This window comes from Centropristis striata, chromosome 24, assembly GCF_030273125.1.
Source record: "Centropristis striata isolate RG_2023a ecotype Rhode Island chromosome 24, C.striata_1.0, whole genome shotgun sequence".
Lineage (NCBI taxonomy): Eukaryota > Metazoa > Chordata > Actinopteri > Perciformes > Serranidae > Centropristis > Centropristis striata.
In genome coordinates this window covers 11375731-11490965 of record NC_081540.1, presented here as the reverse complement: position 1 = coordinate 11490965, position 115235 = coordinate 11375731, and the positions used below count along the sequence as shown (strand labels likewise).

The 115235-nt window shown below is 37.8% G+C and overlaps 5 protein-coding genes and 1 long non-coding RNA gene across 12 annotated transcripts; 2 read left to right on the top strand and 4 right to left on the bottom strand.

The window, feature by feature from the left end:
* Positions 1–10348: 10348 nt before the first annotated feature.
* On the bottom strand, positions 10349–28646 carry kynu (kynureninase). Of its 4 annotated transcripts, XR_009389971.1 has the most exons (18): positions 28393–28646; positions 26648–26774; positions 25995–26095; positions 24382–24486; positions 22063–22261; positions 21037–21157; positions 20857–20939; positions 20221–20282; positions 19302–19373; positions 17973–18047; positions 17726–17872; positions 16741–16839; positions 16444–16517; positions 15785–15837; positions 14914–14999; positions 13934–14164; positions 12872–13056; positions 10350–12195 (listed from the first exon to the last, which is right to left on the bottom strand). XR_009389971.1 is itself a non-coding variant. In XM_059327992.1 (14 exons), exons 1-14 carry the CDS (start codon positions 22960–22962, stop codon positions 12937–12939), a joined length of 1461 nt encoding a protein of 486 aa, XP_059183975.1. In that variant the 5' UTR covers positions 22963–22977; the 3' UTR covers positions 12563–12936. The 4 variants fall into 4 exon arrangements, 1 of the variants encoding a protein (XP_059183975.1); XR_009389970.1 differs by lacking the exons at positions 24382–24486; positions 25995–26095; positions 26648–26774; positions 28393–28646 and adding an exon at positions 22924–22977 and having other exon boundaries at positions 10349–12195; XR_009389972.1 differs by lacking the exons at positions 25995–26095; positions 26648–26774; positions 28393–28646 and having other exon boundaries at positions 24382–24575.
* Positions 28647–31770: 3124 nt separating this feature from the next.
* On the top strand, positions 31771–64908 carry si:ch211-246m6.5 (von Willebrand factor D and EGF domain-containing protein). The gene is made up of 32 exons (XM_059327995.1): positions 31771–31910; positions 36639–36823; positions 37046–37274; positions 37391–37456; positions 38268–38500; positions 40544–40633; positions 41371–41512; positions 41988–42205; positions 43456–43529; positions 43627–43903; positions 44106–44308; positions 45081–45991; positions 46824–46960; positions 47047–47208; positions 47288–47392; positions 48306–48420; positions 50819–51090; positions 51745–51964; positions 52112–52249; positions 57219–57686; positions 57768–57938; positions 58688–59031; positions 59120–59630; positions 60401–60496; positions 60590–60685; positions 61333–61428; positions 61521–61616; positions 61723–61818; positions 61906–62001; positions 62573–62668; positions 64515–64610; positions 64711–64908. The coding sequence occupies exons 1-32, from the start codon at positions 31811–31813 to the stop codon at positions 64860–64862; spliced, it is 6291 nt and encodes a 2096-aa protein (XP_059183978.1). The 5' UTR covers positions 31771–31810; the 3' UTR covers positions 64863–64908.
* LOC131962895 (uncharacterized) lies at positions 32151–63724 on the bottom strand. Of its 3 annotated transcripts, XR_009389973.1 has the most exons (13): positions 63503–63724; positions 61903–61980; positions 61689–61795; positions 56672–56780; positions 52962–53009; positions 51826–51957; positions 50780–51096; positions 49594–49692; positions 48275–48408; positions 41340–41518; positions 38286–38654; positions 36263–36476; positions 32151–32240 (listed from the first exon to the last, which is right to left on the bottom strand). It is a non-coding gene; the product is annotated as an uncharacterized LOC131962895 (long non-coding RNA). The 3 variants fall into 3 exon arrangements; XR_009389974.1 differs by lacking the exon at positions 38286–38654; XR_009389975.1 differs by lacking the exons at positions 38286–38654; positions 41340–41518.
* A 6713-nt stretch (positions 64909–71621) lies between the features above and the next one.
* si:ch211-246m6.4 (transcription factor 15) lies at positions 71622–75994 on the top strand. Its single transcript, XM_059327994.1, has 2 exons — positions 71622–72789; positions 74487–75994. Exons 1-2 carry the CDS (start codon positions 72091–72093, stop codon positions 74520–74522), a joined length of 735 nt encoding a protein of 244 aa, XP_059183977.1. The 5' UTR covers positions 71622–72090; the 3' UTR covers positions 74523–75994.
* Positions 75995–78439: 2445 nt separating this feature from the next.
* Positions 78440–86543, bottom strand: bzw1a (basic leucine zipper and W2 domains 1a). Its single transcript, XM_059327993.1, has 12 exons — positions 86410–86543; positions 84455–84528; positions 84195–84371; positions 83855–83949; positions 83684–83749; positions 83062–83197; positions 82863–82972; positions 82606–82776; positions 81822–81968; positions 80960–81098; positions 80159–80281; positions 78440–79173 (listed from the first exon to the last, which is right to left on the bottom strand). The coding sequence occupies exons 2-12, from the start codon at positions 84516–84518 to the stop codon at positions 79142–79144; spliced, it is 1260 nt and encodes a 419-aa protein (XP_059183976.1). The 5' UTR covers positions 84519–84528; positions 86410–86543; the 3' UTR covers positions 78440–79141.
* An 897-nt stretch (positions 86544–87440) lies between these two features.
* aox6 (aldehyde oxidase 6) lies at positions 87441–111782 on the bottom strand. Of its 2 annotated transcripts, none has more exons than XM_059327990.1 (35): positions 111697–111782; positions 109709–109766; positions 109505–109601; positions 107754–107862; positions 106100–106226; positions 105934–105995; positions 104620–104697; positions 103831–103911; positions 103453–103597; positions 101965–102057; positions 101718–101869; positions 100502–100595; positions 100270–100382; positions 99965–100149; positions 98720–98882; positions 98198–98281; positions 97928–98097; positions 97720–97846; positions 96476–96598; positions 96241–96337; positions 95923–96047; positions 93907–94040; positions 93740–93827; positions 93381–93467; positions 93117–93308; positions 91928–92155; positions 91745–91840; positions 90496–90624; positions 90329–90403; positions 90170–90222; positions 89977–90091; positions 89834–89899; positions 88893–89081; positions 88612–88779; positions 87441–87704 (listed from the first exon to the last, which is right to left on the bottom strand). In XM_059327990.1, the coding sequence occupies exons 1-35, from the start codon at positions 111748–111750 to the stop codon at positions 87669–87671; spliced, it is 3993 nt and encodes a 1330-aa protein (XP_059183973.1). In that variant the 5' UTR covers positions 111751–111782; the 3' UTR covers positions 87441–87668. The 2 variants fall into 2 exon arrangements, with proteins under 2 accessions (XP_059183973.1, XP_059183974.1); XM_059327991.1 differs by having other exon boundaries at positions 100270–100379.
* Positions 111783–115235: the final 3453 nt, after the last annotated feature.

Here is a 115235-nt window from a genome sequence, read left to right as displayed (position 1 = left end):
AGGGAATATAACCAAACTGCTGTTGGTTGTTTAAAATTTAAACTTTTCAATTTTCCAAAATTAGGTACTTTTTCATACTAGAACATAGGGTGTTACTTTATTACTTTTAAGAATGGCTTTTTCTGCTTTTCCAATTTTACTCTTAAAATGGATCAATATTCAGGGTTTTTTTCAGTATTTCATATTTTTTTTTAATTCTTGAAAGATGATGTAACAAAACATATACTTGACTTATAATATTTGTACCTTTTTAAAGGGACATATCTGAGGCTGTTTTCGAACTTGCATTCTGATGTACTATTCATATTACAATTATGATTCCGGAAAAGTTGGAATGAACAACACAAAACTAAAAAACAAACTCAGTGTGAACATAAAATGAATTGTATTTGACCAGTTTTCAATTGAATACAAGTCACAAAAGATTAGAAAATGATTGCATTCTATTTTAATAACATTTTAGACAATGTCCCAACTTTTTTCAGATCCGAGCTTGTAGGTATGATAAAACATTTAGTATGTAAAATGTTGCATAGTTTGTGGAATTGTGTACACAAGAAATGCTCAGATGTATTGTAGATTAGCAAGAATTTCTGAGTATGAAACCTAAGCTTATTAGACATAAACAACCTGACTAAATGCATTGCAGCTCTATGTCTAATAGAATAATTAAGAATGTTGGGGGAAAAAACTGAGCTCCTATGCATAATGTACTATAGAAAACACATTTAAAACTAAAATAATTTTAATTTCTCTTAAAATAGGGCTGGGCAATATGGCCAAAATCTTCTGTCCTGATGTAGGACATTTAATATCTTAATAACTATATAGATCACGATATAGCATGGAGTCATGAGTCACATTGAACTGAGTGGTAATGTAACCACAATCTTCAAATTATTTTGTAATGATTATGAGTCCCAAAAAGTTGGGACGTTGTCTTAAACATAAGTAAAACGTATTTGCTAATCTTTTTAATTAATTTATTTTTTTTACATATATTCATTTGAAAACTGTACAAAGACAATATATTTTATGTAATTATACAATCTGAATTGGATGCACTTTTTATTTGTGTTTTACACAGCATCCTAACTTTTTTTGGAATCGGTGTGTGAACTCAAAATATTTCACATCAGATTTTCTGAGACATTTGAGTTTCGACGACATACTTGTGTATCCTAATATATCGATTTGTGATTTCATCACAGTACTATTCCACTGAAAGATGATAAAATATCATACAAATTTAATTATTCCCTAGCCCTACTTTTAACTAATACTGAAAAAATATCAAATTGAGTGCAGAGGAAAATGTTGATTTCTATTAGTGATGAACAAGTTTCATTCAACTGCATCTCGATTGTTTAAGAGTAAGACATTGTGCTTGATGTCAGAATGGACACCTGGCCAACCCCAATGCCATGCAGGGCGGCTCCATTAGGTCACGTTTTAGGTTACGTAATCGATAACTCAGTAAGCAATATGCAATAGGTTAGTATGCAATTTGGAACACAGCCTTAATATCACTTCCACAAATATAAATATATGTATGCATGAACCTGTGTACAGTATGTGTGTGTGTGTGTTTGCGAGCTCCTGTCACTCCCGTCTCCTCCTCTCAGAGTTCAAGGTCGCCGTGCGGCTATTTCCAGCTCGTCTTCACTTTGATCCGTGTCGCAAAATGACAAGGTAACGCAACTCGGGGGGTCAGCTGTGTTACAGGAATGCTTCCACAGATCGGAGAAGGGAAAATCAATCCTGCCTGACAGTGTCTTCAGGATACTCCGACCTGACTGGACCATGACAACTGCACACACACACAGACACGCAGAGGAGAGGCTATGGCTAAACACTTTAAACTCGCACAAACAAACACTTGTAGTACACACAAACACAACCAAATATAGCACACGCACACTCCAGCTGTCTCTCTGTCTGACACAGATGACCTCTGTCAGCCCCGGTTTGTCTGTCGTTTTGTCAAGGTGCATCAGAAAGACAAGGTGTCGTCCAAAAAGTTCATCAACATCTAACTACTTCTGAAAAGTTCAGCTCTGAAATAGGAGGAGTCACCAGGTGGTCGGCCTCGTTTCCTTTTCCGGTTGGTGTTTTCATATGTGAGATCCTGCTTGGATGTGATTTGTGGTTGTGGCACCACCATATTACACCAGTTTTTTTGTGTTTCTGTGGCCTACTAAAGCCATTGTTTCTCAAAGTGAGGCCTTCAGAAGGATTAACTGTGGCCCCTGATCGTAACAGTTAATAACCTATAGTCTATTTCAGTACACTCACCTTCAACTGCAAGCAAAGTTTAAAACGCGCCTGGTCAGAACAGGCTATTTGTTCCAGCATTGCTCCTTGAAGAAGGTAGTGTCCCTGAGCAATGCTAGATTCAGGTAGCAACCTCCAGGTCTGAGCAGTGAGGCAAACCAGGAAGTGCTTTAAGCTGCATTCTACCAAAAATTCCAGCAATGTTGTTGTTGTTGCTATCATTTAATGATGTGTTGGTTTATGTTGGGTCAATTATATGTATGATCTTGCACATCTTGTTATTGTGTAAGATGTTGTTCTGTATCGCATCAAACTATATTGCGTGGTGATGTCTCCCATCCCCCTGTGTTATTATATATTATATTATATATTGTTTATTTTTATTTTGTATGTATGTGTGTATATGTATATATGTATAATTATTGTTTTTTTATATTATCTTTTTTAATTTTTTTATTTAATTAGTTATTTCATTTATTCTTGTTTATTTGTTTTCTCTTTCTTTCCTCTTCCCTCTCTTCAGCGCTTCTTGCTTTGTTTGCCTATTTATTTTCATTGTGTTTACACATACGCACTCACAAACACGCACATACACCTATGATGCCTCTGTGCAAATTGTTTATCATTAGTTTTTCGCGCTGTATGTCTGCTGTCTCTACTTGTGGTCCACATGGTGTAGTGTATTTGTCTCTCATGTCACCTTATTTGTTACGTCATTTCACCAATAAATAAAAAAAATTCCAGCAGTGGGCGCTGACGGCTGCTGCAGAAGCATTTGGGTCAATTCTTTCAATACAAAATGAGAACACTCCTCACTTGATTTAATACCTCAGAATTTTTTAAGGACAACACTATGGTCTCAATCACCAGTAAAAAAATCTTCAAGACATTCTGATGTTAATAGTGTAAATAATGGACCCATTTAGAAGAAAATAGAACTTAAAGAATCATATGATTTGGGGCGTGGCTAACAAGGCGAGCTGTCATCAGGAGAGAAGCATAATGCATATATGCACAGCAATGTGTCAAAGTTCTATATATTTAAAAATAAAAGGACGTTTACTGGTTTGGTCTCATAACTTTGACCCTTTCACACTGTATTTTCACTTAATGACTAATGTTTATTTGAACGTTTTTTGTCATTAATGGTAAAACTTATATAGCACTTTTCTAGTCGCTTTGCGACCACTCAAAGCGCTTTACACTACAGACTGCGCTCATTCACCCTTTCTCACACACTCATACTGGTGGCAGAGGCTACCCCACCTGCCACCATTGGGAATTCATTCACACACCGATGAACACAGCATCGGGAGCAATTTGGGGTTCAGTATCTTGCTCAAGGATACTTCGACATGTAGGCTGCCATGGTCAGGGATCGAACCACCAACCCTTCGGTTGGGGGCCAACCAACTCTACTAACTGAGCCACAGCCACATTAAATGTCTTGCTCAGCGTTTGTTTGGACTAACAGACACTCCAAGGAGTCACTGCTCAGTTTTCTGAACAAAAACTAACATCCCAGTTAATGCTAATATAAATTAGCATTGGCTTCACTCAGTTGCCGGTGTAGAGAGGCTTAGTGTAGTCAGATAACACACGCCCCTCCATCGTCCAGATATGGTCTGCTCCCCGTTTCTGGAAACAAGATGGCGACAAGTGTAACACTGAACTCATACCTCAAATGGGCCACAAACCAATGGATGACGTCACGGTCACTGTCCATTATTTATACCGTATATATTTTATTTTAACTTACTCTATATTTGAAATTTCAAATCTTTATATAGATTATGTTCTAATCTCTGGGTAATATCTTTTTAGGGGAAAAGTTGCACGTAAACAAATGCAGCCATCGTACAGAATGTGGACATAAGTAAGTAAGTAAGTGACAAAAACACATTTCTTTGCTGTCGGTTTAGGCTGCGATGTCACCAGAGATGCCTCCTCGGTGTGAAGTAAATCAGATGAACATTTTTTGGGAAAATTGAAGCACAGACAGACGGTTAGATAGCAGGTTTAATACTGTTTAACCAGTGTAATACACAGGCATACTATACTGTGGCGTTCAAGTCCCTCCCAGGTCATTGAGCATTCCCTGCTAGCTAATTACAACAGGCCCTGTAGTTGTCTGCACCCCTGCCTCCCCTCCTCCCTCTCCTGTCTGGAAACACACAGGCATCTGCGGAGGACGGTGGGAGGGTCGTGTAGGGGTTGCGAGGGGGACATATTTCTGACGAATGTGCCATCTCCATAATTAGCTCAGAAGCAACATATGAAACATTAAACACGCCAGGCGCTGACGACAATCAAAACATTTCATTTGTTGTCAATTATTCATTACTTTGAAGGTTCTGAAGGGGTCGTTAATATGGAAATAAGCTTCGATGCTAACAAGGTTGTAGTATCTGATTCCAAATCATTTGAGCACAGAGAAGTCCTTTCCTTTTTTCTTTTAGGCTAATATTTTGCCTTTTCTTGTCTTTTTTGTTCCTTTTCTTGTGATTTCTTCTCTTTTTCATGGAGCCTGTTCTTCAAACAAAACCATTTTTCTTCATTTGAAAACACACACTTTGTTAAAAGTATTTGATTAAATTCTTTGATAGCTTCATGTTCAGCTCAGCTTCAAATGAAGTTAAACCATCCAAAACTAATACAGTACATCTTTTTTCAAGTTTCCTTTCTGCACCTGGCTTTATTAATGCCCCCTCGGTGGCTGTCATACAAGACCCACCATGAGAGCGGCCACTAAAGTTCCCCTGGCTGTAGCTTTTCACGGTTTAGTTCCCCTACAATTAATTAACGGGATGAAAAGTCTCACGCAGCAGCACCTACCAGCTGATGTGGGCTGAAAAAATAAGCCTGAGACTCGGGCTATTTAAGGTAATTATATTTTATGTATGCAGGTCTCAATCCCTATTACCTGTCGACAGCACCGCTCAGTTGGGGAGTTCGGCTTAACAAGTTATGGTTGCCACACATGACGGGAGGGTAAGTAAAGAACAACAAACTATAATATAATAACCTTGAGAGCTTCTATTGACAAAGTGAAGTGACTGATCTGAGGAGACATACTGTGCTATGACATTTTTATAAGACTTCTTTTTATTGACATTTTTAATGAAATATGATGCTATGGCTTCAGATTTATTGTTATTGATAAAGTGGACGATTACATTTTATAGGTATAGACATTTAAAAGATTAATTCACTTAGTCCAGAGAACACTTCTTTCCAAAAATGTGAAAACAAAAACATTTCCAGAAATGACAGAAAAACACTATTTTGAGTTTTTCAAAATTTGAAAAAAAAGTCATACTATAGCATGTCGATTTTGGTAAAAATTGGTCATATTTTAAATTTCACACATCTCAAAATAAGGTTTTGAAACAGGTTATGGGTTCAAAAAAAAATGAAGCTTTATACCCAAAGGAAGAAGTCAAATATACAAAGAGAAACAATCACTTCTGTCAGAGCAGGTAGCTCAGAGAGATAGATGATTGCTTTGAAGACTGAAGGTTGTTGGTTCGATACTTATGAAATAGAGTGAATTTTGAGATTTAACATCCAGAAGTGACGATGTGAAATACGCAAAGAGAAATTACCCTGTCAGTCAGATGACTGCTTTGAAGACTGAAGGTTGTTGGTTTGATACTTCTAAGGTGTGGTGAATTTTGAAGTTTAACATTCACAACGAAGAGTTAAATATACAAAGAGAAACAATCACTTCTGTCAGAGCAGGTAGCTCAGAGACATAGATGACTGCTTTGAAGTCAGAAGGCTGTTGGTTCGATTCCTATAAGGAATTTTGAGGTTTAACATTCACAATGAAGAGTTAAATACGCGAAGAGACGAGGCCGAGTAGCCAAATGCACTGGTGGACAAGTGGTTTGGGCAGTGTCCTCGAGTTCTCACCAGTGAGTGTGTAGCAGTGAGTTCGACCCCGGGGGCCCCTGCCAGTGTCGGGAGGCGGCGGTGGGGGCATTGTCCCCACCGTTGGTTTCTGAGAGATAAATGCGGGGGGTTATAGAAAAAAATCACACGACCAGCTGAAATATTACTGACGAGAGAGGAGAGAGAGAGAGAGAGAGAGGAGAGAGAGAGATGAGAGAGAGGAGAGAGAGGAGAGAGAGAGAGAGAAGGAGAGGAGAGAGAGAGAGAGAGAGAGAGAGAGAAGAGAGATGAGAGGAGAGAGAGAGATTGAGAGAGTGAGAGAGAGAGAAGAGGAGAGAGGAGAGAGAGAGAGAGAGAGAGAGAGAGAGAGACGAGAGAGAGCCCGAGAGAGAGAGAGAGAGAGCGAGAGAGTGAGAGGAGAGACGAGAGAGAGAGAGAGTGAGAGAGAGGAGAGAGAGAGAGAGAGAAGAGAGAGAGGAGAGAGAGAGAGAAGGAGAGATGAGAGAGAGAGAGAGAGCGGAATTGCAACTAGAAGACAGTTGCATCTAGAAGAGAGTTGCAACTAGAAGACAGTTGGAAGGATGCAATAAGGCAACTAGGAGAGAGATGCAACTAGAAGACAGTTGCAACTAGAAGAGAGTTGGAAGGATGCAATAGCAACTAGAAGACAGTTGGAAGGATGCAATAGCAACTAGAAGAGAGTTGCATCTAGAAGAGAGTTGCAACTAGAAGACAGTTGGAAGGATGCAATAGCAACTAGAAGAGCAGTTGCAACTAGAAAGAGAGTGTGCAACTAGAAGACAGTTGCAAGGATGCAATAGCAACTAGAAGACAGTTGCAACTATGAAGAGAGTTGGAAGGATGCAATAGCAACTAGAAGAGAGTTGGAAGGATGCAATAGCAACTAGAAGAGAGTTGTTCAACAAGAAGACAGTTGCAACTAGAAGAGAGTTGGGAAGGATGCAATAGCAACTAGGAGAGAGTTGCAACTAGAAGACTGTTGGAAGGATGCAATAGCAACTAGAAGAGAGTTGCATCTAGAAGGAGAGTTGCAACTAGAAGAGAGTTGGAAGGAATGCAATAGCAACTAGGAGAGAGTTGCAACTAGAAGACAGTTGGAAGGATGCAATAGCAACTAGAAGAGAGTTGCATCTAGAAGAGAGTTGCAACTAGAAGAGCAGTTGCAACTAGAAGAGAGTTGGAAGGATGCAATAGCAACTAGAAGAGAGTTGAAGGATGCAATAGCAACTAGAAGACAGCTGCAACTAGAAGAGCAGTTGCAACTAAGAGAGTTGCAACTAGAAGAGAGTTGCAAGGATGCAATAAGCAACTAGAAGACAGTTGCAACTAGAAGACAGTTGCAACTAGGAGAGAGTTGGAAGGATGCAATAGCAACTAGGAGAGATTTGGAAGGATGCAAATAGCAACTAGAAGAGAGTTGCATCTAGAAGAGAGTTGCAACTAGAAGAGCAGTTGCAACTAGAAGAGAGTTGGAAGGATGCAATAGCAAACTAGAAGAGAGTTGGAAGGATGCAATAGCAACTAGAAGACAGCTGCAACTAGAAGAGCAGTTGCAACTAGAAGAGAGTTGCAACTAGAAGACAGTTGCAAGGATGCAATAGCAACTAGAAGACAGTTGCAACTAGAAGAGAGTTGGAAGGATGCAATAGCAACTAGAAGAGAGTTGCAAGGATGCAATAGCAACTAGAAGACAGTTGCAACTAGAAGACAGTTGCAAGGATGCAATAGCAACTAGAAGACAGTTGCAACTAGAAGACAGTTGCAACTAGAAGAGAGTTGGAAGGATGCAATAGCAACTAGAAGACAGTTGCAACTAGAAGAGAGTTGGAAGGATGCAATAGCAACTAGAAGACAGTTTGCAACTAGAAGAGAGTTGCAACTAGAAGAGAGTTGGAAGGATGCAATAGCAACTAGGAGAGAGTTGGAAGGATGCAATAGCAACTGTCTTTAATTGAGTTTTCTTTTCCACTCCTTTTCTCTCTCTCAATATTTCAGCTGGTCGTGTGATTTTCTTATATAACCCCCGCATTTATCTCTCAGAAACAACGGTGGGGGACAATGCCCCCCACCGCCACCTTCCAACACTGGCAGGGGCCCCGGGGTCAAACTCACTGCTACACACTCACTGGTGAGGAACTCGAGGACTCTGCCCAAACCACTTGTCCACCAGTGCATTGGCTACTGGGCCTCGTCTCTTTGCGTATTTAACTCTTCATTGTGAATGTTAAACCTCAAAATTCCTTATAGGAATCGAACCAAACAGCCTTCTGACTTCAAAGCAGTCATCTATCTCTCTGAGCTACCTGCTCTGACAGAAGTGATAGTTTCTCTTCGTATATTTAACTCTTCGTTGTGAATGTTAAACTTCAAAATTCACCGCACCTTATAGGTATCGAACTAACATCCTTCTGACTTCAAAGTAGTCATCTATCTCTCTGAGCTACCCTGCTCTGACAGAAGTGATTGTTTCTCTTTGTATATTTGACTTCCTTCATTCTGTTATAAAGCTTCAAATTTCCACCTCATAAGGTTTGAACCCATAACCTCCTGTTTCCAAGCCTATCACTTATCTGACTGAGCTATCAGCTCTGACAGACACAGTCATTTTCCTTTGCATGTTCTACGTCGTCACTCTGGCTGTTAAACCTCAAAATTCACCGCACCTGATAAGTATTGAACCAACAACCTTCAGTCTTCAAAGCAGTGGTCTATCTCTCCATCTGCTTTAACAGTCGGGACTCTGTCTCTCCGTGTATTTGACTTTGTAATTCAGGTTTTAAAGCCTCAAATTTAAGCACATAAGGTTTGAACTCATAACCTCCTGTTACCAATCGTGTCATCTGTCCCACTGAGCTATCTGCTGACAGACATCTCTTTGTGTATTTGACTTCTTTACTAGGGGAGTAAAGGCTCAAATTCCACCTCATAAGGAATTGAACCCATAAATTCCTGTCTTCAAACTATTGATCTATCACTCTGAGCAATCTGCTCAGACAGATTACCTAATCACTCTTCCTGTATTTAACTTCCTCTCTTCTAGTCTGATGATGTAGTATAGTCACCATATTTTGAGATGTGTGAGATTTTACCCAAAAAAAGTAATGCTATAGCATGTCAAAATTGTGGGGGAAAAGAAAAGAAAATAAAAAAAATTTTCAAACGGCCTGAAACTCACAAAACTGTCTTATTATAGTCTATTGCTACGTGTAGTATGGTGGCTTTCCACCAACACAATATTTTGAGTTGTCCAACATTTGAAAAAGGTCATACTATAGTCATGCTAAAATCCATAAAAGCTTTTTTTGTGCAAAAATGACAGACATCCAATGATACTTTAATGATACATTCAACCAAATAACTTTGTACATTTATTGAGGTCAAACAATCTTCCTTAACCATGTGATGGAAATGTTAATGATCAGCACACTAGCACCAAGTCCATGAGGAAGAAGGATTGGAAAGGCTAGGTTCCTGGTTGTTGGTGCAGTCCTCGCTGGGTCCAGACATCACAAACCTGTCATATACTAACCCTAATCACATTTCATTTAATTATTAGTAGTAACAAGAAAACACATTTAAACATTCGTAAATTGTCATTTAAAATGTTTTAAGAATTCCATGTGTGGACAATGATGCTCAGAATGAAGACAAAGCTGCTTAAGACTTAATTTGTGGCTTTTGTGTTGGAACTGGAATCAACAAGATGTGTGAATCATTTGGAAGTTTGTAGCTGCAATAATTGCAGCTGATCACTAGATGTCATTGGTAGAGTCTTTCTTCGAGGCTTTGAAGCTTCTTATCTTTTTTCGGTGCAATCAGGCCCATCTCTAGGTGGAAGGTTGAGCCTGTGGATACAGGCTACGTAGGTGACAGTTCGAAGCCAGAGTAGTTTGCAGAGTGAAGTCACGTCAGCAGCCAAAGGAGATCTTCTCTCTGGGTTTCTTCCAGTCTGGCGTGTCATTGTCAAACCAGAATCCAATGATCAAAAATCTATCATTAACCCTGAGTGGAGAAAGTATTTTTGAGTGTATTAAGTATAGACCAATGATGACATATTTTGTGGGCGGAGCTTAACTGATGGCAGAAAGTAACAGTTAGCTGCTGTCCCAGCAGTGCAAGCTGTACAGTTGTCAAATAATATCAGATGTTTTCCTGAGGGGCTGAACATCAAGATTTACTGCTACTTTGTGTTAATATTACTTTAAGTCAGCAGAAACTCTGAGGGAAACAACTACTATTAACTGATCTATGAAAACAATAAGGAAATAGAGGGAAACAGAAGAGGGGTAACGATGTCTGTGCGCCTGTGTTGGATGTCAGAACAGAAATAGTAAAAAAAATAAATAAATAAAAACGTCCTTCATTCTTATCGATTACTTTGTGAAAGACTCCCTTTGAAGCTAGACGGAGATGTTTATAACCCTAAACAAGCAAGCCATTCAACAGACTGACTGGACCGCAAGCATTGTGGCTGCATCAACAAAGTATAATAGACCCATTTTAAAATTTGACCATTTTTGACAAAAAATCGACAGGAAAACATTTTGGGATGTCCAAAAATGACCCCCTCAAAAAAGTATTTTTATTTTGAGTTTTTCAAAATTTGAAAAATAGTCATAGCATGCCGATTTTGTTCAAATTGGTGAAATCTTAAAATACCTTAAACTGCTTAAAATGGGTCAATTATAGTCTGTTGATACATATTAGAGCACAAAATGGCCAGAAATTACAGAAAAACACAATATTTTGGGATTTCCAAAATGACCTCAAAAAAAAGTCATACTGTAGCATGTCGATTTTGGTCAAAATTGGTGAAATCTTAAAATGCCTAAAACTGCTCAAACAGCGTCAAATATTGATACACATTAGAGCATAATATGGCCAGAAATGACAGAAAAACACAATATTTTGGGATGTCCAAAAATGACCCCCTCAAAAAAAAAGTCATACTATAGCATGTCGCCATACTCTCAAAATAGTCTTATTATGGTCTGTTGATACATTTAGTTGGGTGGCTTTTCCAGAAATGACAGAAAAACACCATATTTTGTGAAACAAAAAGTCATACTATAGCATGTCAAAAAAAATTGGGAAAAAGTCATAAAGATTTTAAATGCCCCAGTACTCTTAAAGTGGTCTTTCATTTTTTGAGGGGGTTATTTTGGACATCCCATAATATGGTGTTTTTTTGGCTATTTTTGGACAAACTATGCTACCACATGTATCAACAGAGAGTAATAGACATTTTAAAATATGACCTTTTTTGACATTTTTTGGACATCCCATACCCTTTCAGCCCATATCACCGTTTGTTTTTTCTGATCAAACTCTTGCAGATTTACCTCTTACTTGCTCCTCTTTGATCAAAACTGTCTGTTTTCCTCAGCGGAGACGGATCCCACTTTGTATGCTTTTCCTCAGACACTATGTGTGAAAGCAGCAAGCCCAGAGTCATCATTAAGACAGTAAATCTGCATATTCCCCTTTTTTTCTTTTTTTAAACAGTACAGTCACTTTACGCTCAAGTAGCCCAAGGAAAGACAATACCAAGCCTCTCTTCAATTATTTATTCTCACATCACCCCAAAAAAGATGACAAATGCTAATTCTGGTCCATTCCCCAGCTGGGCATCCAAGTGCTCATTAGTTTTAAAGAAGGTTAATCCATTTAGGTTTTGCATATTGATATGCCAATTATGTCTAACGGTGGAATAGGCATCCGTCAAGGTAATAGTGCATAAACACATGCAAGAACATTAGGGAGAAGTCAACGTTATAATAAAGTAGGTGTTAATTGGTGAGGGGAGGACTGTTGGCTAACTCATGTGTGTAATGTAGCCGGGTGAGGAGGGAGGAAAAAGGGGGTCTCATCAGATTTCCCTCCCCCCAAAATCATGTCATTTGTAAACCCCATGCTGCGTGCTCTCTGGGTGACGCTCGACTGAAGAGAAGGGTCACGGGGGCAAGAGATTGTGAAAGTTGTTTTCAAATCCAGAACAAATCCAATCTGTCAATAAATGGAGAGAGATTACTGGTAAATTTTAATTTAGTGACTTGTATGTGTTTAAACTGGGCTACATATGGTTGAAGTTATTTAGATGACCAGGTCACATTCTAAAGTATGCAGAGATGCACCTGTATATATAAAAACTATCATATTTATTTATTACTAAAGGGTATATAATATATATTATAATATTTGCCTTGTAAATGTATTCAAAGTTTTCATAGAAGTTTGAAATACTGCAGTAAAGTACACTAAATATTAAAAAAAAACATTATATATTGTTGTAAATAATTTTGAAAAAAATGAAAAAGATATCTGTGCAAAAGTCTGTTTTTTTCCCTCTTGTAACAAAAAAAAGACTCAAAACTTTTATTTAAGTTGGTGGAGTAATATTTCATTTCTGCCAATGCATTTGAACAGATAATTATAAAAACATGACAGTTATTCCACAGTGGTACGTGATTCAGTTAGGTAGTAAGTGACAGAGTCGAGGTTACACTTGTTTCTTAGGTACATGTTCCAAAAAAATGCCTCCAATGTTTTCAAAGTTGCATAAAAAATTTAAAATGTCTTTTTCACTGTAATTATTAATAAACTTCAGTCTTTAAGTCAATTACATTACAAACCACTTTGAACTTAATCTATCTAAGAATAAAGTTTTTCCTTAATCTCGTACCTTTATAAGTTTGCAGCAGTCAGTGGATTTATTTACAGCTGATAAAACCATACAGATCTCTTCTCTCATTGGTTGCTGGCAGTGAGAGCTGCTCCCAGTGTTTCTATGAAGCGATGAACGTCACTGAAGGAGTTGTAGAGTGGCGTCGGAGCGATTCGCAGCACGCTGGGCTCCCTCATGTCACACTGGACAACACAATGGGACAACAGTTAGTGTTTGTAAAATATACTTCTGAATGTTTTGCTATGCTCCATTTTGCGGGGTTCTTTCTTCTTAGTTTTTTTAGTTTGACATTTTTTGAAGAATGCAAAGGAGTCACAAGGCATGGATTAATGACGTACCAACCAGTAAAAGGCTCAAAATGACCACAAAGAAACTTAAGACTAACACAAAGAGACACAAAGCAACTACTAAGACACTCCAAAAGACCACAAAGAGACACAAAACGTGCAGAGGGATGCAAAATGACCAAAAAAAGACCGAAACAATTCAAAGTGCGTGTCTCCTATAATTTTAATGTTTATTGGAGTGTTATGCACCAAAAATGGACATAATGCAAAAAACTACTTGGAAGTCAACTTTATTCTGAGCAATGTTTTAATTATTCATGAAATAATCTGAGTATTTTGGGTGAAACTTCTTAAATTCTATTGTGCATTTATGCGTCACAAAAATAATAGGTTTCAGATAATTCTGGATTTTATATACAGGTGCATCTCAATAAATTAGAATATCATAGAAAGTTTATTTATGTCAGCAATTATACACAGAATGAAACATTTTATGTCTTAATTTATTTTATTTCTTCTACCTTTAATGATTATGGCTTACATTTAATGAAGACCTTAAATTCAGTGTCTCAAAAAAAACATTTTTTTTACAAAAGACCAATTTTTAAAAGTATGTTTAATATGGAAATGTTGTCCTCTGAGAAGTATGTCCATCTATATGACTCAATACTTGGTTGGGGCTATTTGACTTGAACTACTGGAAACGGACCTTTCCATCATATTCTAATGTATTAAGATGCACCTGTATTGACCAACACCACTCAATACTCACAGCGACTCCCCTCTTCTCCAGCTCCTGGAAGATCCTCCTGATGGGGACGGAGAAGGACAGAGACAGCTGACAGCCTCTCTGCTGAGGGTCAGAGGGCGTGACGATGCGGACGTGAGCTTTGTGAGGTTGATGGGGGTCCTCAGTATAATAATGCTGGATCAGATACTCCAGGTAGCCCGTCAGCAGGAGGGACTTCCTGCGCAGCGCCTGCATACTGGTCATGTTAAACACCTGGCCAAATGACAATGATGTTATTTGTAAATTACTTTTCAAAAAGCCTTTTCATCTGATGCTAATATCAAAAAAATAAACACATGATGCAATAAATTAAAATGCCATTAAACATTGCAGAATAAAAATTTAAAATAAATGTTGGCATTGATCTCTTCTGTTTTTTTATTTTTTCCTATTGCCTTATATTTATTTCACCAAACTTATACATTTCTGTATTATTTCCTTTATGCCTTCCTTAATATATTTCTGCCATCTGCAAAATGTAATTCGAAGTGACAAATAAATACATTTAAATAAATAAATTGTAACATCAAGACTGTGGTGATAGAGACATGTGCTTGTTTTTCTTAATAAGGCTCATTATTGTTTTAATATTGTGTTATATTGCACTTTTGTTGAGTTTTGGCTGCTATTTTGGCCAGGTCTCTCTTGAAAAAGAGATTCTGAATCTCAATGGGACTTCCTGGTCAAATAAAGGTTAAATAAAACATTTTTTAAAATAAACAGAGGGAGAAAATTAGTACAGAAAAATAGTTAATAAGTCACATTTTTAGCTGAATAAACTATATAAAACCCAATAAATTAAATGAAAAATGAGATATGTGGTTTTCACAGGACAACAACAATATTTGAGCTCTTCAGTGAATAAATACAAAAAATGAAAAATGGAGAGAGTATTTCTTAAAACCAAGTTATTCTGTGAACACATTAAACGTGAGCTTTAGTGAATGAGTGTGCTGCAGTACCTCCAAACTGGCCTGCAGGGTGCAGACCAGCAGGACGGGCTGGTTGGAGAGTCTGAAGCCGCTCACGCCAGGCTGCAGCTCCAACACTGACAACACAAAACACTGTTACAGGAGAATAAACATATGTGGGAACATAGTTGTCTTTTAATCAGGGAACAATTTTTTTATTTTTTTTTATTTTGTCACTGCGGAAACAAAAACTCATCAGCTGCTAGGTCAACACAGTTAGGCTAGCAGTTTCCCTCCATTTGCAGTCATATATACACATTAAAATAAAAATTTAAAAATGAGAGAGAAAAAAACTCACTAATTTTGGTGCCCTTTCACAACCTACAGAAGACTAAACATATTCAATATATTAAAATCATAATAAAAATAATGCCAGGTTTGTATTGTCGATGTTATATTCAATGGGACCACAAGATGGCAGCATGAAGCAACTTTAAAATTAAATTCAAACAATTATTAATTGAGTTTGGAAATATCAAGTATTTATCAATTTTAAAAAAAAATGTATATATCAAACATTATTTATTTATGTATGTTCTTGAACTTTAAATTGAATTCAACTGAAAAACAAAAAAGTCAAAATCAATTTGATAAATTAATATATATAAAATATAATTCAAGTGCCCTTCCACAACCGACAGAAGACTAAACATAATATATTAAAATACAAATTAAAATACCAGGTTTGTATTATAGATGTAATATTCAATGAGACCACCAGATGGCAGCATTAAGCAACTTTTTAAAAAATGCATCACTTCGTTCAGAAACATGAATCTTTGAAGACCTTTTAAAATGCATACAAATATTAGGCGGAGAGTGGGAATTATAAAAAATAAGTACAATAAAAAATTTCCTTTACCATTATTCATTTGGAAACGAGTTTTCAGGTCATGGCCCCACCATCCCAACAGCCTGCAGGACACAGAGACAGAATAAATTATGTGATAGTGATATGTATCTTTATCAGTCACATTCATTTAGCATGTAAAGTGTTTTACAATAATTGTTATGAAACCAAAAATTTGATTAGATTCAACTTTATTGTCATTGCACAGAGTACAGGTACTTAGTAAACGAAATGCAGTTTAGCATCTAACCAGAAGTGCAAAAAGGCAGTAAAGTGCATAATTATGTACAGTAATATATAAAAATGTAATATAAATAAATACAATAGGGCTTTTTTAGCAGCAGTAGGTAGTGCAAATAGTTTAAATAATCTAAATAAAGTGCAGTTGACTTCTTTACAGGGATAAATACAGTACTAAACAGATCAGTGCAGATGTTTAAATGTTCAGTGGTGTAGGGAGAGTGTGTTGGAATCCAAGTGGAGAGGGAAAGTTTCACTGAGGTAAGTCTACAGATAGGTTTTAACTTTTTAACCTTTCCTGAATGTAACTATCCTATTAAGTTTCTCCTTCAAGTTGCTTGATGGATGCTTTAAAAGCTTAATTTTACAAAAATAAAATCAAATTGAACCCTGTGTGATAATATGTATATAAACAGTGTGTGAGCACTCACGCAGGTTTGATGGTGTCTTTATGTTTCTGGTGGATAAATGCCCCGGCAAGACCCCCAGCACCTGAGTTCACATACTGAGAGAAGATAGGCATCACTTCATCACATCTTCTGTGATGTCCAAAAATGACCCTTTCAAAAAAGAGTCATACTATAGCGTGTAATTTTTTGTCAGAATTGGTCAAAATTTAAAATGCCTAAAACTGCTGAAAATGGGTCAATTATAGTCTGTTGATACATATTGAACATATACACATTCAACCCAGGAGTAAAGAGAGGAAGCAGGTCCTGTCAGCTCACCTTGTAGGTGCACCAGCAGGCAAAGTCGACTCCCCAGTCGTGCAGCTTCAGCTCAGCGTTTCCTACAGCGTGAGCGCAATCGAAGCCCACATAACAGCCCTGACAGACAAAAAAGGGATTATTAGTAGTAATTATATTGTTCTCACTGTTACGGTTTGTAATGATCAAGACTTTTCATATGAGAGTGGATTTGATTGATGTGTGAAATTTATAAAACTCCTCCTCATTTCTAAAAGATTTGCAGATTTTGCAGATTTTCCTATGAAATGTCTTCATTTTAAAACATTACCTGAAAGCAAAGGAAACAGTGTTTAATATATAAAGTAGTGGTGGAAAAACTATTTTCAATATATGATAATATATCATCATTTATTAATTAAATAGTAAAAGGTACCATATTTGTTATTTACTAATTATCTTGATTTTTTTTGTCATAATCAAAGAGCAAATATTAAATATGGAGATCATGATTATCAAGTAAATATCATATATATATATCATATGAAGTAAATATCAAGTATTTATCAACATTTTTTTTTTTTTAAATGCACATTTTGCAATCTGTGGATTTTCTTGATATCTACATTGAATTCATCAAAAAAAATCTAAAAAAAAAAAAAAAAAATTAAATATTCAACTCATGTATATACATTTTCATAAATTATTTATATTTTTTTTAAATCAATTTAATAAAAAAATGTTATTCAAGTGTCCATCCTCAACCTACAGAGCTAAAGATATTCAATATATAAAAATCAGAATGAAAATAATGCACTGCCAAAACCAAATGGACACTAAACATTTATTTTAAAAACTTAATTAGATGAAATATGTTGTAGTGCACTGCCACAATAACTGAACTGAATAACTCTGATGAACATGTAAACATTGTATGCAGGATAATGTTTTATTTCTTCAATGTAAGTTTGAGCATTCATAGTTTAAATTATATGAAAATAAAACATAATAAATGTATGTATGTTACCTTCCTCTGGCCGGCCTCGGTGATGGCGGCCATGTTGAACAGCTGGCCGGTGTAATACTGGACCCCGCTGAACATCACCACGGCGATGGAGTCCCCCTCCTTCTCGATCACCTCCAGGATGTCCTCAGTTCTCAGAGTCTCTTCTCCCTGAAACATCAGTCAGCTTGTTTCCAATGTGTTTCTTTTCTCCCTTTCTCCTGAGTTACTGTACATTAAACTTAAAGAATACAGTGAATGATGCCAGTACCGGTCTGGGTGACAGCAGCAGCATGCTCTTCTCAGGGTCGAATCCTCGCAGGCGGATCTGAGACTCTACAGCATACTGAGACAACATGACAGAGTTAGAGAAACACGCAAACACAGAAAAACAGAGAGGATTTATTGTTGTACTGTTATGTTGCGGGTCAAATTGACCCATTTCAAAGTTTGTTTGTTTTTTAAATACTTAAAAGTATTTTTTCATAAAAAGAAAAAATTTTAAATAAAATTTTAAAAACTCAATGCCATGCAAAATAATTTTATTTTATATGTAGGTCTTTGCAATGAACATATAAAAAAGTTTTAACATGCACTTTTTTAAAATAAAAAAGTGAATTATCCTCATTTAACCTGATCTGTCAGAGGTAAAGAACACCCTTGCAAGTATTGATTGAAATGGTTAGTAATGGAGTTATTAATGAAATATGGGTTTTTACATTTTTCTGACACTTTTGGATCATTAAACATGCCCCGGGTCAAATTGACCCATGAGCATTATTGCTGCTCCTGAGAAACGAACATAACAGGAAGGGGGGAAAAAAAGAGAGTAAAAAGTAAAAATTTTGCCTAAAAATGTAGTGGAGTAGAATTGTAAAGTTACATAAAATGGAAATACTCAAGTAAAGTACAAGTACCTCAAAAGTGTACTTAAATGATTAAAACCTTTTTTTTTCCTTAACTATTTTAAATTTTCCCTATCTTTTTTTATTTGTTTATAAACTGATTTTTAAAAAATTCCCTTTCCTTTTTTGTATTTAAATCTTTTTTTAAATTTCCCCAAACTTATTTATTCATGCACTATTTTTTTTATGTATCAAAGTGTCATATGGTCAACTTTTAAAGAAATAAATAATACAAAAATGTAAAAATAAATGTGATAATGAAATAAGAATGTAAATAAATAGCAGGACTAGTATAGCATATTATTTTATCTTAAGTAAATGTACTTTGTAAACATATTTTAGTTTAATTTAGCCTCTAAACTTAACAATATATATTACAAAGACTCTCTTCCAATAAGCAGTAAACTCTTGAAGGACAGCTGTCCCCGAAGACATCGTAAAAACTGTTTGAAATGTGTAAACAAAAAAAGCTTGTAGACAACATTTAACCTCCAGCAATATTAACTTTGGCTATTTGAGCTGGAGTCAAAGTGCAGCCGTAGTTAAACCATGTAGTGAAAAGAGATTTGTGCAAAAACACCAAAACCTTCCAGCAGCAAAGGACGGATTTTATAGAAAACTGCTGTTTTAGTGTCCACATGTGGGACATTGACCCACATAGAACAAACACCTGTAAACACAGAATGGACACTCACATGGTCTGAAGGGAAAGCCTTGTCTTCCAGAAGGATTTTGTGTCGAGCTGCTGTGGGTTTGTAGAAGGACAGCTGCAGAATAATGACATGAAAGGAATGTTAGAGTTACAGTGGTTTAAATGGTGAATATTTACATGACAATTTTTAACCTCTTGTCTATGGAAGACAATCTCTTAATAAATAAAATAATGACGTGATAATTAAATGAATAAGCCATTAAATGTATGCAAAATAATCTTTGAAATAAAGGCATTTATTGATCAATTAAACATATATTGTTTTGCCTTTGTATTAATTCTTTTTTTTTTATCAACTTTAGGATTGTATCTTTTTTTATTATTATTTAATATGAAGGGTTTTTTTTTAATGTTTGCCTTTACATTTTTTTAATTTAATTTTTCCATCATTTTTTTCATTTGTTCATATAAATGATTAAAAACTTTTTTTCCTTTACTATTTTAAATTTCCCCTATCTTTTTTTATTTGTTTGGGGAAATTCAAAAAAATATTTTAAATACAAAAAAGGAAAGGGAAATTTTTTACAAACTTATTTATTCATGCACTATTTTTTATGTATCAAAGTGTCATATGGTCGACTTTTAAAGAAATAAATAATACAAAAATTAAAAAATAAACAAATAAATGTGATAATGAAATAAGAATGTAAATAAATAGCAGGACCAGTATGCATATGTAAGTATAGCATATCATTTTATCTATCTATTTATTTATATTTTAACAGCTTCTGTCCAACATAGTAGGCGGGGTATTTTTTTTTGCAATTCCAGTCATTATTTTTACATAGCTTCCAGGTGTTTAATCATCTACTTCAGATCCACAGTCTACAGTCTATGCTTCAGATGCATATATTCTGATATCTACCACATGCATAATGTTGTAGAAAATGACTGTATGTTACCAGTAGAAGGTGCAAATTAACTGTCAGGCCATTCATCAGTGCCACCTCCTCAGTTTTAGCTCCTGGAAAAAACAAAAAGAGATTTTATTTGTTTGTTTGCAGTGTAATGGTGTATGTAAGATGTTATATTCTCGTTTGACATTACGACTACAACTCACTACATTCATGGAAAAGTTTGCAGCATGGCTGATTAATTGGCACAAAGCTGTAGGAACCCTGATTTGAAGTTGTCAGCTTGGGCTATGGGAATAGCAAAAAATATTCTAATTTCTTACGTGTGGAGTAATCAATTCATCATTTAATCAAAGAAAATAGATTTTCTCTATACTGAAAGTAATATTTTCTTTCACTGCTAAATGATCCTACCAATCTACTGAATACAGACCATGTGTATGTAGCTGCACATTTGTTTAGAGATTTGTACTTCGGACTCAAAAAGTGCAATGACCTGAATATGTTGCTTCATAGAGGAATTGTTAAAAGAGGAATTGTTAAAAAAGTTGCAAAAGTAGGTATATGAGCATCACATATAGAGAATAACACTTCTGATGAATGGCCGAGCTACCAGGTGTGATATTTCATAACTTTATAGGCTGAAAGGAAAAAGCAGTTCAACTCATAGTGTGTGTATCTTACCAACAACATTAGCCATGAGTTCCTCTATGTTATTTTCAGCATACGCCCAAGGTCGACTGCCCTCCATGTGACCATGGACACCCCTATACGAAGAGTTTATTTCATGCAAATTCACAAAACATTCCTCTCTTATTGAATACTTTTTTTTGTAAAAATGTCAAAATATGAGAGGAAACGTACGTTTTGGCCCACTTCTCCAGCTCCTCTTCAAGGTACTTCTTGGCCCTTTTGGGCTGAAGCCCCAACGAGTTTCCAACGAGGTAGATGCAATCCTTGGTGCTGTCAACCAGCGAGAGATCAGCTGCAGGAACATTAGAGGAAGTCAGCAGTGGTGGAAGAAGTATTCAGATACTTTACTTAAGTAAAAGTACTAGAACCACACTGTGAAAAGACTCCGCTACAAGTAAAAGTCCTGCATTCAAAACTAGCAAAAACACGCAAAATGACGTCACACAGATTGTTTTACATGTTCTAAATATATTACTAGATTATTATTATTGGTGCATTTATATAAGCAGTGCTATACTGCTGTCAATGTAGGGCTCATTTAAACTATTTACAGGTGCATCTCAATAAATTAGAATATGATGGAAAAGTCCATTTCCAGTATTTCAAGTCAAATAGCCCCAACCAAGTATTGAGTGCATAAAGATGGACATACTTTCAGAGGCCAACATTTTCATATTAAACATACTTTTTAAAATTGGTCTTTTCTATTTATTTATTTTTTTTTGCCATAATCATTATAATTAGAAGAAATTAAATAAATTAAGACATAAAATGTTTCATTCTGTGTGTAATGGATCTATATCATGTGTTATTTCCACTTTTTTTATTGAAATACTGACATAAATACACTTTTCTATGATATTCTAATTTATTGAGATGCACCTGTAATACACTTTATGTGGTTTAATTTATAAACATGCGCAATCACTTTAAATTGATCATGTTTTTTATGGTAAATCTCGACCTGTAATGTAACTAAAGCTGTCAGCTTAATGTAGTTGAGTAAAAAGTACAATATTTGCTCTTAAAATGTCGTAAAGTAGAAGTAGAAAGTTAAATGTGGAAATACCCAAGTGAATAAAAAATACCTCAAAATTGTACTTAAGTAAATGTACTGAGTTACATTCCACCACTGGATACTACACACTGACTTCAGGTTTTATGGAGAACATTAATAGCTGATGTTTTTTAACTCACTAGGAGGCAAATCTGCAGTTTTGGGCACCAGGAATTCCTCCCTGAGATGCCTCAGTGTGTCATGTTTGTCGAGGTATGCAGCCACTGCTGCAGAGGTGGGACTGCAGCCCAGTGAAGCTGAAAGACGCTCAAAAGTTTCTCTCGGAGTTGAGCTTGTGAACTGGTCCATGATGGTGGGATTGGAAGGCTGCTGGAAGGCCTGCAGAGACAGGAAACAGAACACTTTTTAAAAACATTTAACATGTTTTGATGTGAGGGGTCAGAAAAGAAAAGGAAACAAGTTCCTATTTCTGTGCTCCACACTTCCCTCAGCTTCACAACACTTCCTGTTCTGGACATCATGTGACTGAACCGTGAACACGTGTTACATGCCGAGCAAAGCCAGGGCTGGTTGTGTGTGTGTGTGTGTGTGTGTGTGTGTGTGTGTGTGTGTGTGTGTGTGTGTGTGTGTGTTTCTGTTATTGTTTTTCTGAGTGTGGACGATAGGCAAGTTTGGGTACTCTACGTTTTGCATCACATACACTGTAAAAAAAAAAATCTGTTTAATTTACGGTAAAATAACGGCAGCTGTGGTTGCCAGAACTAAAAATACAGTGAGCTGGTTTTCTACTGTAAATCTAAATGTAAATATAATACAAAAATTGTAATTTAGACTGAGTAGTCCCTTTATTTTTAGGGTAATTGTGTCTTTGTGAAATTATAGTATTTCTCCATGAATTTTACATTGATTTTTATTTCTGTTGTTGAATAATTGTTGTTGGATTTGCTGTAGAGGCATGTGAGAAAAAAAAAGAGTTTTCTTCAAGAATTCATGGTAACACTTCCTGCCTATACCTTGAAGAAATTTGTTATGATGCCCACCCAAAGTTTCTGAACATCTGGTGGCCATTTGTTGAACATCTGGCTGGAGAGGTCTCAACCTGGGGATTAAATGTATCAATTTGTCTCTTATTATTTTTGTTTTATTATAATAAATATTATTATTATTATTATTATTATTATTATTATTATTCTCTTTGTTTTATGTTTGTTTTATATGTTGATTAAAGGGAAATATTTCTGAAATAATGTACTTTAAAAAAGAAAATTAAAAAAAAGAATGGTAACACAGATAGTAATTTAAATACAAATGATCATTTTGGGGGAAATACTCCCTGAGTGAATTTCAGTATGAAACTGAAAATTTGAGGTTTACACAGAACATACTAGAGGAGAAGAATCTTCTGGGGTTTAAAATACATTTCCATACATTCCATACAATACATTACAATTCCACAGACATAACTTGCCTTCCAGACTTTAAAACCATTCATTCTTACACTGTAACAAATTGCTGTAAGAAAACAGCCAAATTGTGACAGTAACATACTGTTTTCCATTAAAAAGTTACTATACTGTAGAAAACAATGCATTCTGGGCAATATTTATAGGTAGCTTGCCGGTTCCCATAAAATATATGATATATGATATTTTCTAAGTCTCTTCTTGTACACATTTTTAATGGCTGTATTTTATTTAACTAATTCATTCAGTATATGGTTTATTAAAATTACTGGGGTTACAGTGAAGACAGCGCTTAATTCATAGTAATTGGCTTTCAGACAGTAATATGCTCTATTTACAAAAAATGACTGCTTTGTATACTGCAAGGATATTGCAACTAGCTTCAGCACTATACTGTGTTTTAGTCTACTGTAAAAATCAATGAAATGCAGTATTTTACTGTAATTCAGTATGTGGTTTTATCACAGTACCATAGTGCAAAGTAGATAACAGTAAGGGAACTGTAAAATTAACAGTAGAATGCTGGCAACCCTGCTGCCAGTATTTTACTGTTAATTTACAAGACAATTGTTTACAGTGTACATTAATTATAGTAGTCTGATGTTCTAAACACTGCTTACAATACTACTTTAAATTAGAACCGCAGTTAAAGTATTTTAGTTTACTTTTTAAAGTTCTTGTAGTATAAAAAATAACTTTGGCTTGTGGCTTTTGTCAGGGGCAAAATGTGTTGGTCTTTCAATAAAGTTATTTTATAATCTAGTGTTGTTCAATATACACATTGGAGTAGGTGAAGTTGAGCCAGAACCACTCTTATTCAAAAGTTTTTGATCTGCAAGTTTACTTTATAGAATATGTTCGACCTAAACAGCTTTAACAGCTGCTTTTACCTTTAAACTACTTTTATTTAACATTTAACACACAAAGGTCTACTTTTAGCATTAAATATACAGTATGTCGTGTAGTTTAACGGCACTAAGAATTAAGTCATTAATTCATTTAGAAAAGCTGCAGTGAGAGAAAGACTTGACTTACTGTTTGCAGACGTTCTTCCTCTCAGCTTGCAGCAGTCACACTGAGTGAATCTTCTACTCTTTGACCTCTCTGTGTGAGCCTCCAGTTAATCATTGTTCTCCTCAACTATAACGAGGTGAACACACCGATTATTATCCTCCCAATAACACACAAACACGTCCTGTATTCTCCAATCACATTATTTCCTGATAGCACATGTACTTCTGTGGAACAGGCAGAGGAGAGACAGTTCCCCGTTTTTATGGTTTCGCTTTCATGTTTGTGGAGTTCCATATTACGTAAAAAAAAATAATATATATATATATATAATAATTTTTAAAAAAACATTGCAGAGCATTTGAGTCCCAACCCATGGCTGCTCAATTCAGTTTCAACTCCTCTACATCTTACTTTAAATTCTCACTTTAACCAGGCACAGAAGGTTAGCTATGTAACAAATCATTTTAAATAAATGAGTCTAAATAAATGTAAATAAATATGTAAATAATGTAAAAAAAAAAAAAATGTAAATAAATGTATATAGTGTACAAATTAATTGATAAAATGTGACATAATTTCCCTATTTATGTTCTTTTATATGAACTGTAATATTTATTTCCTTTCTTATTCAGTTTCCACTTGTATTGATATATTTATGTTACTTTAAAGATGTATTTATTTTTCACTTCCCCTCATTCGCATAATAATGAATGAAATGTATAAAGGAAATATTACAGAAGTCAATACATTTGGTGAAATAAAAAGGGAGAAAACACAAATAGATAATAATTTAAAACATAAGTTAATATTAATGATTATTAATGAAAAATGATTATACATTGTTGTCACATTTTATCAATTAATTGATGAATGCGTACCTTCATTTTAAGTTTTGGTCTATCTAATTTCTTATAAGTTTATTTATCAAGTAATTTATTAATTTTCATGTTGGCAGTTACCATATTTTATATAAAACATAATTTATTCCACTAAAAATCTCCAAACTTTACATGTAAAGTAGTCTTCAATTGGGCAGACTTGAATTTATGATGCGCAGTTGAACTCTCCACCACTAGATGGCAGCAAAGTATATCAAACAAGAACATCTCCTTCAAATCCTCATACATAAAAATAATATTTATATTATATCCATTTCAAAATATATTATCCAATTATTTAACTAATATAAAAACAAATATACATAAATAAAATATATTATGGTTTAGCACTTTGAAAGAAGCCATTCTACATAATAGTTATTTTTATTGTAGATTATGCATTTTGCGGATAAAATTTCTGCATTTTTACTTGAGTAACATTTTAAATTCAGGACATTTAATGCAGTATTTTCAGATAATGGTATTTCTACATTTACTTAAGTAAAGCATTCAGATTTTCTTCCATTGCTGTTAAAACTTTTACTTAAATAAGTAAGTTTTGAATGCAGGATTTTACTTGTGGAGTATTTCCTCAGTGTGGTATTAGTGCTTTTACTCAAGTAAAGGATCTGAATACTTCTTCCACCACTGGTATTATTCACTAGTTTTTTTTCATCAAAGAAATGGAACTTATGTACTTAGTAAGCAATACTTAGGTTTAGTGAATTTTTGGTGGTTGTGCTGTGTTTGTTCTACTTTTCTTCTTCTGCCTCATTGTTCATCTCCTCTTCACTCTTCACTAGGCCGTCATGTTGAAGGTGATATTTTCCATCCACACCGCATTAAACTGTTGAAACCTGAAATAATACACACACAATCTGCATTAAATTCACAATATTTTTCACAACAGTTTAGAATAATCACAGTTATTTATATTAATGTACTTATTCATTGACTAGAAGAACTTTATATAATGAGGAGAGCCAATTAGAGCCAGTACAGTGTGATGAGGGGTGTTTTTAATTACCCATATGAGAGTAAAACTGATTTTTTTTTCTTCACAGCAACCTGACATTGCATCAGTGACAGCTCACTGTTTGGGAAATGTCTCCTAATCAGATGTGACAGAGTGAGAAAAGCAGACGCTGAAGGTTTGGAGGTCGTCCTGTACTCTGACCTACAGTATGCAGGTGTAACCGTTTCTCAGTGAGGCCCAGCAGCTCCTGTTATGACTCAAAGTGAGGCCACAACCATCTGCCAAACAGCATCTCTGTTTCACAGAAATCAAGGTTCCCACTCTTTTTCACAAATCAGTTTCCAGGTTCGTCCCAGAACACATTTTCCAGGAGTTTTTCTTGACAAAACGAGACAGGTTATGATGACAGGTTATAAAAAACGTTTTTACGTACCTTTTTTCCCCATTTTGACAGGTTCATGATGAGGTGTCTCAGGTGAAGATGGGTGTGGTCCAACAAAGCCACCAGAAGTTTGGAGGATAGGAAGTAGTGTCCCCAACTTTGCACCCCGATCCGACAACTGTACAAGACAAATACATGAAACTTTATAGGTGTGTAGTTGAGTTGGGTGTGGTCTGAGCAAGGGTGCCAGACATAGGGGGCTAGGAAGTACACATTTTTGGGATGTCAAGATTTCTGGTTTCTGTGTGTAGTCAAAACAGTCCTTCAAGCAATAAAACCCACCTGAAAATACAATAAAACCACCCTCCAAAAAATTAGCAACGCTCAATCAATGACATTTCAAATATGTCATAAAGGGAAAAATTACAGAGTTAGGTGTTACAAAAGATAGTTTAAATAGTAAAATACATGCACATGATTACTGGAAGGGAAGTAGTTGTGTGCAGTCATGGTAAAAAAATATATATATATTAGACCACTTTTTTTCTTCAGTCCATGGTTTTCTTGATAATGATTTAAGTTATAAAAAAAAAACATGGAAAATGTCTAGATATCAGCTCTTGAATTAAACTCTTATCAGCTATTATTATCATTATATTGGTCTAAACAAATTTACCTTTAGTTGCACCAGACATTAAAATTAACAAGAAATTGAAGAAAACAAGGGTTGTCTAATATTTTTTTTCCATGACTTCAGCTGATGTAACTACTAGAAGTGAGATTTTACGTAATTGATGCATGGAAGTTAAGTTAACTCTTGGTTTAAGTTAAGTTGATTTTTGGTTTCACAGTTCTGAGTTATTTGACCCATCAACTGGCACTCCACACTAAATAGACCTTATTCTTTATACTGTATTCAGGCTTTCCCCTTTTTGCTTTTACCCCTTGCTTCCTTCGTCATGACTCTGCCCACTAGAGGGCGTAGAAACAACTATAAAAATATATAGTTATAAACTGCTGTACACATGACACATAAGGTCTTGTGTAGTCTGAGCAGCATCACGTTTTATTGGGCCAAAAAATAATCTCAAAACCCATCAGCTATCATCCAATGACAAATAAGCTTTATATAGGCATTAGCCCGTAGTAGACATTGTCGCTCGTCTCCATCAGCATTCTTGTGTTTCATGTAGCTAATCAGATGATAAACAAAGACCAAAGGGAGTCTTGGCCAGGGTAGAAGAGGAAACTTTGTCCCTTTATGGAGCTGTGTCCATGTACGCCTTAAAACTAAACATGTTGCTGACAAATTCACTCCTTAAGCCTCATAAACATAACAGTTAACCTCAAACATGACCTTCAGGAAAGCTTAACTAGAAGTACCCTCTAGGTCAAGCTGGTTAACCTTTGACCCCGTCCACCCTGCCCCCTGAGTTTACAGATGCTTGAAAGTCATTTTCAGGTCAAAATTGTTTTGTTTTTTCCCCTAAAAGAAATGTGTCGTGTTTTTGTTTGCCACAAGAGCTGGAAGCAATCATTTCAAATGAGTTAGTCGTAGCTTCTCTGGGACAAACAGCATTATTTAAAATAATAAGCATCAGCGCAGCACATGTTTGAGCCATTTTCCAACACAACAAACGTAAAGAAAACATATGTTTGGAGGAGCCATGTTTAAATGAAGCGCATTGGTGTTTTAAAAGGCTAAGCATGCAGACGTGTTAAAAATGACTCATGTTTTTTAAAGAGTGCAGAAGCAATGTGGTTGCAAGATGTTTGGGGGCATTGTAGCTGCTTACATGCCTCTTGTATGTTCTCCCCTTGTTTTTCTCACAGTTAAGAAGGATGTGTGACATCTGGAAGCGCTCAGGAGGCAGGACTGAGACTTCCCCCTGCGTCGTTTCTCAGGGCACAGACATCAAACGGAGGCTGCAGATAATGATTTCTCTCCCGTTAGTCAGGACGCTTCATGGAGGAGCCGCCACCACCACTGGGACTCTCAAACCAGGGAGGATTTCAGGAGGTTCTCGGGAGTCTGATGTTAATGACATGGCACTCCTGAAAACATACAGAACAGGGTGGAAAGGCTGTGAGTTAGAGGACAAATTGAGGTTTTAGTGCAAGAGCAGCAGGGAGGATCGTTTTAGCTTACCACTAAATAAACTTGGCCAATATGGCAATACATATCAGGTCTGTGGTTGTATTACTGAAGTAATTATGTAGTTATTTATGCAATAAAAGCAACTTGATTCTTAAGAGGAGATGCTGCAGGTGAATAGGGTAAAAAAAAAATCACCATGAAACTTCCCCCAGTTGATTTCTTATATTATGACAATTTTTTTCTGAAACATGCGTTCAGTGAGTATCCAACTGAGATGTACATTCTGGGCAAAAAGTAAGGCACAGGGGGAAAAGGGGAGTTTAAGTAAGTTTATTCTCTTAAGTGGGCTTCACATTTTCCGCAAAAAAGTAACTGTGTGAACTGTACGTATAGCAAGCATGCTGAAATCGATGCAGACCCTCATGGCATACACATCTATGTGACCGGTTTAAGTCTGGAGCTGTTCATGGAATGTGGAAAGCTTTTAATTAATCATAGATATGTTCTGTGCAGAGCATGAAATAAACCAATGATCTTAAAATGACCATTATATAATTTATCGCAACAATATCTGGAACAATATATTGCCCAACAAAATATGGTTATCATGACAGGCCAAGAGATGCAAGCAGTCTTCTGCCTTCACTTTTACTGTCTGAATAATGCACCCTTTAAATAGCAGGAATATACTACACCATCAACTTTAGACCAGGTTTTGTAGAACCCATCATGTTTAAACTTTCGGTGAATTTAGAAGAAATCTACGAGACTGGTCTCCACTCAAAAACGACCATGTGGGTTGTTTGTACAACAAAAATACGGCTCATATTTAGGTTTTAGACAGACAACATGGAACGCCCATGCTTTGTTCATCATGTTTTAACAGAACTATGTCACTTCAGGGAGTCACCATTGTAACTACTTCACTTCTGGCATTTACATACATTTATTTACCATTTAAACTGTCTTTTATAATGCCTAACCAGGAAGTCTTTTGCCCTAAACCTAGGGATTTGTAGCATAAATTCACAGAAATGGCAGCCTTTTTTACAACCGTGTACCATACATGTAAGTATAATGATGTGTGTACTATTTTTAGAACAATCTGAGCCGTAAAAATGCTCATATGGGTTGTTATTGACAATCAACCTATTCTGTCCTTTAGGTTGGAGATTTTGTTGAAACCTACAGACAGAAAGACGTAGAGGGTTCAAATAATCACCTAAATGTATATTTAACATGTTTTCTTTCCACTTGTCAAAAGAAGACTATGCTATGGAAGCAAAATAGCCCGAAGTCTCAAAAATCATCCAGTTCATGATAATAATGGTTTTAACTTTCACTGTTTTAGTTTTTAAACAATGACTTAACAGAAGGCTGCCAAACCCATTTGATAATTTTATCTGTGATTTACTTTTCTGAAAGAAAATGCCAATATATATAAAAGGGAATTACAATTGTATTGAGCAGGTATAGAGAATATCACAATGACTTTGGCTCAGGATAAATAGAGGAATATCTAGACCACCAGGACACCTCAAACTCTTTACTCTTCTGCTCCAATGGGGAAAGTTAATTGTTTGAAACCCAACGACCAGAGTCTAGTTGGGGAAACTTCCCCTGACTGATGCAGTTTCTTCTAAGGAGTAAAAATGATGCTTTGGTTCAAAGATCTGAGCGTCCGGGACTTTCTCACAGTACTGAAGTGAAGTCTGAATGAAAAGGCGAGCGCAGAACACCTGCTGCTCCTCTCAGGTCCTTTATTTAGTGGAAAGGTATGTCTTTTTGTCTCCGTGGCCTCCAGCACCTGATATTTACTTTACACCGGGGAGGCAGACCCTCTCTGTTTCAGCTCCCCCCTGTAGTGAAATCATCTCAGTCTCAAAGTGTTTTTAGTCACATGAAGAGATAATGAACTGAACTGGCCTTTAGAGGAATTCTCCGACATTTTTTAAATGAAAACCTATAATTTGCTCTAAAAAAGAAACAACATTTTGGGGGAAATTTGAGTACAAGTTTTGTTACTTTGTTGAAGAATGGGTGAGGATGTGTTTATTCTTGATGCATTCATATTGTTTGTGCTGTGTTCAATTTATACTGTATGTGTATTTTTAACACACATAACAGGGGTTATTTGGGTTTATTTCTTATTTCCTGTTGTCAAACTATATTAAATTGCCGTTTACAAGTAGCATGATAAAAGGATCATGAAATTAAACCCCCCAAAAAACTATGAACTATGAAAAAAATTGAATTTTTTTCTCAGCTTTTTAGTCTTTTGATTGTAGCTTTAGTGCACATGTCCTGCACTGTTAATAATTAATTTCATGTGCATCATTTTATCCTCATGTTTCTGTAAATTGGAGCCTGACTGGACGCTCCCTTCCTCCACAGCTGCTGACATGCTGTGAGTATATACAAGTATCATACTGAGTACAAACAGCTGCAGAATACTGCGTGTATATACAACATGTAGTACAGTCTGCTGCACAAATGTCTTCACAGTCCAGAGTCAAAGTTTTTGTTATTTTTACGCCAAATTTATGTGCATTTCTCCACTTTGTGATTAAAGCAATTTCCAGGGAAAATGCAGAAAATAATTCAGAATGAGTCAGACATTTGGCTTCAGATGATGGGCAGTTTGATGTCAACATGTGGCAGCAGCACATGTCTCTCTGATGGTTTTCATCAAGTTTCATTTCGCCAGTTTCACGCAGGGATCAGTGTCTGGTGGATCCCAGCAGCGAGTCCAAACAGCTGAAGTCCAGAGGTGTTTATGAAGCGTGCTGGAGACGCTGCCGAGAGGATTACAGCTTCGATTAAAACTACTGCGATGGATCGTTTATTGATTTACAAGCACGTGATGATGGAGGACCCACCTATAGGAAGATAGGACTCCTAAGTGCCTCCCCCCTCCTCTCTTTTGGTCATCTTGCGCCCTCCGCACGCAGGGAAGCCGCAGTCTCCAGCAAGCGGAGCGCAAATTAAAGCCTCTTTTCGCTCTTTCTCAAACGGGAGCGCGGAGATAAATCGAGTTTGCGCCACTTTCGCATCATTTTAGTCAAACTTTCAATGGGACCTGACGACTGAAGCCAGCCTGCTACATCCTTTCAGCCATGGACTGTTGCGCATTTGCTTCGATGCGCCAAATGTTCCCTGGATATTTACGCATCGCGTTGCTGTGGGTCGTGCAATTAGGAGCGTTCTCCCAACATGGTAGGTAAACTTTTTATGCCTCAAGTTATGATATAAAACAATCCTGAATTCTTCTATATCCCTTTTGATTTCTGAATGGTCCCATCTGCCATGGAGCAGAAAATGTTACCCCCAAAGACACACAACTGCTTTTCATATTCATAAAGGGACATAAAATACATAAAACTGTATAATGCAGCTCAGAGCTTTACATTTCTTATCGTTATTTCTTTTAATAAAATGCATAAAAAGAACATCTTGCCAGTTAAGAGCAGCAGATCCTGCAGAGCTGCAGACTTGGCCTGTGAGGCTGCATTCCTGTCACTCAGCAGGTCCAGAGGTTAGATGGACCTTCAGAGACAGAAGAGATCACAGACAAGAGCAAACCAAGTCATGCAAAGATGGCTGAACAATGCTGAGACACTTCACTAAAAGAATAAAGATTTTTCAGCTAAAATAAAAGGTAAAAGGTGGATATTTGTCAGGTAAAAATGTTCCTCTGAGAGAGAATGTCTACTTTTTAAATCCTCAATTGATGCAGCAGTGATTTATCTGACCACTAGTTGTTGTATCAGAGAAGCTTGTGCAGATTATTTGCTAAATTTCACTTCAAAGACGAGCTACGATGCAGTTCTGAGTGTTTGAAATATGATTCAAAACACTGGATTTGATTACAGTCAGGAATTTATGACAATAAAACTGCATCAAAAACAACAAAAAGAGAAATAAAAGCAGCAGCAGACTGAACACAATCAGAGCAGACCTCATAAACATGCAGCTGTAATTGGAACAAGACTAGGAAACTAAGTTGTGGTGACTCATTACACAACATCACACACTTGTTGCCCCTTTTTCACTGTCTTCTCCCCGAGCAGAAACTTAATGTTTGACTCCAACATGAAGCTGCTGTCTTGGTCCGTCTGACATGCCACCCTGCCTGTCTTCCATCTTGCTCATATCTTTGTCTCCAGGGCGTCCAACAACACATCAAAGCACACAGTCGTAAACTTTAAGGCGGCCCATCGTAAAATGAATCTGTGTGGGTCCTCACAAGGCTTTGCGACAAGAATACCAAGCATTTCTGTGCCAAAACTAACGCAACTCCTCTAACCCGAGCAGAAACTTTATGTCCAGTTGACAACATAAATCAAACATTATTGGTTTAACTTGCTGAAAGACTTCTAAATTACGGAGACTTAAAATGCCATTCATCAGTATTAAAGTCTTGTTGTGCAGCCAAACATTGTTCAAACCCACTGAGATTTTTTTTCTACAGCCTAGTCAATTCACAAAAAATAATAAAATGGCAATAATCTGAAAGTAGTTAGAATAATGGGAGAATAAGTTTGATATTCAAGTTGGACAAGCAGCTACATATAACTGTCAAACACAGGTTTGTGGAGAAATCAGGTCCAACTGTGAATCAAAAATAAACATTTTTTGAATCTCAGTTGTATGTGGCACGAGGAAAAGCTTCCATTCATGTTCAGGTTCGGGCTGGGCGATATATCGAAATAAAAAATATATAGATATATATTTTTAATGAATTAGACCATATTGCATATATCGATATAGTTCAATTTTTCTTTCTTTTATAAATAAATGCTGCCCTTAATAGGGTTTGTCATGTTTAGTTCTTTTGTAATGTTCGTTATTCTTTTCTCATATAAATATATTTATTTCAGAAAAAGATTGGCCTATTTTATTTCATAGGCTATTTTAATTTAAGATTTTTTTTTTTTTTTTAAATAAATGTGTTTTATGGAGCTTTGATTTTTTTTAAAAAAAAGAAAAGGTACTCCTGTTGATATACAGTATTTATGTTTGCTTAAATAAACAGTGTCATATTTGGCTTTGACTTTGACTTAACATTTGCTCTCACTTTGCGATAAAAATATCAGGATATATATCGTATATCGATATTCAGCCTAAATATATCGGGATATGACTTTTGGTCCATATCGCCCAGCCCTAGTTCAGGTCATTTTTTTGGTGCATTTTTTCCCCCTTTTCTTTGTCAATTTGTGAGCAGGATAACAGAAAAACGACTTCTTTTTTAACGAAATTTTGTGAAAGTTTGCAGAAGACTTTCTTGTGTTTGTGTCCTTTGCGCAATTAAACTAATTGATTAAGTTGTAGTTATTTTAGTGCAACTGTTGGGTTTGACTTATGGTTACATGATGTTACAACACCTTTTCATACAACCAGATTCCAAAAAATGAGGCATTCAGCAACCCAACTCTTTTTGAATTGGGGTAGTACACCATGTTACTTTCATCCCTAAACTCAGCAACTCAGTTTTGATGTCTAAACATAACCAAGTAGTTCTGTGTCTCCATGTTAATGGCCACCAGAGCGTCATCACACCTGTCCAAAACAGCGACTGTGTGGTCATTTTTACAGCGTTTTTAGAGCCATAAAACAAGGCGTTAAATGACACGAGTAAAAGCTTGACATGCAATGACATGACATGTGAAATGTCCTTAAAAGTGGCGTGCTGTTTTTACACCTTCCCATAAGATCGCATTGCATCACAGGGAAAAACCCATATTCTCCAAACCCTGCTCTTAAATGTACACAGTCAAGCGTGTTAAGCGTTTTCCGCTTTGATAATTAGTGATAATGAGTCTTATATCATTTAAGCAGATCTCATCCGGACTCTTGACCCTGTCTGTGCCGGTCTGACTGTAGTTTCTTCGTGGTGAGTGACGGGCCCTCTGGGAAATAGACCCGTAGCCTCAGTTGTGTTAACACCACGCTCTCCCAAATTAATCTTTGTTCCTGAGAAACTGGAGAATTCCCTGCAGAGTCGCTGCACATCTGGGCTGCTGAGGGCCTCCCTCCCAGTGGGATCTCCACCCGCCGGGGGCCGCTTCATTAGCTCACCGCCCCCCCACTCCTCTCCAGCTCTGTAAACTCATTAAGCAGCCAATCGGAACAGTTTAGCCAGCAGCAAAAGTCTCACCAATTGTCCTACAGCCTTAAAACCTGGTTGTTTGAACAACCCGTGACCTCAAATCTTGTCAGAGGAGCTTCCAGACGAGGTGTACGCGCAGACAGGCGGTGATGTAAACAAGAGCATTTGCTTTAAGGGGCTGTCAACATGAAGAGCAGCCTGTAAGACCTTGTTTAGGCTTAGGACCGGCGGCAGTAACCTCGCCCTGTCCATTCAAGGCTTTGACGGTCTCAAGACATCCTAAATACCCCGAATGTTTGTTTTCCCTGATGTGACTTTACTCAGCCGCCACAATCAAACTCAAACAGGGGAAAGGGAACAAGTTGAAAGACCAGGCTGCTCTTTTTGTTTAGGTTTGTTAAGAAAAGCCTCCGTTGATGACGGTGACCTATTTTACTTGACAGATGTAGAGCTTGTGAGTGTGGAAAACTACATGTTCTGCTCAGATAATTCCCTCAGTTGTTTCAGCCTGCGGTTGCAAGCGGAGGCCAGTCATGCGCCATTGGCTTTATCGTCCTTTCCTGGGGCGAGTTTAGAGAGGCGAGAGGCTCACAGGAATGTCTGTTGTTTTTAGCAATTTAGATAACCTCTGGGGGTGAAATGATCCTTCCTGCTCACCTCCTCAACGCCAACTGACAGTTAGAGAGCAAATCATGTATGTCATTCGATCACCTTTTCCATGCTACCACTTCTCACCATTTCATTTCAAGTTCCTCAGGAACAAATATGCCAATTTGGTGGACATCACCCAACACTAAGGTATATAAACAGTCAAGGAACTTAAAATGTTGATTGTTGAAATATGTTTTAATAAGATCAGTTTGGTTGCACCAACCAGAAATAGCATAAAGACAAAAAAAATGTAATTGTTCAATTTACTGTGATTAATCTCCTTTTTTTGTGTCTTAAGATCATAGTTTATAATAATGGATATTTCTTTTAAGGGGAGACTCATGGGTAACCATAGAACCCATTTTCATTCAGATATCTTAAGGTCAGAGGTCAAGGGACCCCTTTTCCTAACTTTGGAGCTTTATTTGGCTTATTTTTATTTTCTGGTAGGATAACACAACATGGTTGGTGCCAATAGATTATTTAGGTCTTCTAGTTTGATATGATACAAATATCCAAGACTTTTACTTTGCATTAATTGCAGCAAAATGTAACACATTGATTTCTACAAGACTTTTACTTTACGTTTCCTTTGAGTGCAAACTTTTATTTTTCTTAATAAATTAGACTTAGCAGGTTTGAGCTGACAAAATGCAATAAACAAGATGTTTTTTGTTTTCAAGGTCTCCATTATTAAAGGTGAGAGAAAAATGCTTTTCAGTGGACATTAATTAAGATTGTTTTTCCAGCTTCTATTCCCAATGCCAAAAACTGTCCAGACTCAAGCTTAAATGAAACCTTTTACCTCCAGTGTCCTGTGAGAGAGATCATTTCTCAGTCAAGTCAAGGACATTCAGGTTTTTGTGCGGTTTCCCACGACGACATGAGCTGCTTTTGTTTCGTCTATCATTATCACGTCTGTCCTCGCTGACCCGTCCTGCTCACAACCAAACAGCAGGACTGGGTCACAGATAAAGAGATTCTTCAGTTTTCATTTCCTCTTGAGTAATTTGGCAGATCTGTAACGCAAAAAAGACAAAGAATGTTCCGATTTTTAGGTTGGAAAACACTTTATAAGCCAAGGAGAGAATCCAAAAAGTTTTTTAGCCAACTTAAACACATGTAACATCTGCTAAATGAGTGTGTCATTTCCACCATCCCTGTTGTCTTTAACATCTCAGCTCCAGAGTGTTATCCTGGAGGTCACCGGACTTTGCGTAACCCCTATCGCAGCGTCGACTTCGACTCCACAGAGATCCAGAACACGGCCATCCAGGACCTGATCTGTGACCACTCACTGTCCCCGGGCTGGTACAGGTTCAGGATCAACAACAAGCCGGCGGAGATGCCGACCACCTGCGTTGAGGTGAGACACCTTAACAGCAGGTTGTGTTCACATCCTTGCACGACCTCCTGTGTCTTTACTCCTACGACTTGTCAAAATCAGCAGATAAAATGTCAAACATCCTCCGTCTGCGCAAACATCTAGCATCCAGTGGGTTTAATAAGCACCTTCAGCCCAGGTGGAGGGTATAATAACCCTCCTGGCTGCAGGTAATGACTGTTTCTGCTGATGCCTCCTCTGCAGATGAACCGTTGTGGTACACAGGCTCCGGTGTGGCTGTCGCTGAAGGATGCTTCCCTGCCGCGGCCCGGGGAGATCCGCCAGCTCTCCGCCTGCGCCACCTGGCAGTTCTTCCACGGCAGCACCAAGGACTGCTGCCTCTTCCGCATCCCCATCACGGTGCGCAACTGCGGCGAGTTCCTGCTCTACCACCTGCAGCCCACGCAGGGCTGCATGGGATACTGCGCTAAAGGTGAACATGCAGGTCGAGTCATCCCCCCTGCACAATCTTTGCTGACTTTACAAATGATAACTAATAGCGGACAATATTTATGCACAATAATAATGAGAAGAAATCTCTTGTTTCAGTTTCTCCAGATTTGGGATCCAGACTCTGCCCCCCAGGGGAGGTAGAAGTCAACGGTCGATGCAAAGGTGAGACATTTTGAGAATGTTGGCCCACCATCCTGCCAGCGGGTTTGAAAAGTATGTTTTCTTTCAAAGATAGATAAAAGAAACTGTAAAAAATGCAAAAACATCAGAATTTGAACTATCAGACAGCACTTGAACCGGATATGAAAGTTTCCATTTGAAATTAAGCTTAAAATTGTGATATTTCTGTCAAAATCACTTTATTCTACAGGTCTCATTTAAAAAGTTGCCAAAAATAACTAGATCGTTAAAAAAAACCTTAAAATTCTGCACTGATTGAATCCACTGAGGCGAACGGTCATGTGACAAATATTCACTGAAATCAGACAGAACTGCAGGCTGTTTACACAGACCAGAGATGAGAGGACAGGTTGTAAGTAGAGGTTGTTAAAATGTAAACAGTCCAATATGTATAGCATGTGGAAACCATTTTTCCCCCCCAATATTCATGACACTTGTGGGCACTTGGAAAAGTGTTGTATATATAAATTCGACTTTACTCCAATCTAAAAAAGAAAATTCAGAGAAATTCAACTTGCTGTTTCCTTAATGAATTATGTCATTATACCAGTGACACATTTTTGAGTTCTAGCCATGATGTGCTGATTCCATAGAGCTACAGGACTTATATACTGCAGTGAAATACAAGGCCACAGTGAGTAAAATGTAAAAAGAGCAAAAAACGGCCGGAAACGGCTCGAGGTTCAGAAGGTTCAACCACCAAACTAACTTTTATAAATCTATTTAAACTAACTATGTATCGTGTTTATGGTTGTTTAAGATCAGCGTTTTCCTCCTTTGTATGCGTTTTCAGCTGCCGTGCCGTCCCTACCATCCCGGCCGGTGATCACCCCGGAGCTCATCGGCAACAGCGTCCACCTGAGGTGCTCCTTCGTCCCGCCGCCGTGGAGTCAGCCGCTGGGCTTCCAGGTGGTTTGGGCCAGACACATCGGCCACAGCATGAAGGCTGAGATCAGACAAGAATCCACTCTGAAGCCCTTCTCTCTGGTAGAGATGGATGGCGTTCACTTCAGGCTCGGAGAAACGGTAATTCCTGCCAGACGGTGCTGAAAGTTTTGGGGAGCACATGTGGCGAGTTTGACCCCTCGAGTGGGCAAAGTAAGCCATGGATCATGCTGACCTCTTTACGGCTGGGTTCAGCCTTACAAAGAGAAGGCGGAGAGGCAGCGTGTGTCATATTCTGTTAAGAGAAGGCAAGAGAAGGGTGGGGGAGTTAAATCAGTTGCAGGTTGGGAAAGCCTCACTCCACATGCTTCCCATTTAAAACACTCTTTAAATCCTTGCAGTAAATTCTAGGAAAGTTATTTATACATGGACAGATGCACATATACGTGATGAAAATGATTCTTTACATTGTTTTCTCATCAACATCTGGAAAGTTGAGCAAGATGTTCATGGGTCTTTAATTTGTTTTGGGGTGTTAGTGTATAATGTTAACATGTCCAGTTGAGTTTCAGTGTCCTACTTGAAATCAGCTTCTAACAGGAAGTTTGAAGATTTGGGAGTTGTGCACGTTTGCCGTTCTGCAAGCCTCTGGGATCTACAGTGAATCTCCCATGGATCAAATAACAGAAGTGGATGTTGCCTTCATGACATTTCCATCTAGACATTGTGATTTTTATGGAGCTAGAAGTGACTATATTTAGATGAGAGGGGGGCGCTCAGTTAGCAAGGTGCAAAAAATAGAGTTTTTTAATGAACTGAAAACAAACTGTGAAAGTCCGAAGACAAATCTGCAGAGAACACCTAAACCAGACAACACTTTATAGCAAATTGTCAATACCATAAAGGATTGTCGTTATTGTTTACTGTAAATTTAAACCCTAACCCTGTATTGAAGAAGACTTGAAACTAGCGATTGATAGGGATTGATAAAGATTGATAAAGTCATTAGAAAAATGTACAATTAGGTTATAAATCAAATGAGAAGTAGGGTCATTTTCTCAAAGACTTGAGTGGAGTCGCCCCCTGCTGACCATTAGAAAGAATCGAGTGTAAGGCACTTTCACATTAGCTTTACGTTTGACATCTGGGGGTTTCTTTAAAGAAGTGGTTTTCTAGAGTGAGAAACAGGAAAGCACTCATCGCAAACTCTAAGTTAAGTAAAGCAAGTGCAGAGCAGATTCATAGTGGCAGGAAAATAACAGGCTGGTTTGTTGTATTTGTCTTACCACAATGTTTGAATACAGACTTTTATTCCTCCACAGCTGCCAAGTGTATGTGCATGTTAGTGGGCAGATGGATATCAGCTGTATTCCTTTACCAGAAGACATCAAGTGATACAAAACATTTGATCAGCCAAGTTCAAATAAACTGCAAAGACAAGGAGTCTTTGCAGTTTATTTGAACTTGGCTCTGTGCATCAGCATCAGTTCTTGCTGCAGTTGGCCAATTAATATAAAAGGTTTTGTGCAGGTGACCCAGAAGCAAAAGATTTGAAGACGTTTGTCCTTGTCATCCTAAATTGTTGTGGGGAAACAAGTAAAAATTCTGAAAGCTGGTTAAGATCAAAATAGTTTACTTGAAAGTAAACTTAAAACATTGATTTATTTTCTACATTAGGAGTAAGAATCATTTTAATCAAACGCCTCAGAAGCCAGAGGCTGCTGACGGCTCTCATTTCCTGGAGAAATTATCTCTTGCCAGGAAACATTACGTTATTAGATTTTCAACGTGATGCTATTTGAAAGTGAGGTGATGTCACTCCCCCTACAGCTGCGGACCATTGTCCATATTTGGACACCAGGGTTGTATTAGTTGTGTCTGGAACGTGTTGCGGAGGGCTGGGCTCGCTCACAGAGCCTTTCTTTAACACGTGTTGATGTAGCAGCTGAGTTGGGTCAAAGGTCATCTTCATTTTTTTAAACCATTAGAGTGAGTTCAATGTTAGTGCTCTTAGATTGGTGCTTCACAGGACTGCTACATGCGTTGATACATTTTTAGTTGATGATATTTGATATTTGAATGTTTGTTTGAGACTCTTTTATACCTTCATAAGGATGTTAAGGAACTTTTCATACATTATGGTATTTTTTGGATTAAGTTATGTCAGTGATGTTTTCCTTGCAGTTTTCCTGCAGTGTGTCAACTTTCAGAGCAAACTCCAGCCACAGCAGGTCAAATCCGAAAGAAAGTGAAGGTTTCTATGCTGGACTGAAGGTAAACATTTGTCTTTTTTTTTTTAACTCCAATCTACACCAACAGAAGCCATTCTGTTGTGCAGTATGGAGGACAGAAGCTGCCAAAGTAAAAACAAATGATTTGATAAATAAATCAAATATATAATAATTCTAAAAATTTAAATAAATGCATTTATTGATTAAATGTGATATATTAATATTTTTTATTTATTGGCCTTTGTATTAAATCCTCTGTTTACTTATTTCTATTTATTGTATTTATGTTTAAATGTATTTATTCACTTTTGTATTCATTTTATGGAGGTCAAATTTATTTTTTAAAGTATTTACATTCTTCAAATTATTTCCCCTAAATGTATTTATTTTTGTATTCATTTCTTTATCCATTTTTTCTTTATTATGCAAAGAGGTGTATGTGATTCAAAGGGTCTACTTTCACCTATTGGTAACAAATCGAAAAATACATTTCATAAATAAAAATAATGCAAAAATAAATTTAGAAATAAAAATAAACTGAAAGGGAAAATATAAATGGAAAGTAAATAAATTGGCGAATTATTACAATTATAAATGAAGTTACAAGTTTCAGTGCATGTCCTGACATTTATATTTAATGTCATGTTTGGCACATTTCACATACGTTTTTTAAGCAAGTAATTAACTTATTTTTGTATTGTCAGCTTCCGTCCTCCATAATACACAAACTCATACACAGTCAAACTCACCACTGGTTCTCTATACTCTCTCTCTTTTCAGTTTTCTGCAGACTCGCTCCTCATAGCAGAGAACAGTAAAGAGCACGAGGTGACGGTCCACAGCACGGTGCCCATCCCCTGCTACGGCCTGGACCACGGCCATCAGTGTGGAGTTCCTCTGGCTGTGAGCGTCCACGACCCAGGTCAGACTTGGAAACAGGAATACAGTAGATGGTGTTTAAATAACCTGCAATTTAACCACCGTGTTGAGTTGTTTAGAGACAGGGATGGAACAGAATGGGATGAGCCTGCAGCAACCACCACAGCTGACCAAACATAGCATTCTTTTAGCCTTAATACCCCTTTAATGGAACCATTATTTTAAAATTTGCATCAAAAAAACACACAATTGAGACCCTGACTTCCTTTTTGTGGATAAAGGATCATTTTTTTGGCTAAAAGATGCAAACATAATCTCATAAGTTATATTCGAGAAGACTCCAGTGGGTTCAACAAATGCAGAAAGCTCTTCTCTTGAGCTTGTTCTTCTTCTGTTTTGCTCTGACTTGCCTTGTACATCATCACATCAAAGCCAGCTCAGGAAGACATTATTACAGTTCTGCAGGCAGCTGTGTGCTGTCCATTCACACCAACTCTCTGCTGTGTTGACATTCACAGACAGTCTCGGACACGAGGCCCCAAATGTGGTGCTGTCCGCCTGCCAGGTGGAGCTCCAGCCCAACGCCTGCAGCGACGGCAGCTGTGGCCGGGCAACCTTCTTCGTCACCGCTGTCACCGATTTCACACGAGATGGGAATCGGCCAAGTCTGATTGGGGTTTTTCCCGGACCCAGCGCCCCACGCCTCTGGAGAAGCTATGTACCAACCTCTCTGAAAGTGAGTTGAATTGAATCGTCTGCATGGAGCGATTATTTAATTAGATCAGATTTATTATGAAAGTTTGATTCAAAGTCGTCAATATATCTTTAGGACAGTGTAGTCTCAGCAAAGGTTCCAGGGATTTGATCTGGAGACATGCAAATTGTAGCAAAAGCTGTTAAGTGGTCCTTGGGGGGGTTCAAGGGATCCTTGAGGGTTAAAGGAAAAGTTCTGGTAATTCTTGATGGTGTTTTAGGAACATTTTAAGGGATTTTCATTGGTCATTAAGGGATCCTTGAACAGGTCTTAGTGGACCATGAGGAGGATCAATGGGTACTATAGGACAGCGGTTTTCAAAGTCTGAGACTGTGAGCCTCCCCTTGATGAAACTCGTCCAAGTACAGACTACTACTACTACTGCATAAAAAGCATAATACGTTTCTGACTTTAAAAAAACAGGAAAATATTCCCCAATATTCTGAATCTATGAGCTATTTCTTTCACCAAATAATGTCATCTTGTTAATGTAATAATTGATGTAATACTGTTTAAAGGCCCACCTCCAAAATCTCTGCTCGAAGAGGTTTCGTACATCTTTGAGAGGTTTCCAGAGGTCTTCTATGAGGACCGTGAAAATCTTGGAGGTTTTAGAAAAAACTGGAGCCAACTATAAGCTCAGTGTTTGTTGCATAGACTCTTAGGGAACTTTGTTAGGTTTGGAGAAGCTTCAGGGTTTCTTGAGTAGCTACTATAAATCCTTCAGGTCCATTGAGTGGATATAAGTGGTCTCTGCAGAGCCTGGGGTAATTATGGATGTTACAATAGTAATTTGGTCCCATAGATTGTTGATAATTAAGTCCTGACTTTGGAACCTTTTGATTCTTGGAGGGAATAAAGTAACAGCAGTGTGATTTAAATATCTGGAAATTACTTTAATTAGATCTAATGAAAGGCCTCTCCGTCATACTGTTTACATATACACTATGAATGAAATTGGAGGGGATGGTGGGGGTTTAGAGGCAAAAGTGTGCCTGTTTGATGGGTTGACATCATGTTTAAAGAGCTGCTCTACATAGTCATTAGCTGCGTCCTCACAAGCTGTTACTTTATGTAAGACATGATGTCAGCCCTGCAGACATTGTGTCTGTGAGGGCCTGCAGCAGAGGAGTTCTTCCATCTGTGTTTGGTGAAAAACATCAAAGCCCAAGGTGACGGGGTTAAAGGGTGGAGCCCCCAATCATCTTTGTTCTCCTGACCCTTGCCTCCAGGTCACGGTCCAGGACGTTCCTACTTCGATGTGCTACTCTCTGACTGACCCACATGTCATTACTCTGGACGGCAGGTAATTTACCTCTTAATTGGTTGTCAGCAGGCATAAAATGGTGTTTTACTCTAATTTGGCAGCAGATCAACCCAGATACTGACATATCTGTGTGCAGGCGTTATGAAAACCACCAGACCGGCACCTTTGTCCTCTACCGGAGCCTGGTCAGGGAGTTTGAGGTCCACTCTCGCCAGTGGGACTGTGGCAGCCGCCATTACGCCGTCGCCTGCAACTGTGGCGTCGTGGCACGAGAGGGCAACGATGTCGCCATTTTTGACATGTGCAGTGGTCAGCCGCAGGAAAGCAGGCCACAGCTAACCCTGAAGACCCTCGGGGACAGGGAGGGCAGTCGAGTCAGGGTGCTGGAGTCCCACCAGGGGAAGAAGGTCACCGTAGGTATCCGAACATTTTGAGACTGGTGGAAATTTGTTTGGAAACGTATTACGTGTTATTTTGCTTCCCAGGAAACATTATTGGCTACTTAGACACTTAGATCCACCATATAAAACTGATGTGCAGGTCTTCCAGGTTGTTAATGTTTACTTTTGAGGAGATTATGTTAATGAGCTGCTGGATGTGACTCTCCTCTCGTAGTTGATCTTTCCCTCCGGGGCCTTTGTTAGGGCCGATGTTGGCGATTGGGGGATGAGCCTGTCTGTGCGAGCGCCCAGCGTTGACTACAGCAACACACAAGGCCTCTGCGGCACATTCGACCGCAATGGCAACAATGACTTCCACGCCTCCGATGGTGGCTTCTATGGCCCTGATGACCTGCCTCGCTTCATAGAGGACTGGAGGTCAGTTCAGGACAACAACAACAAAAACTTGCAAGGCCCTTTAGTTTCAAAAATGTGTTACTTTTACTTTAACCTTCTGAATCCCACCAAAATGTGTGTTGTTTTTTTGAAAGATCGCCAAAAGTACACTGTTTGTAACTTAGAAAGAAAATGTGACAACAGGCATAATTAGGTCTTCATAAACCAAACTTCCCGACAGTTCTTGAATGGAGTTTTGGGATCATTTTGTTAAAATCACTTTATTCTACATTTCTCAATTGAAACATAGCTAAAAATAAACCATTTGGAAAAACTAGATCCTGTTAAAAACATTACAGTCTGTGCTCCTCTCCATGATTGAGGGGTTGTAAGGAGACTTTGTAAAAATGCAAATAGTTCAATATGTATAACATGTGGAGACCCACTTTTTTTTTTCCAATGTTCAGGACACTTTTTTGGATATATAAATTCCTTTTCATTCCAATTCTAAAAAAAATATCAGTTCAAAAAGATTCATCTTGCATTTTTTTCTTTTTTTAATGGTGTATGTCATTATAACTGTTATTCTGCACAAAAGACATTTTCTATTTGTTCACACTTCTGGCCATGATTGTGCTGATTCCAGAGAGCTGCAGGAATCATATTGCAGTGAAACACAAGGCCACACTGAGTAATAATGTATGTAAAACACCTTGAAACAGCTTGTTGGGGTTCAGAGGGTTAACTTTGGCTTTGTTTGGACCTGATTTGTCTGAAATCTGTTTCAGTTGTTTTCCTGTCTTTTGTATGCTAGGATAGCTCCCGGTGAGAGTTTATTCGACAGAACTCCTCCTGGGACGGAGCAGGAGGTCAGCAGGCCGTTCTGCCAGTGCCAGAAAGGATATAGTAGCTCTCATCACACTAACAGAGAGATGAGGAACTTGTATAATCCTTCCGCTCACTCAGACTGCATAGCATACGATAATGTGGATTACACATCTGTGTTCCCCTCAATGGATACAACGGTGGAATACATCAAGAGCCCGGAGAGAGAGGAGAGCATCCTGGATATGTCTGCATTTAACAGTCATCCTCTGGAGAGGAGGCACCTGCAGTTTCACGCCGAGAACAATCGAAACAGTGACGGCGGTCTTGAGTTGGACAGAGAGTTCAGGGAGGATCTTCTGCTTTCCGTTGACAGGCCGAAGAGACAGGCGTTATTTGAATTCAAGCCCGTCTTTGCTGCTCAGAGCCTCAGCCAGGCCGACCTGGAGAACTTTGCCTACTTCTTCCCGGAGGACCACTTGGCAGAAGCCCGACCGGAGGTGCAACCTCAGTGGCCCACCCCGAGCGGCCTGACCTCAGCTAAAGCTCTGGAGGTGTGCCAGATGGCTTTGGCCAACTCCACCGTTGGAGCAGTGTGCCGGGGGCTGCTGGGACGCCGCCTGGACGAGGCGGTGGACCTCTGCATCCTGGACCTGCAGCTGAAAGACGACCTGGGCTGGGAGGAGGCGCTGCTGCCGTACCTGGAGAATGAGTGTGAGAGGAGGCTGTTGGAGAACCGGACCCAGAGAGCCTTGGAGGTGGCTGGTGCACCGGGAGCGCCCAGAGAGGTGGTGACAGCGCTGCGCTGCCCCAACTTCTGCAATGGAAACGGGGAATGTACAGAGTGGGGCTGCCAGTGCTATCCCAGCCACAGCTTCTACGACTGCAGCCTGGCCATCAGTGAGTACCTGGAGACTGTTTTTTACTCTCTTGTTCTCCTGTTTTTGTCCTTAATGGGTTTAGCAGCACAATTATTATGTTTAACACTGCCCTAACACAGTGTACTACTGTACAGTATGTAAACTACAATACTAGATCTACATTGATCATTATGTCAGGATGATCAACTAGTTATTTATGTCAAAAAGCATACCATTATTTTTGGCAGAAAAAAAATGGAAAATCAGATTATGAGAATCTCTATTTTATAGTATGAAATAACTAATATTATGTAATTTACTTTATTGAACAGCAAATTCAAGAGCTACTATATACTATTATCCATCTATTTATTTATTCATTGTGTTTAACTGTTTAAGTCTGGCTTTATTTATTTGTATATCTGTGTTATTATTTTTACTATATTAACTTTTTTAATTGTGGTCTATAAATGGGTTTATAATTATTATAATAATAATAATCATATTATAGGTATTTATCTATCTTTATTTAATTGTTATATTTAATTATCTTTTTATATGATTTTCATATATTTCTATATTTATTTTACTATATTTTATTTTTATTTGGTTGGTTGGTTGGTTGGTTGGTTGGTTGGTTGGATTGGTTGGATTGGTTTGTTTAATTGGTTGGTTGGTTAATTTGTTAGTTGGTTTAATTGGTTGGTTGGTTGGTTGGTTTGTTTAATTGGCTGGTTTAATTGGTTTGTTAATTGATTAATTGTTAATTGGTTGGTTGGTTTAATTGGTTTGTTTAATTGGTTGGTTGGTTGGTTGGTTGGTTGGTTGGTTTAATTGGTTTGTTTTGATTGGTTGGTTTTCTTTTTTAACAGGCCAGCCAGTAGAGCTCACAGATTTGGAGAACGGCGGACTGTGTGACATCCGAGCCTTTAACTGTCGCAACATCCGAGTCTTCGGCCTCGGCTTCATCGACTCTCCGGACCTCAGCTGCCATGCCACCAGACTGAAGGTGAGGAAGGGCACGATCAAAGGTCAGGTTAGGAGCCGACAAGATGAACATATTTTACTATGAATATTGTTGATCTACCTTCGCAGTACATGAACGGAGTTTGGGTTCCTGGGGAGAAACAGAGAACAAAAGCCACGTTCCTCAGCTCCAAGGCTTTAGACTGTGTTGTTCCATCTCTGAGCAACACGGCCGTCAATACTGAAGACTTCATGATGGACGACAAACCATACGCACGCTGGGAGATTAAGGTAATGTGTCTAATCTTTTCTTGTTTTGTCTGCTCATGGCAGTTTTTCCCAGGCTCAGCTCTTCTGTCTCGTGTCCCAGGTCACCAACGATGGCTCCCAGTACAGCCAGGCCAGGGTGCTGACTATCTATGACGGTGTTTGCCAGGTCTGTGAGGCGTCCCGCTCAGGACTCTGTAAGTTAAAGGTAACTCGCATACAAAAAAAAAGTGTTTTTCTCTTATTTGTAATGAAATAAAAATATTTTTTCTCATGCATGAGGGCAGTGCTTTCAACGACAAAACAAAAGATATAAATACCTGCAAAGTGACACAAAACATGAATGTTGATAAAACATTAACAAGACAGTGTAATAATTAATAATAAAATAACAGTCATATGTTTAAATTAGTTAAAAGGCAAACCAACATTAAACCATTGATGAGTCAGACCTTTCACCAACATCTTTTTAAGTAGCGAAGTCGGCATTCACATTACAGCAACAGGTGACTTGTTAAAACTTGGACTCTCGGGTGTTTGTTTATTTGTGCAAGCGAAACAGATTTAGGAGACAGATGTGATTCAGTGAGTGTTTAGTGAAAAAGTGTGCTGGAGCATTTTATGAGCTCTGTTAGCGTTGCAGAATCTACTGTGAACAACTTGTATCTGACTGAATGACTAAACCAGAGACAGCCTGATCCTCCAAACATGCAGCAGCTGTCTTTTTTAAAACCCAACAAAGGTACAGAGGGGGTCCTGTTGTTACTGGAAGTGCTTTTTATGGGACTGGAGACAGGACAACATGTAACCTTACAAACAACCTGGAGTGAACACATGCCTTTGCAGACAGACACCAGGAGATTTAAATGTGCTTGCCAAAATGAAACTAAATTGAATTAACTTAAGTAGAGATGGAGCAGATGATGTGAATCTACTGCTGATTTCCTGTTATGTACCTGGCATCTGAAGAGAAAGCCACAAAAGGAAAACAAACAGCTTGAAAACATATGTTTCTTAATGCTGCAATTTGTGGAAGCTGCCACAACAATTCAGCATTTTAAAACATTAAAATATGAGAACAGACACCAACCTTTTCTTTCCACTCTGTGTCTGGGGGCCAGGAGAGGACGTGTAACATCGACGGGATGTGTTTCGCAGAGGGAGACTCCAGCCCCAGCAGCCCCTGCCTCCTCTGTAACCCGGACACCTCCAAATTCACCTGGTCTGTGAATCAAGGTACAAACGCTTTATTGTGCAACTCATCCAAGGAAAAGAGAAACAGCTCCCAAATCTCCCTGGACATGTTCAACATTTCGACACAATTAGGAGAGGCAGGCAGGAGTAAAAGAATTTTAGTAACCTTAAAGTCCCAGCAAAAACCAATACCACTTTAAATGTATGCTGCATTTACATTTACAATATGTTCACAGCTTTACCTTGCTGTCAGACAGCCCTTCACGACGGGAAACTGAAGCCTTCCATCCATCTATTCATGTTGTCTTCAAAGCCACCAGACTCCATTGACAAAAACAATAATTTTACCTTGCAGAACAAGGTGGATAAAATACATTTCAGTGCTGCCCCATCTCAGGGCCATAGTCAGGTCTCTGTCAGTCTGTTTTCATGACCACTTTTTTTTTTTTTTTTAAGTCTTGCTCTTGTTGTGGCCTTGTAAGGCACTCTGAATTTTCTTAGTCTCAGGCTCGGCTTTATCAGTGATACAGTATGTTGTCTGATTGGCTCAGTCTACATCAGAGAATATAGATCAGTCCTTTTTATAGATTGCTCTAAAGATTGTGTCATTATTGCCTATTCAGACTTGATTTACTCTGGACTCAGTTTTTACTTGGCCTCAACTGCTTTTGGACTTAGTCTTGACTCAAAATAAGCTGGACCAGGTCTTGGACTTAATTAAGTTGGTCTTGACTACAGCCCTGCCCCAAACACAGCAGTGCCGCTACTCTCTCTGTTTCTACAGTATTTAATACGTCAAAACTCACTCGTTATACAACCCAATCTCAAAAGTCTAAAATATCCCTTTAAAAATTAGTATTTGACAAATTGAAGGAAAATTAATTTTGCCATTGGAAGGTAGCCACCATGGTTAGCAACTGGGCCTAACTACCTTACTGCTATCTCACAGGAAGTTACGCCATAATCATTTCTACAGCACTGCCTCCAATAATAAAGGTGGATATGGACACAAATATGTGTAAAAGTGTGTCGTTTACCACCATATTTGTTTCAGTGAGTATACATTTAAATGCAACAGCATCCAGTGGTATTTTAGACAAGAGTGTTCCTTCAGGGTATGTTTCTGACACATATTAGCCCACTAATGATGAATCACGAGGAAAACGGTGTTTAACTTAATGCATTTGTGCAGTGGCAATCATGGTAGGCTGTTACCTTGGTATCCGTCCAACTGTGGTCCTGTTTGTCCGCATTAGCAGATCAAAGGAGCGGAGGTTTAAGTTTCCCAGCATGCCCTGACCTGTCGCTTAACCACTGTGAGACAGAGGGGAGGGCAGAAGAGGGGGCAAATCACATGGTTGATTACCACGGCAACACAGACTGACATTTATCCTTACTTACACTCAACAAACCACAAGACAGCTGGAATAGTGAAGCTTTAATAGCTGTTAATGGCAATAATTTACTTAACACATCCTTTGTCTTAAGAAACTCATGCCTGAAGGCAGAATATGAGACTTTGTTTTTAAAAAGAGTTTCCAAGATTGATCCTCCCATTTGGGGTAAGATCACTTTTAAGTTGCCAGATACACAGTGTTTATAGACAGTTAGGTTAGGAATTCAGTAATAGCAATAATCTTATTAAGCAGTAAGCGTTCTCTCTTGTCGGTTTCTTAACATATGACCGTCATGCTGAGCAGGTGTTTCCTGGGATTATCATTACTTTCTTCCTATTTAACATCTGTGGGGGGGATGCGTGATCTCAGTCAGTGGACGCTACATGATCTTGTTGAAGTGGCCGGTGAGAGGTTAATCTGGAAAGAAAAGTTGGAAACTCCTCCAGATATGGACATAAATGATTCTTCCAGTAACAGCTGGAGGAAGGATTTTGCCAAAGAGGTTATTTCAGGACAGAAATAATGGATGTTGTCACTGGACATCACACATTGGTTTAAAGCCTTGATTTTAGCATTTTTAGCCATCAGCATCTTGGTTTATGGCCATCACTATGTTGGTTTTTTTACAGAAAGGTTATGCGAAGAAAATATCGAGATGCAGAAGGATACTAAGTTATTGGCCAACCCAACTGTTAATAAAAATATTTTCAACTCAGATGAAAGCACCCCCTGCGTTATTGTCTATTTTAGTCAAAATGTGACCATAATTTACAAAAATGAACACAGGCTGAACTGAAAACTACCAAAAACTAACAATTAAGACCATAAACTCAAAAGGAAAAGGCTTACTGAGGAAATAAATCAAGTGAGAAGTAGACAAATCTTCCCGTTGACTTTCATACAATCTGACTTCTTTTTGCAACCAATGGAGTCGCCAACTGCTGGCAATTAGAATGAATGCATTTGCTTCACTTTTCAGGCCCGGAAGTGCCCACTAAACTCACTTAAGCCTCTTTCTGAAGTTTTTCCTCCTCTCTCTTCAGTCAACGAGCCGCCGGCCTTCCACCAGCCTCAAGGCGACCTGCGGACATTTGCCGGGGAGAACTTCGTCTTCCAGTTTGCTGCATCGGACCCCGAGGGCTCAGCACTCCTCTTCCAGCTGGAGGAGGGGCCGAATGGGGCCGCCCTCTCTCCTGCTGGCCTCCTTATCTGGAGGGTCCCAATGTTTCCTGAGGAGGAGGGACGTCAATCGAGGCGCTCCTTTCGATTCGCGCTGTCGGACGAGTGCAATGCCCAGAGCACCTTCACTGTGCAGGTAGATCTGGAGAAGGAGAGGTCACATTTATCGGAGGGAATAATGATGGAAGGAAGAGGATTTATGGGAAATGTTCAATGTAAAAAAAATAAGTTGTCAAACATTTCCCATCAAATAACAGTAAACAACTGTTAAAAAAAAAACACACAAACATACACAAAGAAATTTTCTAACTTAAATATGACATTAAGTGTTTGGCTACCAGACTTTTTACAGCTTTTTTTCCAATTTCTTTAAAAACATTTTTTACATTAAATTCAAGTTTTACTGTAGAAAAAACCCAGAAGGTTGCCTTAACTTTACATTAGGCAATATGATGTACATTTTTTGTATTTCTACATATAAATCACTATAATTTTACATTGAAGACCATCAAGCAATTGAATAATACTGTAAAAAAAAAAAAAAAAAGAAAAACTATAATGTCCCATTATATTAATTTACAGATTCAATTTCCGTTTTATAGTTAATATTTGTAATTTTAAAAAATCCCTTTTTATGGCATTTGCACTTAATGAATTAAAAAACAAGAAAAACAAAAAAAATGTCAGTGTATCCTTAATTTTTAAAGATATTAACACTTATAATATAATACATATAAAATAAAAACAGGACATCCCTGAGCAGTATCTCTCTTTTCTATGTGTAATACAGATTGATGTGGTGCCATGTGGGTGTCAGAATGGAGGTACATGTGTGACCGACATCAACTTCCCTGCTGGCAGTGGGAAATACCTGTGTGTATGTCCTGAGGGGAAGCAGGGCGCCCTCTGCGGCGAGGACGTGGACGAATGTCTGTCAGCGCCGTGCACGGTCGGCAAGTGCGTCAACACGGCCATCGGGTACAGGTGCGAGTGTCCGGCGGGGCTGAGAGGTAAAAAGTTTATCAAAGTCCTTTTGAAGTTCACAAAAAGCAGGTTAACTTCTATCCAGCATGATGTCTGCAGGTGTAGAGGATCAATCACAGTTATGGTTTATGATCACAGAAACTATTTCCTGTATGCGTGCATGCTTTTGGCAGGTGTAACGTGCCTGGAAGATATCAATGAGTGTGAAAGGAAGCCCTGTTTCCCAGGAGTCCAGTGTTTCAACAGCTTTGGCTCCTATGGCTGCGGACCATGCCCCAAAGGCATGCTGGGAAATGGGACAGTATGTACAGGTAAGCATTTTTTTTTATGTGCAGTTAGTGTAGTTAAGGTGTGTTATGATCAGTGGTGGAAAGTAGCCAAGTACATTTACTCAAGTACTGTTCTTAAGTACAATTTTGAGGTACTTGTAGTTTACTTGAGTATTTCCATTTTATGTAACTTTGTACTTCTACATGTAGAGGCAAATATTGGACTTTTTACTCCACTACATTTAGCTGCCAGCTTTAGTTACTTTTCAGGCCGAGATTTAACATAAAAAATAAATTTTAAGTGATTTGACTTGTTTTATTTATTTATTAAACCTCATTAAGTAGTTAAAATTAGCCCTATCTTGATCAAATGAAATGCTGCTTAGATAAAATGCATCATAATATTAATCCAATAGTCTATTTGGAATATATAAAACAATCTGTGTGGGTCCATTCTGCATAACGAGTACTTTTATTTTCGTTACTTTAAGTACATTTTGATGCCAATACTTTTGTACTTTTACTTCAGTCAGCTTTGAATGCAGGACTTGTAGTGGAGTAATACAACAGTATGGTATTAGTACTTTTACTTAAGTAAAGGATCTGAACACTTTTTCCTCCATGGGTTATGATGTGACTGGGGCTTATTTATGTTTTGTTTTTTGTATCAGGATAGCTGCTATGACAATTTTGGTACTTTAAACCGCAGTAGTTCTATGCATGAATAAGAGTATACTGTACCTTAATAACCTACCTGCTCACTCACCATGTGTTGCTGTTGAGATTTGTACCAGTTAAATAGCTAAAGGGGAAAAGAAATCTGAGATATTTAGTGTCAGGTACTGTATTACTTGTAAATCATGTGAATAAAATGAGAACATTTTGTACTCTGCAGGTTTCTGGGATTAAATTAAAAAAATGTCAGTCTGAACAAATTAATTCTGTCCTAAATTATGTTTGGATATTTTTACAGGATCACAGGGCATTAGTCTTAATATATTATATATCATTATCTAAATCTATTGATTTTTTTTAACAAAAATACTAATTTAAGACTGGTATTAAGGCTGAGCATGTTGCCAAAATCTTCCATCCCAATCTCGGTCATTTCAATGTTGATAATGATATAGATCATGATATAGCATGTTCTCTGCTAAATTTTCTCACTCCAGCTTTGCTTCACATGTAAAGATCAGAACTTAAAGTGTCATCCAAATGATGTAAATATTGCTGTGACACAGTTTGTCTGTGTGTTTTTCTACATTGCAATAGAAATATAAAAATATATACAATAGACATTTTAATGTTGTTTTGACACTAAATATCATATTGCTCAGCCCGAACTACTATAATGATGACCTTCTGATGCACTTCTTAAAGTGTACAAATAACGAGGCCCTTCATGAATAATGGCGTATCTCTATATCTATTTACCCCCAAACCTGGCTCTCATTAACAGCCATCAGATACTGCTGTTCTCTGAAATGCTGTAGCCGTATAAAGGTTTTGCATAATGAAAACTTTTCTTTGTGATTATTTGCATGCAACTCAAGAAATAGCTGATATCTGTGCTGTTGTTGCACAATCACTTTGAATAAGAGCATCAGCTCACTGCCCAGAACGTGGAGGTGGATTTGATCATTGCAGCCATGCGTCTCTGAGGAGCATTCAGCCGGGATACAGTACTTGTGTTAAATGGAAACCAGATGGCTGATGGCAGCTGATAGCGCTGCCTCCCTCCCTATGTGCTCACTTTGAATTGCAGCGACTGCTAACTGGAGTTAATGCTTTCAAAACACTGCCGCCATGGGAGGAAAAAGTGCTTCCAGCGAAGCTTAATAGCTCAATCATGTTTGTGTTCATGCATGTGTACAGATGTGAATTATATCAGCAAACACATCACTTATAGTTGCAATATTAAATCATACGTCAGCTCCTGATGTTGCACGCCTGCAGCAGCATCACAGCAGGGATGAATGCTGCAAGTTTGCATGATTTAAGAGACTTTTCTAAATCAGGGCTACTTTGTACCTTTTTAAAATTGACTTTAATTCTATAGCCGCGTTTCGACTGAGTACTCTTTGGAAAGTGGTGGAGTGTTTTGGCTCCGCCCACTAGTTAGTTCTTCTCTGCCTCTGTTCCCATACATGTACTTTTGTAGCGGCTAACCAAAGGAGTTCGAATGTGACAACAGACCGACGCAGCAAGCAGTGTTGCCAACTCGTGATATTTAGCGACTATTCAGACCCACCTAGCGACTCTTTTTCAAAAAAAAGCAACTAGCAACAAATGTAGCGACTCGTTCCTACTCTTAGTATCGCCGTCCCAAAGCACTCACAAGCGGCCCAGTCCTGCAGCAGTCTCTCCCAGCTGCAGTCTGAGTAGGAGATGTTAACCCCTCAGCGTCCAGTTTGCACCAGTCTGCAAATGAATCACGCATGCGCCAAATTGCCGCTCAGTAGCAGCTCAGAAAATACCTACCCGAGGCAATAATAATAATAATAATAATAATAATAATATTAATTTCTGAGCTGCTACCTGAGCCACTAACCAGTGAAGTTGGGCAGATCTTGGGCGGATCCTCTCTCCTAAGTCACACCCATAGCTGCTCACTAGAGGGAAAAGTACCTAATGGAAACACGCCTTCTGTGTAAGTCAGTGGTGAGTAGGAAGCTCCCTTTCGGCTTGCAGTTATTTTATATTCATTCTACAAGACACATAAATGTGCTTATTTGAGGTGAATGTGATCTGCTTTCTTCCCAATGAAGCACAAATGTTCAAAAAGCTGGTTTATTTTTTAGTTGCTTGCCAGATAAATGCATAATTTGTTGAAAGTTCAGAATATATGGCTTTAAAACAAACCTGTCTGCAGTGTTTGCGTTAACATCGGGACCGTCTGGATGTCAAATAAGTTGTGGCTTTCTCGCAATTGAATTGTTGTCCTTTGAGTAATCAAAGAACCTCAAAAACCTGGCCCCTAAGCAGGCTGAAATCAAACCGAGGTGTATGTTTCAAGACATTATCGTCCCTAATGGAAGATTTGGCTCAGAGTAAAGCACAGTATAAATTACTGTCAGTATGTATTGTGTTCCATTTTTATGGAACTTTGTAAAAGTAAACTCATCTGGACGGATCCTTGGATTTCCTCGTCTCCTTTGTTTTACTGCTGACTCTTTAGTTCTCTGATCTTTTCCAGCAAAGGGACTTTAGTTTTACTACTCAGCTTCATGTGTCAGGGCTATCGGGAGTTTCTCATTTGAGGGTGGGGATGTGACCTGAGGTGGTCACATCCTTAATTATGTATAACTTTCAGGCTTAATATAAATTAAATGGAACCAAATTCCTCCTCGTCTTAAAATTGGCCAAAAATTGGTCACCAATTTGGCGCCTCCACCCACTTTATGTCAAAGGATTCCCTGCTTTTTCTCATATTATTGCGTGTGGTTAAGTACATTTTTTAATGCAATTTAAACCTTAGCGTCTCTGTACTGCTCCAACTTTAGAGCTGCCTATGGTAAGTCCAGAGAGCTAAAATACAAGAGGAAGGAAAGGTTAAAACAAACATGGAGCGCTTTGTGTTCATCTATGTTCCGCCACACAGATTTCAGGATTCTGAGTTCAGTTCTCTTAGAGGGGTCTAGGTTCTTCTCTTGTCTTCCTATATGTGTGTGAAAACAACCAAAGCATTGATTTATATTGATTGACTTTGCATTGTTTTGCTCTGGTATGTCTTGAGGGGAAAGGTTTTTTTAGTTTTCTTATCTATGAAAGTACCCAAGAAATTCAAATTGTTAGTACCAGAGATGTATTTCCAATATAGCCTTTAACAGTGCTAGAAAGTAACTAAGTACAATTTTGAGCTACCAGTATTTAACTTGAGTGTTTCCATTTTATGTAACTTTATACTTCTACTCCACTACATTTTTAAGCAAGTAATGTACTTTTTACTCCACTAGATTGAGCTGCCAGCTTTAGTTACGTTACCGGTTGAGATTAAACATGAAATATATGATCAATTTAAGTGATTGGACTTTTTTTTTTTAAGTAAATCTCACAACAGTATATTGAGTATTCAATGAGCCTTGTCTTTACAAAATTAAAACACTGCTTACATAAAAGCATCAATACAAATAATGTAATAATATATTTAGAGAATATAAAACAGTGAGTGGGTCATTCTGCATAAGGAGTACTTTAACTTTTGATACTTTAAGTACATGTTGATGCTGATACTTTTGTTCTATTATTTCAGTAAGTTTTGATTGCAGTACTTTTACTTGTAATGGAGTAATTTCACTGTGTAGTATTAGTACATTTACTTACGTAAAGGATCTGAATACTTTTTCCACCAATGACCTTTAATCACAAGGCAATATCTCCAACTGAATACAGAAAAGAGACGGCAACAGAAAGAAGAAAAAAACCTAGATTCAGGGTAAGAACATGGCCAAATAAAGTACTTACTTCCCCAAAACTGCAAACACTCCTGATGTATTTTCCAAAAGATCAGACAAAAAACAATTTGTCATCCAAACAACCAATTGGTGGTGGTCATTTGGTGAAACCAGGTTTTCTGAAAAAGAGTCAAGTTATCAGAGAAGTGGAGTCAAAAGTCTTGTGATGATGTAATCTGCCTTTGTTCTGTTGTATTACATTCAAGCAAGAAATGTTGGCCGAGCCAACGCAGGATAAATGATAACCAGGTTTTGTTTGACTTGCCGCCATGTCCGCAGTCTGTCGACATCAATCAAAGTGTTTCCTGCTAAGCTCCGGCTTGTAAACGTGTTGAATGGTAATCACGCCTCGTTGAGATCTTTACACAAATTTGTTCCAAAGTCTCGTCTCTTGCTGAGCGTCTGTCTTAATAAAAACAACCTTTTGACCCTTCCAGGCTACAGTCTATCCTTCAGTCTTTCCAACCTTTGCTACTGGTTGGCTGCAAGGTGGGTGATCTAGAGATGGAATTGGATTATATAGCAATCAAAAATATAATGTGTTTTTCTTCTTACAGCAGTTGACAGGCCAGTCCCCATCTCCCCCACATCTGTTCCTCGTACGACCGTCTACAAGATACCAGATGTTCTGCTGCAACCACCCAAAATAAAGACAGACACTTTCCGGAAGACCTCCAGTGTAAGCTCCCCACAGACGAGGGCTGAGGCAGGGAAGACGATTCCAAGGGTTGACCCAAACAGATTACAAACTTGGAGACCGATACCAGGAAAAAGTCACAACCCAACGCTCACTAAAGGAGAAACTAACAAGAGAATCACAGCAGTTACACCAGTGGTGTCCCAGACAGAGAGTGATGCTTTGAGAAATAGCCAACTTAAACCATCTACGACCAAGACAGACACTTTCAAGAACATCTCAGGAATTTCACCAGAACAAATCAAGCCTGATCACACCAAAAAAAGCAACACGATTGCCAAAACGTCCACTGTACCCAAACCATCGGGAAGTGGTGGGCCAGCTTCAGGTAAGCCCAACAATGTCTACCAACTGTTTGTCTTTATGCAGGAACTTTTCTGGCTCATACTGATCACAGTTTGTGTCTCAGGATCTGGTCAGTCTCTAGCTGCGAATGTGTCGGCGACATGTGCCAGCAGGCCCTGCTTCCCGGGGGTTCAGTGCATCAACCGCAGGCCGCCACATGTCGGCTACGTCTGCGGCCGTTGCCCGCCAGGCCTTTACGGCAACGGACGCGTCTGCATGAAGAACGCCAAGGCAGGTAAGGGATTTTTTTCTCAACATTTGCTGTAAAACAGCATCAGGGAAACCACAACAAAATATAAGATCTTTAAAATATGTTAAGGACCAGAGATGCCGCACATGGTCCTGTGATTGACCTCCCAGTGGAACTGCAGCTCTGACACCTCCATTGACATAAAAAAAAAAATATAAATAACTAGAGGGGCATTTGGACAACACAGACCTCCACCAAGGCCATGCAATACCAACATTTTAATGAATGAATGAATTAAAATATGTGTCAGTAATGTGAAAACATTGTGGGCTATTTTATAGATCTTTTATTTTGTTCTGGTTTCCCTGATGCTGTTTTATGTGTTTTCTTTGGTTAGAAGGAATGCCATTTATTACTGCATAAATCAGTTTAAGTGCCTGGATGTAATAACCACCTTTGGTACTTTGTTTTCTGAGTCAGCGCCCGGCCACAAAGTTTCAACAGAAGATTGCAAAATGTTATTTTTCTCACAAGTGGAGTGGGAGGTCCCAACGACTCAGAGGAGACAGTTTCATTCCAGCTTAAATCCCTTTACTGTGGATAGTGTTTGTCTGTAAAGTCAAAGGCGGAACAAAGTGTTAACGCAGACGAGTCAGTCAGCCTCAAACAAGACATGAATCACTTAAATCAGTTTGCAGCTCTGTTCTGAAGCTGGAATCAGTGACTGTAACTGTTTGGAGGGAGGTTTATTAATTTGCCAAAAGGCACTGATGTCACCTCCTGTCTCTTCCCAGCATCCAATCATCTTCCTCAGCAGCAGACGGTCGGAAAAACCAGCCGACAAACGCACGGACACAGCAGCAAAGTCTCTCAGCTCCACCTGCCCAACCTGCCCACCAGGCACGGCGTCAAACACCTGTCCTGGTCCGTCACCAGAGCAAACAGAGACAATGCACCACGTCAGGTTCCTGCTTCAGGGAGAGGAGGCGGGACGGGGAGGAGGGAGGCGGTCACTGCTGCTGCAAGAGATGTCCCCAGAACATCAGCCAGCCATGTCACCACCCACCACAGATCATACACCAGGTCCAGCACGACGGTCTCCAGAGATTTTATGGTTGCCCATGTGACGGTTTCAAAGGTAAGTTGACCATTTCTGCGCTGTGTGTTGTCTTGATGTGCAGGTGACATGAAGGTCTCGTCACCTTCATTCTGTGGTAATCTCCCAGCAGTCTGAAGGAGCACGGACTGGTGCTACACCTGCTAAGGTAACACCGCCCGCTCCTCAACTGTCCACCCAGTCCGGCAAAGTGACCCGGTCCAAACAGACGACCCCACAGCTCAACCATCTGGCATCCACACAGGCCAAACCCTGGACTCCTCCAAGACCTGCCCTTCCACTCACAGCAGCCCTCACTGCTCTGTCCTACTCCATGTCCGAGTCAGAGTTCTCCGCAGATGGAGATGAGGCTGAGACCGGATCTGAAGGACCAGAGATGCCGCACATGGTCCCGGCACTGACCTTTACAACGCCAGGCAAGACAGTGTACAGCTCCCCGCTGCACAGAGTTACTCCCATGCAGCCGGGGCTGAGGAGCGCTACGACAGCTGACAAACATGCGCTGACCTGCGCCGACCAGCCGTGTTTTCCTGGCGTCTCTTGTGAACCAGACATGGATGATGGTTTCCACTGTGGGAGGTGTCCTATAGGATACACTGGAGATGGACGAGCATGTCGAGGTAAGATTCGACTTTCTATTGTATTGCAATATGATTCATGACATTGATCTTACAAGCACACTCAATTAGAATTTTCTTCACACTATATACTATCTACCGGGCTTCTTCCTATGTATTATTCAATTTCTTCCATTTTTCCGGTCGACTACTTGGTCGCACATACACTTAAAAAGGTATCAAATCGACCGGCTCGGCCATGACATGTGACATGACATGTGTGCAAACGGTTTTCAAATTATTCGGCAAAAACATGCAAAAAAAATCCCCCCATTGTTATCTTATGGAGAGGCTAGAGTGAATGACATCATAGCTAGAGTGGAGAAGAGAAAAATTTGTCAAAAAATGAATTTGGAAACTGCGCAATTTGTCTTCTCACTCACATTCGTCTGCTAAAGCACACTCAAAATTTCTTTAGAAAATTTTTAGTTTTGTCATTTTACTTGTTTTTGGTGAAAACTAATAACATATTCATGGTGTATGTTTTTGTTGAGAATCCAATCAAACCTTTTAAGTCTGTAGAAAACTATTTTTAGGCCAGGGACGTCTCTTCAACACCACAATATTTAATTCAGAACGCTATTTTGGACACGTTTTTGCCTTTAACAAATACTGTACTTGAATATTGCACTTGTCCATAATGCACTTTGATAAAACTTTGATTAATTGTGCAGCACTACTCCATTCCTTCAACACTTCAATAATAAAAAGAATTGTTTAACACTTTCATACCCCTTATGCATGTTTAACATCTCCCCTGTGTGTTTTTCAAGCTGTTTGCAGGCATACGTGTGGCAGGAACATGGAGTGTGCTGCACCCAACACCTGCCGCTGCAAACCAGGCTACACTGGATTCGACTGTCTGACAGGTGAACAAATAAAACATTGTTTTAGCTATTATTTTTCTCCACACCTGTGTGTGTTTATCCTTTTTTATTTTTTGTTTATCCATGTTTTCTCAGCAATCTGTGAGCCGGGTTGTGTGAACGGAGGTGTGTGCGTCGCTCCGGGTGTGTGTCACTGTCTGAGTGGGTTTCATGGAGAATCCTGTCAGGAAGGTAAAGCTTACTTCCTTTTCTCAGTTAATCCAGTCACAGATGTCTTTAGCAAACTACTTTATACCATCATTAAATGCGTTTGTTTAATTTTGTCTGCATGAACATAATACTACATATAATTTATTGCATTTATTCATTTTAGTTTAGTCTGAAAATACAAGTGTACAAAAGAGATTTTGATTTTTCCATTGTATTAAAACACACAATCTATCTATATCTATATATATATATATATATATATATATATATATATATAGATAATAATGAATAATTAATAAACTATATATATATAGTTTATTAATTATTCATTATTATCATTTTATTTTTATTAGTAGTATTTAGAAATAGCGTCTACAATCTATTTCATTTTAATTATTTTTTTTATCTTTTTTGAGAATTATGCTATTCAAAAATTGTAATGTATTATGCACGGTCGCACATAAAGTTAATAACAAACACTACATAATTTTTACTTGTTTCCATTAAATTATTGTGATAAAGTGATTTATTCTTGACAGATAAAGTGTATATATTCTCAAAACTTATTCCACTTATTCCAACTTCATGAGCGAGCCTGTACTACTGCATTGTATTATGACTGTTAATTTTTTGTGTGTCATTTTTTATGATTTTCTTGCTCTCTGCAGCTTTGTGCAGGTCACCGTGTGAAAACGGAGGAACCTGTGTGGGACTGCAGACTTGTTCGTGTCCTTACGGGTTTGTTGGACCTCGATGTGAGACCAGTGAGTTCACAGTTACTCCAGTTCTTCCTATAATTCACTTCATTTTCTTAACTTTTAATGATTGATTTAATGATTTTTTTGGTTGATCATAGTGGTGTGTAGCCGTCACTGTCACAACGGAGGCCAGTGTGTTTCTCCAGATGAGTGCAAGTGTCTGACAGGCTGGACCGGGCCCTCCTGTGAGACTGGTGAGTGTATTTTAGTGTGTGTGTTTTAGTGTTTGTGTGTGTGTGTGTGTGTGTGTGTGTGTGTGTACTGACCTCTTAATGCTGATGCCCTCGTCTCTCTCTGCAGCTCTCTGCTCTCCCGTGTGTTTCAACGGAGGTGTGTGTGTTCGGCCAAACACCTGCGAGTGTCCTCACGGTTTCTACGGCGCACAATGTCAGAACGGTACGTTTATGACTTCAGCCATCAATTGGTTTATTTCAGGGGTTTTTTTGTCTGATTATTTTCTCAATTATTTTTTTTCCTCACCAGCCGTTTGCAGTCCTCCCTGTAAGAACGGCGGTCTGTGCATCAGGAACAACGTGTGCTCCTGTCTGCAGGGATACACTGGGAGGCGATGTGAGAAAAGTCAGTCTTTAATCATTTCCATCACTTATTACTTTTAAATCCTTTTATTTCTCCTCTCAACATTTTTCTCTGATTTCTGTCTTCCTCCTCATCTTCCTGCTTTCCTCACACCCCCTCAAACATTATTCTCTTCATCTTTTTCTTAACTTGCCATCATGATGTCCTCTTTCTTTTTCATCCTTTTTTCTGTCATCTCTTTATCCTCCAAATGTTGAGCACTTTAAACTGCACTATACTCTATGAAAGGTGCAATATGAATTAAGTTTGACTGATCGATGAATGAAAATGCTGAATTTTCTACTCAAGATTTTTCTAATTAAATCTGAAAAATTAAAATTATTTTGCCATCAGTGAGATCAACATGAAATGACACCACACTGGGAACAGCAGTCTGTAATGTGATTTTTTTCCCCATTAGTGGTAAAAATTAATTTGTAGAGAGATTAGAGTTCAGCACAAACAAACTCTGCAAAAAGTAATAAAAGGAGGGATCAATTCACAAATGTAGACCCGTCATGGTCCTCTTTATCTGCTCTAACTGCATCGTTATATTATTTCTCTTTCTCTGCAGGTGTGTGTGAGCCCATGTGTATGAACGGCGGCAGGTGTGTGGGTCCAGATGTTTGCGATTGTCCGTCAGGTTGGCGAGGAAAGAGATGTGATAAACGTAAGTGCTGCGATAAAAGAATCAGTTTTATACAGAAACAGATACTTCACATTTACAACGTGATCCTCGTCCAGGCCAACCTGTTGGATCCTATTATGTCTCAGTGGGAACAAATAAAAAGGTTCTTTCTCCCTGGGTGTGTTAAAGGTGAAGTGAAGTCAACCAGAAACTAAAATTAGAGGCTTTAACCAAGATTATAAAAGTTTTGGATTTTTTTTATTAGTCTGTTTTCATTTTGTTGTGAATTTGTTCTCAAATTAGGTTAGCTTTAGTTAGTTTTTAGAGTGAGTTTGCTGGTTTAAGTTTAGTATTTAGATTTTGAAAATGCTTGGTTTTAGTTTAGTTTTTATTAGTTTTAGTTTTTTTGTAATGGGCTATGTGTTGGGTGCAAGATTCAAAGAGGTCATAATAAATTTTGCCTTTATTTACTTTGGCTTAGCCCAGAAGAGGTTATTACCTCTTACAGTTCCAGGTGTTTTGAATTTTGGTTTGAGTGACGATATCCCAGTCTCAATAAACATATTTACCATGTGTTCCTGCATGTTCACTAACACAATCCTCTTTCTAATACAAACACTGGATTATGTGTGAAAAAAGTTGACAAAGCCAAAAACAAAAGACTTTTTCACTATAAGTTTAGTTGGTTTTGTAATCACACAATATAGTTTCAGTTAGTTATCATTTTTTTAAAAACTCTTGTTATTTTTATTTCAGTTAACGAAAATGTTTTGTTCAATTCCAGTTTTGGTTATTTCATTAGTTTTCGTTAACTATAATAACCTTGGCTTTGACTGATAAATGTCTCAGAGTGTGTCATCTCACTGTAAAACTCACCGAACCGAAGCAGAAGGAGGAAGTGACACTGTCCTGCAGAGATGTGAACATGTGAACCCTCCAGTCTCTGCTGATGATGCTTCTCACAAAAACACCTCCCATATGGAAACCATCAGCTCTGATGTCTGCAGTGTTTTATAGTTGTTTTTTATATAGCTGAACTATCAGCCACCGAAAAGAAATCCAAACACCAGGAAAGAGGAGATGAACCACAGATCAGCAGTAACTGCTGCAGCTGTGTGTTGGTGGCTCCGCCCCCTCCCCTCGTCAGTTACCACCTTAACACCTGTCACTCATTTGGATGGCCTTTCATCTGTCAGGCATGTTGTCACTTCCTGTTCAGCAAAGCAATTAAAAACAGCCTTTCAAGCCAGCATCTATGAAAAACTATTTATTATTTATGTCCTGTCAATTTACAATATAAAAAAAAAAAAAATATGCCATAATAATATAAGTAGCAGACATTTTTCAACTTGATTATTTGTATTTATTTCTGTATGTATTTGCTTTCCAATTTCATTTTCCCTTTTAATTATTTTTAGATTTATTTCTTAGATGCAAAAAGTTGACCCCCATTTATTGATGAAATCATTTTTTTAAAATGATACAAAACAATACATGGAAAAATAAAAATATTTCAGCATTTATAACAATATAAATAAATAAATAAACACTAAATGAAGTCATAACAAGTTTAATAAATAAAGAAGCAAATTAAATAAAAAATATCAATTTATTTGTATTTTTTTACATTTAAATATAATTTTTTAACATCAATTTGGTATATTAATTTATTTATGGAATCATGTATTTATTTTAGCAGTTTCTGCCTTCTATAAGCAGCTGAGCAGACACAAAAATAAATTAATATTACTGACTGAAAAACTGAGGAAGTTAAGTATCAATGTCTTGCTGACAGGTTCATGCTTTTACGTCAAATCCAGGTCATTTTTTTTCATCCTCCTTTTTTGTTACTTCTTCTCTAATGTGTGAGTCTTGTGTCGCCTCTCAGCCAGCTGCCTGCACAAGTGTCTGAACGGAGGGGAGTGTGTGGGAGCCAACACCTGCCACTGTGCCCTGGGCTGGCAGGGCATGCTGTGTCAGATCCGTGAGTATCCCAATAATTATTGGGGCTAAATTGGGTCTGTTGGATGATTCACACAATTGCATACTTGCGTTTTGTGACCTATGTTTCTGTTCCTCCTCAGCTGTCTGTGAACAGAAGTGTCTTTATGGCAGTCGATGTGTCCGACCAAACGTCTGCGCCTGCCGGAGCGGATACTCTGGTTCTACTTGCTCCAGAAGGGTAATAATCTTTTCTCAACAGTGTTACAAAATGGCTACAAAACTATTCGGTTAGTTTTCAGAAAAAGATCATGGTTTGGGTTAAAATAACAACAAAATCTCCAACCTAAGCAACAGAATAGACCATTTGTCAAAACCACCCATAACGACTCATATGAGCGTTTGTCATAATGAGTTTTTTGCGGTTCATGGTACCGCAGTGTGTGCTAAAAATAAAAAAAATACCGCACAAAGGCAGTTTCTGTGAATTTAGCCAACAAAACCACTGACCTGGGTTTAGGGCAAAAAACTTCCTGATAAGGTGTTTTAAAAATAGTTAAAAAGTTTGAAAAAAAGGGTATATAAATGCCAGAAGTGATGTAGTTATGAGAATAACGTGACTACTGCATATACGAATGGTTTGTGGTTGTAGTTATGTGACGTGAGCCACGGAAGTTTCTTACGTAAACAATGTAGGTTACGTTAATAACGTTAGTGACATAAAAAAAATGTGATTCACAAACCACGAGCCACAACATTTACGTAAGCTACATAAACAACCTAACTTCCATGGCTTATATTGAAGTTTTTGAGGGGAGACGAGTCTGTAAAATAAGTGTGTTGAAAGTACTTGGTTAGGTTTGTGAAACACAACTACTTTGGATGTTTAGGAAAAAGATTATGATTTGAGTTAAAATGTTACGTAGCTTACAGCCTGGTTGATTTTATTTAACGAGCTTTTAAGAAGGGCTGAACATGGAGTGGTATTAGAGTCACGGGACTTTATAATTACTTTCATTTAAACTCAAAAACAAATTCAACCTTAAAATGTACCCTCTCTCCTGCCTTGTAAGGTCTTTCAGACAGGTTTTTGCTCCTCAGAAATGAGCTAAAGGTCTAAAACACATTTGACACATTGGGAGCAGATTTCAGAAGGATTATGAATGTTTAAGTTACTCTCACTGCTACATTTCTCAGCTGGTTCGAGACCCACACGTGTAAGTCAGAAACTGGGGAAAAAATCTGAGGGAAACTGGAAACACGTGGAAATGCATCCAATCTCACGAACTGACCAGTGACTGATGTTGTATTGAGAACAAAATAATGTGGAGGGATAGTTTTTGAATGCTGCAGTAATCAAAGCAAAATGTAGAGCTGTGTTGTGATTGTGAAGCTGCCAGTTTATCTTCAACATGCAGAAATTCTGCCTCAAGAACTCACAGCTGTTTAACTAGCTTTTGCACCTTTTTGCTTGTTTTAAGCTGGAGAAGAAAATAAAGTGGAACTGAAAAGAAAAACTTATGTATGGAAATCTTTCCAAATATCTACACTTCCTAATAGGGCTGGGCGATATAGACCAAAAGTCATATCCCGATATATTTAGGCTGAATATCGATATATGATATATATCCCGATATTTTTATCACAAAGTGAGAGTTTATTTAAGTGAACATTAATACTGTATAACAACAGGAGTACCTTTTTTAAAATCAAAGCTCCATAAAGTGCACATTTAAATAAATAAAAATATCTTAAATAAAAATAGCCTATGAAATAAAAAAGGCCAATCTTTTTCTGAAATAAATATATTTATATGAGAAAAGAATAACGAACATTACAAAAGAACTAAATATGACAAACACTAGTAAGGGCAGCATTTATATATAAAGAATTTTTTTAAACTTTATTGATGCATAGTCTGATTCCATATTACATTTAAAAATATATCAATATATTTTTTATATCAATATATATCGTGCAGCCCTACTTCCTAACAGTCATGAAAGCTAAAGGCAATGTTTTGAAATTTCGAGACAAATTCATTGGGGAATTCAGGAACATATCCCAAAGGACAAAAAGTTTTCGATGGTCATTTTTATAAATTCTAAGTCCTGCTCTTTGTTCTTGACATTTTTCCTGCTGCTTTCCAGTTTTGTTCTGTGTCAGTCATGATGAAACTGTCTTGTTTTTTCAGCTCCCTATTCCACGCGGCTGAGGCCTGCTGGCAACCAGCAAACACCAAAAAACAGTTGGAGTTCAATCAGCACTGACAAAACCATCAGGTGAACCGGAGCCATCAGCACAAAGCATCGTCAATGGAAAACCAGAGTGTGCGGAGCCTATCTTAGCAAAAAAAAAATGAAAGCAGGGGGAAATTCTGGTTTCAACAACATGATAGTTAAAAGGTCATATATATATATATAGTCATATATAGGGTCATTCCAATTCTAAATCAACATCTGAATGCTGCCCGGCTTTTTTTTTCTTTCATGTCAATTCAGTTTGTTTAAACACAGTATTTCTGCACAGCTGCAGGCAACATTTACATTCATATTTTTTTGTTATAAATTGTAATATAATCCAGAGCATTTCTTTCTGATCTGATTCTGCTAGAAGCAATCATAAGGAAAAATTCTGATTCAACCCATATTTGTGTTGGTGTATGTCTTCTCAAAAACATCATTTTTACTGCAGTCAGAAACTGACACAAAAAAGAGCCATGCACCTGTATTAATTATCTTACAGAACTGGCAGCTAGAGGTGGGGCAAAAAATCAATACAGCATAATATCGCATGTATACCAAATCCAGATTTTGGCCAATATTTTTAGCGTTGTGGCAGTGAGATTCAAGACGGTGTCAGGATATCCTATAAATGTGTCGGAAGTTGTAATAAAATAACTCTGCAAAGTTTTTATGTTTCATTCAGAAAAATCCAGAGCAGTGAAGCTTAAAGTTGAGGAAAGTTTGATAAAATGCTGCAGTTGTTGTCATCCATACATGTTTGATATCAGTTGAATTTAATTTTGTGGACACAAAATGCAGTTATGAAGTTAAATCACAATATATTGTATTGCAATACTCACCATATCGCAGAATGCTTAAAATAATATCATATCAGCCTCAGCTGATTCACACCTCTACTGCCAGGAAGATTTAAATGACATATAGCTCCAAATTACCAAATTAGAAAAAGTATTTTTTTTGTAGCTGATGTTTGCAAATTGTTTTCTGAGCTAACAGTTTCCCCCTGCTTCCAGTTTTTGTGCTAAGCTAGGCTAATGATACCTGTTGTTGTATTTAAAGACATCTACTATGCTACATTCTGCAGACAAGGAAAAGTGTCCCAGCATTATAAAAGACTGTTACAGAGCCAATATTTTCTCTTTTAATGCTCATTTCTGACCAAAGCCTTCATACATGAAACATAAACTCATGGTTCTTAATCAGGAGCAGCTATTTCACTCAAACCCACAAACACAAACCTCTGTATGAGTATTTATTTATTTGGTTGTTTTATATTGTCGTATATTTTTGTTGTATATATCTTAATCACTGTATAATCGATGTTATTTCTTATTAAAGCATTGTTTATTGGTTGTTTTGTAAGAAAATAAAGATCCTTTAAAGGTACTGATTTCTTCAGATTTATTTTAAATAATGTATTTCCTTGTTGATTATGAAGTTTTACAGAATTTGTATTGTTTGATCTTGAGCAGATGGTGGAAGAAGTATTCAGATCCTTAACTTAAGTACTAATACCAAACTGTGAAATTACTCCACTACATGTAAAAGTCTTGTATTGAAAACTAACTGAAATAAAAGTACAAATGCATCAAAATGTACTTAAAGTATCAAAAGTAAAAGTACTCATTGCAGAATGACTTCACTCAAATTGTTATTTTTATTCTAAATATATTATTGTATTATTATTATTGATGCATTTATGTTAATTTTCTTTAACTAAATATACTGTTATGAGGTTTAATTTATAAAAATGTTTAATCACTTTAAACTGATCATGTTTTATGTTAAATCCCGACCTGAGAAGTAACTAAAGCTGTCAACTAAATGTAGTGGAGTAAAAAGTACAATATTTGCTTCTAAATGTAGTGGAATAGAATTATATAGTTACATAAAATTTAAATACTGACGTAAAGTACAAGTACCTCAAAATTGTACTTAAGTACAGTACTTCGGTAAATTTACTTTCCACCAGTTACATTCCACCACTGATCTTGACTACATTTCTATATTTGGTTTTCTCAAAAGAAGCCGAGCACTTTAGAGGTGTTAGTTTCATTTATTAAAAATTTAAAGTAACCTACAGAAGCCCTGAAGGCAAAAATAAAAAAATAAACATTCCTCAAAAATTCAGGTGATATTTTTGAAGTCTAAATTATTTCTGTCCTCAGTTCATGACTTAAAAATAATAATTGGTACTCCTACTTTTGGTACTTTAAGTACATTTTTATTCCTACAACTATGAAACCCGCACTACAGTAAAATATTAGACCACATTTCTTGTTCATTTTAATGCCTGGTACAACTAAAGGTACATTTGTTTGGACAAATATAATGATAACAACAAAAATAGCTCATAAGAGTTTAATTTAAGAGCTGATATCTAGACATTTTCCATGGTTTTCTTTATAATATCAAAATTCATTATCAAGATTTTTGTTACTATATTTGTCCAAACAAATGTACCTTTAGTTGTACCAGGCATTAAAATGAACAAGAAAATGAAGAAAACAAGGTGGTCGAACACTTTTTCCCATGACTTTATGTGCTTTTATTGGTACTTTTTATCAGACTTTTTGTATTTCTGCAGAGTGGTCGTGCTACTTTTACTGAAAGTAGAATATGTGAGTCCTTCCACCTGTTGGTACCTTTCACGGTTCCTCGTCTGTCTCCTTGTACCCATAATCCTCTTGTCAACAGCTGTTCATGGAGCTGAAGACCTCCAACCTGACCACCAGAGAACCTGAAAATAAAAAGATCAGGTAATCAAACATTTAAAATTCATGATCTAAGTGTTTGTAATTTGTGTAAGAGAGGCTTTTAGTTTGCTAAAGGCTTTTGAGCAGCGCTGAAGGAGCATTTGACTTTGCTACAGGGGCCAGACAAGTTCACGGCCAGCGGGTCGGGGCCACGGGGGCGGAGAGGAAATGAGGATTAAAAGATTAATGAGGCCGCATTAGCTCCAGACCAATTAGGATTCCTCTCTGCCAGCCTCTCCCTGACTTGTGCCTCTGCACGGCTGCACACTGAAGAGCCGGCTGACTTCTCACAGCTGATTAGGGACGGAGCTGGACGGTTTGTTAGGAGCGCAGCAGGAGAAACCAGCCTGGACCTCTGTTGATGTTTGTTGCCATCTTTTTTAATCCCTCTATGAATTCTTTGCATTTCTTTAAATGGTAGAAATGATTTTCTTTCCAAATGTATCAGCTAAATCTAAATGAGTTGCCCTTTGACCTCCTGCTGCAAGCTTAATCCCACAGGAAGGTGACCTTTGACCTCTAAAAGTGATTTTATATCTTGTGTTTTATACTTAATTGTTTTTAAAATGATTCAAGGCTGGAAATCTTTTACAAATATAATATAAAATATAAAATAAAAAAATATTTTGCAAGAATAAAGCTGCTAGAGATTATAATTAGGGTTTTACTGCCCTCTGGTGGCAATAATAATAATATCAAGAATATAAATCTGCACAGAAATGCAGATAAAATTCAAGACATTAACAGGTTTAAATTAATTTCACCTTTCTGATGTGATTCCAGTAAAATTAACAGCCTGACTTGAAGGTTTCTCAGAGCTTTTAAAGCACACACTCTCACAAGGCATCACACGTTCACTGATATTTATATCCACCCCCAAAGATGGCACTGGGCAAAGGTGGAGGAGGAGGGGAGGGGCGTATGTGTCCATCCTGGTGGGCACACACGCTGGAGTGGACGGGACGGGACGGGCGGGTCCACCTGGACTGCTCACTCAAAGGAAGCTCAGAGCGATCAGCCAAGGGAGCAAAGTTATCCTCCGCCGTGGATGCCAGCAAGCAGGACACACACAAACAAACAAACACACACTAGTAAACTAAAGTGTAGCACCGCTTTGCTATATTAAACTGTCCATCAAGTTCATCAGCTGAGTGTGAGAGGGAAGAATCATAAAAGATATTGTGGGGAGGAAGTACTGTGTCACAATGTAGAAATATATTTTTTATATGACAAAAATATTCCTTCTGCAGAATGATATGGACTGGAGATAAAAAACTAAGAAAACATTTTTTTAAAATGTTTTAAATTACTGGATAATTTGCAATGTAATGTACCAAAAATAATATTAAAATTAATGCAGCCATAGAGTATTTGATAATGACATTAAAATTGAAATTTGTGTTTTTAATTAATTTTCTTTAACTTTGTATTAAATACCCTTTCATTTTTTATTACATTTAATTATGACTTTGTTTATTCATTTTGATGATTTATTAATATTGTTATGTTTATTTTTAGATTAATTATCAATAGGTTAAAGGCTGACCACATGATACAATTTTGCATTACAGACTGCTCATTTGCATCATGAAGAATTATCATTAATTTTTTTTAAAAGGAACTAATCTAACTAACAGAAATAAATCACGTTAGTGGGTAAGAATGGGGGTGGGGCATTAATGTAAATAAATACATTTACACAACAAGTTTTGAATATATAAAATAAATGCAAAAACAAATAATTCTTCATTCATTCCTATACATAAAATAAATAAATACAATGGAAAGTAAATCAATTTGAAAATTGATGCAAAAGTAGCTAAATAAATAAAACAGAAGTATTGGTTTCTATCACATATTATCGAATAATGGCTACTTTTATAAATTTTTTGTACATTTGATAACATTGTTTTATCAAGTAACTAAAGTAGATGTACTTAGTTACTTTCCACTGCTGATTTCAGAGATAATTATTATTTTAATTCTAGGATAACGTGTAACATAACAAACGTGTTCTCCAAATTGTATTTTTAATTTTTTTTTCATTATTTTACTCAACTGTATATTTCGTGTAAATAAGAGCTCCTAAAACAACTTCTAAATGCAGTGTGGAAACTGTGTTATGAGTACATAACTATCTGGTGTAAACGATCCTTTTTTTTCTGCACTAGTATAATGACGTTTTGAATCAGAACTAGTGTATTTTTTGACAGTGGGAATTGTATTTTTCAATGAAGGTGTTTAAACAAATGCATTGATTACATTAACATTATTCATGGTTTGTTTTTGATTCATCAAACACTGACTCTCGGCCGAAATATCTTTCATTAATAATATTAGTATTATTCTTGTGAAAATGTCGGTATTGGCCTTGAAGGCAGACCTATATCGGTCGATCCTAATTTAAACCTGTATCCTGCAGACCACAACAGGTGCCCCCCTCCCTGCAGGCTCCACCTGTCTTGTCCTTTCCGCGGCGGTCTGGCGACCCAGAAAGCAGCCGTCATTCATTAGCAATGGTATGTCGATCCGCCGGGGGGCCGGCCGGCGCAAACACCCTCGGTCACCGGATCGGCGGCAGCTGCTCGGCCCCCGGTGCTATTTTCACCCTCAGGATAAAGTGATGTGCAGCCGCTGGCCGCCCGCAGGGCCCCCGCAGCTCCAGTCAGAGCAGAGCAGAGCCAGGATGAAGTCCACAGGCAGCGAGCGCAGCGCGCAGCCCGACGTCTTCACCTCCGACCTGGACGACCTGGACAGCGGCAGCGACAGCTCCGACGGGAAGTCCACCGGGGACTGCAGCCCGCGCAGAGAGCCGGGCGAGGAGACGGCGGACGGGGCTTCCCGGGCCGGTGCGCCGAGACGCAGGAGGAGGCGGAGACGCAGCAGCGGAGGAGACGCGTGTCTCGCTGGTGTTAGCAAACAGAGGCAGGCGGCGAACGCGCGCGAGCGGTACAGGACGCACAGCGTGAACACCGCCTTCACGGCGCTCCGCACGCTCATTCCCACCGAGCCCGCCGACAGGAAGCTCTCCAAGATAGAGACGCTGCGTCTGGCCTCCAGCTACATCTCGCACCTGGCTAACGTGCTGCTGCTGGGGGAGGACTGCCGGGACGGACAGCCCTGCATCGGCTACCAGAGCATCCTGCACGGCGCCGCGGCGCTCAGCGCGCCCTCCCTGCGGCCGATCTGCACTTTCTGCCTCAGCAACCAGAGGAAACTGGTGAGCGGCCTCTTACACCTGTTGGACCATGGTAAAAATACAAAAGAGCCTATTGTAAACTATTTATAGATGCGTTACAATATATCCATTTAATACTTAAATTTCATACTTCAGATTATGTTTATAGACTGTTTACAAGTTGTTTGGTGATCAATAACACATACTTAATAGAGTATAGGGTTATGTGTGCATTAAAAAAAAACTATAAAAACATAAATTATAGCATTGTGGCAACTGATGATTGGTAAATGTTATTAATCATTCTATTCTCTGTAAACAGTAAAATAACCATTGACTCAAGTTTAAATCACTATCCAGTAGTGCAATGTAACTAAGTGCATTTACTCAAGTACTGTACTTAAGTACAATTTTGGGGTACTTACTTGAGTATTTCCATTAATTCAACATTATTTTTATAATCTATAATAATATATAGCAGTATAACACATTAAATTGGTTTTACATTGAAAAAAAATGACAAAATGAAAACATAAATGTATCAAATATAATAATCAAATAATATATTTGGAATATATAAAACAATCTAAGTAGGGTCATTCTGGAGTACTTTTACTTTTGATACTTTAAGTACATTTTGATGCTTTTACTTAAGATAGTTTTGAATGGACTTTTGCAATTCACCGTTTATTATTGATGATTATTATAAGGCGTTACCCTATATTCTGCATGTCACAGTTGCTCCAGTGCTGATTTATGCTTCCAGTATGACTCATAAAAGCAGAGCAGATGATGCACCTGTGCAGGTTGTATCCTCTGCATGTTGGAAATAGTATTTCAGAAGCCAAGTTTGGTTCTGGCACCTGTTTTTGCACTGATTGACAACACAAATTGAAAACAACCTTCAGAGGTTAAAGTAAGTGCTTCAGTAAGGCTACAAGTGTAGTTTCGTAAAAGAAAACACTGCAAAAATAGTCGATTGGTGTGATTTAAAGTCGTTTTTGCTTATTGTTTTTAGCAGACTTGGTTTGATCTATGATACATTAATTTCCTTTGATTTCTACAAATAAAAAGGATTGTTGGTGAAACATATGGTTCCAAAATGGTTGAAAAGAAACTACAAAGCACCACTTAAATGCAAAGGGCTGTAGATATTCAAAAGGTAAATAAATATTATCAATATTAAACAATGCTGATGATTTTAAACCCAGTGAATGATCATTTTTGTACTAAACTAACAGGCGTAGTGGAGGATTAGAAGTGTTTACAGTAGTCTGGCTGGACACGCTGCAGTTATAAATATAGCCTTTTAACTGGCGCCAGATCAGTAATATTATGTCACGATTGCTTTTTATGTTAAACTGTGATTTTATTATTACAGCAGGATAAACTTTTAAAATAAAATAAAATAATAATAAAATTTTACTAGTGCTCTGCAAAAAATTATTTGGCTTTTTTCAACTTAGAATATCCATTTTCTATATAAAATAACATAATTTCACAATTTTCTAACACTGAAGTTACTTAAATAAAAAGTCTTTTTTTTTCTTTTACTAATAATGAGTTTTAAATATCAATAAACCATTCCAAAATAAATCAGATATTAAATGAATATATTATAATACAATAAATGAATAAATAACAAACTTGGATACTAAGTATTTTTAGGATGCATGTCATGGTGCTTTCACTGAACCGTGTCAAAAATGGTAAAAATGACCGTTTCTTTGCCTCCATAGCTCAGAGATGGAGGGAAGCACTCAGCTGCTGTGTGAAGCAAAGCGCCTCCGGACAGACGGACGTGGAGTCCACCCTCATGTTGTTTACATACATACACTTGTAGGACTTTGTACATATATAAATATATTTATTTTTGGATTAGACTAGAAGAACAAATTAACACTGAAAAGCACTTTTTGTTCACGTCCGTGTGCTTCTGACCCTCTGTGTTTTGGTTGAGCTGTAACCTGAGCCGATGTGTAAAGTTGCACCTGACGGGGGGCTATTTTGGTCTCACGAATAGTACAAACTACCCCACTACCACCCCCACCCTACGCCCAACACTCCTAAAAAAAAAACGCCTTGTCGCCTTCAGTCACATGCAGGAAACTGTAGAGCAGCTACTGCAGCGGTTGCTGTCAGTTGAGTGGCATTAACAGTGCCTTAAGTGTCGTCGGAAATATCAAAGCTGGTCAGGAGAACTTTAAAGCTTAACTTTGATGTTTTTTCATGATTTTATGTTCAAGTGACTAATGGGGACAACCTTTTTTTTAAAAAAAAATTGGTCTGCAAATGTGCATCGTCAACGTACGTCACTAAAAAAAAAAAAACAGGCTCAGATTGTTATTATAAGTATCTGACAACAGTACGAAAAGTATTGTTATAAAATCAGACGACAGCATTGGAAACAAGAATTGGAGAGTTTGTTAGAAAGCGTAGCTGAAGCTGGGCATACACTGTACATGTGCATGTGAGTCAGTTTCTGACTCGTTGCAGAACTCATTTTATTTTAAACAAACTTAAGTAGCAAGTAGCCGTGTGTCCATTTTAGTCAAATTAAATTTTGAAGCAAAATGTTGAAATCTTGCATTAAAGAAAATGCGAATTAGGGACGTTTCCAGGTTTAGGGCGAATAAACAATGCAGCATAAACATACTTTGGTCAGCAGATAGCAGTGTTATGCGTTGCTGTAGGGTAATCTGTCACTAAACAGTAGAAGAAAAGATTATGCAAGAAAGAAAAAATTAAATAAAAGAGGTTGCTAATTGGACAACTTTGGCCATCCATGAGAGCAAATATGACTTCAGAGTTAGATTTAATTGAGCAACTTATAATTCTTTCATGTCAGAGCCGAAACAGCTGATCAGTCATGCGAGTTAAACGTTGATACGTCTGAACTTTTTTGCAAAAATCCTTTCCATCTCCTGTTTAGTGCTTTAACTACTTTTTTTGGAATAGACAAAAACTATCTCAAGGGAGTGTAAAAACTTGAATGCACATTTTCAAATTTTGGCGTCTCCATCAAGCTTTTCTCATGCAAATCTTCAAATTGCACATCAAAATTTGTTGATGGAAACACGGCTATGAGGTCTGCAGAGGTTGTGGCTTGATCATTGGACCATACGGTGTGAGCACATATATTGTGAGCTTTAGGTTTACAACAAGTGATTTACTCCAATAGTCAGAGTTGCAATAACATTTCTATAATCACGCGGTGTATGCTCAGCTTTAGTGTTATTGAAAATATTTTTGGTAAAAGCAATAGTTCATATTTGCCAATTTCTGAAAAATAAGCACTTTGAACAGCCTTCTCAGCTTACCTTTGTTAGAAACAGACTTGTAATACTTCAATCCATGCAATGTGCCTTACATGCAGAAGAGTGGAGAGACTTGCTGCAGAAATAGAAGAGTTCCTGTTATTGTGTTGCATCACCACATGTGACAGCATGACAGGATCACAGCAAAATCACCCACTCAATAAGCCAGAAGTAGGTGCAAAATTTCTACTGATTTTAAACTATCTTTATAGATTGATCGCCACGGAGGATAACAAGGCAGCTAATTTTATGGCTGCAGTGCTCTCGCTCAGCACTACTAAAAATGTTTTCCCTATGAGTCACTTAAAAAACATGGCAATCATGATGCCAAGCTGAATTTATTGAAAATGTTATTGCAATGGAAACTATTTAGATTTGCAAAACACTTTTTAACCTAAGCCAAAAATGTGTGCACACTGCAGAGCTTTAATAATATATTGTTTTAACATACACAGACAAGAATAATGTTCACAATTTAGCTTAAATGCATCACAATTAAATGGAGGATAAATTTGTTTTTTGTTTTATGCTTTGTTAAATGGGGAGGATTATGCTTATCTACATAATTTTGGAAAAACTCAGCTTTAAACAGCACCCTGGTTGGTCCTTATTAGTTGCCAAGATGTCAGTTTAGTGACGGTTGGGCCTGATATTTACTCCTTTTTAGACAGTTTGAAATATTTAGAATCCCATTTGCTGCCTTAATGCACTGATGCTAATTAGACATCGGGGCTTTTGAGAACTGAGTGAAGTTTTAGGCTCCAGTGATGCTCTGATTGGTGATTTGTTCTGTATTTGAAGATCCAACTGGAAAATTCTCCATCTGAATGGTGCATTACATTATGTATAGTCTTTTGTCTGTTTCCTCACCTGCTTTGGCCTGAAATCAAGATGGAATATTAAGATATTTATATTTGCAGTGTGGTGAAATGTTTACTTTTGCATTGTTGCACAATCTCTGTATCACTTTAAAAAAACAACACAAAACTCAGACGTTTTGTGTGCACATGGCAAGCAAAGTGCATTCGGCTGCCTTTTGCACAAATCTGGAGAATATTTAACTGTTATCCTTGTTACAATCAACTGGATCCCTTGATATTTATCATACAGCACATATGTATGAGAACGTTGCACACTACCTCAGACCTGTTTAAATATGAAGGCCTACCTCTAAATCTAACGAGCTACAGAACTGCAAGAAAATGTACTTGAATAACTGATAACTGTGTCCTTTGCACATCGCAAATACTGAGAAGCTGCTTGAAGATAAAATGTATTTTTGTACAATACAAATAAAAATGAGAATATCAGATTTCTTTTTGTTTGTAATTCTTAACATATTTCTGCTTTGTGCTTTCTGGACTGGATTTCTTAACATTCTGTTCCTGATACTTAAGATTAAAATGTCAACCTCTAACAGTAAATATTATCCAGGGTTTTTACAGCATTTTAAGGGTAAATTTCAAGCCCTTTCAAGTTACCTAAACCAATAACTTCCAGACTCTCAAAACTTTAATCAAATTTAAATTTATATAAATGCAATTAAAAATAAAGTAAAGAATTCATGCTTACTATAAGCAATCAATGTATATCATCACTTTGTAAAATTTTATGATCATGATTTTATCATTACAGGTGTCTGCAATAAAATATGCAGATGCAAACACCAAATTATAGCGAAAAATCAAGCATTATCCTGATTCAACCATATTCCTAACCCTGAAAAAAGTTTAAATATTAGCTTAATGCAAACTTCCAAGACTGAGACTGCGATGCTTATTATTTAATATATTAAATACTTAACATTCATTTTTAAATGGTAGTTTGATAAGTCATTGTTTTGATACCAAGTCATTATTTCTGTGCATTTCTGTCCAAGTACCAAGAAAGGTTATGATGGAAAACAACCATGACAGTAGCAAATTTTGGGGACTTTTGAATCTAAAATTCAGTTAAATTCTGCTGCTATTAATGATATATAGTCAAAATTATGAGACGTAATTAAAAGGTTTTTATTATTATGATTTACTAAAATCGGATATGTAAAGTTTGACTTGCATCATAATTGATTTTTTTTTTATTCACAGTTCTATCATCATTTTCCTGGCAGAAATGTGGTCTCAACTTCCAATAAGTTGACTTATTTTACACTATTACGTTTCTTGACAGCTGGAAAATGTTTTTCCTGCGCTTATTTGCAAAAGAAATGGCAAAGAAATAATGTTTAAAACAGATTTTAGTGTTTGAAGCAATTTAGAATAAGAAAAGAATCATTGGTTTATTGGAAATCTTGTCATTGTAGCGCAGAAATAAGATTTATAAGTTGGTTGTATAGCTCCTTTTTATTTAAAATAAAAAGCTAGAGAACGCACTGGTACCATTTCAATAATCTTTATTTTCATAAAAAAGTCAATTGGTTTATATCAGATTAAAGAAAGTAGAAACCAATAATAATCAGTTAGCTGGCGAGGCATCTTACAGGGCGTCTTCTGACGGACTGACCAGAGCGATTAGACACGCGGTACAGGTTTACCCAAAAGTCGAGGAAGGAGGCAAAGTTTGAGACCCAACAGGAGCCAAAACATGAGCTGGGCAAAATGAAAAAAAGTCAATAAAAAGGGCGAAAAAAAAAAGAAAAAAAAAAGGAAACGTTGGCAATACTGCGTTTTCGTCGGCCTCATAGTCACATGGCAAACCCGGATATCAAACCAATTCTGGTTCCAATTGATTCGAGTGGAGGCCATAGAGATCACATGGAATGATTTGTATCCAAATTACAGAAGGAAAAACAACAATAATAATAATACAGAGAAGGAAAAAAAAAAAAAAAAAAGTATTAATCTTTTCCCACTTCCACTGTGAGCCGAGACACTTAAACATGTTACGAATAAGGACTGAGCCCTTAAAAAAAAAAAATATTGGATACTTTAGTGGTGGAAGGGTGTGTGTGTGTGTTTGGGGGTAAAGAAGTAACAGGAGGTAGAAGAGAAAGAAGGGAAAAAGACATTCTACTGCTCCTGCTGCTACTTATAAAAAGAAAAAAAGGGGTGAAAAAAGCTCATCTGGCGGTGGAGGTTTTAGTCGGTCTCCTCTTCGTCCGATTCTGACTCTGCAGATGGAAAGAAAAGTGCCGACTTGGTCAAAGGGATCAATACTTCAACAGGTGATAAATACATTAAGAAGAACACATTAGACTACCATTTTAGTCTGTATTCAATATGATGTTTAAATACACGGATGACACTATATTTTATGTTTAAACAACAATCTAATAGACACTGAGGAAATTTTGATTTCAAATTTACCAATTTTCTATAATTGTGTCTTAAGGTTGAAAATGCCATCTTCACATTGCATGTTTTTTCGAACCAACCTTCCAAAAATTCAGTTTATAATCACAAAAGCTACAGGCAACAAATCTTTAACAGCAGATTGTTTGAAAAAAGTTACATAATAAGTTAATACATTTTATAGCACTTTTAAAAAAGGTACTTAAAGTCGTTTAAAACAGAATTGACACAAACACAAAATGCAGAAAAAAAAAAAGGTAGTTTAAAGTTAAATTCAATGGGTAACCCGCTGAAGCCCAAAAAAAAGAAAAAATGAACCATGGATGGCGATCTTAACACTATTAATCTGGAAACGTGAACTCGAGAAAAAAGCACAATAAGGTCCATTCATGTACAACTCTGCTTCACTGGTGCCAAGAGGTGAAACCCAGCAATGACTAGAAACTGGATTTATGAGGAGAAGCATTGTTCAGAGCTCAGTTTTTCACACATTTCTATTTGTCTTTATATCTGCCAGCAGGCTAACATGAGATAATTAAATGCACCACATGCATTTATTACATTTTATCATAGCTAAACAACTGGCAGACACTTTTAATGAAGTTTGCTTAACAACATGACAATTCTCACCATATAAAAAGACAAAAAATGGGACTGATATCACATTCATGCGAGTTCACTGGCACATGAGGGCGGAGCAGTCGTTATCAGGAATCTTCACCTGCTATGACTTGTCAAAATATCTGCCGTGACAAAGGTTTTACCTCAGGGCAAACGAGATGCGTGTGTGCATTTTTTTTTTACCTTCCTCAGCATTCTTCAGCCACTCGACAAATTTTTTCATCTGCTCGAGGAAAACGCTCTTCCCCTTGGCAACGTGGGCATCATTGTACCACTTCAGTATGGCCTCTTCACTCAACACGTCGGCTGTTAGGAGAGAGAGGGGAAAGAGTCAAAGCTGTGCTAAAGCTCATTTTGTGCATTTTATCAGCTGTTCTTGTTGACTTTAATTGTATGCATTTATTATGATAAACAGAGGACTTATCTGGCTATGAATGATGACTGAACAAAGTTTGTTTTTTTTAAACAAATATGACACCGGGATTGTTTAATTTTAAATAAATGGAAAGATTTCTTGGTTTAATTAAGTTAAATTTAGTGCTATTTAGTTGAGTTTAGATCACAATCTGCGAGCAAAAATCAATGGCGTGTTCGTTTAAGCAAAGCAGAGTGAAGATCGGCTGTGTCGCAGGTGGAACCTAAACATTCACTCAGTGTGTGCTGTGTGCAGCAGTAGTGGCAGCACAGAGTATGAGGAGTCAGATTTCACTCATCAGGTGGTTCAGGGAGATGACCGATAAGATGATGGCTGAGGGTTTAGTGTCAGAGCGACATGACAGCGCCAACCGGATGACCTCGTCAGATTTAAACCTTTTCAATGAGCAGCTTTTTTGTAACATGTTTGGTATAATCGTAACAAACTGTCAGTGGAGGTACAACACTTTAATGTCAAGGTAATAAAACTTTTTTTCAGCGTCATTACTGAACACAAAAATCAGTCAGTGCATAATTTACATTAGATTGAGCATTGATGTCGGCACCAACCTTTGTAGAGGAGCACCACAATCTTCTGAAAGGCCTTCATGAAGTGGATGTTGTCGTAGCAGTACTCCTGGATCTTCAGCAGCAGGCTGAGCTCGGACAGACCCTGGGAGGTGAAGGCTTTCAGCAGAAGGCTGTATTGCTGCAGAAATGTGAAGCCATGTCAGTAAACATCTCTTCCATCAAACATCAGAGATGGAAATGCACTCAGCTCGCTCTCTTTGGAGCTTTAATGTACGTAGTAAAAGCTTGGTGGTGCATTAAGGTGCACTGATTAACAACAGGACACGCTAATGCAGTTTTACTTTAGAGTTCTGCTGTTCTTGTTCCAGTCTCCTGCTATATTCCACATTCATCACAAACGTTTCAAGCTGCGGCGCAAGATAACGCCTGACAAGCCCTGAGCCCTGGTCTACTACTTCAGCGTTAAACAAGGTGAAATAAAAAGTTGGATGATTCCTCCAAAAATCAGTTACTTTATTTCTTTACTAATGAAAGAGCAAGTTCACTATTGATCAGGCTCCAACGGGGTTGGAGCATCCCACAATCTACACTATATAGTAAAATACTGGCCCATCAGTGAGACAGTATCAAAGTACAACTACTTTTGGCGAGGCAAAAGAAAAAGTCAGAAGAGAACAGGGCGACTCTCCTGCTGAAGACAAACTGCATTTTACAGCACTGATTAACATTTTCAGACTTGCCAGAACCTGCAGTCACTGTAACAAGGTTCACAATTTATTGCCCAACTCTTGTGATCAACACACTTACTATGCCTGATGGATAACTCCATTTTAATTCCTTATTGAGTCGTATCCAAAACATTTATACTACGTCCAGGACGGGCATATAAAGTGTTTCATACCTTCAAGTGTTTGATGGCTTGTTCGGTCACCAGCTCCTCTTTCTTGTTCCACTCCACGGAGCTCATCAGGCTGGTCCAAATGATGCTGATCATGGCCTGCTCGGAGAGGTTGCCCTTTTTCATCTCCTCTTTGGTGAAGGCGATTATCTGCACAGACGGGGAGAAAAACACTGCTGGGTTACAAGTTTTAATAATCTACCACTAAACATCACATTCACAGTCTGAAAGGGGACAGATGAAGTCCAGAAGAATTAAAACCACCCAGGGCTTAGTGGTAAACACAGCATAATGGGCATGTTATGTCATTTCCAAATGACGCAGTTCGGGCTGTGACAATTTACCAACACCAGGCCTCTAATAACACTGAAAAACTGCTAATTTATATTCAACTTCATGACTCATTGTGCTATCGTCTGCCTTTGTTGCTGTGCCCGTCATAAACAAAACATTATGCAACATGGCAAAATGGGGAAGTGTCAATAACAGGGACGTTGCTCAAACACAAAGAGGAACAATAACATTCAGACTTTCACCTGCACCGACTGAAACGTTGAGCAGACTAACAACATCTGAGACCACGCCTCTCATCGTATCAACACAATGGAAACACTGAGATGTCACTAAATTGTAACTGCAGCAATATCATTTAATGTAATTTATTAGCAGTATTGTCCACCAGAATAGTAGTCGTAGAATATGGAGGGCTTTCAAATTGTCTGCAGCAGTTCAGCTGTAGCCTTGCTTGAGAAGAAGTGGTTAACCTCAACATTACAGTTAAGCTCACCTCCTTCTGAGGGTCACCACGAGACATCTGCTCCTGGAGTTCCTTCTGCAGCTCCTTGCGGGCGCCGATGGATTGCTGGTTTCGGGCGAAGTCGGACAGCTCCTTCAGCCCGGCGTCGGTAAAGTACTTAGAAAAATGCTCGCAGCTCCGTTTGTTGGCAGGAAAGAGTTCCTGTGGGGAATGAGAGATTTTCAGGGTTAAATCTAAAAGACAGATGCTTTTTTCCAAAAATCGTCGATCAAAATACTCCCATTTACCATCAGCCTGTTGTCCATGCCATTTTTGCGGAGACTGCCAGCAACAGAGTTGATGTCCTTCTCATTGATCCATGACTTGAACAGCTTGACAGCGAAGGCTGCAGATACTCCTGAACAAGAAGACGACAAGTTGGGTTTCTAGTGTATTCACTGAATTCAAAGTATCATTCCCATTCATTTCTGGATTATTTCTCCTCACCCTCTTTGACGAGGTTCTCGTTGAAGAGGCTGTTAATGATTGAGGCTGATATGTTGCCGTTGGCCAGCAGGATGCCGGTCAGCATGGCCAGTTTGTTGCGCTCAGACTCAGTGAACCCCTTAAGAAACAGCAGCAACTACAGAGGACAGAAGGAAAAAACAAGTGTGAAAAAACTTCCATAGGTGAGTTAATCCCACACCTTTGATTTGATTGCAGGCAAAGTCAAAACGTTTACAACCTTGCAGGTGTGGCTTTATATTCAACTTTGTTTTGCAGCTCACAAACAATCTGCTTAAAAAGTGGGTCATTGCTTTCTTACTGGAAGATTAGACTTTACCTGCTGATAAAAATTATTTTACTATTAATCATTTTTTTACAACTACAAATCGAACACAGTACCACTCTAAACAATTACTGAATGATTGTAAAACTGTCAAAGTATTAGTTTGTGCTTCAGCTGGATCAACTTAACTGCAAAATGAAGTGACACACCTGTCCCAAGAGACATGTCCAACCAGCACAGCGAGTTGTGAGTTCAAGATAAAAATGGCACAGTGCTCAAGTTCTGTTATTCAAGAACTGGTTTTGTATCCTGTTAAAATTAAAAAAAAAAAAAACTCACCTTCTTGATCTCCTCTTCGAAACCCTTCTCCAGGTACTTGTAACGCCTGATCAGCTTGTTAAAAACCTGTTTTTTGGTGAGGAGAGGAAAATGACTATCATGCTTTAACACACACGTGAAAGAGTGATACTTTATAAGAGCTAATAAATGGCGTCGGGACATGCTTTTTACCTGAGCATATGCTTGCATTGTCTCAAGGTCTTCTTGTGCCGTGAAGAGGCAGAACTCAGTGCGGGTCATGTCGTCAGATAGAGTCCCGCCTGGGGCTGCAGGAGAGGAAAGAAAAGCAACCATTCAAGTCAAAAAATAACATGCATTCCCTCGTAAAATAATGCACAATAATAATGTAAATATTTTTTCTCCCACCAACATGGTCTACCGTCCTTAAAATAAGGATTCCATCAAATTCAATACATCTGTGCTCTTTTAAAATCAAGTTCTGATTTTGATGAGTCTTTCAAATACTTTAATGTCAAGATTTCAGTGACAAACAATGTAAATATGAACTCACCCAGCATCCCGCCAGCCACCAGGATGTCAAAGAGAGTCTCTGCATACCGGCGGTAGTCAAGCTTGCAGCCAGAGGCATCAAGGAACTTTGCGACCGCTTCCAAATCAGTGCCAGTTTGATTCAAGCCTTGTACGATACTTTCTTGAAACTGAGTAGGGTCAAACCTCTCCTTTTCATCTGTGGAAAAAGAGACAATAAGTTCAGTAAAAGGCCAACATCTGCACACAGTTAAAGCATGCAAAGCAGCAAAGAACACAAACCTCTTTTCCTCGTTTTGAACCGCTGGCCTGTTAGCGTCGGCTTTTGCTGCTTTTGATTACTCATAAAAGACACCCTGAAAAAGGATAGCACACAGACAAATTAAGGTTTGCTTAAGCTGTGCAAACTACACGTTAACACATGAGTGAACAGTACACAGAGCTCCCCTTTAATTATGTTTTGTATTGTCAGCGCTTGGGTGTAACTTGACTGAGCTCCACCTCCTCTGTCATATGAGTTCACCAGTGTAAATTATCCTTACGCAACACAAGTTTGATGCCAACACCTCAAGCCTGCAGATAAATATGTGCCTTTGGTATTTTAACGAGAAGCTCATGATAGACAAAAAAAGCACAAAACAACAAACAATGAACTGATGCAAGTAACGAGTAGTGTCAGAGCTCCATTTTTGTCCAAAAACTAGTACAACCACACCCAAGTGCCACATGCTGCCCTCGCTGAACCTGAAGCTGTAAACGTTCACCAGAAAATGAAACAATGCAGTCCTAATCAGAGTATAAAATTAAACTTTGCCCACTGCCAAATGGTGAGGAACTCTTCAGCCACTCAATAGGTACGTTTTGTTTAACTGAGGTATGAAGAAAATCATTTTTACAGGCATTTGACTAGTGATTGATGCTACTTTTACTCATTGTTTATAACCCATATTTAAAGATGAACATCAATCTGCTGTAGAAAGCCTTTTGGCTGTGCCACAGACAGGAAGGTTAGTTGGAAACATAGTTGGCTCTGTTTTGGTCAGGTGATTTACTAAAATTGAACATTAACCATTTGGAAAGAGCCAGGGATGAGATGGTTCAGGTTTCATTTCATGTAAACCTTGCTACTAAAATGTAAAAAATTAAATTAAAATTAAAAGATTTTGAGAGTGCCAAATTAAAAGGGTGTTAAATTACCTTTAATTAATTAAACAATAATTATACTTTTGTTTAGCTGTGTTATTGAGCAAATTGAACTGCCACTTACATACTTTTACAAGAATTTGGCTAGTGATTAGTGCCTGGTTGTAACCCATTTTAAGGAATAGCATCTGAAAACAGTAGAAACTAGTGATATTTGACTGTGCAGAACAGGAAGGTTAGTTGGAAAGATAGCTGGCAGTTTTTTTTCGGGTGATTTACTAGAATTTTACAGCTTGAACATTTTTAACAAGCTAGGGGTGTGATTTAAGGTGCTTTTAAATAAAAAACTTAAACGTGTAAACTTAAATCAAAAAGGAGGACTACATTAGGTTACAACAATATTGGTGTTTTCATGCAAACCTCGTTGATAAAATGAAAATAAATTTATAAATAAGATTTTGACCATGCCAAATAACAGGAGGGCGTTTTTGTATAATTACCCACACAATCGCAAATGAAGTGCAAACAGACAAAAGACAATAGGTGGTGGTACAATGGAGCTGTGATCACTAAAGGAAATTAAAGTGTTTAGGGGTCCATTAAACGTGTGACTCTGAAGCAGACATGATTTGGTGATTTTTTGGAGAAATAAAGCATTAAGTAGCGGCTCAGATTTAATCAGGGAGCCTCCAAACTCCAGCTGGCTAATTGTAGCTTAGCATTGTTAGCTAGCTCCGGGCCTCACCATGCGCTGGTTAGCAGGGCCCGCTAGCTGGCTAACCATATCAGCTAAATTACCAACCGGCTGCTTAAATGTATACACTTAAAACAAGCATTGGGTGCTAATATGTCATTAAACACAACTTCCAGTCGAAATGTCACCACAAGCTTTGATTTAACAACGAGGCATTCTTGAGGTTTGTGGGCTACAACGAGGAGAAGTTCACCAAAATCCGCTTTAAAACAGCGCCCATGATGGCAACGTTACCGGGGTAAAAACGCTATTTTGCACGAAAATATGCAACATTTAAGCGTCTGTACGATAGCGTGAAGGTGCGCGACAACACCGAGAATGTGGAAATACAAGTACTCACCGAAAGTAATGCAGATAAAAAACGGTTGTTAACCAGGGGAATCAAACTGAGTGTCGACTCTCTCAGCGGTCCAAACAAAAAGACCTTTCCGTCAGGACTTCCGCAGGCTCCGCCCTCTGCGCATGCGCGATTTAAAGGGGCTTTCCGTTTCATAAAAAACATTTATTTATTTATCTTTTATTCTTTAAAGGAGGAAATAATTGTATTTATACGGAAGAGGATTAGGGCCACACATGAAAAAAATATTTGAGTTAAAGTTGAATTAAAGATAAATAAATAAATGGTTTTTACACATAAAAAATATTTGAGTTCTGACTTTATTCAAATATATTTGAGTTAAAGTTGAATTAAAGATAAATAAATAAATGTTTTTCACATAAAAAACATGTGTTTTTAAACATAAAATTGTTTTTGAGTTATAATATAATTTGTTTTACCTCTTGGTATAGGTTGCTGCCTCTGTAGTGTCCTTACTGTAAATTGATAAGATTAAAGATTTCCTCAATTCTGGTTTTTAATTGTTATTGAGTGCTGGTCTTATTACTTCTTATTGCTTGGTTTGTGAGTGGGCTGAGGGTGTGTGTGTATGTGTGTGGAGTCGGGTCGTTGTACTGCATGAAGCACTGTGTTACATTTTATTTGTATAATATGTGCAATACAAATAAAGTCTGATTGGTTGATTGTTTTTGGAATTTAAAAGCAGAATAACTCACAACTCAACTTAGCACAAATCCTGATTCAAAACATTTATTTCCAAAGTGGTAGTCAAATGAAAAAAAAAACCTCCACACCATAGTTCAAGCTCCTCCTTGAAAAGTGAAAAGAGAAATTTTACCTTTTAGAACACCTTGTCGAGTTGCTGGGATGAGCCTTGGTCCACAAGAAGCTAAATCTGTGTTAGTACAATGACACTAGGCAATCTATAATTGTTTCTAAACTGTGAAAATTTGTGTTATGATTACTATTACTATTATTATTATGATTACTATGATTGTGTTCTGCTACTGAATTAAAACAGAGGAGAGACTGGGTTTATTACATGTATTCAAGTACTGTTTAATTCTTTGTTATTCTATTATTAAAATGGTGATATGGAAGGATCAATGAATGTGCAAAATTAGTATTACAGTATTAGTAAAATCACTATTTGTTCATTATCGTTAGGTACATTCAGTTTACAGTCAGTCTAGATTTACTTTGATCAAACAATAAAAAACAACAACAACAACAACACAGATTTAGTTTTATATGTTTAAGGCTCATGGTTTGAAGGATCCTGGTTTGCTGGCTGGAATCTGGAAACAAAATAGAACAAACAAAAACATTTTATAAAGTGATAAACAAATGATGAATAATCTGATTTGTAATTGACACTGATGAGGAATTCTTAAGATAATAATGATTTTTATGCAGTAAAAAGTAAACTTTTATATTTGATAGCATTAGAAAAAAGAAACTCCTCAGAAAAGTTATTTTTGGCCAATTATTTCTTACCTCTAACAGTCTAAATTTGTATTGTATTTTATATTGTTGGCACATTTTTTTGGGCCGCTACAACACCAAATAGTATTATTAAAGGGGAGAAATAATTGACTGAAATAATGTTTCCAAAGTTTTATAACAAATAATTTATCTGAAGTTTATATTTTTGTTTTAAGTTTGACTTACTCTACAAGACTAAAAATCAAAATGTAATGTCAAATAATGTCAAAACAACACACAAAATTAATATTTTTTTTACATTACATTTTGATTTGTTTGTGCTTTGTTTTTGTTTTTATATATATATATATATATATATATATATATATATATATATATATATAAAATGGCATTTAAATGCCAAAAAATGATGCAGTGAAAGTGAAAGTGTACAAAAATATTAATATGTGATTTTATGCCAGTTTTGACACGTTTTAAATATGAGTCACAAGGCTAAGTGCAGTGGGACACCCTGCCTTAAAAAAAATGAAATAAATAAAATAAAATAAAAATTCCTTCTTTTGAAGGATTTAATACCTTAACAAAAGGAACATTTTGAAAGAAATCTGACAAAATACAAACTGCCAGTATCTAAAAATGTTGCTATTGGCAAAGTGAATATTGGATGAATCAAAGTAAATGGTGCTGATAAACAAAAACACTCAAACAATGTTAACCACTACTAGCTGAGCAAGAACTCCAGTATTTCAGCATTTTCACCTTCTGAGTGAGAGGGGAGGCACAAGCTAGACAGGCCCTCTCTGGTGTGGCTGGGCTGTCGAGGGAAAACGGGCCAACCAGAGCGGAGTCAGAGCGAGCTGCGGCCACGGCGTCTTTGATGGCGAAGAAGACTGAACTGCCCAGGAAGAGGACGGGTTCTCCAATGCCCTGCAGAGCCAAAGAATCATCCAAAACATTATTAGTAATTCAAGAGGGTGAGACAAGGGAGTCTGAGATGAGGCTGCCAAAAGAAAGAACCAATAAACATCATGACCTCTGACCTTTGAGGAGTAGATGGCGTGGGGGTTGTAGGAGTCAGACAGCAGGTAAACATTGAAGCGAAGCGGCACGTCGCAGACCGCAGGGATCTTATACTGGGACGGACCTCGAGTGTACAGGACCCCAGTGGGGGAGAACTTCAGTTCCTCCATGGTGTAGAGACCCAAACCCTGCATGAACGCTCCTTCAATCTGAGAGAAGGAGGGAGAGAGAAAGAAAGGAGGACAGAAAGAAAGAGGGAAGAGAGAAGGAAATTGTGGTTGGAAGGAGGAAACAATGGTGGAAACCAAGAACAGTAAAGAAAGCAGAGAAAGTTGAGAAAAAGGGAACCAACCAAGCAAACAAGTTGGTGAACTTCTGCTGTAGAATTATAAAAAGACCTTTTGGTTTTTTTCCAGACACTTTATCTTATGGGCCCCATGAGCTTTTAGTAATTTAACAGAATTTCTTAAATATCATAACCAGAAATTCAAGAAACTGATAAACAAATTTGCAATGGTCAAATCACGTGTTATTAACATTCTCCTCAGAATAAAAAAAACAAAAAAAGTGCTATTTCATGACAAAATATTGAAAATATCTTAATAGCATTAACCAGATCATGTAAAAAAATTTTTTTAAATGACTAAATCCTGTGATCCTGCAAAACTTTGAAAGAGAAAGTTTATTTTACATTTGTAAAAATGTTAATATCACAGAAATTGAACATATTTTAAAAAGTTTTCTTCTTCTTTTTTTCACAGAAAATATGGACATCAACAATATATTAACAGTAAAACAGATTTGACATTTTAAAATTACAATAATCAAGTGCAAATGTGCTTTCCCCTTTATTTTGGATTTATATACACAGACCTTTCTAGAAACATTGTTCACATGTGTATGATAAGGTATACGTATTTTCATTTTTCTGCTTTTATAGATGACAACAGACTAGACTCACCTGGCCGATGTCCACTGAGGGGTTCACACTTCTACCGATGTCCACCACGATGTCTGTCCTGAGTGTCTGCGAGACAAAAAAAACTTTCAAGTTCTGAAGCTTTCCCTTTTCTTACAATGAGAGGAAAAAGGTTCAGTTCTCACCCTGTAGTCTCCTGTGAGGCAATCCAGCTCCACCTCACAGCAACACGCTCCAAATGTAAAGTAAGCGTAAGGCTTTCCCTCCATCTTGTCCCAGTCCATGTAAAGGTCCGGACCTCTGAGGACACACAAGAAGCTGTTACTGTCACTTCACAGAGAAACAAATTCAATCAGACCACGATGACTTCTGTCGTACCTGTAGAATCCAGTAGCTGATAGACTGATTTTCTCAAAAAATGCAGCCATGACCTAAATGCAAATCAGAGAAAGATTTTTGCCATTGTCATTTAAACCCAAGATTAAAAATTTCCCACAGAATAACATCCATTTTTTCTCCTTTCTTATAAAATCGTACCCAACTCTCCCATGATCCTTTGGGGTCCTTCTGCCTGATTGGCTCCAGTCGCTGGTACAGAGTCTCACAGGCATCCTGAAGGAAAGAAAAATTAAAATAATACTTGCAAGTATAATTTTTGTTTTTCAATCAGCCCTGAAATAAGAACATGGAATACTTGACTTTACCTTGACCGCCATGCCGTTGGCGTCAGTACCGAAGGAGGCAGCAGAGGGGCAGGTGTTGGGAACAGTGCTGGTGCTGGTTTCACTGATGTAGATCTTGGAGGTCGGGATGTGAAGCTCGCGACTTGCCACCTAACAGCAAACAAGAAACAAACTTGAAGCTTGAAGGGAACACCAGCTAGGGATGTCCCGATCTAGTTTTTTTTTTTTAACCTAATTGCGAGTCAATTACAGCCGCCAATCATGACGTTATAGTACCGCTGTACCACTTGAACAAACATCAGCGTGATAAGAACTATAGAAAATGACAGAAACCTTTCCAAAAACCAAAATCTTTTATTTGACCATTTACTTTGAGTTTTTAGTTTGGCTGATGTATCATGGATTGTCGCAACCCGAGTGCAGATAAGCGGTTAACCCTTAATAGGGCACTCATTGAAATACTTGCAAATTCCAAATTTCAACCCAAGAGAATATTGGAGGATATTACATACAGCCAGAATGGAATGTGTAAAAAAACATACGGACCTGGGGGAGGGGGGTAATCTTTTGAGAAATAAATTTACGAGATTAAAGTGGCAAATCTATCAGAAAAAAATGCACAGATTTAAAAAGATTTAAAGTGGTGAATCTGCGAGAAAAAAAGTTGCTTTTCCCCCCATTTTTTTCTAGTAAATTTGCAACTTTTTTCTCAAAACACTAATTATATTATTATCATACCTTTATTGTGGGACCCTTGTGACACATTAAGACATAAAGGTTTCAATTATTTATGACATTGTTGGTGTTCCTGTTTGAAAGTAGTACATTTTCAGTGCCTGGATTGTTCTTACAACTTTGTTAAAAAGTTGTGACCAAAAACCTGATCATGTTGGCAGTCCGTTGCCTAGAGGTTAGGAATTGGGCTTGTAACCAGAGGGTCGCTGGTTTGAATCCCAGGACTGACCGGTCAAGGACTAAAATACCCTTGAGCAAGGCACCTAACCCCACAAAGCTCCCTTGGTGCAGTAATGTGCTTGCATGGTGTGTTCACTTGTGCGTAAAAAAAAAAAGGGTTAAATGCAGAGGTTGAATTTCCCCTTTGTGGAATTAATAAATCTTAATCATCTATCTTGATTTGTTCATTCACGGAACTTTTCATGGAACTAAGTTTGTGCATGTTTATGTTCCTAACCAACAGGTGGAGCAGTAACATAACATTTAACTAACAGATCAAATAGGTTCATGAGGTTCTCCTGCTTTGTCACTGTACCTGCTGCATTTTGGTGTGGATTCCCTGACCCATTTCTGTCCCACCATGAGTGACCAGAACAGAGCCGTCTTTATAGATGTGGACCAGGGCTGCAGCCTTATACACACACACAAAAATCACAGTCAATTTTAAAGAGATAAGACATTTTCTATCAGTGCATAACTGAAACTGAATCCACCAGACCTGATTTAAGAAGCTCTCTGCAAATGCAATCCCATATTTAATGGGGATGATGGCAATGCCCCTCTTCTTCCAGCGGTTCTGCTGGTTAAACTGGTCAACAGCTTTGCGGCGGGCGCTGTAGTCAGATTTGACCTTACACTCGTCCCAGCAGCGATGCATGTTCTCTGGGCTGAACTCAAACTTGTAGTGGGTGATTGACGGCCCCTTGTACATGTTGATCTCACGGATCTGACGAAGAATTAAGAAGCAGGAATAAGTAATACAGTGCTGTTACTGTTCATCTGTTGAAAATAAAATATTGTGCAGTGTCTGTGTCCTTTAGCTTTTCGAACACCTGACCTACACTTAAAGGGGACAATGTGATTTATTTTTAATGCATTTTTATTTTTTGTGCAGAGTTTTAAAAAAATCCTCCAACTTGTTACCTCAAAGAGAGAATTTTTCCCTCTCTAAATCTGCTATAAAATATATTATAATATATATAGAATATTTTTATTTTACAGTTTCACTGCATTAAATATAAACAACTTCAGTCCTGTTAATAACTACTAAATTTTCATTAATTTTCTGAATTTTAACGCTTTAAATGCCAGTCTTATTTCACAATGCCACTGTTTTTTTCTTCCTATTTAAAAAAAGAAATTTTTTTTATTGAATTGTTTTCTGTTTTCTGTTTCTTTCTGTGATGTCAATCATTAAAATTAAAATCCTGTGAATTCCCAAGTTTCAATTTTTTTCACATAAATCCCCAATAACAATAAATAAACATTGATTTTGAGACATTGCATCCAACACTCCAGTGCTCGATAATACAGCAGTAATAACTAGTGCAAAACAGGAAAATAGTATAAATTTGCTCCATGGGACAAAATTGAGAATTGGCTCCATCTATCGGTAAAAAAACTGCAAAAATGATAGTTTTAATGGGATCCATTTGTGCAACATTTGTGCCCTTTTGGTCAAAGTCACGAGAAATTATTCAAAATGAGAGAAAAAAAAGTTGAAATCACGAAAAAGTGATGTGTTTTTGTGTTATTGGCAACACTGTTTATTTATATAGAATTTAAACCATATGCATTAACATAGCCAAAATGATCAAATAATTTAAAAGCTAAAATGTCCCTAGTGAGGCACAAAGATGAATGATATCCACAGTAAATAAAATCAAGCATATTGCACGGAATATGACCTGGTCTGCAGGGCGCCCCAGTGCCATGGCAACATCATTAACCATGTTCTCCACCACCACGAGGCTCTGGGGCACGCCGAAGCCCCTGAAAGCGGTGTTGGAGGGCAGGTTGGTCCTGCAGGCGGCAGCACGGCCTCTCAGGTTGGGGATATTGTAGGCGTTGTCAATGTGAAGCAGAATTTTTTCTGCTACCTGCAAGAAAGAGGAAAATTAATTTTTTATTCTCTATGTAACTTCATTATCAACACAACTGATTTTACTAACCAGAACAGACTCATCGACAGCGTTGCCAGCGTTGGCGTAGTACTGAATATCTGCAGCCACGATCCTTCCATCATTCATGAAACCCACCTGAAACAAACAACAAACAAACACATTAATTATCACCACAGGTATGGCCTTAGTTGTTAGCAGTTCAACGAAGGAGTGACGCAGAATTTCCTTCTCAAAACATTTAATGTAAAAGAAGTATCCAGTATTTAAACATTTATTTATTACTCAAATGATCTTGTGACCTGTCAGATGTCATTTAGGTCCCCTCGGGGATCAGCAAACCCTGAAGTCTGATTTAAAAATGCATCTTTAGAATCTCGCCACAATAAAAGCCTATGTGTTTGTTGTACTTTGTATTTTGCCAGGACAGGGTGACGGCCTCCAGTGATCAACATGTCCTCTCCTCGCTCCAGGACACAGCGGACTGCACGATTGGTCCTGAACAGGAAATTAATTAATGAATGATGAATAATGTTGTTGTTAAAGTAAAGGTAAAGGTAAATTCACTGTGACTTACTTCCACGCAGCCACAGAGGTAATACCAGCCAGTATCCCAGTTTTAACGACCTTCCCACCGAAAGCCCCGCCTACTCTTTTGACGTGACAGGTGACTCGATTGGATGGGATGCCCAACGTCTGCGCTATTACTTCCTGTAGCAAAGAAAATAAGATGAAGCAAATAATCCCCCAACCTCTTTCTCTTACGTCAATCTAAATGTTGTTATAATCACTATCAGACATTTTTTATAATCATCAAAATCAAACTTTGAGTCTAAAAAATAACACATTTATGAGAATATGTTAAGAACCAGCCTGTTTTTAATAAAGAATTGAAAGAAATTTGTGCCGTTGCCGGACTTCCCTGTTCGGCATCATGTTGTAGTTACTTCAGCAAACTTTTTTATCTGTTTATTGCAATCAAATCACAGCCAAGTCTGTTTATGTTGGGTTCATACTGATGCAAAAGACAGCAGCCAAAAGAAAAATAGGAGGAAGCCAGGATTAGCATTTGTTTTTGGAACTGAAGAAACACACATCTTTAGAGAGCAAACGAAATTATGCATTTTTGTAGGCCAATCATTGAAGAAAAAAAGCTCCGTGGCAAACACGCAATTCTGATGCTGACACGTTTTGTTCAGCAGGATAATCTTAGCAAATGAACACCACTTTTGTGATGTTTGAGGCATTATTGCAGCCGACAGAAGTAAAAAGCTAATGTTATGCTATAGTGAATTACACCACAGTCACACTACTTAAACATCACTACCGTTAGCTTCAGACACTCTCTGACAAACTAACCAGCAGTTTGACGAGCTAGCGCATCCGTATCCTAATAAATTGTTCATTAACCTAATCTACCAACTACAAGAGTTTGCAAGAGCACTAAAAAACACGACTAGAGACTGTAAAACGGACTAGTGAGAGAGTTGCTGTCCATGTCCAGCGTGATGACGTTTAATGTCCCCGACAACCACTGTAGTCCAATTTAGCCACTTGTTAGCAACCGCCTTTTTAAGGACACATAAATACTTCACAAGTGGAGGTATTGACTAACGTGAACATCTATTCAACTTGTGTTAACCACAGACCTTATTTCAGGCATCTAACCACCAACCCATTCAAAAACCTCATTGAGTCTGAGAGGTTAGACCCCATGGCGCTAAAATGCTAACTTACTTCCAGTTTTAAGAACTCATTCCTGTGGCGCCCTAGCCTGGGTATACCCAGACTGCCTTGCGTGCTCGAATTTAATTTCGAACCTCCATCCAGTCTGGAAACCACGGCAGTTTCTTAGCCCTGTTTTAGGGATCCAATCACAGAGCGGGGAGGGACGGTGAGACGATGACGCGTACTACTCGGCACTTGGAAGCTTTCCGGATCCAACATGGCTGCTGCAGACGCGAAACTCTCTTTAGCTGTAGATGGTGTTTTAAATAGTTTAGAGTGAAAGTTGAAAGGCGAAAGGTCTCTTGGTGGCTCCGCTGTCCCCCGGCCCGTAGCAAGATCACCGGTAGAGGGACTATTAGCGCCGCACCGGCAGCAGCTTGTTTATTGCCCTATAAATCAGTGGATGTGTGTGGCTGAATGACATGAGGGGGAATAAAGCGTGAAAATAAATAATCTTGCAGAAAGCGAGAACTGGAGAAGCAAAGCAGCAAACAACACTCTCTCACAGACACACACACAACAACCATCCATTTCTGTTCCTCTACTACGTCATCTGGTATAATTGATCTGATTGGCTAAGAGCTACCTACAGATGCTTTGATAGACATTCTAAGCACCCAATAAACGGCTCTGGAGGATCGTAAACCACACCTCCTCTACGGAGAAAAGAACGGGTGGTGCCAAGACCAAACCTCAAATGAGATTTGGTCTGGTGTTAGCCAGGCTAGTGGCGCCCTGTAGTTCTTCATGAAAATTTGGAAACAAATGCAGTTTTTAAAAGCGGCCTTTGCAACAGCGTCATCAACAATAATTCCCCTTTGAAAGTTTATCTGTTTCCACTTGAATCAAATTATCTGTGTATTACCTGAATCCCTGCTGGCCACTGAGTGGAGACATAAGCGTTGAACTCTCTCTCCTCACCTACAGGAACAACCAGCATGCTCTGGGTCTCCATGTAGAAATGCTCTTGGCCACCCATCTGAAACTCACCTGAGGAAACAATGACAAAACACAGTGAGGTGAAAAGACTTTGGTTTTATACAGGATGAGTTACAGTTTGAATGTGACTCCAACAGGCTGCAAAGTCACTGAATAACTGAAATTTAATAAATAATACTCATCCGATTTCAATTAAACCAGCTTGTTTCAGCAGAATTATGTTCTTTTATTAATAGACTTTTACCTTCATGCACCTGATCAACAGTTTTAAAGGCTTCAGTCACATTTCCTTGCTCAATCATCCGCCGAGGTTCGAAGTAGGACGACTTCTTAATGGCTTCCTGTCACAGTGAGAATACATGTATTAGTGTAAGAGGGTGTAGAAAGAGTAAATTCATACTAAAAGCATACATTTATAAATGATTTAATGTTGTCTTGTGTTGGATCTGTTTGAGAACAGCTACAGCTGAGCCACAGACCTCTTGGGTAAAAACCGGATCAGGCAGGTCTTCATACTCGATCTTCACAGCTGCTGCTCCTCGTTTGGCGTGAGCCCTCGTATCAGCAACCACTGCACATACCATCTGACCGACGCAGGACACCTGCAGTAAAACAGCAAGGGAGGCGATTAAACTGTTGGTAATAGAGAGATAATCACAGCAGGCTCCCGCTGTTGGCTTCCACTGGTGATGTAGCTTTCATGCATTACATTAAACACTTTAATGTGGTTCTCCATAATCGAATGAAAACAACATGAACTCTAATGGAAACCAGGAAAATTGCATGTATTTGTCCCATAGGGCAAACATGAGAAAACTGCATTTGGTAGTAAGACACACAAAGTGTGCTTTTAATGGGTTTCATGTGATATGTTGTCCTTAACCATATAAAGCCAAATGTATCATATTTGTTACACAATAACTTATTTGAAAATTTGTCAGTTGTCATTTTATTGCATTTCATACATTATGCATTAAATAAAGCAACATACAGTCTTTTTCTCATTTAGGTAAACTAGGTAAAAGTTTAACTGACATAATTAGGTATATTAAGAGTAAAATTGAGATATCTCTCGAATAATTCAAAGAAATACTTTTTTTTAACTGAAACTGCACAAAAATAACAGATGTAGCAAAAATGAAATGCTGGTTCCACTGGTGGATCTGTCATTGCTGCATGAAAGCTTTATATCAGCAGATGTATGATGTTGTGTTATATGGAAAAAAATATATTTTGTATGTTTTAGGAAAATGTTAAAAGGAAAGTCAAAGTTTTAATTGGTTAAAAATATTAGGTTTTATGTTTTTGTTAGTTCAAGAAAAACAAACTGTGAGCAACAAATTGCACAAAAAGACCCGATGTATCAAATATGATACAAATTAGAATTCATATATGCAAATTCATATATATATATATTTTTTATTTGTCAGCAGGTTTTTAAAAAAAATAGAATTTTCTGGCAATTATTTCATGGTTCAGGCTTTATAGGGTTAAGTATCTGAATGTCTGGATTTTGGCTACACAGTTTATTATAGACTAATTATAGGAGCTGTAGTTGAACTTACAGAACAAAATACATTTAAAAAACATATTTTTCCATATGCATAACACCACCAAAATGACCTACAGACAAAAAATGAAATAGCCGAAAATGTCCTTTGTGATGCAAAAGATTAAAAAATGACACACACACCATAGCAAGAGGGTTATGCAAACACTCTACCTCGTTCTGAGCAAGCAGCTCCTCTTCATAACCAAACATTGGACGAGTTTTCATCCCAGGAATATCTTCGGTCGTGATGACATCGACGACACCAGGAAGCCGCAGAGCCTCACTCACATCCATCCCTCTGTTGGATAAAACAACATTTAAAACGAGGAGTGTAGGAACACAAAAAGTTGTCTCAGAGATCATTCTTTCATCTCCTTACTTGATTTTAGCGTGTGCTCGTGAGCTGGTGACCAGAGCCAGGAAGAGCTCCCCGTCTGTATGGGGCATGTCGTCACAGTACACAGCCTCACCTGTGGCCTGGCTGATGGCAGAGCGATGCATGATGGGACGACCCACCGGGTCCTGGTCGCTCTGGCCCTCTGACACATGCTGAAGAATAGGCAGTCAGGTTGTTGTTGTTTTTTTACAGTGGGTAATATAATTGTCCTATTCAATTTGAAAATGCTCTGAATGCAGGACTTTTTCTGACCTGGAACTCCTGCAGGCTATGTTGGATCTCTCTAGGTAGAGCCTGGATCTGTGTCTTCTCAGGAAGCCCATCTGTAATCACAGTCTGTACACAGAAACTCTTCGTAAGACGAAATATCGATATAAAAAATATACCGATATATTTTAAAATGTGATGTGGAATTGAACCATATCGCTTATATCGATGTATCGATTCTTTTCTCATATAAATATATTTATTTCAGAAAAAGATTGGCCTATTTTATTTAATAGGCTATTTATATTTAAAACATTTTTTTATTTAAATTTGCACTTTATGGAGCTTTGATTTTTTTAAAATGTATCCAGTTATCCAGTTTTTTTGTTCACTTAAATAAACAGTTTCAATAAAACTACTTGTGACATGTCACATTTGGCTTTGACTGAACATTTGCTCTCACTTTGCAATAAAAATATTGGGATATATATCGTATATAGATATTCAGCCTAAATATATCGGGATATGACTTTTGATCCATATCGCCCAGCCATATGTTTTACCTACCATTTCTCTGAGTTTCTGCAGGACCTCTAGGTTAAATTTGAAGAGGAAGCTGAGAGTCAAAGAGCGGCGAAACTCCACCATTCCTCCAGGAGCTGAAGGAGGGAGGACTAACTCGTCCAGGAGGACGTCATAGGCTCGGCTGAGGGTCTCCTCATCCCAAGGCCTGAAGGAAAAACTCTGGGTCATGTCTGGTTTCTTTTATTTTTGTCTATACTGAAGATAAATATGCTTAGCTGAGGTAGAGTTAGAGAGCAAGTGGATAGAATATACACAGAACAAGAGAGTAAAAAGAAAGTAAGAAAGAGGTGGGTGGAAGAAGTTATGGAGACAGGCAGGGAGGAGAGATAAGGAAGGTGGAGAGAATAAGAAACTGCTCTACCCTTTACACAGGCATGTGACATTTAACAAAGTTTAGTTTGGTAAATGTCACATTCTAAGGTCAAATAAGACTAATTCTGGTTTAGTCCATCCCTGAGTTCTTTTGAGAAGGACATAAATACCAGACAGGAGTGACAAAAAAAAAAAAGTTGATAGGGTATATCCTTCAAACAAAATGTATGCTACTTACTGGAAAAAATTAACATCGACTCCTTGGAGCGTCTTTTAGTACAACAGAACTGAACAAGACATTTTCAATGGTGTCAAAGGTAGACACGTCCCAAATCATAAGCTTCTTTATCATCTGTTTACATAATTATCATAATACTGAAACTAGCAATTGAGACCATAATGTTGCAACAAGAATTTTTTCAGAGGTAATAAATCAAGTGAAAAGTAGTCTCATTTTGTATTGCGATAGATAGGACCGGAGCCTGGTTTTGATTGACACTCACAGGGCAAATTACGGTCCGGGTGCCAGAACTGGCCCGCGGACCATTTCAGTCCGGCCCACAGGGTACTCAAAAGAAAACAAAACTATCCCCCAAAAAAACTATTAAAGGCAGCATTAATCACAAGACAAATGACTCAAATGAGCCTGTAGTCTGAAGCCTGTAGTCCTTTATTAAGACGGACATTGAACTAAACAGAGGACACAAATAAGACAGAAAGACAGCAGAGGGTAGGAAAAGGAGAAAAGAAAGGAAACAAATAGCAAGAAGTGAAGATTTAAAGCAAGATGGAATAAAGATACTGCAAATCCACTTCTGATAAAAAAAAAATACAGCAAACCTAAATCATGATTAGACCAAAGACTGTATATAAATAAGGATTAGACTGAATTTGAGTGATTCACATGGCTCTGACCTTGTGATGATTGACGCACATGTTTTGGTGGCACTAACAGTGGTCGGTCCCATTCCTCCAAAGTAAATACTGACATCCTGGACCACCCTGGACCCCTCTGAGAACAACACTCTCATCCCGGTCGTCACAGTGGAAAAGGAGCTCTCCTTCCTCGGAGCCTGGCGGAAAGCTCGAACAAACTCCCCCTGCAGGACGGACAAAAAGTTTCTACCTGCATGAAGCTGGCGAAGAACTCCTGTGAATTGTTATGTGGGAGTGTAGTGAGAATGTATTTATTAGAGTTCTCTCAGGAAGAATATTGGTACCTTTATGGTGAAGGGAATGAAGACAGAAACAACAATCTCCTCCGGCTTCAGGATGGTTTTTCCAAAGCTCACAAAGAAATCATGATTCAGAGGAAGCTCTCGTCTTCCTCCTGCTGGATGCAGACAAAACTGCTTGTTAATCAGGAGTAAAGAAGAGTAAACATGTCTGATATGAACCCATATGTTTCTACGATTCATATCTCAAAAAACAAAACAAAAATTATAAACTTACCTTTTGAAATGACGCTCACTTTGCAGTTCCCAGCAGCCAAAACAGGGTTCAGGTCTGAGTTTGGGTACGCACTCATGATATTGCCCCCAAGAGACTAAATATGCAAAAGCAATAATAATAAACACACATCAAATATATAGATTAACATGATTTCTGGGTCTTACACAGCACTGTCTATGTCACTGATTTTGGTGAAACTTAATTATAAATATGTATATATATATATATATATATATATATTTTACAACTTAGATTTTCATTTTGAAAATATATATTAAGAAATAAAAACACAGTCCAACAATGGGGCGGCGAAAACCATTTTTATTTCTTCCAATATAATGTCCATTTTGTTCAATTGGTGATATATACATCTTTTTACAATCTTTTTCAAGTCAGTCGTTCCAATTCATGAATCTCTGTCTACTGTAAGTGGATCAGTTTGTAACCATTTATGTGTGATTGCTTTTTTTGTTGCTACTGTCAGTATTTCCAGAAAATATCTGTTATTTTCTCTGCCAGGTCCCCTAAATATAGAGGTGGGGGGAAAAATCGATACAGCACATTATTGCGATATTTTGCCGGGCAAAATTATATAGACTCATGGCCGCTAAGTATCTGTATTTTGAGTTCAGATGGCCGCTCAGTCGCAGGCTCACTTTTAAGAATATGCTGGAGATACTGGAAGCATATGAAACAACATGTGCGCCAGAATATCGTGTCGGGAAGTTGTCGAAATAACACAGCAAAGTTCGGCTTTTTTTACGTTTCATTAAAAAAAAATCCAGAGCAGTGAAGCCTAAAGTTGAGGAAATGTTAATAAAATGCTGCAGTTGTCGTCCATACATGTTTAATATCAGTTCAGTTCAGTTTGACTGAATACTTTGTTGGTCAGTCTTGGTTTGACTCTCATTTTAGAGAAATAAAAAGACTGAAGTGAGATGAATAGACTGAGAATTTTCATTATCTGATTCCCACCTCTACCAAATATAGAGGTGAACATGTACATGTAATGGGTTTTGCTGTCCAAAACTCCAAAGGCTTTCCATTCTTCAAGAGCTAACAGACTAACTGCATTTCCCCTCGGGGATAAATAAAGTAATTTTGATTTGATTTAATTTGAAATTCTTGTAAATCTCCATACTGAACTTTTACCTGATGCCAAACATCCCTGGTTGAAGATTTATATATTAGTAAAGTTGGAGTGAAGTCCACTTACAGCAACGTTACGGATCTGCTGGCTTCCCAAGTTCCCCAGCTGCTGGATCAGGGCTCTGAACAGTTCAGTCTTCTCTTCTGGAAACTGAGGAACCAGCTTCTCCAAAAGAGACCGAACCTCAGTGAGACTGCAGCCAGCTCCCACCCAAACACCTGCAGAGGAGCCAATAGGTCAACCAGCAACACTGCAACTTTATTGCTTGACTTTTTTCACATCAAAATGTGAACTACAGACAGGGGTTACCCACCCTGCGGTGTCTGAGTGATCTGGAACAGCTCCGTAACTCTAGCTGGAGATATTATCAGCGGATGCAGGATGCCTTTGAATTTTATATCTGGACCTTCAACACAAAGCAGAGACACCAGGGTTTAGTTAAACTGGGACAGCTAGGAAAATATAGAGCAACATATCAGCAGTTTGTAATTACAACACATGATTTTATCTATGGGTCATAAATCAATATCTTATGACCACACAACATCCACTCTATTCAGGCGTTTTCTTATTTGGTGATAACAGAAATCCCATTTTCTTAGTTTGGAATTCAGCACACAATATATCATTTATGGCGCTACGGGTGTCACAGTTAAAACGATAACAAAAGAAGGAGTTTTTAAGTTGCGGGAGATCATGTGTGATGTTTTCATCATAATTGTAGCCAGATTCTTTCAGTGATTATCATTCAGGGTTTTTTTTTTTACAGGGAGTCGAATTACGCATTTTAACAAAAAAAAAGGTCTTGTTTTTGGACAATTAATGCGGAAAAGTTGCTTGAACTTAAAGTCGATCAGACATCTGCAGCTTATTAAGAATCAGTTTTTATGCTCCACATACCTGGAACAAACTCCCAGAAAACTGCAGGTCTGCTGCAACTCTCAACTCTTTTAAATCAAGACTGATTTGATATTTTTTGAAAATATTTATCAGCTCACTTTCAATTTAAAATTTTTATATTTAAATGTAGTTTTAAAAAAATGTTCCTAAATATTTTATCTGCTCATTTTCAGTCTTAAAATATTATATTTGAATGTTATTTTATATTTGTCTCTTGCTAATGCTTTTAATGTTTTCTGTAAAGCACTTTGAATTGCCCAGTTGTTGAAAGGTGCTATACAAATAAATTTGCCTTTCCTTTAAATAATTAAGGTTTATAAATTGTATTACTATAACGGCGTATTAGGGCCAAGTATGACAAAAATAAATAAATACGGATCCAGGGGAGAAGAAAAAGTCGCAGATTTATTGATTTATTTATGAGAAAAAAGTCTGAAAAATAGTGTTTTGTCTTTGTCAAGGAAACTGAACCCACCACAGACGCCGCCCAGAAAGCAGGGATGGTACTTTTAATCTCGTAAATCTGCAACTTTTTTCCCGCAGATTTGCCACTTTAAACCTTGTAAATATGCAACTTTTTTTCTCCTAAATTTGCCACTTTTTTCTCAAAATATTACCCCCCTCCCTCGGATCCGTATTTTTTTTTTCATACTTAGTCCTAATACGCCGTCGTATATTACTGCCAATGAACACAATAAAAAAAGCCACCAGCATCTCCCAAAAGCTTTCCCTTATTCTCACAGCTTGCAACTGTGTAAATCATGAGGTAAGTTGGCAATGTCTTTGAGTTAACAACCTCAAATTAAATCCTATAAAAGGAAAAAAGTGACTCTGGCTTGTTTCTTCGTAATAAACTTCAATTGGAACAGTTAAAACTTGGCGAAAGGTTTTCACAGCTGACCTATGTTGGTGTTCCCCATCACCAGCGGAGCTTTAGGGTTACTGGTCTTAAGCTGGACCAGCTCGTCCAGAGAGACGGGGGACACCCAGCTCATCCTCTCCCCACGAAAGGTGAGAGTTTGTGGGTTTGCTGTCTCTGCCATCAGCTGTGGGGAAAGTGTTATTTTATTAGTGCAGTTACTATTAAAAGTACTTTGTGGTAGCAGTATCTTTAGCCTTGACATAATTATGCAACATCAAAATTCAACTTTGGATGATAAGTAATAAAATGTTGATACTAGAGCAATCTGTTACATAAAACCTCAAATGACCTTGTGTGAGTTAATACTGTGTGTCCAGTGTGGAAACTTGTTGGTGTGTGACACATCTCATGACTTACAATCAGTTCAGGCGGGAAGATGAGGTCCTGTGTCGGGTCCAGTGGCAAAAACTTTTCCTTGTCAAACAACTGTGGCTCTCCCTGGAGCACATCATGAGTGCATAGAGAGGAAAAAGGCATTAAATGGTTGTAAATGGTGTGTGAAGTGAAAGAAATGCATTATAACAGATGAAATTCTACCAAGATAAACCTCAGAATGTGTGAGAAGGGTGTGACAGGTAAATGTGTCAAAGGACAATGATACACAACAGGGAAGAATTGCACAACTGCCAATGAGCCAAAACAGTTTGTCCAGACTTATATATAAACAAAAACAGCACAAACTTGTGCAACAATAATGTCACAGTGAAGTTGATCTTTGACCTGTAAAATATAAAGTGTCATAATCAATCAGTTTAGTCATAATTAGAGCATGAATTCTTGGAAAAAAATATGTTTTTTTTCAGGTCACAGGGACCCTGAGCTTTCACCAGCAAAATCCTACTTGACTTTTGTTTGGAATTTTGTTGAAGATTAGTGTATGAATTCTGGAGTTATGGCCAAAAACCTATTTTTGTGAGTGACCTCTGCCACCAAAAATATAATGAGTTCATCCTTGAATCCAAATGGACATTTGTGTCAAGTTTGACAAAATTCTCTCAATGTGTCCTAGTGATATCATGGGGGGGAAAATAAATAGCCAATTCCTAAGACCCCCCTCCAATAAAAGTAGATCAAAAACACAAGAATAACTAAAAACCCGAGAAGGAAGCAAGAAAAAGCAGAAAAAGGGAAATCACATGAACTCACATGCTCTGGTTCATCAGTGTTTCCCTCTCCATTGAGGCAGCAGTCCTTGGCTCCATTGCTTTGGCAGCAGTTAGCTTCCTGATGGAAATTATTGCAACACTTATTATAACACATTCTTTTTTAAATTAACAGATCAAAAGGACTCAGTGCTGTTAAAGCCTTTTCTGCTGTATTTGCTGTTATCGATGGCATAGAAGTTATGTTTCAGTTTTGATGCAGATCTGAGGTGAATATACAGTTTATTTTTCACTTTCATTATGTGTTGTTCGGCACAACAAAGCACTTTTTTCCAGTCAATGTAGTGCCTAAACAGGTTTTATTACAGTGGCCCTGAGAGTTCACAATGCTGCAACTTAAGAAAACACATGCAAATACGCAAACAACAAGCAAATTGAGAAAACATCTTCATCAATTTGCCAACTCAAGCACAGCATTTAGAAATCGCGCTGCATAGACCACAACATAACACAATAAGGAAAAGCTCTGCAAATAGATCACAGCACAACAGAAGTGTTTCCAGAGGACACTTAAAAGTGACGCACACGTCTGGACAAGCTTGTGATATTATCAAGTTATTTCAAGCTAATGATAATTTCATGTTATAACTTTATATATAGCGTTAGCCGGCTAGCCCGTATCAATCACATTGCAGTTAAACAAATCAAATAGATTAATGATACATGTTTTAGTTTGTCACAGCGCCGTGTTGGTCTTGGTCTTGCTAGCCGGCAAACGTTAGCACGCTATTGATCGTTGGCTAATGTTAGCATGCTATTACTGGCCGCTTACATTAGCACACTATGTTGGTTATAACGATCATATTGTGAAATTATCATCATCTTGAAATAACGTGATAATATCACAAGCGTGTCCAGACGTGTGCATCACTTTTAAGTGTCCTCTGGAACCACTTCTGTTGTGCTGTAATCTATTTGCAGCGCTTTTTCTTATTGTGTTGTGTTGTAGTCTTTGCAGCGCGTTTTCTAAATGCTGTGCTTGTGTTGTCAAATTGATGAAGATGTTTTCTCAATTTGCTTGTGTATTTGCATGTGTTTTCTTAAGTTGCAGCACTGTGAGCTCTCAGGGCCACCGTATTTTTCACAATTAATAGAGATCGTGTGCATGGTCAAAACATATCCATGCAGGGTTCTAGCTCATGGCTGTCATTTTTCCTTTTTTGCCTATTAGATCTGAAACTAAAACAATAAACAGTCCTGTGTACAGGTGAAGTTACAGTCAGTCATAAAGCAATCTGATCTTTTATTATTCCTGAAAGTTATATCGTTATATCGTTATAGGTGCTGAGCTTTGTACCTGACAGAAGGTCCTGCAGCCATCAATGATGGGCCGATATCCAGTACAACGACACAGATTACCTGAAAAGCAACAACACATAATATGAGGATGGGACTGGGTGCTAATTCTGAGCCTTTTATAAGACAGATATAATAGATATCAGGGAAAAGACAAGCAAACAAACCAGCTAGAGACTGAGTAATGTCCTCCATGCTGGGCTGAGGCTTGTTCCTCAGCAGAGTGAACATGGACATCACCATCCCTGGGGTGCAGAAGCCACACTGGGAGCCATGAGCCTTCGCTATTCGCTCCTACAAACACAGCATCAGACACAGTTTAGGGAGCTTTAAAATAGTTTTGAAATACATTAACAGGAAGTTTGGTCGGCGCTGTATGTCTGATAGGATTCATACACTTTTATTCTTGAACTTTGGGAAACAGAGGCCTCAATTATGCAACTGGACACAATGAACCGTACCGTTAAGGCAACCTTTTGATAACCAGCAGCCACAAAAAGTAGATGAGAAATATGGTCATATTTAATTCATTTCTTATTGAAGAAGTAATTTATTTTTTAAAAGATTATTTTTGGGCATTTTTGCTTTTATTGAAAGTGATAGATAGAAAGGGGGTGATTCGAACCCGGCTCCGCAAGGACTCAGCCTTAATGGTAAGCGCTCTACCAGTGTGAGCCACCGGGACGCCCCAGGAAGTAATTTAATAGTAATTTTAACACCTTCGGGCTACGTGGTGTAGTGGTTAGCACTCTTGCCTCACAGCAAGAGGGTCATCAGTTTGACTTCGGCCTCTTCTGTGTGGAGTTTGTATGTTCCTCCCACAGTCGTACACTGTAAAATATGTTTGTAGAAATAACAGTAAAACACTGTCAAATTACATCAGAAATAGGGCTTAAAATTAAAAATAGTAGATCACCGTAGTAGACACTTTTAATTACACTGAATATTCAGTCGAAATTACAGTTTTTGCTGATATTTACATTTAAATTTAGAATACAGAAAACCCACTCACTGTATTTTTTACAGTGAAGTTCTGGCAACCACAGCTGCCGGTATTTTAACGTAAATGAAACAGATTATTTTTGACAGTGTAGGCGAGGAAAAGTGGATATTTGGATGAGATGAAACTACAGTAGATTTGTGTGGAACAGCTGCTGTCTAACTCAACTGAGATTATACTGTAAAGATAACGTAATGAGTACATATTTCCGCCCAGGCAGGTGGCAGCAGTTGAGTAGGCGGTCCCTAATGTGGACAGAGTCACATACCCGTTCTCACTACTATCTGAATGTGGACACATGTGGCCTGAACCATCTCCGAATGTGGTTTTTGACTTCCAATCTCAACGCATCCTGATGGTGTTTTACCTGTATTTAGAGCTGTCCACTTGTGTTAGGATCACTCAGACCACATGTTCTGTGGGTCTGTGATCAGTTTTCTAGACCAAACTAACAAAAATTTTAGAAAAACGACTCTCACAAAACAGAATCTTTGTCTAATTTAAGAGCTGATATCTAGACATTTTCCATGTTTTTCTTGCAGATGATTTTGGTTATTATCAACAAAACCACGGACAATGTCTAGATATCAGGTCTTATGAGCTGTTTTGTTGTTATCATTATATTTTTCCAAACAAATGAGAAACCTTTAGTTGTACCAGGCACATGTTCTGTGAGTCTGTGATCAGTTTTCTAGTCCAAACTAACTAAAATTTTAGAAAAATGACTCAAACAGAATCCTTGTGTAAATTAAATGAGATGGTCTGTACTGCCTCAGCACAGGACACTGAGATGCTCATGACTGAGGCGTCCCGGCACTGACCTGCACAGGGTGGATCCTGGTCTTGGTGCTGCCGATGCCCTCCACCGTGGTGACAGCGGCTCCGTGCAGCTGGCAGAGCGGCAGGAGGCAGGCGTTGGCTGAGTAATGTCTGATGGCGTGGTGAAGGAAACTACTGAAGGGTCAAAACATTTCAGTATACTTCTGTAATTCTCAATTGTACTACAACTGCTTTGATGCAACCACTCCTGCTACTCTGATTTACTTTTATAAGTATGTTTTGTAATGTCTGTCCAGCGTCTGTTTTACATTTGGATGTGTGTGCTTGAGACAAATTATCTCCTCCTCTGCTACAAGAGAATGAAGGAATAAAACAGATGCTGTGTTGTTTCGGTGCCAGGAACGGAAATGACAGATCAACCACAACAGATATATTAATAATTCTTATGGAAGTCCAAACCACTTTGGCAGATTACCAGGTCACAATCAGACTCCCTCTTGTTCTCTTAAAATCTAATTAAGTCAATAAAACTGCGACAGTGTTTGGTATGTTGGAATTTAACCATGTCCATGGCTGAACTAGTTAATTTTCTGGTCTGTTGCACCCAGTTGTAACTCACACTGTTGGCATTTTAGGAGAAATCTGCATCTGCTACCTGTCAGGGGGGAAACCTGAGGGATTTTCTGTTTGTTAACAATCTATACATTTGTCGAAAGCACACTATAAACATAGATGTGACACAGTTTGCCAGTTAATCAGAAACACGAGTAGAAGAAATGTCATAAGATCTCTTGAAAATGAGCCAAAATAACAGGATCCTTCAAACCTTTAAAGGGTCCTTTGGTCACATTTAGTCTTTTGATCAGATGAAAAGCCTCTTAAACATCTGTGACATGGCATCACTGTGAATCTTGTAGTGCCTCTTTGATTATAATAACTCTTTTCCTGAAATAACAAAGGCACTTGCAAAAGACAAGGTAGTTTCATTTTTACCTCTTAATCTTAAGATTTCATTAAACATACAGTCATGGAAAAATGATTAGACCACCCTTGTTTTCTTTAATTTCTTGTTCATTTTAATGCCTGGTGCAACTAAAGGTACATTTGTTTGGACAAATATAATGATAACAATAAAACAGCTCAAAAGAGTTTAATTTAAGAGCTGATATCTAGACATTTTACATGGTTTTCTTGCAGATGATTTTGGTTATTATCAAGAAAACCATGGGCAATGTCTAGATATCAGCTCTTATATTAAACTCTTATGAGCTATTTTTGTTGTTATCATTATATTTGTCCAAACAAATGTACATTTAGTTGTACCAGGCATTAAAATGAAAAAGAAATTGAAGAAACCAATGGTCTAAGAATTTTTTCCATGACTGTATTTATTTTTACAAAAAAAAAAACCCCGAAACCCTGACAAACAAGAAAGATCTTGGGTCAATAATAATGAGAATAAAAACAAAACAAAATTTAAATCTAAACTAAAAATAAATCATTTTGAATTGAGGTCAAACACGAAGCTTGTTTACAAGATATTTTGTCAATGCTAATCAAAAGATGAAGCCATAAAGGGAAAAACAACAGTGGATGGAAATGCTATTGACTATTATTTGTCAGTTTTTCACATAATATCTTGGCTGTTTATCAATTTTTCTACAAAAAAATCTGCTGAAAATCAGCAAAAAAAACATACAAAAGTGAGTTATATGAGGTTACAACTGGTCGGACGATGTCTCGGCCAATCAGAGCCGAGCATCATGGTCATGTTGTTTATCGTCAAGGATACATGATGGTTTTGGTGGCAGGTTGGTAGCGGGACACCATGACGGTGCACGCCCCACAACCTCCACCGCCGCAGCCATACTTGGTTCCAGTTAACCTCACTGAGGTCACAGTCAAGGAAGTAACCAGAGGGTGTTGAAACCTGTTGGGCACGCTCACATCAGCATTAAATTCAATCATAAAATCTGATTTGTGGTGTGAAGGATACACTTCTCTCTGAGGAAGGACAACAGCGTGGTTTCAGGGTCTGCATGGTCCTCTGTTACCTGTTTAAACACAAGGAGAAACATTTAATCTCCTCCTTAACCTTCGTTGAGTTTCATCAGGCGACAATTATATTCTTTCCTCACTTGCAAGTGTTTTATAAGTGAGTAATAGGGCTGGGCGATATATCAATATAAAAAAAATATCCATATATTTTAAAATGTGATATGGAATTAGACCATATTGCGTATATATCGATATAGTTTTCTTTCTTTATATATACATTCTGTCCTTACTAGGGTTTGTCATATTTAATTCTTTTGTAATGTTCGTTATTTTTTTGTCATGTAAATATATTAATTTTAGAAAAGATTGGCCTATTTAATTTCATAGGCTATTTTATTTAAGATATTTTTTAATTTAAATGTGCACTTTATGGAGTTTTGATTTTTTTTTTTTTTTTTTAGAGGTACTCCTGTTGTTATACAGTATTTATGTTCACTTAAATAAACGGTTTCATAAAACTACTTGTGACATGTCATATCTGGCTTTGACTTTGACTGAACATTTGCTCTCAATTTGCGATGAAAATATCTGGATATATATCGTATATCGATATTCAGCCTAAATATATCGGGATATGACTTTTGGTCCATATCGCCCAGCCCTAGTGAGCAATACTATGGCTTCCACTCCAGTTGGATCATATGCAAAAAGTGTGCGACAAAGTACCTTAACTTTACTTTGTGCATCTGGTCTTAAAAGCTTATTTTATTGCTTCTCTAGGTTCTCATTGTGATTCATTTCCATTTGGGGATGCATTGAATTCTGAGTTGATGAGGCAAAATGTAGCACTAACATTCATCTAATGTTTTGCTCATTTCTTACTTTTTGCCAATAAGGAAAGTTACTATAACGTTGAAAACACACAGGGAAAATTTGAATTTCTGAGGAGAATGCTGTGAACTCTGGAATCTATTATTGCTATGACATAAACTTTTCAATTACATTTGCAGAATAATTCGATATACAGTGCTTAACACATTTATTTGACCAAATATAACTTTTGGAAATCTTTCAAAAACAGTTTTGTTTTGTTCACAGTGATATCTGTACAACACAAAATGTATCCTAGTGTAAGTTTTTTTGTGTTTGTGTGTGTGCTGTTCAACAAGTAACCTATGTCCAACTTTGTTTTTATCACACTGTTAAGATAATCGGTACCTTATGGTAGAATCTCCTACATCCTCAGTTGATCAGATCATGTGATTTTACCCCTTTAAGATAATGGCCTATGTCAAGAGTGTGACTTATGCGCATTTATTATGCCCAAGTCACAAAATAAAATGTGACTTAGGCATATGTTAGCGTGTCATAAACATGACATGGGATGTGTCATGAACATTAATGACACTATGAAGTAACATTAATGCTCATGATACTTGTCATGTCATGTTTCTGACAGGCTTGTGTGACTCTTATGTAGACACCTTCAAAATAAATTGTTACCTATCTACTATGCCAACAGTAATCCTTTGTTACATCCTTTTTGAGTGAAATGATCGATAAATGTCATATGTTACACTTTCGGTGAAGTTTTTCTGTGTTTCCTGCAAAACTTGAAAAAATGAGTTAGGTGATTATTTTAACAGGGTGACGACATGTGTTTCAGGTGTGATCCAGTCTGTGGTGTGATGACATAAAGTGGCAAACACTTGCAGAGAAGAGCTCTGATTTGGTAAACCAATCGGCCGTTTCCGTCACAAACTGCGAGGAGTTACAGTTTCCGAGACAACGCCACTTAACTTGACTAGTTTTACTTTGACAGGGTCATCTGAGTCAAAAGGACTTTGAACGCAGCGAAAACTCATGTGTAGCTTTAAACCAGACATTTGTTATGACACTTTACGAAAACAACAATAACAACTGGATACCTGCTTTTACCTACAGCATTATAACCTGTTTATGAGTTTATAAAATGCTTAAACTGACCTTCTTCCCGTTGATAAAGAAGCACAAAATATCTCCTACTTCCTCTGCAGACATTTTTCAAGTGCAGGCGATTTTAACAACACAAAACGTAAAAGTCACTGTCACTCGAGACTTCCGCCTGTCAAGCCTTTCAAAGTAAAGCCAATTGAGGCTTAAAAACATTTCAACGTAAAAGTCCACAACTACGCAGAAGGTTTTATTCACTTTATTTATCATATGTTCATATACAAAACAGATATAGGAAACAGATACACAGACAATAGAATGGATAAAACAAAGACAAAAGAAGTATAAGAAAACACCATTAAAGAAATTAAATTTACACTTGCAACTTATAACAACCCGTATCTAAATAGCTTGTTTTTGTTTATGCTTTTTTTCTCACTGTCTGACATGAAATGACATGACAATCACTTTTCCTGTTTTAGGTCTATTAGGATTACCAAAATTATTTCTATTTGCTACATTGTCTAAAAAATATCTCTTTCATTATTCTAATAATCCTAATTGACCTAAAACAAGAAATGTTTAATCTGATTTCATGTCAGACAGTGAGGAAAAAAAAGATTGTGTCTTTTTAGATAGTGTAGGCCTATGTAAGATTCTGGCTTCACTAAGGTGAAGATAAGGTGAAAATAAATTGTTGATTTCTGGTTGTTTGTTTCACAAAACTTACATTTCTTAAATATAAAAGATAATCCAATCAATAAATGTACATACACAATGAAAGCTTTTGGTTGATTTTCTGATGACATTTTTTTTATGAATAAATGTGAAACGGCTATTATTTTAGATGTATGGTCTGTTAACTTCCTGTCCCACCACGCTGCATCACTTTGACTTGATCAATCAACAAGAATCCGCCCTAGCTTTACCTTATCTGACCTGTTTAAACAACCTGCCTTTATCGGAAAGTGAGCAGAAAAAAACGCAACTGAAGAATGTCAATATCATTTAGATAGTCTAATGCTTTTACCATAATAAATGTACTTTTTGCGCTTCTAATCACTGCTCTCTGTTGTTTTGATTTTTTTTTAAATGATAGCAATACAAGAAATAATTCGACAAAAACTGAATATGTCTGCAGCTTATATATTTTCCTCTGCAACATGTTATACAAGTTATATTTCTTAATAATTAACCTGCACTCTGCTCTGCCAGTAAATACTAGTCAGCAAACCTGGCAAGTTCTTAATCTACACATAGCCTATAAAAAAGACAATTGCAGACAAAAGGAGCTGCATTTTAAGCCACATGCATGTAGCTGCAGTGACTGAAAGGGGTAAATTTAAAAAGCAAGTAAAGCAAACAATCACAGATCAACAGGACTTAGCTTCCCTTAGTTTGTTAGTTTGTGATAAAACACAAGACTGTATAACTTGACCATACATTGTCCAATCTGTCCCAAATTTCTCACGTGTTGAGGGTCAGAGATCCAGAGACACCAGAAGCACATTTGTAGAAGACCCAGAAACACTGACCAATCAGAGCAGAGAGGACCTTTTTGGTAGCTCAGATAGTAGAAGAAAAACAATGTGTTTTTGGAAAATTAAGTAGAAAACCCAATATACTAGTAGTATGAACTTAAGAGGAGCATGTCGCTTGAAGTACGTCTGTTAAGTTACTATGTATTGCCAAATGTGGCAACACAACCATAAATTGCTATATTAAGATTTTTATGATTTTTAAAAATCAATTTCTACTACAGGCTGAACCAAGATAATGAAGAAAATACATCTCAATCAAAGGCCAGAAATACCAGATTCAGCTTGAAAAGTGCAAGGAAATACCCAGGGGGAAAACTTCTGTAAGAGTTGTATGACAGTTACAAAAACAAAAGTACTTGAACAACAATGAGCTGTGCCGTCCGTGTGATGAATATTTGTGACTCTGTCTGTGTTTGGGGCTGAACTCTCTCGGGATCAATTAGTCTGTAATGTCATAACATGTTTCAGTAAGACTTTTCCCCTGGGTAGCAGCCGGATTTGAAGACAAAAACAGTTCAGGTTTGCCCTGAGGGCACATGAGAAGGTACAGATGCACTGTGGGGGCATTCCCCCGGGTCACCCTGCTGAAGGGTTGACAGACCTGTTTGTAAAAGAAGAAGTTAACTCTATTATCCATTTAGATTGTTTGAGTTTTGTGAAAATGACCTTGCACCCGAAGAAAGTTGATACCAAAACTGAAATCAATCCAATCCAACTTTATTTGTAGAGCACATTTAAAAGCAACAGAATTGACCATAATGCTTTACATTAGTGACATAGGAAGACAAATAGAAACAAAAATAACAATAAAATAATAGAAACAAACAAACTGTTTATACAGGGCCGAGGACTGCCAGTTCATACAGGTGAGATATAAACACGGGCTTAACCTGGGGGGACAGCTGGTTCCACAGTTTAGGGCATGGGCCTCAAACTCGCGGCCCGCGGGCCAATTGCGGCCCTCGTGATAGTATTTTGTGGCCCCCACCTTGATATGAAAGTTTAATGTGAGTTTTATATGAATGGCACTTTACCGTTTTGTGTGTGGAAGGTCCCTTTATTGCGCAAGCTGTCTTTTTTTTTAGTCATTTTGTGTCTTTTTTTGTTAATTTTGTGTCTTTTTTAGTGATTTTATGTCTTTTTTAAGTAATTAGGGCCACGGGGCAATAGCACCGAGCACTGGCAAAGCCCCGAGCACTACTGTTATACTGTGGCTTTCTTCTTCTTCCTCTTCCGGACGCAATTTCGTCCCGCTACTAGTCCTACAACTTGAAGAGTTGCAGGACAAATTATATATCAAAACGTGCGGTTTGATCAGGATCGGTGTGCTATTACTTTTCTCTACGAAATATGATTTTTTTTTTTTAAAAACTGCCCAAAAATATGTATTGAAGTGAATGGGACGGCTGAAAAAAAATGAGCGAAAAAGAACTATAATTGGAGATTTTCAAATGTCTACTTCTCCGGCATAATTTCACCTAGAGACTCCATTTAAACTTTAAACAGTAGAGACAAGTCTTGTGTATTGGTGTATTAATCCACGTTTCGATAGGTCATATAGTTTTTTATCAATCCCTGTTCAATGACCATGATCATTTTTGGAGAAATTCTAAGATTATAATGGGTGTGTATTGCATGGAATGTTCGTGTCACAGTGTGTGACACCATCGCCAGAGTATAGAGGGAGACAAAAAATTGTCAAAAAATAAATTTGAAAACTGCGCTCCAGGCCACAAATTCGACTCTACAGAAATAATTTATACATAGAAACGTGGGAAAATTTGTCTTCTCACTCACAATCCTCTGGTAAAGCTGTCAGAGTTATAATTTGAGCGTAGGACGCACAGATGCGCCACCAACATGCACCAACAGCCTCATTGGCTCCCATATTAAAAATGCAGGAAGATTTCTGAAAAAGAAAGATGTAACAGTTTTTTGAGATCGCTCTAACAAAGCTATTTTTTAATTTTTCTTAAAAAAAAACACATGTAGACGTTCAGGAAGAACACAGGACGCTCAAAGTGAAGTCGGATCAATGATAGGTATTATGGT

Excerpts from the sequence above, each read along its gene's own strand:
- kynu (XM_059327992.1), bottom strand. The coding sequence starts at position 22,962 with ATGTTCAACAAATGGCCACCAGATGTTCAGAAACTTTGG. Across the intron at positions 20,283-20,856 it reads ACTCATGGCTAATGTTGTTG|GAGCTAAAACTGAGGAGGTG; the intron begins GTAAGATACACA and ends TGTTTTTTCCAG. Across the intron at positions 18,048-19,301 it reads AGGCTTTCCCTTCAGACCAT|TATGCTGTAGAGTCTCAGAT; the intron begins GTGAGTGTCCAT and ends ATGTTGTCTCAG.
- si:ch211-246m6.5 (XM_059327995.1), top strand. The coding sequence starts at position 31,811 with ATGGACTGTTGCGCATTTGCTTCGATGCGCCAAATGTTCCCTGGATAT. Across the intron at positions 60,497-60,589 it reads TGGATTCGACTGTCTGACAG|CAATCTGTGAGCCGGGTTGT; the intron begins GTGAACAAATAA and ends ATGTTTTCTCAG. Across the intron at positions 62,002-62,572 it reads TGGGAGGCGATGTGAGAAAA|GTGTGTGTGAGCCCATGTGT; the intron begins GTCAGTCTTTAA and ends CTTTCTCTGCAG.
- si:ch211-246m6.4 (XM_059327994.1), top strand. The coding sequence starts at position 72,091 with ATGTCGATCCGCCGGGGGGCCGGCCGGCGCAAACACCCTCGGTCACCG. Across the intron at positions 72,790-74,486 it reads TCAGCAACCAGAGGAAACTG|CTCAGAGATGGAGGGAAGCA; the intron begins GTGAGCGGCCTC and ends TTGCCTCCATAG.
- bzw1a (XM_059327993.1), bottom strand. The coding sequence starts at position 84,518 with ATGAGTAATCAAAAGCAGCAAAAGCCGACGCTAACAGGCCAGCGGTTC. Across the intron at positions 83,198-83,683 it reads TCGAAGAGGAGATCAAGAAG|TTGCTGCTGTTTCTTAAGGG; the intron begins GTGAGTTTTTTT and ends TGTCCTCTGTAG. Across the intron at positions 79,174-80,158 it reads GCTGAAGAATGCTGAGGAAG|AGTCAGAATCGGACGAAGAG; the intron begins GTAAAAAAAAAA and ends TTCCATCTGCAG.
- aox6 (XM_059327990.1), bottom strand. The coding sequence starts at position 111,750 with ATGTCTGCAGAGGAAGTAGGAGATATTTTGTGCTTCTTTATCAACGGG. Across the intron at positions 105,996-106,099 it reads CATTACTCAGTCTCTAGCTG|GTAATCTGTGTCGTTGTACT; the intron begins GTTTGTTTGCTT and ends GTTGCTTTTCAG. Across the intron at positions 98,883-99,964 it reads TGTGCGTCAATCATCACAAG|GCCTTGGGATGAGGAGACCC; the intron begins GTCAGAGCCATG and ends TTTTTCCTTCAG.